Here is a 116200-nt window from a genome sequence, read left to right as displayed (position 1 = left end):
ATAATTTCTCACCATCTATTTAAGTTTTCATACAAAAGCCAAATACGACAACACTGAAACTGTTATCATACCCTCAAAAATGTGTTTATACATGTTTAATTTTAATAATCAATAAGTTCTTCGTTTCTTTCTATATGTGACCCCCCTCATATGTATTATCTTGTACACAAACATATCAGTGCAACCATAAACTGTACAATATATGTCCCATTTTGGGGGGGGGGGATCTTCACTGACCTGAAAATGAAATTTGATCCAAACGAACATTCTTAACAAACAATAAAAACCTTATTTTTTTTTTTATTTATTAGTTAGTATAATAGGAGGGTCTCATTGGGGTCTAAACGTAACGCGGGATTGCCGATTTTTGTAAGCGTGACACGTGAAAGTCAAATGATTGTGCCGTGAAAACGGAAAATGGAGTCTAGTGGGACACGGGAAATTACAAAAAAAATGAGATCATAGTGGGAATCTAACAAAACAGTCAGCGGGATCCGGGAAAAAAATTGGTTGCTTATATAGGGAATCATTGAAGCGTGACTGGAGCGGGCCGCCTCTTAGGTCAGTCAGTGGGCCCCCACTTATGTAAATTTCTGGATCCGTCACTGATAAGATATATTTTATTTTCAATAGCGGACCCATTACAGGCATAATCAGTACATTGATTTTTTATCAAATCAAATCAAATAATTTTATTGGTGTAAATTCCTATACAGAAATGATACCAGCCGACATTTACAAAATACAAATACAAAAATAAACAAACAAACAAACAAACAAACAAACAAAAAAAAAAAAAACAAAAAAAAAACAACCAAACATATTTTCTCAATGATCATGATAAGAGATACATATTTTATATTTACATTGCGTAGAGGTGTTATTCATACAATATTATTAATTCAAGCTATTACAATCAGCTTTAATACTATAAAAGCTCTTAACAACATTATGTTTGCTTTAAATGAATGTTCAAATCATACATATCGCTTATTCCAGCTACACTTACAGTACTAGTGTCCATGCATATCATTACTTTTCAAAATGAACTAAACTTATCTTGTTCACACATATTAACAAAAGATTATCACACAATTGCAATAGACAATAAACAAAACATGAATTGACTTCCGTATTTTCTATTATTTATTTATGATCATTTATAAAAACTTTTTCAGTGTCCACAAACTTTGCAAAGCTAAATTTAGAGATTCCGCGGGAAATATCTTATTCGGGTAATTTCGAGCTATTATATGGAATTAAAGAAACGGCTAGAGAAGTTCGATTTCTCGCAAACGTCATTTCCCATCATTCAACAGCAATGATGGAAGAAGGAGGAGATTTTGTTCGGACGTTATAAAAATATTGTGTTCAAGGCGATCGCCGTGTCATCCTAATACATTCTGCTCTATTTTCTGCTTAGTAATTCATTGATATATCCAATTCGCTTAATATATCTTTCTTGTAACTCTTTCGAACTGCATTTTCACTGACTAATTTTCCGTTTAATTCAGCTCATGATATATTCATGATGGTGTGATTCACATACATTACATTATAAACATTTGATGTTAACAAATTAAATTGGTATCATAAACAATGGCGACACAGCAGTCACCTGCTCCACCAGGACCTACTCCTGATGAATGCAGCATCAGAGTTATTAGCAGGGTCCGACCATTAAATTCCTCTGAAGAAAAAGTTGGCAGCAAGTTTATCTTGAAGTTTCCAACCGATGACTCTATAAATATAAATGTAAGTGATTTATACATGCAAAAGTGAATATTTATGTTTTTTTCTTTTCAAAATGCTACAACTTCAACTTTAAACTAGGGCTTTCAATAGAAGCCAGTCAGGTGATTTCCTTCGTCTATTTTGTCTATAGCAATAAAGATCATGGAATAAACCACTTTTGAGTTTGTCCGTTGATTATGTGCACCTATTATGTACACTATGTGTAATTCCAATCACTTACTCAACATTTGAACAGAAGTGAAGACTTCCCTAAACGCATGAATGATGTTCACTAAAACCAAACTTTTTGACGGAAATGCATCAAACTTAAAAGTTGTCTATCCGGCAGGCTTCTTTGTCCTAAATTATTTTATGTAAATTACCCAAAAATGAGATCAATATGTTGATATTAGTTTTATTTTTAACCTTAAATTATTGTTGTTTTTATTGATGTGTGTCAGTCTCTCAGTTAGAGTAATGCAACAATTGTAGTTACCAGTTGTTGTCATTCGAAGAATTGTTTGTAAGTCCTTTTTTAATTGGTGTACAATTGCACATCATGTGTGATGGTTAAACATTTACATTGTGACATTACCCATTGCTAACTTGGTAATTTAATTTATAATACTTCAAAATTTTAATGTTATTTAAACAAAATTCATTAAAAATAGAAACTACATACGAAAAAATGGATATCTGAAAGTTGTATTTTATGGCAGGAGACTGCTAGAATGCAGGGAGGATTTTGCTTTAAAAAAAAAACTAGAGCTGCTGGGGGCCTTTGTTGTCCCCACCAGCGTGTTGGTTATTTTTTGGTGTCAGCCTACTACTTCTAGTTCTATTGAAAGCCCAGTTATCTATAAAACAGTACAGTGTTGTCAGCAGATGTGACTGAAAATTATGGGCTTGTAAAAGTTATTGCCTGTCAGAAATAGCTCCAGTTTCAATACTAATAAAATCTATAAATTTGAAATATATATATAATAGAAAAATATATAAGGTATGCATCGAAACAAAATTACACAAAATTAGTACATGAACAGCATATAATTTTATAAGAAGTAACAGAACAGCACATTAGTTGCTGTTCTTCATGCCTTTGTTACTATTTTTTGTTTTAAATGATCAATGATTTGTTTGAAGATTTCCTTGCAATATTATTTCATTGCAAACACAACAGCACCATTACCTAGATTATGTGAAAACTTCCAATCATCGGTTAAACCAGAAAACTGATTGATATAGTCCAAAAAACTCTGTTTTCATGATTTGATACATCTGATATGGTCAATAGAGATTTTGAAGAACGAACTTTGAAAGTCAGTTGAAAATGGCTCGACTCGTCAGATGGATACAAATAGAAATGACATTGTTTAAAAGTGATTAGCCATTGATCAATGTTTCTTGGATTTTATCATTTCTATATAATTTTTTTCATGACCTAAATCATAAATATACATTTAAAAATTTGTCATTGTTGATACTTTTCGAATAGGAATTGAGTGGAAAATTAGTCACTCTGACCCTTCACTTGCCTGACTCACATCTATCAAATCATGTAAAGGTTAAATACACACAAAAAATAAATCAGAACTGGGGAAATAACAATAACAATTGTTAATCTTGAAATAAGAGACACATACTGTCTAGTTGGAATTTTCTTTGCTACAGTTAGAAGTTAATGTAGCTTTAAAGTAACTCCTTAGTTGTTGGTTGCTTTCTGTTTCATGTAGTTATTTGTGTTAGTTGTTTTCCTTTCTAAATTGTTTTTACCAAGGAGTCGTCAGTTCCTACTGGATCCTGATCTCATTTTGTTTGTATTGTATCATACATGTATATGTATACGTATATGTAAGCTAAATTTAACATAATATATTACAGAATAAACCAGAATTTGATTTGTACTATCTGTTGCATATAATTTTAATTATTTGAAATACTTTATGTAGTTCATTGATTAAATTAACTTTTTTTTTAGGGAAAATTGTTTATTTTTGACAAAATACTGCAACCAAATGTTTCCCAGGAAGATGTTTATAATACAACTGCTAAAACGATCGTCGCTGGTAAGTAATGTGTTTGTTCTATATAATTTATCTTTTCCCTTAAGATACAGGAGCAAATACTTTTAATAGGCAACTGAACTGAGAAAGTATCTTTTACTGTACATAAGTAAATGACAAAACACATTAAATGGTATGAATCTTGGAATGTCCTATTGAATTGCCTTTCTGAGTAAACAAAAGTAAGTAACATTAGCATGCATGTAACAGTTATTATTGCCAGTATAAAAAAATGCAGGTTTATATTCAGAAGAATATTATGGGTCATCTAATGTTTCATATATATATTATCACTATAAAAAAAATACAGCTTTGAGACTTTTATTTAGGGATTTGGATTTAATTTAGGGAGGAACATACTTTTATGAAAACAATACTTGTAAATTAGAAATATATTATGCATGTAGTTGTAGAACATGTAGAATGAATCTGTATGTTATTTTAAAATGGAGTTCACCAAATCCACTTTTATATGTCAGTTGGGCGAAAAGTGTAATGTAATCACTTATCATGTCAAATCAATTAACAAATGTTTAAATTACCCTATGTTGCACTTTATTTCAACAGATAAGGTTTACTTTGAACTAATTTGCATTACCAACTTGACAATCAATAAAGTTTGCTGCAGCAGACATTATTGATTTATAGATGTCTGATGTGAAGCTGTTCAATGTGTATTGAAACAGTAATTTCATTGGATTTTTCATATCAAAGTTTTAAGGCAATTTATGTCATTTTAATAATCATGTAGACCGAAGGAGAAAGTAAACATAATCCTGCACTTAAAAATTTAAAAATTAAAAAAAAAATATACATCATTTAATATCATGGTTTATAATATCAAAGCATCTTAATTAAAACATACAGGTACAATGTAAAATGTGTAAGTTGTCTAATTTCTTTAAACCATAATAAATAGAGAAAATCAAACAGGGGAAACATGCTAGACTGTCAATCTTTACTTTGTTTCCATAAAATAAGCTGCTATATCTAAATAAAAATCAGATGACTCCTTATACAAGTAATTGCCCTTAAATAAAGATTCATTAAATTCATTGTATTATCATTTGCATCTGTTTAAACATTTGGGTAGAATATTGATTGAAAGGATGAATTTTCTGTATATTTTGGATGCTTTAATATCATTGTCATTATGAAATACTGTACCAGAAAGAACAGTTTGTACATATGTATCCTGAAAAAAGTCTGAACTGCTTGTTTTGTAGAACATTTGGTGTTAATATATTTCCCAACAATTAACTCCTAAGTATATGATAAAAAAGTTTTTTTAAGGTTCCTACTGGTGTTAGTTAGCTGTTTTCAGTGAGAGTTTGAAAGGCCCTTTGTTGTCTTCCACATCCTTTTAGTAACGACCAAAAAGCAGTAGCATCAACCAGTTCTGTTGACATGATGGAAATGTGTTAGTTCCTATTGAAATTTAAATATTTATTTTTTTATATATCAGATGTGCCACAGTTCTACATGTATATATTGGAAATGATTACTGATATAAATGTAATTTGTGAATTACAGTAGTAAAATGTCATTATGATGATTATTAGTCCTAAACCTCAAACCATATTTGATTCAAATATTTAGAAAAAGAACCTGACAATTTCCTATTGTTTTAATTTTGAACATGGTTATGTTGATATATGATATTTAATTGTTTTGTTTATCTCTCATTAAAACTGGTATTGTATTGATTTAAAAATAAAATTGGTGAAAATATGTATAATATTTGTTATATAAAGATGTTTCCTAGAATCAGCTGATTAATTGATTTTCTGTGATCAATACCTGAGTCATGTGCAGGATGTTACTTAATGATGTGAGGAATGTAGTCAAGGTTAATCCTAGTACATTTAACTTTCAATGTCCTTTTAGGGATTTGAAGGGATTTATTATGTCTGAATTTTCTAAGATTTCCTATGACCAATAATGTAACTGAACATTGTCACAACTTTTAATGTAGCTTTAAAGCTAAGAAATGATTATGAATACTCTTAATTTCAATCTGAAAATTTGAATTAAAACTATATTTGAATTTTCACTTTATAAAATTGGGAATGAAAATGGGGAATGTGTCAAAGAGACAACACCCTGACCATAGAACAGACAACAGCAGAAGGTCACCAACAGGTCTTCAATGCTGCAAGAAATTATATTTGATTTTCACATATATCTAAATACAGTGTAACCTGTGTTATCCGACACACTGGGTGACCAGAAAAAATTGTTGGATTAAGCAAGGTGTCTGAATACTCAGTTTTTCTGCAAGGATAGGCATAGTTGGGACCACGAAAATGTGTCTTTTAAATCAGGATGTTGGAAAACTCAGGTGTTGGATAATGTAGGTTGCACTGTAGTGTTATCCTTTTTATACCACCGCAAAAATTGAAAAATTTTTGGTTGCATATTGGTTTGACGTTGTCGTCTGAGTCGTCATCGTCCGAAGACATTTGGTTTTTGCACTATAACTTTAGTATAAGTAAATAGAAATCTATGAAATTTAAACACAAGGTTTATGACCATAAAAGGAAGGTTGGGATTGATATTGGGAGTTTTCCCCAACAGTTTAGGAATAAGGGGCCATAATGGGCCCAAATAAGCATTTTTCTTGGTTTTCACAGAATAACTTTAGTATAAGTAAACAGAAATCTATGAAATTTTAACATAAGGTTTATGACCACAAAAGAAAGGTTGGGATTGATTTTGGGAGTTTTGGTCCCAACAGTTTAGGAATTAGGGGCCAAAAAAAAGGTCCTAAATAAGCATTTATCTTGGTTTTTGCACAATAACTTAAGTATAAGTAAATAGAAATCTATGAAATTTTAACACAAGGTTTATAACCACAGAAGGAAGGTTTGGATTGATTTTGGGAGTTTTGGTCCCAACAGTTTAGAAATTACAGGGCCAAAAGGGTCCAAAATTAAACTTTGTTTGATTTCATCAAAAAATGAATTATTGGGGTTCTTTGATAATGTACTTAGATTTTTGATTATGGGCCCAGTTTTTAAGTTTGTCCAAATCGGGGTCCAAAATTAAACTTTGTTTGATTTCAACAAAAATTGAATATATGGGGTTCTTCGATATGCTGAATCTAACCATGTATTTAGATTTTTAATATTTTGGCCAGTTTATCAAATTGGTCAACATTAAGGCCTAAAGGGTCTAAAATTGAACATTATTTGATTTCATCAAAAATTGAATTCTTGGGGTTCTATGATATGCTGAATCTAACGATGTATTTAGATTTGGGATATTGGACCATAATAGGTAAATGTCCAATTTAAAATTTTTAAGTTTTTAAGTTTAAGTTCTTAGACCACATTTATTCTGTGTCAGAAACCTATGTTGTGTTGACTATTTAATCACAATCCAAATTCAGAGCTGTATCAAGCTTAAATGTTGTGTCCTTACTTGTCCTAACTGTTCAGGGTTAGACCTCTGTGGTCGTATAAAGCTGCGTACTGTGGATCATCTGGTTCATTTTCGATAGAGAAAGAAAATAGTAAAGTCTCTTTGTTTTTCTTTTGCGCTATCTTTTACTTTGCCAGGAATTCCTGGCAAGACTTAAGGTTGTGAAGTATGGAAAATATTCTTCTTTATATAAAATAGCTTTTTATTTTGCCAACTTATGACACCAAACATCTTCCTAGGCATACTAAAAGAAATATCTTAATCTGCTTTATATTGTCTACAATAAAATATTGCCCTCGTAAAACAATAAGTGTTGTTAAATGATTTCATTCATCCCTGCTTCTCAATTAGATGTGACTTCTTAAGGGTTTATGTTATTTTAATTAAAGAAGACTATCTAGAGCCCAGAACTTTGAAATGTTATTTTATTCCATTGAAGAAGTAAAATCCCCCTAAAAACTACAGAAAATTTGGTGACGTTTGATTTCAGATAGAATTACTAATATAAATGTATCCTGTTATGCACCTCAGTCATTCACTGATGAGCTATCAATAGATACAAAACAATAGCAGATAGGGTGTTACTTTTGGCAAGAGAACATGTGTTTCAATTGAAGAAGATATTACTTACTTTCATTGATAGTTATTTATAATATTAATCTATTATTCAAATCTATTTTTGTCACTGCTATTTGTTATAAAGATCTGCTGAAAATCCATAAAAAATACTGGCAGGAAGTCCATACTTATTAATCAATAATTGGGTGTGACGATTTGGATATTAACCAAACTACCATATTTCACTATTTTTATGTAACTGATAAGTGAATAACAAGAATCTTGACAGTCATTACAAGAGGGTAGAGGGGTTGCCGGTTGGGTTCTCTCTGACTCTGAATTCCATCTACTTTCTTAATTTATCAAATATTTTTTTTATGCTGTCTTCTCATATTTTCTGTCAGTATGTATGTATTAGATATATCCATGAGGGCGTTAGCATAATTGGGTGTATCTAATATACACTAAGATATTAAAGTTAGTGCAAATAGATAAAATTCAATAATTTAGGAGGGTGCCTTTCAACAATTAAAGGTAGTTTTATGTTAAAGCACTATACATGCTGGATACCCAATAATACTTTTATTATGTCATCTTGCAATTGGTGTAAAGATCTTAAAAAATTGTAAGAAATAAATTTTGTATAAATGAAAAATTATATGAGAGAAATATGTATGTGTAAAAACTATTTAAATGAGTTTTATATTGATAAATGAGAAAGTTCTGCTACAATTTGATTAGACAATAATGTGTATTTTGTGCAGTGTAGAAAATATACATTCCAGATCAGATTTGAATAACACAGCTGCCAGATGTTTTGTCATAAGTCCTTTCATACATTGCATACATACCAATAATAACATATGTTTACCCTTCTGCCTATTGTTTATTAATATATGATAATTAGGGTTAACATAAAAACAAGCTTGATTGCTTTATTAACTGTGGGCTTAATATCATAGTAAGAACACTGAAAAGGGGATGGGTTTGAAGGGAAGAGTATTTTCTTCCAGAGAAAATTTTTTAAAATAAAACCAGAAATGATAAATTGTATCTAGAAGTCAACATAGAGTTTCGGAGAGCAGACAGATATGTATAGTATAACTCTAAATCAACCTGATAGGGACATGTTAATAGTAACTTAACAGAGGCTTTAATTTCATGAGAAACATTCGTTTACCAACAAATTAAAAAACCATGGCCTTACCGCAAAACACAGATCAAGTTCATTTGACCTTGACCTCATTTTCATGGTTGATTGGTCAATCTTTATTATTTTTGTTTGTCTGTTTCTTAAAAAATATGAGCATGATAAGCAATAGGTCAACTAAAATTAGTGTATTGAATGATTATGATTGTAAGTTGTACATGTATTTCTGTTAGGTTTATATGACCGTGACCTCATTTTCTTGAATTGTTTTTAAGTTTATGTGATAGTTGATGTAAAACTTTATATTCTGGACTATTGACATACTACCAATACCAGTGGTCGGTAAAGAAGGCAAGACATTTCAGTGTGTGCACTCTTGTTTTCAAAACAATTATACAGAAAAGTGAAATTAAAAAAAGATCCACAACTTACAATCAATATTTTTAATGATAAAGTGAGAACTGTTCAATATGAAGTGCGACTATGATTTGGGACCAAAAGTTTGATATGGCAATTAAATTAAATTGTCCAGTTTTCACATGAAAGTGATTTGGTATTAGTGCACAGAAAATAAAATAAAACATTTCAAGGGAGATAACTACAAATATTTGAATGAAGATTCTATTCACTTGATAAAAGTCTGTGAAATACATTGAATTGTTCATATGAGATATAAGAATATAAAACAAATAAAACAGTTTTGTTATTTGCAGTCAAAGGTATATATATACAGAAACATATTTCTGCATAATATTTCAAGAAAAGCACATGAGTCCTGTAAGTCTAGGAAATATCTTCTCCTTGTTTTCTGTTCAGTATCTTTAATACAACCAATTTGTTTTTCAGATGTATTGGCAGGCTACAATGGAACAATATTTGCGTATGGACAGACGTCTAGTGGTAAAACTCACACTATGGAGGTAGGATCTATAAAATAAACATATACAATAAGCTGGATATAATTTTGACAATGTACTTTTTCAAATTAATATTTTCACTAGTAATTTGTAAACTATAATCACTTGTATTGGTTAACCTGCTGATTTGCAGAGTTTAATTCACATCTTTTTATACGATAGCAAACGCATTATGGGGTCATACCAACCATTTAGGAATTAAGGGGCAGAAACAAGCATTTATCTAGTTTCAGAACTATAACTTGTGTATTAGTATTTTGATTGCTCTGAAATTATACCACAAGGTTATACAATACAAGTAGCAGGTTGGGATTCATTTTGAGGGTTACTGTCTAACGGTTCCGGAATAAGGGTCCAAAAAGGGTCTAAAACAAGCATTTTTTTTAGTTTTCAGACAATAACTTGTGAATTAGTGTATGGAGGTCTCTTAAATTGTACCACATTTTAAAAAAGAAAATTTCTTCATATGTTTTTTTTTTAGGCTGGTTAAAACAAAACAAAAATGGGATGGATGAAGATTTAGGATATTGTCAATTTTTTTCACAGAAAATTTTAGGGTCACATTTTATTTTGCTAATTCTTTGTATATACGTAACAATGTAGTCTGAAAACAGATTTACTGAGTATTTCGCGAAGCAATTTATTTGATTTTGGACAATTAGCCAAATGAAGTTGTGGTAAGAACAGATGGATCAATCTGGTAACAGAAACAGCGTATATCATTATTTTTTGTGACACTTTTTGGTTTATTCAAGAAAAAAGCTTGATGTAAAAATTATATACAGTTTAAAAAATACTTTTTATGTTACCATAGTTATTTTATATTAACAGGGTGTCCTTGGAGACAGTAAGATGCAAGGAATTATACCCAGAATTATTGCTGATATTTTTAACTATATTTACCAAATGGACGAAAATCTGGAATTTCATATTAAGGTAGGTCACGAAATTACTTTGAAATATTGGTTTAAGGGGTATACACCTTATCGCTAACCCGGTTGACCCAGCCGCTTGAACTTTTGACGCATGCAACAATCACTTTTCCATTGTGGCATTAGATATTTTGTTTTATGACATCAAAATTTTACAGGAATCTGTGTGATATCCAGTAATGGCGGACAAATAGTGATAAGGTGTATTGGCAAGGTAAACAAAAGCAAGCTTATAGTGTTATATGTGTCATTTTACAATAACATCCATGACATGATACACTATGTTATTGGTGTGTTTGAATTTATTTCTCAGAAACCAAGTGTTTCAGGTTCATCAATGAAATTTCAATGCCACTGTTGATTATTATTCCATGTTTCTTGCAGTACAACATAGAAAAGCTTGGTATCTTCATGTTTCTAAATTTGAATATATTTATTCATTTATAGTTTTAACATTGTACATTTTATGTACATTAAGTATTTTAAATTTTATAAAATTGATTATACTTTAAATTTTCAGGTGTCCTACTTTGAAATCTACATGGATAAAATTAAAGATTTGTTAGACAGTAAGTAGTTTTAGCAATTGGTGTAAATAAGCATATTCATTTAAATGAGTACAATTATATATACAGTAGCCAGTGTCAGTGGTTTAGTATTGACATGATTTGAATTATACATTTTATTTATAAATTTCTAGTTCCTTAAATCATGTATTTGAAAAAAAATAAAACAAGAATGTAATTCTGTTTAGGCTGTCTTATTTACTATTTGGTTTTATGCTCTCAAACTTTTCCTAGAAACATATTCTTTGTTTTGGTCATGAGTGCATCAAGTGAAGCTCCTAGGGATGTGCTATTCTTCAATTCAAATCTTTATTAACCAAATGTTTTACAACATATAGGTACATGCAGGGGCGGATCCAGCCATTTAAAAAAGGGGGGGGTTCCAACTATATGTCCCCATTTAAATGCATTGATCGTCCAAAAAAAGGGGGGGGGGGTTTCCAACCCCGGAACCCTCCCCCTGGATCCACCACTGACATGTATAATCAATATATACTAGCATATTTACCTGACGATATCAAGAATTTGGTATTTAGTCAAATCTTAACCGGAAATTGTGATTCTAAAATTTATTAAATGTAATATTTAGGCTTGAAATAAATATATTTTTGGATAAGTTAATGCAAGCACACGAGGTGTATAGTGTCTTATACGATAACAGGTCTGTAATGTTTAACAACCATTTTATATCAGTGTGTAAACATGTTAATTATGAGCTTTGAAAGTCAAGTAGTTCGAGCATTTTTCTGAGTAAGTGTTAAAAAATTTCAAACAAATATTCTTTACTGTGGTTAGCATTCATTAGTCGTCAGTATCTATAGATTAACAACTTGTGGTTATATTGATAAGTTAGAATCTTCCTTGAAGGTGGCGACGAATTCGCAGCTTAATAACTCGATTGATGTGTCATTTGTATACAAGAGTTATATTCCTTTGAACTATGAGTCTATGTTTAATTTCATAAAGTCAATATGTTGATTGTCTACCTTGAACAGGGTTATAATTATATCTTATAAATATAGTTTTCTTATTGAATTTAAAATCGTTGCAAAATCTGTAATGTACTAGATACTCGTATTTTTCATTAGTTTATCAAAGACATTTATGTATATCTATAATTTCTTTTATTTGTTTTGAAATGTTTAAAATTAATATATACCAATATAAAGAATTATTTTGTTATCTTATAAATATTTTTTTGTTATCTGTAAGTATTCATACTGTGTTTATATGTAAAAAAAACAAGCAAGGTCAAGTCTGCCTTCATTATCACTAACTTTCTTAGAGCGATGAGACAAACTGCTCTAAATCACAGATCACAGGCACTCGTTACAGAATAAAACTTTCCTTTGTTATACCTTAATATACCATAAAGGTATATAGGGGGAAATATTCTGAAACAAGTGACTATGTCACAGAAAAAGCATCTTCCCAGTATTCATGAAATTGCTCTCTATTAAAGCCATATCCTGGAAATTATTAAAACAAACACACTTTTTCCTACTTTTGATTTGAGGTACAATATGCCGGTGAAAAAAACATTAATTGTGCTGTCAAGTATACACTGTTTCAAGTTGTGGTATGCATCAAAAACTGTCCAACAGCCTTCGTCATTCTACTCGTAAAGGCATTTGTTTCTAAGATCGGTATGGTGTATACCATTATGCCAGAACTCAAATGAAACAGAAAGCTGATGTAACTTATCTGCTTTACTCGATCCCTTAAGACAAATACATGAAAGAAGTGTAATAACGCCTAACACAAACACAAAACAGTACACCATAGCCACCATTTTATTACAGAAACTTCTAACTGATGCTGAATGCTAGAGTGTAAAATTGTAATTGGGACCTACCAAAAAAAATTAGAACTTTTCTGAAAAAGACTATAAATGAAAACAGAACTATATCATCTTCCTATAATGATTGAATGTTAGGAAAATTGACCAGAGTTATCTTACTTTAATCACAGAGAGGGGAAAGCAAACAATTTTTAATTTAAGCCTAATCAACATTAAAACAATTTTCCATTAACAAATAAAGTTACCTTATTGAAATATAAGGACTTTGTTAGCTAAAGCTATTAATTTTATTAGATATTATGAATTTTTATGACAATAGAGAAACATGCTATATATACCATGATATACTATACATAGATTACAAAAATATAGGATCATGACAAAACAGACAGAAGTATTAAATACACAAAAAATAAATACATATAAATATAATTCCAAAAAGCAAATATTTGTAACAAATGAATTACAAATCATCTTACTGAAAACAGTCATTTCTGAGCTTCAGTGCTCTAAATATATATTTTCCTAAGTTGCACAAGTCTTTACCATTAGTAGTGCTTAATAATTTTTAAAAGTTTACAACAATAATATGGTTTTATCAAACATTCACGCAAATTTGAATATAATGGACATGATAAAATAAAATGCATTTCATCCTCAATATCATCAATACACAATGTACAGGTTCTAAGGTTTCTATTTACATTTGAATACCTTCCTTTCTCTATAGCTAGATTATATGATGACAATCTAAATTTAACAATACACTTTTTATAAATTTCGGGTATGGGTTTACACAAATATGTCTGCAAAGAGAAATTGGATATCATATATCTATACAAAAAAACATTTTGATGAACTTTCTAAAGTAGCATCAAACTCTTGTTTGACAATATCACAAAGTCTTTGTTTTAATAACCATAATATGATCTTTACATAAAGAATTTTGTGAATACCACAAATCATTTAAACCAAGATGGAACAATTCCTTTAGTATAATACAAATTTTTGTCGTTTGGATTCTTTAAGCACATATCATATAAATAATTGTAACCACCATGTAATATACAAATGCTTTTATTCAATACTTTAATCCAATATTTAAATCTATGTAATTTCCTGGTTACTAACATTGGAAATCTTCACACAATTAACCATGGCATTCAGTGTACTTGATTTAACATTCAAAATTCTTTATCAATATGTATCTTTTATATATCTTGCACTTTATGAAAACCCCATATTTCAGAACCATAACATAGAATACTACTCACATATATGTATCAAATAATGACAATGATGTGGCATAATTAAATGAAAAATGTCTAATATTACTAAATAAACAAAACATAGCTTTTCTACCTTTTTCTGCAACTTTTTTTTGGAGCAACAGCAAATTTTCCATTAAAATTAAGAACAATACCTAGATAAGTAAATTTGTTAACAATATCTATTTGTACATCATCATAAAAACATTTATCTTCATCCTTTACTAAGCCACCATTTCTAAAAATTATAATTTTGGTTTTATCAATATTTACAGTTAATTTCCATTTCTTGGTATAAATAATTTTGTTCACTTAAATAACATTTTGATTCCCTGTCTTATTTGAAAGGAGTAAGAAAGTGATGTTCATGTCTGTCTGTCCTATAGTCACAATTTTGGTTTCCAGTTGAACTGTATGGCCATTACACCTGTACCAGTCAAATTACAATTCTATGTTGCCATTACATTGGTCTATTAGCCTAGAAAATAGATGTTAAGTCTATAAAATTTTGAACCATATGATTCAACAAAATTCAACAGTTTTATTTAACCTGGTTAAAAGCTCCACAATATTTAGTAAAAACAGTTAAAACAATATGACTATTCACAGGTAAAAATAAAAACAACAATAAGAACATAATAAGTTGATGAAAGAAAATAAAATGAATCTTTCTACATTTCAGTTTCAAAGACAAATTTGTCAGTGCACGAAGACAAGAATAAAGTGACATATGTTAAGGTATGTTAAAAGTTATAAAAAAAAGTCCATATTGTTATTAAACCATTTGCATAATTATGTTTCAAAAGCATTGTTTTAATTCTGCATATTGAGATGCAATGTCAATATTTAGTAACAGTTTTAAGCAGGGAATAATATTACTTCACAGAAAGTTTGCATACTGAACCTATTCAAATATATCTGAAAGAAATCCTTTATAAATGGTCAGTTAATATGTTTCTCACCTTGTATGTATCTTAAGCATGCATAATGCATTTGGAATTATACCTGACAATCAAAGTGAAAAAAAAAAGAATAGTAAAAGAGTTCAAGATATATTCAAAACAATAAAAATAAAATACGAACAACTACATAAATAACATGAAAACTGTTTCATATTCTTCTTTAATTGACATTTGATTTTAATCCAGATGTAACTGATCTGAACAAGCTTTTGGGAAGATTTTAGGAAGCATCTTGTCAATCTTGTAAACACAATTTGTTCTCATCTTACCACATATTTCATCTAAGCTTAAAACAAAAATAATATAAACTCTCCTCAAGAAATTCTTGAGGTAGTGAATCAGTTTAAACTTCTGAACATTATTTTAAATTACTTGGTGTGAATCTGTTTTCACCTTTAATCATTTCCATATGTAGGGAGCAACAGAAAGATTTGTATCCAGTCCAGAAGAAGTAATGGAGGCTATAGAAGAAGGGAAATCTAATAGACATGTAGCTGTTACTAGTAAGAATATCATATAAAATCTAATAGACATGTAGCTGTTACTAGTAAGAATATCATATAAAATCTAATAGACATGTTTATATCAAAATCTGTACTTACCTGTCTGAAAAACATTTGCAATTACCCCTTGGTAACCCCTTGCAATCGCTAACTTTTAAATTATCTCCCTTTCACGATCTCCCGAATAGAAGATCACTTTACCTTCAGCGAAAATGGCTACAGCCTGATCGTATTTGGTTTAAAAGCAATCGTTATTATTATATTAGGTAAGAATAGACATCGAGTGAATTGGAAGCGATGGAAGACAAGTATAAGAACTGTGTAAAGTGTACCTCACGTATGAACATGTTAGATACGCATGAGGAATGCTATAGACATCGTATTTGTCACAAGGCTTTCCTGTGCAATATTTGCCGGGAATGGGATGACGAGAAGCGATCGCTAGTTGATAAAATGTTGGAGAAAGCGAGGTCGAAGCTTTCTCTTTCTTCAAGTGCCGTTAATCCTTCTGTGCAGGAGGCAGGCAAGAAACTTGAAACGGCAAAGCTGAGTGAATTGGCGTCGCCGGCAAAGCATGACAAACTATCAAAAGTTCGAACTGATCATAGTGCAGATGATCGTGAAACTCAAGGTACGGGAGTACATTTTGAAGCAGTTGAATTTAACAAATTTATAGCAGATCAAGTGCAAATGCAATTGAAAAAGTTGTTACCACAACAAGGCCTTATTGCAAGTGATGCAATGCATGCTTCCATTGACTCGAAATGTGAAATTTCGGAGAGTCAATCTTTGTCTAGGCCAAGGGCCCACTATAGTAAATTTATGCCATCTGATGATCAGATTTCTGTTGTTTCCCATGAAATCGAGGATGAAATAAGTATGGGTGGTTCTGCTATTTCTGATGAAAATAATAATGATACCCACTCTCAGTCACAACATTCTCATGAAAAAGACTTTTCTCTGTTTAGTGAAGGAGCACCAGGATCTACCGATCCAGTTCAATGGAATAATTTTCTCCATAAATTGACAACTAAATTAAAAATAGATTGTTCAGAGGAAACTGAAGTAGATTCAGTCAGAACTTCCTATTTGCCTTCAAGACTAAATCCTGGCAATTCAAATAAATCAACTAATTTAAAATTACCTTTAGAGGGTACTACAGTTGAAGTTTTCAAGAATGTTGAAAAGGAAGCTATGTCTGGTAGACTTAAAAATAGGTCAGTTCGTCTAAGAGATGATAAGGCTTTTATGGTGTCGAAAAAAGATTTCACAAAATTTTGTTCCCCTCCAAGGCTTGACGATAATATTGAGGAGGGTTTGTCATCTACTATGGGCAATAAGAAAAAAGATTTTGTAGACCGTAAAAAGTTTTCACACTCTTTACCTTCCTTCCATAAGGAAATGGATGCTGAATTTAAGAAGGTTGACAACTCAGCTAGGACATTGTTAAGAAGTGTTTCATATGGCTCTTTGATAGCAAGCTATATTGATGTTGCTGATTCAGAGGAAGACAGGGTAGAAGCATGTTCAGCTTTAGTAGCATGTTTCAAGTCTATGGCAGATATGACTTCACGTATAGTTGCTAATTCTGTTATAAACAGAAGAAAAATTTTCTTAAAAAATGTTGATTTTACTAGCAAAGCCACATCAGCTAAATTGTTGAATTTACCTTTGAATGGCGCACAACTTTTTGGTGGTAAATATTTTGATACTTTGCATTCCTCAGCTGAAAATATAAGAGATTCTAAAGAAACACAAAACATTTATCGTTCTTCATTTGTTCCTGGAGGGCAAAAATTTGATGAAGGATCTAGAAAAAGAAAATCTCAAGAAACTTCTAATGTATCCTACAACAAACCTGCAAAAACGTCAAGATATAATTAGCAGGATTTTAATGACCGTCGTGGCACTGACACTTCGTCTAATTTTCGTGCCTTGCCAGCTAAACAAGGAGGAAAAGGATCTTTCTTATGGAAAAATTCCTCCCAGAAAAATTTCAAGAAATAAACAATTATTTGTCTGCGGTAAGTCTCCAGGTAGGAGCACGGTTGTTACATTACCACAGTCAGTGGTTTCAAATAACTCAAGACAAGTTAGTACTTCAGATAGTGAAGAACGGTTTAATTTTAGATTTCATAAGTCTTCCAGCTTTTACAGGAGTAAAAGAGACAGTTATACCCAGAGTAGGTACAAAAAGGTCTTCTATATTAGAAGAGGTAAATTCTTTGTTAGAAAAACATGCTATAGAGCCTGTCCCGACAAGTGCAGAAAATCAGGGTTATTACAGTACAATATTCATGGTACCAAAAAGACAAGGAGGTCTCAGACCAATTCTAAATTTAAAACCACTAAACCAGTTTGTCATACCTCATCACTTCAAAATGGAAACCCTCCGATCGATTCTAAAAAGTCTGAAAATTGAGGACTGGGCAGTAAAACTGGATTTGCAAGATGCATATTTCCATATACCCATTCACAAACATTACAGAAAATTTCTCTGCTTCAGCATTTTGGGAAAAAAGTATCAATACCGAGCTCTACCATTCGGTCTACGATCGGCTCCAAGGATTTTCACAAAAGTGATGGCAGTAGTAGGTGCGTTTCTGCGAAAACAAATGATTCACATATTTATGTACCTGGACGATTGGATGTTAAAAAACAGTAGCAAAGTCAAGCTGACAAAACAATTACAGTACACTCAAGAATTGTTGAAAAATCTGGGTTTGATAATCAATGTGAAAAAATCTTGTTTAGTTCCGACTCAAATAATAGAGTATCTAGGAGCAGTGATTCACTTAAAAGAAGGTCTTGTGTTTCCGTCTCTAGAGAGATTCAAAAATATAAGTCAGATGATTCAAATATTCCTAAATTCACAAACAGTAGAGGCACGTGTAATGTTGAGACTACTTGGTCTAATGGCTTCATGCATAGATTTAGTTCCATGGGCCCGACTGCACATGAGACCACTTCAGCTTTATCTTCTAGCTTGGTGGAGACCAGCTCTACACAGTTTAAATCATTTGATTCCACTGTATCAACCACTCCAGGAACATCTATTCTGGTGGCTAAACCGAAGAAATTTTTTCAAGGGAGTGCTATTAGAACAGGAATCTGCTCAGGTGACTCTAGTGACAGATGCGTCACAATCGGGATGGGGAGCTCATATAAACAATTATCAGATAGCAGGTGTTTGGTCACCTCAGTACAAAGTAAAACACATCAATTGGCTAGAACTCAAAGCTGTGCAGTTAGCACTGCAAACATTTCTGATAAAAGTACAATTCAAAAGTGTGCTAGTGAGAACAGACAATGCAACTGTCGTCAGTTATCTGAACAAACAGGGAGGTACGCGATCCCCAGACCTTTGTTACTTGGCATGGGATCTTTTGAAATGGTGTATAAATCACAATGTCAAAATCCAAGCTGTTCATATTCCGGGAAAAAAGAATATTATAGCAGATGCCCTGTCAAGGGGGAAAATGACCATTCGTTTGACAGAATGGGCATTAAATATGACAATAGTGAATTTGTTGTTCCTTCAGCTAGGAACACCAGTAATAGATCTGTTTGTGACTTCAATGAACAAGAAGCTGCCAGTGTTTTGCTCTCCTTGGCCGGAAGAAATAGCAGTGTCAATAGATGCACTGTCAATGAAATGGACAAATCTATTTGCTTATGCATTCCCGCCACCGATCATTCTAAACAGAGTATTACAAAAAATACAGAAAGAGGACTGTGTAATTTTACTGATAGCGCCAATGGGGCCGAGACAGTCGTGGTACAGTCAACTTCTCAACCTGTTAATAGACTTTCCAATACAACTGCCTGTACAACAAAATCTATTAAGTCAAAATGGAATTTTTCATCCAAATCCAAGTGTTCTAAATCTTGTAGCTTGGAAAGTGTCAAAAGATCTTACACTGCAAAAGGATTTTCACCAAAAATTGCTTCAATTATTTCCAATGCACGAAAACAATCAACACAGACAGTTTATAATGCAAGACTCAAGCTATTTGACAGCTGGTGTCAAGAACGGAGTATCAATCCCAGTACGGCAACTGTGCCAGAAATAGCTGAATTTCTAATGTTTTTACATACTGTAAAGAATTGTAAGCCAAGCACTTTAGCTGGTTACAAGTCAGCAATAGCTTTAATACATTCATCTAAAGATAGAATTTCTATTAACATGGATTTGCGTAATTTAATTAAAGGATTGTACAACATTAATCCACCAATAAGGCAGTTGGCGCCAAATTGGGATTTGCCCTTGGTTTTGCTAGTGTTGACAAAGAGACCTTTTGAACCACTAGAAGAAGCAGAGTTGAAATATTTAACCTTAAAGACAGTTTTTCTTAAGGCATTAGCTTCTGCTGCAAGAGTCAGTGAATTACACAGTTTCACTATTAATGACAAACATTTCAGGAAAGAGCAAAGAGGTATACGGTTGTTACCAAATATGCAATTTCTTGCTAAAACTCAAACTTTGAATAAACCATGGGAACCAGTATTCATTCCCAAATTTGAAAACTATGCTACAGATCCAAACGATTTACTGCTGTGCCCTTGTAGAGCACTACTAGCTTATATTAAAAGAACTGAAGTTTTGCGCAAATCACAAAGACTCTTTGTAACATATCAAAAGAATCATCATGTAGAGGCTTCTAAGAATTCCATTGCACGATGGATTGTGAACACGGTTAAATATGCATATGAACATGCAGATACAGACACACTTCAGTTTGTGAGAGCTCATGATACAAGAAAGCTCTCAACTTCTTGGGCTTTATTCAATGGACTTTCCTCTCAAGATATTTTAAGAGCAGCTCATTGGTCAAATGAGACAACATTCACCTCATATTACTTGAAGGATGTACCAGATTTGGAATCTCGGTTTGCAAAAGCTGCAATTTTGCATACGGCTAACAGAAGACAGAAGAAGTATTAAGGTAGATATTTTTTATTTACTAGTTACTTTCTTCCTCTTACCCACCACCTTTAGGTTTATACTGCAAATTCTTTGCAAATGTTTTTCAGACAGGTAAGTACAGATTTTGATATAAACTATGGTTTTTTAAAGTAAAAACCTTGTTTATGATAAATCTGTACTTACCTGTCTGACCCTGCCCACCTCCCCACCTGAGGAAGTTAAGTTTTATATAATGTATATAGTTATTTCCGCCTCAGGTAAAGTGATCTTCTATTCGGGAGATCGTGAAAGGGAGATAATTTAAAAGTTAGCGATTGCAAGGGGTTACCAAGGGGTAATTGCAAATGTTTTTCAGACAGGTAAGTACAGATTTATCATAAACAAGGTTTTTACTTTAAAAAACCATAGTAGCTGTTACTAGTAAGAATATCATATTTATATTTAGTATGTCAGAAAGCTACCATAGTTTTAATCACCTTCATATCAACACATAAGATTCACCATTTATTGCAAACTTGATTTTATTCTCCTCAAAAACCAACAACAGGATTTCAACAAAACTTTCAAGGATTTTATTAAAAATAATTTCTTTCCTCTTTTATCATTGCTTTTATCAAAAAAATCTTTAAGTTTTTACGAGTGTAAATTTATAAAAAAAAAAGATTCTTCTAACAGAATTCAGTAAAAAATATAAATTTTGAATAGAAGTTGAATGATGACTGATTAATTTCATTGTTATAATTAGGGCATCAATATAAAGTATATGAATTTGTTTTACAGATATGAATGAACATAGTTCCAGAAGTCACAGTGTCTTTCTCATCAATGTAAAACAGGAACATTTAGAAACAGAGAAAAAATTAAATGGCAAACTTTATCTAGTCGATTTAGCGGGTAGTGAAAAGGTAAATGTAACGTGGTAACACAGGATTCATCATCTCATTATTCAATAGTCAAGATTGCTGCACATGGATATGTCACATTTATTGGTTCAGATGTGTTTTTATCATATATCCCTTCAGAAAATATAATTATATTATTGAAAAATATTACACGAGCAAACTGTATGTCATTGCCAGTTTATAGGTTGTTAATTACTACCAGAGCCACATGTAAACCAAGTGCCACTTGTATTCTGTAATATAAATAAAAAAGTGTGTCCTATGATTCTATCATTAATCAATTGAATATTTCAGGTCAGCAAAACAGGAGCAGAGGGTGCTGTTTTAGATGAAGCCAAGAACATCAACAAGTCATTGTCAGCCTTAGGAAATGTTATTTCTGCTCTAGCTGATGGAAATGTAAGTGTTTCGTGATATATATATATATATATATATATGAGTCTAAAAGATTGTGTAACAATACTGATTTTAAAATATAATTTTTCCTGTTTGTGTAGTATTGTCAATTTTGATGATCCAATACCTATTAAGTTTACTGGTTGGTAGATTCTTATAGACTCTATATATATATATATATATATATATATATATAAGTACGTCTGAGTCAGTGACAACTCTACAACAGATTTATCCATCGGATCACCAGCAATGATGGTGATACATGGCTGTGTACATTATGTATATACAACTCGTCTAAACATCAACCCAACAATGTTAGATATGTAAATTTGCTTTTGCCAATTTTTTGTTCTTCCCTCGCCGGGATACGAACCCATGCTACTGAGATATCGTGACACCAAATCGCCTGCACTGTAACCGTCCCGCTAGATATATATATATATATATATATATATGAAAAAATAAAAAAAAGATACCTGTGGGTCAATATAAAAGTTGAAGAAGGACCAACAACAACACTATTGCCAAACTAATAAGTAATAAATATACTTTTTTATTCAATTATTAAAGTGAGCTTTAATAAGATTAAGCTAGTAATTGTTCAATCTTTTTAAAGTTTGTCAAGTACATTGTACAAGTTTCAGGAAAAAACCCCAGTTCTGAACATGCATGATTAACAAACATACTAATTTTTCTTGTAGAAAAGTCATGTTCCTTATAGAGATAGTAAATTGACCAGAATTCTCCAGGAAAGTTTAGGAGGTAATGCCAGGACTACGATTGTTATATGTTGTTCTCCAGCTTCTTATAATGAATCAGAAACCAAGTCAACACTTATGTTTGGTCAAAGGTGAGTTTTAAGATATCATTGACAGTTTCACTTCTTTATCACTACATGAATTAAGAAGGGAAAAAAGCAAACTAAATGTTCAACTGATCTTTTGTAGAAATATATATGAGAAAAAACAGGATTGCACTGAATTCAGTACCAAAGAGCTTTGTGAAAATGAAGAGAATATAAATCTTTGATGTATAAGCATGATAATGTAAAAATATAGAAGTAACCCCAGTTTCTTATAAACATACTTTTCATGGACTATGAAAATGATTATTTTTTCAGTAAATGATATATTTAAACTTGCATGATAATGACATTTATGAATAAGAAATAATCATAAAACATTAATTGTAGAGCAAAGACCATTAAGAATTCTGTTAAGGTTAATGAGGAACTCACTGCTGATGAATGGAAAAGAAGATATGAAAAAGAAAAAGAAAAGAATGGCAAATTGAAAACATGGGTTCAAAAATTAGAGGCAGAGCTTAAAGCTTGGAGAAGTGGTTTGTATTTATATTTTGTGTAAAAAATCCTAGCTGCCACGAACCTTGTGAACTATCACTTTAATTTCAAATTGATTAAGTGAGAGAAAAAATGAAGAATGAATAAATGCTGTCAAATGATGTCCTGTTATTAATTTATAAGAGCAACAATTTCACTAAGTAATTAAATTAAACAAATAGATATATCTTTCAAACAAAACTCATCATAGTTTTAAAAATGAAATAAAGTTATCTTTAATGTATAAGATTGAAACCTTGAATCAGGTGGTGTCTTCAGTGTGTCTTTGTGTTTTAGGTCAGTCTGTAACATCAGAAGAACAAATAGATATGAAGGCTAGTATAACATCTATAGAATCTGAAGGATTAGAAGTTGCTCCAACTGTTATGGAATCTAGTATAGGAAATCTTAGTACCATAACAGAGGCTGAGAAGACACAATGGGACGGTGAAAGGATTAAATTATATGCACAATTAGATGAAAAGGTAAGATTTGTGTAACAAATTTAAAAATTGATATTTTATATATTTATATTGGTAAGATGATTTTGATATTACACTCCTGTGTATAATGCATTCATAAAAAGCTTCTTTACCTTCAAATTTTATCTAACTATAATTGATACCCCAACACAATCTTACCGTCATCAATGACAATAGGAACAAAATCTGGACACATTTTATAATTAGAGACTCGTTCATATCTGTTTCTTGAAAAAAAGGTTAACAATGGCCATGGTAACAGCATTTATATTTCATCAGGCCACTAATAATATTTTTTTTCGCTTAAGAACTTTCTCATCTTAAATAAATTAATGTTAGACTTATTTTCTTCTGTTATGTAATTTTAAGTAAAGCACTTTTTAAGCTTGCTTTGTTGTATATCTCTATTCTAGCCAAATTTCATGTATTATCAAATCTACAAATGATATATAATATATTTAAAAAGTTTCTTCCCACAATTGACATTCTTTTGAAAAAGATAACAGATTTGTTACCTTACAGATGATACAAATTGCTCTAAAGAACTTTCCCCGAAATGACATCAAGGTTTTACTCAGAATTACCATATAAATGGATATTAAGATTTCATATTAACACATTAAATTAAAATATACTTTGAAATACGCAAATAACTTCCATCTTAGTATATCATAGATACGAAACTAAGTTGATTGTTTGGGTGTAGCTTTACAAAAGCGGCTTGGTAATTAAATAAAATCAATAGAGACGCGTCCCATTAGTATAGAAAATCTCTGGAATGAATGAATCAGACTAATATATACATATATTTAATCGAAACCAACATTAGATATATTTCATTTTTCAAGGATGATGAAATCAACAACACATCTCAAATGATAGAGAGATTGAAGGAACAAATGATGGAACAGGAAGAACTAATCAGCTCAGGAAAGAAAGACTATGATGTACTACAACAGGAGATGGCTCGTATCCAGACTGATAACGAGTCTGCTAAGGATGAGGTGAAAGAGGTTCTCCAAGCTTTGGAGGAACTTGCTATGAATTATGATCAGAAATCCCAAGAAGTTGATGCTAAAAACATTGAAAATGAAGCACTAGCTGAAGAACTTAGCAAGAAAACAGTAAGTGTTAAACAGTATAGCCAGTTCTCTTATCTAACCACGAAAGGAGAATATCACATGTCTTATATCAACAATTCTTTTTCCTCAATGTGGTTACACATACATTGACATTTCAAGAAAAGAGTCCATTACAGCATTTTCAACCATTCAACAGATATTATACTCATCAGGTTATATAATAGACACAAATATTTTCTTTCAATTTCTGATATTTAAAATTGTCATGTTGTTTAATAATAAGAATTATATCTTACATTTAATTTGGTTTTATAGCTTAATACCAGTTTTATATATACTGTTTTTGTTTATCCTCTAGAATTCCTTGAATGCCCTACAGTCAGACTATGATTCCACCAAAGATTCTGTAAGTCATCAGAAGAAACGTATGGCTGACATGATGTCTGGATTGTTGAAAGATCTTGGAGATATTGGCGAGATTGTAGGAGGAGGTGATTCTAAGGTATAAACTAGAAACTTTTAAGTCATTCAAATATGAATATATCTGTTGATTACAAAAAGAAGTTTTATACAGTCGATTGCACTTTATTGCATAGTTTTCTCCTGCACAAAACCATTTCCCATTCATCTAATGTTAAATTGTCCGGTGATATTCATAGCTCTACAAGGGGCCATTCGGTTTATTGCATAAAAAATAATCCCCGTCTAGATATGCTTAGTTAAAACTGACGAGATTTTTGACCGGAAACGGCAATTTTGTAAGTATATTTTTCTTGAATGCATCCTTATTTTCCTTGTTATTTCATATTTACTTTTGTGTTATTTAAATAAAGTTTTAAAACAGTTTCGTTCGTGTTTATATTATGGAATTTGATTTAAAAATAAACCTTGATGTCTACACAGGTAAAGTTTCCCATGTTCTATTTTAAGCCTCGAGGTCATAAAATGTTAAACAAATAATTGTTGTAAAAACACTGACCATTCTATATCAAAAGGTGTTAATAATTGATTGGATTTAAACAATTGTCCATAGATTACATCTGGGGTTAATTTTAGAAACAATAACTCCTGCTAATTATCGATCATAACCAATGTGAACTCTAGTAATTGGGCTTGGGGTGATCTGTATTAATGTTAAATATTATAGGGCATTTATACATGGTTAAAGAATTTTATACATCAATCATTTATTTCTAATATTTTATATAAAGAGAATTCACTTTTAATTATTATATTTTCTTACTTTCAACACTTGTGTCCAGCAAATAACCCGTACAGGGCCCCATTACTGCTTTGCATATACAAAACGAAAGAGGTGTTACTTCACTGTCCAACCGCATTTCAATGGCAAATCATTACACATCTATTGTTAAAATAATTATAAACTGTGAAGTATTGTTTAAAAGTTTATTTTAATCAAAGCATAACAATGTACATAATTTTGTACATATGTGTCATAGAAACAAATCTATTTTTAGAACAGTTTATTTTCTTATCCCAGGTCAAGGAAAGTTGAAACGCAAATAAACTAAAACTAAAACAAAATGCGTTTATAATCTTTATTTAAAGAAACAAAATAAAATAACACATATGACACTAGACATATAATTTTTTTAAGAATAAATCAACATTCAGTATGTTGTATGTGGATTACAGACGTTCATCCTTCTTCAGGGATTTCCTTTTCTGATCTGCACTATCGATGTTATTTGACTCTGTCATTTGGCATTTCAGATATAAGTATACTCCGCTTTAATGCATAGTTTTGTCTGACAAATAGGCGATGCAAATAACCGGAATCTACTGTATATGGATTAGGCAGAGTACGATACCGCATTGTAATGGAATATTGGTTATATAAATACATGAAAATGAAAGAAAAAAAAAAGGTTTTGTTTCAACTATTTAGGTGTAATACCACCAAATCATGGTACGTCACTTCCGGTTTTATACCGGGTCTAAAAAAATATTCCCTTGAATTTGACAGTTGTAAGTAATTAATCCTACATTTTATTGCAGTAAAAACATTTCTGTGTCATAAACATATGTCTTGGGTATTTCAAAACACCATTATTTTTTATTTGGGATTTCTATAGAAAATTTTGTAATCTTGAGGTTACATGGTGACTAAACCTTGTACACAGATAAAATAAGGGGAGACATTTAATTGGTTAACTTCCAATGATGGTTATTTTCTGATATGCAATGAAATGTTATGTGAATTTTTTTCTATAGTACTGGACAGGATAAAACTTTACTCATGCCAAGTATTTCTTTATTTGAAACAAAGATAAATTCTGCACTTTTTTTTTGAAAAGTGCAAATTTAACAAAGACTAATGGGGGAAAATCAATGGTGGTATTACACCTTAAAACCCTACTGTAAATTCAGATATTTTGTGTGCATTAATTATTGCGATTGGTGAACAAAAGACATATAGTGCGAGATTAGTAATTGTGATATCAATAATTGCTCGATACAAATTAGGCAAGTTTAATTTTTACTAAACATGTCACGTCTCAATTTTGAGTAATAATAAAAACATTGCAAAAGTTTCTGAATTTACAGTATTTGTAAATAGGGAGACGATAATAATAGATCATAGTCAATAAATCTGTAGAGTTTTATCTGTATTTGAGCCATTATTATAACTAGAATGAAGTGAATAAATCAGTATAATTTTTATCTGTTTTTCAGTCATTATTAGGAACATCTGAGAAGCTAGAAGAAGAGTTTACAGTAGCCAGGTTATACATCAGTAGGATGAAGTCTGAAGTTAAATCATTAGTCACTAGATCACAGAACTTTGAGACAAGCAGTACTGAGGTCAACAAGAAGTTAGAGACAGCTGTTAAAGAACTGTCTGACTGTCAACTTACTATACAACAGGTTAATATTCTAAGTAATTTAATCAACTAACTATACAACAGGTTAATATTGTAAGTTATCACCTGAGAGGAAAGTCCTTGTATTTTAATGTAAGGGTGGAAATTTTTGTCTAGCCTTCAACAGTTTGTTGCAGAAGTAAGACATAAGAGATCATACATTCCCTTTGGCATCATTAACATTTTGATTCTTATATATTATTCTTACAAAGCCTTAGTTTAATAAGTTTTAGTCATTTGTAGTTTTTTTCAGCTTTTTCAGTCTCTACCGAATTTAAAATAATTCATGACCTCTTTTCTGCAATGTAATTGGTCATTGTATTATTTCATTTAATTACAATATTGCATTTTGAATTGTTAATGCTTTTCTTTAATCAAACAAACATTAAAAAGTGTGAAAATGGCCTTTTATTGTGAAACAGACCCACTAATTCATATTGAGATTGATTTATTGGTAATTTGATTTTAGATATAAATTTGACCTGTTTGTCTTCTCATTGAGGTATACCCCACATCTCATTTTATTTACAGTTTTTATTAAGTAGAGCATATGAGAAAGAATATCATTTTTCATGACAATCATGGAATACTATACCCTAATGTTGTGTCTTAAATGGAAAGATGATTTTTTTTTTTAATATTCTAAAATGAAATAAAGGAATATAATATTTGAATCTAAAAAAATATGATCTGTGATGTTTATTTCACAATGTCTGTTTCAGCATGAAGCTAAGATGTCATCTCTAAATGAAACCATCAAAGATATTGACCATAAGAAAAGACTACTCCAGGAGAATGTAGATTCTCTAAATGAAGAAATAGCCAAACTCAGAGCACAAGGTTAGTGTCAACTTAAAATATTATCTTGTTTGTATTTCTTAACCAAAGTTTGGAACTAAAAATATTGAGCAGTCATATTAGAATTAAGTGTACTCTTATTTTAAAAGCTAGAAATATTATGAGATTTTGATAGAAAATGGATTAATCCACTCTTGAAGCCGAATTGTTTATTTTTTTAATGTTTTTCTTCTTCAGAACAAATCCATATAACCGAGAAAGAAAAGGTAAAATCAGATGCTGACATGACTTCAGCTTTGGAACAACAAATGGAGGTGCATAGAGAAAGTCATCAGAGACAATTGTCAGGATTACGGGATGAGATTGACAACAAACAATCTCTCATTGATCAACTGAAGGAGTAAGTTTTAAACATTTACAATTTACAGGTGTATTTACACTATTTTTAAAAAGCTGACATCACAAAGAGTCCCATTTTGAGCATGTTCCATATTGTAAAAGTTTTGATGCCCCCTGACATAGCCGAGGGGGGCATTAAGTTTTACTCTTGTCTATCTGTACGTACGTCCCTCCTTACATCCCGAAGTTGGTTTCCATACTCTAACTTTAGTTTGCCTCAACCAAATGTTGTGAAACTTATACACAATGTTTATTACCACAAAATACAGATCAAGTTTGAATTTTGGTGGTGTCACTATAATATTCTAGAGTTATGTCCCTTTACATTTGAACAAATTGATGAATTATTCGTTTCCCTTCTCTAACTTTCATTTGTCTCAACCAAATGTTATAAAATTTATACACAATGCTCATTACTACATAATACAGATCATGTTTGAAATTGGGTGGCGTCACTTTTACAGTTCTTGAGTTATGCCCCTTTATACACATAAAAAATTGCTGAATTTTTCATTTCCGTTCTCTTACTCTTAGTCTGCCTCAACCAAATGTTATGAAACTTATACACATTGATAAATGACATCTTGTAGCAAAATTTGTTTATTGGTAAGGCCATCACACACTTTACAAATGAGGCTATTTCGGTAGTTTTGCATTGAAAAAGGAAAACATTCTTTTTTAACATCATTTATATCTATATTGAAATGAAAACTAGAGATCTACATGCTTCTTCTGTTTGTAAGTTTTAACAGTAGATAATGGATAGAAACATCATTTGAAATGGAAAATATTTCAAAATGAATTATAAATTGGTGGTTACACTATTTAGCATAAATAATAAGCAACCACATGTTTTATATAAGTTAAATGCTTGATTGAATGTTGCTAAAGTGAAACAAAGAGAGAAGCTATTGATAACAAAGATATATTATTATTATGTTGTTTATTTTAGACAAAACCAAAAATTGTCTCTTGCTTTGGATAAACTACAAATAGACTATGACAAGCTGAAGGCTGAGGAATCAGAGAAGACAGCTAAACTGAATGAACTCACTCTACAGATAGATCGTAAAGAACAAGCTAGACAGGATCTCAAAGGACTGGAGGAAACAGTGGTATGTATTATTTGTCAAGTTTTTCTTGTCTTAGTTGTAAGAAATATGAAATGATATTCTAGAGATGGGGTTAAATAGTGGCACAAACGAGGAGTAGACAATCCATATTTTGTCGTTATACTATGCTCTTGCATATGTCAGCTGTATTTAACTTCTTTTTGATATCAATGATTCTACAAGATGGCATTATGTTTTCCAGGTAGTTCATCCATTTGTAAGTTTTTTGTTCAGGTTGTTTACAAAAAATTATGTTCACATTAAGTTGAAACTATATATGAAACTTACAGATATATGTATTTGTTGTTTTTCAGGCTAAAGAATTACAGACATTACATAACCTTAGAAAATTGTTTGTACAAGATCTCCAGAACAGAGTAAGAAAGGTAAGTATTTACGTAATATATTATTTCACTTTACCTGCCATATATTCAATTTATTTACGTAATATATTATTTCACTATACCTGCCATATATTCAATTTATTTACGTAATATATTATTTCACTATACCTGCCATATATTCAATTTATTTGAGCATTAGTGATGTTATAATACTGGAATACCACAACTACATACCAAATGATATTGAATCGAAATTCTTGTTCTAAGTAATAATGATATTAAGAATGGAAATGGGGAATATGTCAAAGATACAACAACCCGACCAAAGAGCAGACAACAGCTGAAGACCACCAATGGGTCTTCAATGCAGCGAGAAAATCCTGCACCAGTGGTCCTCAGCTGGCCCCCAAATAAATTGTTTACTAGTTCACTGAAAATGGATGTCACACTAAATTCCAAAACATATGAATAAACTAAAATTGAAAAACATACAAGACTAACAAGGGCCAGAGGCTATTGACTTATGACAGGCGCAAAAACTAAGCGGGGTTTAATATGTTTTGTGAGATCTCAACCCTCCCCCTATACCTCTAGCCAATCTAGAATAAAGAAACACATAGCAATGCGCACAGTAAACTCAGTTTAAAAGAAACATATCATTCCTAGGCATTTAACTGACAGCTCTCATCAGTTACATTTAAACTGATCTTGTTTGTTATAGTCCCAGATGAAAAAGGATGATGATGAAGATGATGATATTGGAGGCAATGCTGCCCAGAAACAGAAGATCTCATTTCTGGAAAATAACCTAGAACAACTAACAAAGGTGCATAAACAATTGGTCAGGGACAATGCTGATCTCCGATGTGAACTTCCCAAGTTAGAGAAGAGACTCAGAGCTACCATGGAAAGGGTCAAGGCCCTAGAAGGTGCTTTGAAGGAGGCTAAAGAAGGAGCTATGAGGGACAGAAAGAGGTAAGCAGTCACAATGTCTACAAATGTTCTGTCTTTGCCTAGAAAAATACACAAATCATGCAGAAGTAATATTGAATTGAAATTTGACATTTAAGTTTTTTAAAAACAAAGATCCCTTTTTTCCTATAGAAGATGACACATAATCTAATGAAATAAACAACATCTTCACATAATGAAATTTTTATCTCAACTAAATCCTATTACAATATTGTTGTCAAGTACTGAGATCCCATATACTGTTATGTAATGTATGTGCTAAACAACATTAGAGGAATAATCAAATGTAAAGATGAATAAAATAATAAAGAATATTATTGATTTGTGATTTCTTTATGCTTCATCAGCACTAAAAGACTATATTGCGGCAATAATGGATAGTAATTTTACAACAATAAGATTTAAAGTGAGAAACAATTTGTTACAGATATCAACATGAAGTGGATAGGATTAAAGAAGCTGTGAGACAGAAGAACTTGGCAAGGAGAGGACATGCTGCACAGATTGGTAAGATATCATCAAATACACCATATATACATATCTCAATACTTCAATTCAAAGAAAATTTTAAATTATGAAACTATAAATAGCTTTTGTAAAGATGACTAATAAATGTGAGAAATTTAAGTTCAGTTTGACATTCCAAATCTTTTTATTTAATAAAATCATGCATATTATAGTTCTTTAGCTATTCACTAAGCTTTGTAATAAGATCTTTGTTTTTCATGTGATTAATTTGAATGAAAAAGAAGTTGGGCTTAATTCTTTTTGTTGATATTTTTTCTCCTCAGCCAAGCCAATAAGACCAGGACAACACCCTGGAGGTTCTCCAGCCACAGGCACTGGTATCAGAGGAGGTGGTGGAATGGCTGTAAATGGTCCACAGTAATTAAGTAAGATGATAGACTGATCCATGGAGTGTGCATCACACCATTATTTGTCTCTTCATGCCCCCACTCCTAATAGTAATACTGCTTTGTATCTGTTTGCCACTTCATTTATATTTTGTGGCATTTTTTTCAAGAACTACAAATCAGATCCTCATCACTCATCTTATTTTAAAACCAAATTCTAATATATTCTTACACAAAACAGAGATTTATAACATTTCTTGAACTTGGAATCAGAGCTTCCTGAAAATTGTAAAGAAAGTTTAACATATTCACGACGATTTATGTTCGCTTTATTTTTCTAATCCAAATAAATCTTTTGTGAAAAGAAAGTTGGTTTACAGTGTACAGATGTATCAAGTTCAGAACTACTCGTGTTTTGAAAATACCAGTCAATAGAACAGGCTTAGGAAATTCCTTCTAAAGATTCAAAATGAAATATCTTATTATTTACACCAAATATAAAAAAGAAAATTAATTTGAACATTAAAAATATATTTTATTCTTTTTCTATCAATATATTTATCTTTATATCAAAAACTACTGCATTTAATAAAAAGCAAAAATATCCAAGTGCAGTGAAGGGTGAATAATGCACAATCCTTTTTGCGAATACTGCAGCAGAAAGGGTAAAAAGGCATAACTTTATTCATATACCATACTGCACTGAAAGATGAACACTATTCATTTATAGATAAAAGAAAATTCATGAAAAAACACTGGCTATTAAACAATCAATATCCAGTATAATTTTGTCAGGTGAAACTAACAAGTCATTTTGTAGCATTAGTATGTCATAATGGAAAGACGATTTGTAAGATTTTGTGTCTGTGAACTACTGAATTTTACAGAAAAAACTCTTGAATTTTAAATGACACCTTTTGGGATTAAATCTTGAAAAAAATAAAAATAAAAGGTAATCTTGAATTCTTGTATGAAATTAGATTGCAGGTGTGAATGACAAATTATTTAAAGTAACGATTTTCATATTTTGTAGATGTGTTCAGTGCATACAGTGGAAGAAGCATTCCAAAGCTTTTCTGTGTCCAGAGCTTTATATTGTCATCATGCTGTTTTAAGACTATTTTTTAACATTTGATGTTTGACAAATATGCACATAATGTTTTCATAGACATAGATTGGACACTTTTCCAGTATTTATCAACCAAATCAAATTTGGGGATATTTATTGACATTAATACATATAAAAGGGGTGTGAAATCATGCCTTAATGATAAGGTCACCAATATTTTTAAAACAATGGAATTTGCTAAATATTTACAATTGTAGATGTTTTTTTTTCCTGGACTTGCTTTCTATAAATGGAAGGGTCAGGTTGATTGGTATCACACTTGTACAATTGTACAATTATAAATAAATATTTGTGGTTAATTTGAATTGTATAGGGATGGTATTTTTTTAATATTTCATTGCATTAAAATTACATAATTTGTCGAAAAAACAATGGCCTAGAAATATTAGAAGTTGATACAGTAAATACTTTTTAATTAAACAGATTTTTTTCAACATATAAGAATTAAAAAAAACCATGCAAGGCATAAAGATGACGAAAGTCTCATTGAATTTAACTTATTAAGAGTTTACTGTCATTTAATGTTGAATACTTCTACCTAAAGCCTCATATACTGCCACATATATAAGTTAAACCATAGTCTTGTGATTTTAAAATGGTTGTGTTTTAATATTATGATAATGGAATGGTTATAAATTAACATTGATATGAAATTACTAACCATACTATAGAAACAGAACATATGATCATTAGATCTAGTTATGTTCCTCTGGTCTTAATCTAAAAATAGAACAGTAGGTCTGTAGGATAAGTCAGAAGAATGAAGAAAATAAATTCTCAGTCACACATTCTTTAGAATGTAGGTAGACGAAAGACATTTTCTTTATAATAGATGTAGAAATAATAAAAGAAAACAATGTGCTCTTTGTTTCACTTTCAGAAGTGAAAGTAGGTTAACATGGAGATGTTTTCTATTTTAACCTTTTCATAAGAATTCCATAAATGTATGTGCTTTGATCAGAGGTTGTTGAAGAGTAATTGCATTCTTCTTTTTCGATATGAAAGATTTCACCCTTTAGATATTCTTTCAGTGGGAGTACTTCTAATGTATAACTACTGCAAATTGATTGCATTGTTGTAGAGGAAAACATTCCAGTTAGAAAGGATATCAAAATAAGGGGTTGATGTTTGATCTGGAAAATGCTGATTTTCAGGAAGCGATTAAAAATGGAACAATTGTGAAACTGAAATGTTTGATATTCAAGAAGACATAAAAATTTCACATATTTGTGGCAAAAATTACATAGGCCAAAACACAAACATGTAACATTAGTAAATAAATGTGCAATATGAACCAGTTTTAACATTAATAAATTATTAGTTAATCAAATTGTATGTTGTACTAATTATAGTGTTTTAAATAGTGTCAGTACAGTAGAGACTTTGTACAGGTACCATCATATCTATATATATTGAGTGTATTTAGTGTACATATTTAATATATTTATTATTCTCTCTCATGTATTTCAAGTGATAACTTTTTTGTCAGAATGGTGGGTATTTTTGATAATGATGTTGAAGACTAGAAACTCAAGATAAAAGGTTTGGTTGATGACATATATCATAAAAACTGTTTAAAAATGTGGGTGGTTGCCAACAGAGGAAAGAATAACCAAGTTTTACAAAACAATAATTATGAAAAATAGTTTTTATTGAGCAAAAACTTATGTTTAAGAAGATTTTTAACAATTTAGAAAAGATAGCAAGTGAAGTAGTAAAAATTTTTAAAAATAAAGTTCTCATGTTGTTGATAGACTCAGTATGATATTTGAGTCAACTTCTGAAAAATAGTTATGGAATAACACAGCTATAAAGTATACAGCAACAATATTTATTCATTTATTGGCTTAATTATACTGCATATACATATGTATATTAATTCTCAGTACCTCATGTGAAGATAAAAATCCAGATCAGAGCCTGTCTCAACATTGTATTGGGCATACACTTGTGTATTGAATGTGGGCATATTATATGCAACAAAGGTTACTTATCAAAGCATACCTTATTCATTTAAATAACTGAATCATTTTCTATGTATGTTTGGTGCAAGTGTTACTTTTATGGTTTTTATTTATTGTAACTTTTTCTTTATATTGATATTGACATAAATGTAATAAGTATTTATACTGTGTGTACTATATATCTGTAGACTTTGTCAATAGATAGTTGTAAGGATAATTTGTGTGACATAAGCAGATTTTGACATAGCTGCGGAACTGTAGCTCCTAGGTCCTTATGATATTTTTTTTACTATTTGCAGACCATAGATCTCTATGGTCTGCAAATGGTCAAAATATATCATAAAGAACTAAGAGCTACAGTTCCGCAACAAATTTTGACAGAACATATATAATCTGTGATAAAAGAACAAATCTTTCATATGCTTATTGTGTTCAGTTTTTGAAGTAGTTAGTTGGTGAAAGGCTTTTGAATGAAATTGTGAATATGATAGTTTTTAATTGATCTGTTTAAAATTTGCTTTTTTAATATTAAAGGGCTTTCATGGGTAAAAAGAAAGCAGATAAAAAGACTCGATAGTCAGTTTTATGCGGGCAGAATTCTCATTTTTGCATTGTTCAAAATATCAAGTTTTGTCATTATGTCTTATAATATACATGTTTACACTTTGTGAAGGTTAAAGGCCATAAATAGTAAATATTCAACAGAAACCAGCTTACTGCTTTAGATGTAACAGGGTGTTTGTGACATTTGCTCTGTGACAATAAAAGTAGAAAAATTCAGTTCTTTGACTTGTTAATTTATTGCCAAGCAGCTTAAAGTAGCAATTTAAATTTTACTTGTGCTGTGTAGCCACTGCCTGTTTGCTGATAGTTGGAAACTTATAACACTCATTGTAGAAAGAATATTTTATAAACATTCATATAACATATACTGTAAATTCAGAAATTATTGGGAGGTTTTTAGTCCCCTTCCAATGAAGTCAAAGGGAACTGAAGGTTTGCACTCTGTCCTTATATCTTTCCATCCGTCAGTCCAGGAAATCAGTGTTTGACCATTTTTTTCTTCTCGATTGAAGATATTGATTTGAAATTTGGTAAATAGTTTATCATGACAAGCTACAGATCAAGTGCAGACTATGTTCAGGTCTGATGATTTTGTGCAAAGTTATGGTCCTTTGACTTAAAAAGTTCACTCAATTAATCAGTTTCCTGCACTTAATTTTGTTATGCTTGAAGTCATTGATTTAATAATTGGTAAATAGTTTTATCCTGACAAGTAACAGATCTAGTTCAAATTTTGTTCCGGTCTGGTGACTTTGTCGTCTTTTGACTTAGAAAATTTATTTGCAGATTTATGGTCTTTTTGACTTGGAAAATTCACTCAAGTAATTAGTTTTCCACCTTTTTTTTGTCATGCTTGAATATATTAAATTGCTATTTATTATATAGTTCACACAATGACAAGTTATAGATCAAGTTGGCATTTTGTTCCAGTACAACAAATTATTTCCTTGCAATACTCTCAGAATGCGACTGTATGAGTATTGCAACAATAACTTGCATTATGATGTCGGATTCATACATATGTATGCAAATATTCAAATCAAATAATTTATCTCACAATTTTTTCCATTCTTCAAAAATGCACTCAACAATTTGTGAATGTACAGTGTTTGGTTATGAGGTACATTACCCTGAAGTTGTAGTTATCCCAACTTGTTACATATGTTCATTATGATGTTAACTATTTAAAGGGTATGTAAAATTGAGATTGTTCGTAAACAAAAAAAGATCAAGAATTCAGAGATTTTGTCATGAATTCTATTCTTATCTACAATGTTGGAGGCTGTCCTTTGTTGAATATGCACATAATCCAAAGTCAACTATATATGGTATGTGGAATGATTGCATGGTATATACTTTTATCAGGTTTTTCGGACTTTGACCTATTTTAATGGTTCATTTGTCAATCTTAAGTTTTGTATTTTTCTCAGATGCAGTAGACAATAGGCTTTCTATATTTGGTGTATGCACCGTGTATCATCGGTACAGCGGATATAGCTTGATAGGTACTTGAAAGCGTGAAAAACTATATACTGTACATATAAGCAGCTATACTTATTACGCACACACAGTGGCCTTCTATCAGAAAAAGAGTTGCAATGAATATAGAATCATATCAAATGAGATGAGTGCTAACTTCTTTGACAAGTATTTGCACATGTTTTTAGTAAGCGTTCTTGTTTTGGGAAAATAATGAGACGTCTCTAATCACCAACCTATGACCAAATCATTTCTTAAACAACAATTATGTTTAGATTGAAGTACACATTGATATTTTGTAAACAAAAGAAAGAATTTCACAGTGTGTCAGAAGAAAAATCGATCACAACCGCTTGGTTAGTACCTATATCGGCTGTACCGATGATACACGTAGGTATTGTATGATTGTAAAGTCACATGCCTGTCTGGAGATCTTCCTCTTACCTTGACCTAATTTACATGGATAGTTAATCAAGTTAGATATAGGTGATACTTGTAGTGAAATCTTCATATTACAGACTTTCCACACAAGTTCAAACATGTCAACACTTGTTAATATATGCTGCTGCACACATTTAATCTGTTCAAAGGCTGCTTGAATGGCAATAACAAACAAAAAAACTTTAAACTTATTGTTTGAGAGCCAGCTGAAGCCTGCTTCTATGTGCAGGTTTTTCGCTGTTTTCTGGCCTTGGGCTGTTTTCTGTTCTTTGGTGAGGTTACTCTCTTCAACTCATTCCCAGTTTCCATTCTCTATTCTATTTTTATAAATATCTTGCAAGAAACGTAAGCATGAGATTGCTATTATCTACAAAGGGAATAAATCCTTGGCATATTTTTAACATCGTGCTGATACAAGCCTTTGATTGACTGAATGATTGGTGTTAAACACCACTTTCAACACTATTGTGCTAATTTTGGCCATCAGTTTTTATTGGTGAAAGAAGCCAGAGATAACCACTGACCTTCGGTGGGAAAACTGACATTAAGATGAATTAAAATTGGAGTACAGTGCACCTGCTCAAAACCTCGATGTTGACAGGTTAGTGAAACACTAGTTTGACTACTAAGATCATTCGTCCACAAAGGCCCTACACTAGTTTGACTACTAAGACCATTCGTCCACAAAGGCCCTACACTAGTTTGACTACTAAGACCATTCGTCCACAAAGGCCCTACACTAGTTTGACTACTAAGACCATTCGTCCACAAAGGCCCTACACTAGTTTGACTACTAAGACCATTCGTCCACAAAGGCCCTACACTAGTTTGACTACTAAGACCATTCGTCCACAAAGGCCCTACACTAGTTTGACTACTAAGACCATTCGTCCACAAAGGCCCCTATTAGCCTTTGATATAAACATCTAAAAAATTAAAAACATTCAAAATGTAAGTATTCAAGTGCTTCCAAGGGGAATAACTCTTAAAAATAGTTGATTGGCATTGATTGTCCAAGACATTACTGATATTTAACTCCAATATAAAGGAGTAGGTCCGGTAAGAGCCGGTTTTGGCCTCAAATTTCAGGTCCATCTGACGAAAGATTTTGGACACTTTTTAAACACTTTTTAAAAGTGTCTATTTCCGTTGATTCAATAAGTTTATGTGAAAGATTTTAACTGATTTAGTCATTAGAAACGCTGCGATTCAAGCTTAAATATGATCAATGTCCAATGAACACAAATGCAGCCACTTTCATTTAAGACAGAAAACCGTCTAAAATTTAACTAAAATGCTAAAATTGTGAAGATTTCAGTCATTTAATAGACTTAATGATGCTAGTACCCGATATATGTGCATTGTATTGTCAAAAACAGCCCATATTTATGTAGCAGAGGCATTCTACTTTCCAATAAAAAAACTAAAAGTTTACATTTTAACAATTTTGTAAAACTGCTCTATTTTGGGGCCAAAAAGGGGTCTTAATGGAATTACTCCTTTGGTAACAAACATGCAAGTAATGTAGGCTTGATAGTCCTTGCAATGCAATTTTCTATATAATTAATTAACCCAAGGGGAACAACTTTTTTTTAAATAGTTGGTTGTCAGTGGGTTTTTTTTATATGTTATGCATAATAATAGTCTCTGCACTTAACATACTTCATAAAAAATAAATATTCTTCTGAAACTATCGGAAAATTAATGGCTCTTTACTTCTAATTTGTTACCCTCAATACGATTTAAATATCCCTTATGAGAATGGAAGAGTTCTGAATGTACTCAAAAAAGGGAATGGCTTTTTTGTTTCATTGCACCATATTCCAATTTACTTCAGAACTAAAATAAGAAACAAGTAAAGTCAAATATGCTTGTACTACATTTTATTCATTTTATGAATATAAAAATTATACTATAAAATTAGACAAGATAGCTACCCTACAACAAGTATTGATTTTTTTCAAATATCACAGTCACGCTCTTGTGTCAATGCTGTTTGTCCAATATGTAAAAATGATTCTGTGGAGATAAAAAAAATCAAATCATAAAATATTTGACAAGATTATTACCGACATTACAACTTTTCATTAACACTACAGAATTCTTGTTTAAAATATGGTCTGTTAGTGACAGTTAGTCCTATATCAGTCTTTAATTTATTTCTTGTGTTTTACATAAAATTGACATCACCTACATATTTTGCATCTGTGTGTGAATATCTTTACACTAAAAACTAACGTATAGATAAGAAATTATCAGTATATCACAGATAGTATTAACAAGACTAAAAAGATACTAAATCATAATAAATAAATAAATACACAATACTCCCTGCAACTTATGTTATGTACAAATAAATGCAAGACCATAAAATACAAAAGACAGACATACAATTGATGCTGATCTTCATGATACCCCAATAAATAGATCAAAATCTTAAAAAGTACAGATTTGTATATCTTTAAAATTAAAGAAAAATAATTTTCAATGCCAAACAAATTCCAAACTAGCAAAAATTGTAGATCCAGGTATCTCAAGTGAGATAAATTTTCAAAAGACAGAATAACAATTTCCAATCATTAAATACATACACTATCTATTTTAACATTAGCTTTTCTTTACAGTGCTATTTATTGAAAACTTTATTGAAAACTGAATGTGGACTAAGATGAAGACTTTAATGTATACACATCAAACATCAAAGCCAAAATAATAATAATAAAAAACCAAGTCAAAATGTGTATTCCAACACTGTAAAGCAATGATATATTTTAATACATGGTACTAAAAACTGATATCTAAATCTTATTAGTATTTCTTTCTACTCTTTTATAAGTAAAACTGGAAACAGTAACATTGTATTATGATACAAAAAGATGTGGTACACTATGTCTGTGTACTGAAGGACTTAAAGGGGTAAAACTACCTGTACACTCTTTTATTTAATCCAGACCATGTACATGAACTAGATTTTTTACTCGTGTACTCATTTCTCCATATACATTTTCTCATAAATAACTTTTGCTTTGTTTTGTAACATCCTTCAATTAAGACTTATAAACTTTGACATTCTAATATGCTTAGTCCCAATGTTTATCTACTGACATCATAAAAACAATTGGACATTTAAAATACACTTTCTAAGGTAACCTTAACAAATAAATAACCGTTATTTTTGGATAATCAGATTTGCTGTTGTTAAATCTTTACATCTACTTCCCTTTCAAACATAAAATGTTTTCTGTGGGATATACTTTCACCCTACCAATCATTGGTTTAAATAGACATGCCTATAACTTCACACAAAAAACTTTCTTGTAATCAAATCAAGATCTGTACTCATAAATTAATTATAACCTAGCTACTATAACACTATCGTTTTTTACATGACTTCGATGTTGTTGAGGGTTTGGTATAAGCTAATCCTAATTTGTTAAATAGTTCTGCACGTAATACTTTCTTGTCAAAACTTTCTCCACCATATCTTTCTTTCAGTTCATCTCTTAATTGTGATGACTGACTTGCTACAAACCGTGACTGAAAAAATATAATAATAATATGACATGAAACAAAGTTTTCACTAATTTCCTAATAAGACAGTCATAAACATAAATAAGATGATGTTTTATGAGTTACAACTAAAAAAATCTTAGATAAACAACATCTCATCACCTCTTCAAAATATAGGCTGAATTGATTAGGTACGATCGATTTACAATTATTGCTTACATGTCTGTTTAAGTCCAAAGGACAAGGTTTACTTTAGACGAAATATGGCCTTGTATTTCAACTTTATCATAAAATTTCAAAATTGCTACAATTTGGTTCTTAAATGGATCTTTTTCAAAACCTAACTCCTTTTTTTAAAATAAATCTCTTTATAAGAGTGCATTATAAGCATCAGATTAAGCTCATTTTGGATATAATGTCAGAATAAGATGAAGTTGGGTATTTTTCAGACTTAAAAGCTTGAGGAAATCCTTGGCTGCAACCTAGTATCCAAAATGTTCTGTAATAAAAGTTTCCAATGATGATATTGAATCCCTAGACACAAACTCCTATTGTGTTAACAGTAATATTGCAACTATTTCTATGTGAAATTTTGTGACAAGCTTATCATTGAAACTGTATGGGGGTTTATAGGAATCTCTCTTGTCTGTCTTGTTTGCCTGTGCAAGTAAGGATCTGTTCAGTCATTTTGAATGCCTTGGTCTTGTTCAAAGTAGGGTTTTTATTCATTATTCATTTTATTTCTTGTTTTCATCTTGAATGTGTTTTTAATTTGTTATTACACATTGAATGGCCATCTATCAGCATGAAGGATACACTACATGTCAAACTGGCAAGAAAATTAGTGTTTGCTGCTTCTGCATTCAGCAGGCCACACTAAAGAGTAAGAGCAAAGACTGGTCAGAATAATGTGTCTGTTTAGTGTGACTATGTCTTCCAGCTGATTGTTACCTTGTGATCCATTTATGTAAAAATATATCATCCAACTCAGTGTGTTGTTCTAGTTTAAGGCAGAATGTGTTGAAAGATATTAATGATACTTGGTATAAGTGTTGTCTACATCTAGAGGGTGTTATGAAATAGATTGCAATGCTGTCTGAAACTTCAAATTAAACTGTCAACATCATTTCTATCTTAGCTGTAATGAAGTGAAATTGTAAGTTTTTATATCATTTACTTTATTTTACCTGTAAAATAGTGGTATCTTTTTCTTGTTGGGCTGTCTGTATTTTTCTGTCTTTAACAGCTATATAATCCTCTGTTTCTTGTTTCCAGGCTTCAACTTCATCCTGTATCCTGCAATATTTAAAGTCCTCATTGACATCATATATACCAATAAATAACTAGAAAACAGTTTTTTTAAAGACAAATTTAATGTTAACTAATGCCTCTAGTGAGGTTATATAAAATACTGCTGGATCCAAGATTCACAGCTTATAGTCGCCGTCAGCTGAAATTCGTAGCGGTTATCGGTAAAAATAATCTAAACTATCAATTGTGTTCACTCGAGATATAGTTTTTCACATTCCATTCATAAATCGCTAAAAGAAAAACCACTACTGACCTACCTTTTAAGTGATCACACTGTAATAATCCTGACCTTCACATTTTCCAGAATGTTTTCCATTGTAATTCCGCCATCTTCGTTTCTATGAGGATCATTTGTTTACATATGACATTCGTCACTGTACGCAGTTTCCTGTAATGTTCCTTTCATTGATGTGATAAGGTTTCCCGCGCTTTATGCAAATTTTATGAAATTGAACTCCACGGAAACACTTCCGGTAAAAACAATGGCTGATTCCACCATTCAAAATCGTCTATGAAAAAGTGAAGGTCAGGATTATTACAGTGCGATCACTTAAAAGGTAGGTCAGTACTGGTTTTTCTTTTTGCGATTTATGAATGGAATGTGAAAAACTATATCTCGAATGAACGCGATTGATAGTTTAGATTAATTTTAACGATAACCGCTACGAAGTTCAACTGACGGCGACTATAGTTTATAAATTGTTTTTCTCCACTAATGTCAAGATATTAAGTCAATGTACTTTTATGTTCTTATGCATTTTCTAGATTAAAGTTTCTAAATACTTTGAAATTCTTGGATAATGAGTAAAAATAACATATCACTAAAGCGGGTGTCTCCTTCAACAATTTTGTACTTGAATGATGAAATAGAACATGCTCTGAATTTTTTAAGAGATGTGACCTCTAAAGCCAACTAAGACTTCCTTAAATTGTAAAGAAGAAAAGTGTTCACATGTTTAATTCTCTATGGAATTTTATCTTATTTTCAACCCCTCCCCCATCCTTTCTTCATTTTTTCCAATAAATAAAACAGGTGTTTATAATGAATAAATTATAATAATTAATTATTTTAAAATTCTATAGCTGACTATGTGGTATGGGCTTTGCTTACTGTTGAAGACCTTACAGCACCTATAGTTGTTAATTTCAGTGTCATCTGATCTCTTGTGGAGAGTTGTCTCATTGAAAATCATACCACACCTTCTTTTTTATAGTCATTCCACTACTTATCTTAATACTGACATATATCACAAACAAGATATAAATGAAATGTGAATATAACAATGTTACTTTTGTATGTTTCTTTGTTGTATTTTCTCTCTGTTCACACGATCATCATGAGCCTTTAATGCTTTATGTTCTATTGCTTTGATGGCACTTTCACTGGCTTGTCGCTCCGTCTAGAAAAACAAATAAAAAATATGATTTAGTGACAAAACAAATGATTTAAGGTAACAGCTTAAGAGAGCCATGTACTGGTTGGATGTGCATTAGTATCTATAGATACCAAGGTTTATATTCAACGCAATTTTTTCTTAATTACTGTTATATCTATTTTTTTCTAAATTCTGTTTTTACTATTGTCTAGGGATTGAATTAAGGAATGTGTTACTTTACAGAATAATAAATGATTAAAATATAAATTGCTAAATATCAGAAAAAAAGAAAAAGATAAATTTGTATTTTCTCTATTGTTAAACTGAATGTGAACCTCCCATCTCAGACTATGTAAGTATTGACAGGAACACAATTAAAGGCTCTAAAGAGTGTCGCTCACCTTTTTCATATTCAACAAAGAACACTTTCCAACATTGTAGATAAAAATAGAATTCATGACAAAAATCTATGTTTTATTGATCTTGTTTTGTTTATCATTAGAACTGTTTAGTTTTTCTCTATCTTTTAATTTTAGTTCATAACACAAAGATGGTAAACAAAAATGTTATTTAAGGCAATCGCTCCTATAAAGAGTGACAGTCTACTATTTATATCAGCAAAACTTGACTTGTTAGTAGATCTTGCTGCTGATTATTTTTTTGTGATTTAAAGTTTCTATCTATGTCTCATAATTTTTAAAATATAAGGCAAACGCAAAAATGGTAGAAATCATCATCCATCAAAGAGCAATAATTTTAATAAGAAGTTGACTGACAAGTTAAATTTAGACATCAATACCTGTATGGATGATCTATACCATAGAATATGAATATTGCATAATGCATTGCACATTTTTTTTGGGGGGAGTAAAACAGTTAACAAAAAGAATATCAAATAACACAGTCATACAATCAAAATTGACTGATTCTCTGATGGCTGTAGTCGACATTATATAATGCCATAAATATAAAACAAGAAACAAATAAAAAAAAACACAGATTCCAAATTTGTTCTAAATAAGTCTAGCTTTTATTCTTTATTAAACAAGAGCTGCTAATCAGAGAACACATCCTTATAAACAATCTTGTATGTTTTATGTTATCTCAATAGAATATAAATATGTTAAAACATTTACAAGGTAATGTCATTTGAAAGTGAATTTTCAAAATATGGATTTTTTTTATGATTTGAAATGTATGCATTTGTGCGATTAGAAACATAGGAGAATTATTTCAACAAATGAAAAAACATGTTTTTAGCCAAACTGAGGTACTTACCTGAGCAGATAGCATCAACTACAGTGATACAAAGGTTATCAATTGAAAGGTTTGTTGCTTTCTTAATGTCCAGTGGCAGGTATTTCATGCATAGTCAGGACGATTATTTGAAGTGGACATTATAGACAGGTGTTACAAACAAGTTCAATTAAAATTCAGTTACCTTCTCCTGGCATTATTTAAGAAATGACTAATATTTTATCTGTCTATCAAGAAATAACATATAAAATGTGGTACACACTGAATAACCAGCAATGCAGGTTATTTTAAAATGTGCATCTCATTTAGGAGGGTATTTCGAATAAACAGAAAAAAATAATACAGTCATTCCTTTTCTTAGGAAGTAAATCTTTAAAAAACATTGATGATGGCATTGTCACATGACAAAATAATGTTGATGAACTGATAGACCAAAAACTTTCAGCCAATGTGCTACATCCAATTTAAATTATATTCCTATAGATAAAAGAACTCCAATTTCCACATGGCACTGTTTAGATAATGGACATATTATGCACAAATAAATAATGCAGACAGAAGGAATATCTATCTATAATTTAGGGGAACAATACTTTTTTTGCTAGAAAGATAAGCTGGACCATTATGATCCTTTACATTTTGTAACCTGACTTTGGTACTTTGGCAATTTTTCACATAATTCATATTTCCAAGGGTAGCATGTCCCACAAAAGTTTTTGTTAAAACTGAATTTTAAACTTTGTAGCAATATTGTTGACCTTAACCAATAATATAAATTTTTATGAAGATCTGTCAATTTTTATCAATTCACTCCTTGCATTAGATAAATACCTTTTTTATTCAGTAAAAAAACAGTACTGCCAGTAATGATAAGATCTTACCACTTTTCTTTTGTTCATTACATTTTCTCTCCATTCGTCCAGTTCTTCCTCCATTTTATGTTGAGAAGTTCTTACAATGGCTTGTTTTTTCTGTCTTTCTAATCTGTGATCAAAAGTAGGATACACATGTACATGTAGTATGAATCAGTTCAGGGAAATGTCAATAATATAGGTCTCTAACTACCAATAATATAACCTAAGTATAAAGCTTTATATTTTTAAATACAATATACTTGTCTGAACAAAATCTTGCACAAACAAGAAACCTGCAACAACTAAATTTCTACAACAAACTGCTGTAAATTCAGAAATTATTGTGTGCATACATATATGTATCAGATAGCAAAATTGCAAGTTCTTATTATTGCGATACTCGCCCAGTCACATATGTTTTGGTGTTTTTGTTTTGGTGTTACAAACTTTGAAATTAAATAAAATCATTCTTAAAGTAAGTTTACATGCATGTATCTGTTCATATGTTTATAGTGAAATGGTTGATTTTCTACAACTTTCTGGAATTCATCAAATCAAATGGATGCCTTTTGAATGAATATTATAGGTCTATTTGGAAGTACTTGTACCAAAAAAACTTTCAAATTTCCAATAAAAAACAAAATAATTATATCACACAATGATCTATGTGAATTAACACATGGGTAGGCATTATTTTTGTCAAATTTTACACCTCGCTTACACTCGTTATCAAGATATTGACAGATATTATGATTAAATTGAGAATAGTGCACAGCTTATTTCATCCTTATTACCCGTTAACATGTAACCTCTCTAACATTGAGAGAGGAAGACAGAAAATAATACAGCTTTAATTGCTGTTCTTCATCTGTTAAAATATTGTACAATTATTCGACACACAAAAATGAATAAAGAGTTCATAGGTGGGCAAATCTTGAAAACTAGAATGCAACTATTTATAATAAATACAATAATAATGGAAGTATGTATTATCAATATTTTTCAATGTATTGTAAAGTTTAATTCAAATATTATCATTATAGTTTAATTGAAGTAAAAAGTAAGATTTATACAAAAATTGATAATACAACACTCTACAGGGAGATAACTCTAATGTTTTTCAAAACTATATTTCTGCTTTTTGTCATTAAAGATTATGTCCCCTTTTTTAAATCTGTAAACACTATTATCATTTAAATAACATTGCAGTATCTAATATTTATACATGGTTAATTTTGCACATGGTAAGAATATAAAATCTGCATTCCAGTTCATAATGATTCTTTTGCAGTGTTGACTGTTATTTTTTTTTTAAAAGAAAATCAACAATTTTTTATATTATTGACAATTTTCTACTGTCATTCTTATTTTAGGGTTTTCATTCCTATGCTATGTCATGTTATAGTTATATTTATGATAAAATAAGAATTTGAACATCATTTTCACTGAAAGCAACAAAGAAAGTTGCACACAACAAAGTTTTCATGTTTACTTGACTCAAGACCAATTTCCTCACATATTTTTCAGTATAAAAGGCATATTTCCAAGTGGTGGATCTATGGTTTTTAAAAAGAGGGGGGAGTGTTTTTTCAGATTTAGAGAGGGCCATTGCTCAATCCCCCATCTGGGTATTTTAAGCAATATCTCTAGAACTTACTTATTAAGATTTATCTGTATGTCCCTCTGTTGTAATACATCTTGGTATTTCCTTTCAGATTCTGTCATTCTTATATGTGCATCCTTTTCTAAGTCTTTTCGATTTTCCCTGCAAAATTAACAAGAAATTTAAGTTTCAGCGTTTTTTTGGGATGATCACTTGGTTATTAACAACTTATATTGTAACAATTTTTTTTGGACAACAAAATATTCATGATAATTAAAAAAATCATTGAAACAAAGCCCTTAGTGAATATTTATGTAAATGATAGTTTTACTAATTTGAATGAAGCACTGCATAACTTATATATATTTAATTCTGAATATCTCTAACTTGTAAGTAATGGACAACAACTTCCTTTTTTTTTTAAGTTGTCTTTTTTTATTTACTTTCCTTTCTGCTTTTAAGTTAATTATTTTCTTTTGTTTCATTTAATTCATAGATTTCTTAGTATACCCTAAATAATATATAGATAGGTAATTAAACAATGACTACAATGTTTGTAAATATATTGTTTGATCACATACCTTGACTCTTTCTCTACAACCATATGACGACTTTCAAACTGATCTCTCTCTTTCCTATTATGCAACATTTTCATCTGTGAGAAAGTATATAAACATTAGAACAAAATATCAGAAATAAAGCTTAAACAATTTTATATACACCTATAAACATTCAACTTTGCTAGCAATTGATAATGATCATTTACACATCTCTCTTTTTTTTACTAAGATAGAATACTGTGAATTCATGAAATTTCCAATAGAAACTGGAAGATGGCAAAACATAGAAAGAGAAAACAGAAAATGTGTATTGTGTAATTCAGATGCCATTGGTGATGAATACCATTACATTTTTAATTGTTCAGCTTTTGATAACTGTAGAAAACAATGTATTGCATTTTACTATAGAAATAGACCAAACACACTGAAGTTTTTTGACTTAATGAATTCAAAAAAATGTACAGAACTGAACGAACTATGTAAACTTATTAAGGAGATCAATAACAAATAGAACTTTTCTGGGTAAACAAATGTGAATGCCTCTATCTACTTTCGTACATTATTTATTAATGTAATTGTATTGAAATATGTATAATTATCTCTATACCTTTGTAATTTGGTTTGTGAGAATAAAGATATATATATATATATATAAAGGTGATGCAATAAATTACCCATTACAAATACAATGTAAATACAAATTCTTAATACAGTAAAAAAAAAAACATTTGTGGCCTCAGGCTGTTTTCTGCACTTTGGTCGGATTGTTGTCTCTTTGATGCATTCCCCATTTCCATTCTCAATTTTAAACTAGAGGCTCTCAAGAGCCTGTGTCGCTCAACTGATTCTATTTGGGATTTTGAAATAATATTAAAAAATGTAAAAAATTGTAACAGATACTTATAATGATGTTATAGGCCAAATTTGGTTTAATATTGTTCTGTTTGGTTTCATTTCATTCAGTAGTTCTCTTAAGGGAGCTACCATTTGATTTTTATGGGGGGGCTAGGATGAAAAATTTTGTCCTGCATTTTTTTTTAGTTGTAATCTCTGTCCTGCCTTTTTATTTTTCACTCTATTCGGTCCTGCCTTTTTTTTTATTAGTTTATCCTGACTTTTTTTACCTAAATTGTCATCCTGCCTTTTTTTTTTTTGCAAATTGTCTCATCCTGCCTTTTTTTTTACTCAAAACTCCTGTCCTGCCTATTTTTTTCAAATTTCATCCTAGCCCCCCCCATAAAAATCAAATGGTAGCTCCCTAAAGAAGAAATTTGTATGTATTTCCTATAGGGTCCCAGGTTAAACTAAGCCCATCTGGCAGCCATCTTGGATAATGGATCGGGTACAAAGTAACAACACTTGGTCAGCACCTCATAAGGAACATTCATGCCATGTTTGATTTCATTCCATTTAGTGCTTTTCTAAAAGAAGACATTTGTATATATTTCCCATAGGGTATTGTGTTTAACAGAGTCCCCCCGCTGGCGGCCATCTTTGATGATGGATTGGCTACAAAGTAACAACATATGGTCAGCATCTCATAAGGAAATTCATGCTATGTTTGGTTTCATTCTATTCCATGGTTCTCTAAAAGAAGACATTTGTATGTATTTCCTATAGGGTCCCATGTTTAACTAAGTCCCCCCTGGCGGCCATCTTGGATGATGGATCGGCTACAAAGTAACAACACTTGGTCAGCATCTCATAAGGAGCATTCATGCTATGTTTGGTTTCATTCCATTTAGTGGTTCTCTAAAAGAAGACATTTGTATGTATTTCCCATAGGGTCCCATGTTAAACTAAGTCCCCTGCTGGCGGCCATCTTGGATGATAGATCGGCTACAAAGTAACAACACTTGGTCAGCATCTCATAAGGAGTATTCATGCTATGTTTGGTTTCATTCCATTCAGTGGTTCTCTAAAAGAGGACATTTGTATGTATTTCCCATAGGGTCCTATGTTAAACTTAGTCCCCTACTGGCGTCCATCTTGGACGATGGATCGGCTACAAAGTAACAGCACTTGATCAGCACCTCATAAGGAACATTCATGCCATGTTTGGTTTCATTCCATTCAGTGGTTCTCTAAAAGAAGACATCTGTATGTATTTCCCATAGGGTCCTATGTTAAATTAAGTCCCCTACTGGCGGCCATCTTGGATGATGGATCAACAACAAAGATGCAACACTTGGTCAGCACCTCATAAGGAACATTCATGTCATGTTTGGTTTCGTTCCATTCAGTGATTCTCTAGAAGAAGTTCAAAATGTAAAAAGTTTACAACGACAACGACGAACGCCAAGTGATGAGAAAAGCTCACTTGGCCCTTCGGGTCAGGTGAGCTAAAAACGAAAGTTTTTACTTAATCCACCGATTGGCCATTTTACACAATATGTAGTTATCACACACAATTTTACTTAATAGATAGAGGAAGGTGTGGTGTGAGTGCCAATGAGACAACTCTCCATCCAAACAATTTATAAAAGTAAACCATTAACGCTTATGAATGTAAACAAGATGCCAGAAGAAACACAAATGACTTATTTCTCTACTCCCCATAAATCATTGAATCTGTTCTCTTGAAATATAAATATTGCTTGATGTATGAATAGTACCAAATCATGCAAGCTAGGCATTCAAAATAAACAAATACATAACATACACAAATATAATTATATCAAAAAATATAATTATAAAAAAAAAAGTGTTAACAAGTTTTCTTGTGTGAATTAAATCAGGTGATGCAATCCCATTTACCCCTAAGGGACTGGATAAAAGACACAGTTTACTGTTTACCATTTATTCTAATTCATTACAAATGTTGAAATTTTAAATTCAAATTGAACAGAGATGTTGCAATAGAATTTATCTAACACTAGAATTTAGAATGTAATATTATATCTCTGAGCTACTTACTAAACTATCTCTTAATAGCCTATCCTGTTTCCTCTGAGCTACAGATTTTATTTCAAAATCTTGCTGTTGTACCATCAGGTCTTTCATTTCTAACTCATCTCTTGATTTAACTTTTTTGTTCCTCGTCTTCAATAAACAGTACATGCTTTTATCAATTTAATTTTGTTTCTTACTTTACCTGTTCCATATCATGAATGTTAAAGGATAATAAATTGTACTTATCCACTTTTATGTATTAATGAGGACAGACCATAATAAATGTTTCATCCTATAAATTTGAAAATAATCATTATTTTATTAAAATATAAGAACAGTGCTTTACCAATTTGGAAACAATATAAAATATAATCTTAACTTTTGTCAATTAAGTGCCAGTCTTTGTAAGGATCAGGCAATTTAGAAAAATTTCAAAACATGGCCGGAAAAAACCCACCGACCTAACCATCCTATTTTGAAGTTACCCTCATCCTGAGTTAGAAAGGGTAGGTCTTTTGTTTCTGCGTGTCTGGTAATTTGAGAAATCTCCAGTTAACTTTTGGTTAGAATGATAGCAAATTACAGAGTTAGCTCCCCTTAATTTTTATTTTCTAGTGCATTTCAACCAAATGATAACTTGAATTACCAGAACAAGAAAAGCAAACGAATATTATATTCGTGCACTATTATACAATTTGAACATAAATTAATGTCAACTTGAGTGGGTTTTTGTTTGTCATGTTTTCACCACTGCCTGGTTCTTAGGCAGATTGGCACTTAAAGGGCATTTCATTTTGTGAATTTTCTAATACAGTACTGATCAAGATTAAGGAGAGGGTTGCAATCTCTAAAAAGTGGTTTTAACCTCATCACATGTTCAGGTACCTGTCGTTTTTCTCATTTAGATCATTTCGTTTAAACTGCTACCCATAATTGTAAACCACCAGTGAAAAAGACTTGTTGTTCAGTGTCATTGGAAATGAGACATTTGTGTGTGTCTTCTAGAGGGTATATTGTATACAAATGTAATAACTCTTTCTAACCAGAAGATATATTTGTATACATGTATAAATTTACAAAAGGTACATCTTCCACATGCATTATACAATACACAATGATGCACATATATGGAATATGTAAGACTAACTAAAGTTGTTATGTGTATTTATATTGTGTACCTCAACTGTTAAAATACCATCAAGTTTGGAAACCTGAATTGGAAGACAAATAAATCTTTATGCCACAGATTGACCACAAACATCGTTAAATCTATTTTAACTCTTTAATAGAGGATATTGTCTACCTTTAATTTTTTTTTAAATTTTTATGGTTCAATGAAAAGTAATTATTCAATCTTGAATATGTTTAGGAGGTTTAAAATACTGTGTGAAATTTGTGAAAGACTGTCTGATTGAGCTCAGCAGTAAATATTTCCTGCATTGACAGAATTTTTTTTTGTTGCAAATGCATCACATGATACAATAAATTCCTTCTTCACCTCCTGAATGTTTTTGATATTTGTATCCAAAAATACTTAAATTTTTAATTCAAAAGATGGATAAGAAAGATCATAAAGGTTTCATTACACAACTGACATAACAGACATAAGGCCAGACTTTTTTTATTATCTGTTTACGAAATCCTCAGAAAAAAATAAAATGTGTTGTTCACGATACTCGCTTTCAGTCAATTTCGTTATCGGTAATATTTAATTTTTACCAAGTCAATGAAACAGCAATTTTCATTTAAAAGTAAAGAAATTCAAGGCATAAACGATATATTTTCTTCTAAAAGATTTTTAAGCTGGTGGCATGCTTTTCATACTTGTTACACGAGAGCGTACATCAAATCATTCTAACTTTCGGCAAAATCAGTTATTGCTTCATCAGAACTTGATGAAATTAGCCTAAAATAAACTTATTGCATTAGAAACGTCATATTCTTTTCCAAATAGCGTATCAAACATCGTTTATTTTTGTAAATTTTTCTTCGTCCGACATTTAAATTTGAAGAACTACGGGTCGGAATCGGGATTTCATCGGAAACGGACCCGCTATGACCGAAATCCGGATTCTTGCGATAATGACTACAGACGCATGAATGGCACTGCTGACAGACAAAAATTGATCCCAAAAGGGTAAATTACGCATTCCACACGCATTAACATACTTTTGGTTAGATCTTCTTGATTAATGTATATATTTCCATGTATAAGCATTGCTTCAATTTATAGGTTAAAGTTGCTTAACTCTGGGACTATTAACTCCAGAGACATATAGTGTATATATGTCTCTGCATACACTAAGAGGTTCCTGACTGGGTGACTGGTATATACATATATAGTGTATATGCAACGAGGTTGATATATTTAAGTGGTGCCATGGATCTATATTAGTGGAAATACAGAATCAAAACATAGTTTTTATGTTTATATTAATAGAAGGGTTAACCAGAGACATATATGAACTATATGTATTTATATTTCTCTGGGTTAATATACTGGTCTGTTCTCATTTCATTGTTCTTGTATTTTGATAAATTCGAAAAAAAAAAAGAAAAGTCACTTATAATGGTTTTATTTTTATTTTTAGCGTCGACTGGACCAATTTTGCACTTTTATTTTTTTTTTTATTTCGCCCCCTCGACCCTAATTTTTTACAAATTTTCTCGTTAAACAGATAAAATAAAAAGTCTGGCCTAACAGAATAATAAACAAGATTTCAAGGCAAGAATTATTTCGGTAAATTGATTTTTGTTCAACCAATATGCGTTAGAAAAAAAATAAGCAGGTGCAATTTTTTCACAATAAAATCACAGTATCAATACATTAAGTGATCTAAAAGGATTCGTTTTTTTTATGTTATTCCTATAGACAAATTCTATACTTTTTGTTGTTGATTTGTGTGATTCCAGTAGTCTATTCCTTAATATTAGTACCTGTATTCTCCTCTTTAGTTGTTCTTTGTCTTTTCTCTCTTTCATTTGAAGATCCTATTAAAGCATTATTATCGGAATTAAAACAACATTTTTTTCAATAAGATGTTTCAAATAAGAAAGAGCAGTGTCAAATAATATTTGGAGCTTAATGGCATACTAAATTTAAATAACCTATCTGTTCTATGTAAATGAAGTATTTCATTCATATCTTTATGGGCCTGCATTTTAAACACGAATTGTTTTTCATGTCTTCCTTTGATTTCATAGTTATCTATTAATATACAGTAAATGAATTTATAATAATGCAACATGCAGTATAAAATACTGTACAGAAAAAATCAAAGTTAATGGATATGTTCCATAAAAACAAACCTTTTGTTTTTGTTGAGTTCTTGATGAGATATCCCATTTCTGCATTGCTTGGTGAAGTGACTGTTCTTTTCTTTCCAATTGAGATTTCTCCCTCCTTTGTCTTCTTTTTTCTGATTCCATCTAAAATTTTACAAAAATTACTCGATATCAGACAACTATCAAACTAAACATTTACATTCCCTTTTGATACTTAACCTAAGTTTATCAGAAATTGGTCATAAAAATTCTAGTACCAATATTTTTACGCGATAACAAGAAAAGTGATTAAATAATTCTTTTTTTATATATTCATAAAGTTAGTGTTGCTGCATTATGCCTGTACAATTAATGATTGTATATCTGCTACTGGTAAAAAACATTTGAAGGTATCAGTCTTAACCTGTATAACAAATTTTAAAGTTGTTTCCTTGGTTAGGTTTCCCAAGAGAGTTTACAATCGGGTTTCGCTGAAAATATTGCTTTAAAAGCAGAATTTGAAAACCTTGAATGAATGCAAGACCCTATCTCTTTGTGTATAAAAGAATGTTTGAATGTTCTTATCATCTTCCAGAAAACTGACAGCAACCATAACATTAGTATGCAGTTACTGTGGCTTCATTATTATTATCGTTGGATTCCATTTTTCGTGAGTTTCGTGGGTACATGTGAACCATGCATTTAAATAGTTCAACGAATTACACATTTTCTATAGGCTTCGTATTCCCAGATTGGTAAAACAACACAATCAAATATTAACGGAAATGCAAATTTTGTTTAATCCACGAAAATTGATACCCACAAAAATAAATGAATCCCCAGTATTGACTGGGTTTATGGACAAGTTGTTATTTTTATGACTCAAACAAGGTGCTCTGTATACTTAGTAAATTGTTTATTATTTTATATAATACAACTTTATATTTTTAAAACAATAAACATGTGTGACCTTTAATAGAAACACAGTATTGCTTGTATTGCAATGACATTTACTAACTTACTGACCAAAGCTCAAAAAGGATTTTATTGATTTCTATCACCTTCCACAGTACCTTTTTTAATAATTTGATTCGATTCTCCTCTGCTAGCATCCTGCGCCTTTTCATTTCAGACTGCACCCTCGATTCTTCTTCTAACTTTCTCTGATGTTCCCAAGTCAGATCAGCTATAAATCTGTCACGGTTTGTGGCTCTCTCCTGTTCACCCTTTGTCATCATTAGTTCTAAAATTCTTTGGTCCTGTAAAAAGTTTGCTTATGATTGACAGATTTTGATTAAATAAAGTCTTCTGTAATGCCAAAAATGACTAAATTACTTTATAACTGTATAGATATCTAAAACTTAGAGTACTTTTTAGCAAAAATCAAATTTCTTGTGAACCTTAAAAGCTTTTCAATCCAACGCTGCTAACTGTTTCGCTTATTGTATTTCTACTTTCAAATAGAGATATTATAATTTAATTGTATAAGTCATCTATTTTATTCTTTAAGAATACCATACTGCTGATATGATTCAATATATAATTTCCCAGGGTTACCAATTCTAGCTATGATTTGGTTTTCTCAGATTTATTAGTGTTTTCTTAACAATGAAGTTTACAACACTTTATATATGTAACACATAAATTCTATTTCAATTCTTAACAATACGAAATGACGTACCCTTGGAGTGACTACCACATGACTTGTATCTATAGATTTATTCAGTGTTTTCTTCAGTCTAGTATTGGATATTGGCTGAGCACTATCAATTGTACTTCTATTTAACAAACAAGAACTTCCATTGGACACCAAACTAGACGTACTTCTTGATCTCCTTATTGGGGTTGATTTCGGTCGAGGTTTTGGGCTGCAATGTAACAATAATAAAAAAGTCTACACTTTTTGTTTTCAGTTAAATGTTTTGTATGTACATTTCATAGTAATTCACACCACTTTAGATATATTTTAGCAAGGTTATGAATATTAAAAGAGTACCTTTGCCTATTACGTTTTTCTTTCTTTGACAATAATTCTTCTCTTAATTTCAAGCTTTCTTCATGCAGTTCTTTCACCCTGTAATATATCATACAGTAAACTAAAATGTAAACATATCTTGAGATCTTCTTATTCTTATAGTGCATGTAAATGATCTGGATACAAAATACTGATTCATTCAGTTTGTTCATTACCTTTTTTACAGATTAGGGAAAATCATATTGTTATAAATTCTTGACCATGTAGTTTTAACAAATTCTGTATGAAAGAATAAATGAGATTTGTATATTGTTAAGCAGTTTGTGTTTAATCTTTACCCACAAAGCTCTGAAATTATAGTAAATAAGCAGTAATTCAGATGTGGCTTCAGTTGTGTGTTACTAACCTGTTATTCAACTCATCATTAGTAACTCGTTTATGACCAATAGATGTTGCCCAGGCGGTTCTTGTTCTTTGAAGACTGCTTTTTGTTTTCTCCTCCTCTGTAAGAATATAATAAGACATTACTGTGAATTCTTTATTTTCTTGGATACAAATTTGGTGGATTGAGGAAAACTTGCATATTCATGGATATTTAATTTAATTGGTTTTGGCAAAGACTGCATACATTCCTTTATAAATTTTGTTCTTCGTTGAACATTTAAATTCGTTGTTCCCCTGTACCCAGGAAATCCACGAAAATGTGTATCCAACAAATATTAATGAATCCACAGTACTCTAAAAACCAAGATAATCCGTGTTTAAAGGAGGCTAAAGCACTCAATACTATCTCTTTCCCAACAATAAGTATTGTCAATAACACAAACTTTCTCATTAATTTGTTTTTATGAATAGGCTTCCTTATCCATTAATAGTCTAGATCTGATTATATTTCTTTTTTTTTTTAAATAGTGAGTCAGTATCTGCTATCTAATACTGTAAATTAAGAAATTATTGTGAGGTGTTTATTATTACGAAAAATGTGACGGGGATATAATCGCAATAATTTAAACTTGCATTTTGACATTTTTATATGATATAAACAGTTTTTTTCTCAATATCGCAAACATTAAAATTGCATTATAGTCTAAAATGACAAAATCGCTATAATAAATGCACGCAATAATTTCTGAATTTACAGTACATGATTATATCAGCAAACAATAAGAACTTAGGTCATATTAAATGTTACAGATTTAGTTCTGTGTAAGAATCTTTCTACAATTTCATAATAACTTTGTTCCTTTTTTTCAAATTAAATATAACCTGGCTGTTATGCATAATTGTAGAGCTACCTGATTTAGACCTAGTACTGGTGATTTTCGATCTGTTTGGTGTTCTAGATCTTCTTTGAGTTGATGTGACTGTCTTCTGTGAAGTATTGTTTAAGCCTAGCTTCCTTCTTGCTGTTTTTTTAGTGGTACCTTCTCCATCAACAAGTTTCTTCCTTTCTTCTTTACATAATTTAAGTACTCCTTCAAGAAATTAAAAAATGTATATTACAATCAATGATGAAAAACCATAGAAGAGTCTTAGAGTTTTCAAAAAACTTAATCAGTCCCAAATTGTGTGGTGTTTACATACTAATGGTTTGTAATTAGAATTTTGGGCTGAGATCTGTAGAAGAACTAGATTATATAACATGAAAACCCTTCATAGAGAATGTTATGAAAAATCAACTCAAATTCAACATTTATTTGAACTTTGGTGGATGGTTGTCACATTTACAATCTTACCACATCTCCTTATTTTTTTATGTATACAAAAAGAATCAAGAAAGTCAACAGATTAAAAAATGTCGAATTATTGATATGAACAAATAGATTTCTTTTCATTTCATCTTCATAAGTTTGTGTTTATTATAGAAAAACAGCCTAATTGAAAATAAAAAGTTTCTATAAAAGACAATCATAACATTTTCTGAATTATAACAGCTATTTACTTTGTCTTTCTTGCTCATGTTCATCATATATATTGTAAATGGTTCTAAGTGGGATGTCTTGAGGTAAAAGTTCTTCCTGGAAATCAGTTAAAGGCTTGTACAGAATGTCCACTGGCTGAAATAACAAATAAATGTACCATTAACTTTTCTAATTATGATAAATAAAAAAAAAAATTTGTAAGGGTTCCGCGGAACCCAGTGTCTCGCCTACTTTTGCTGTTAATCGCAGACTCAACAAAATGAGGAAAAACATCAATAAAAATTTCCCTCTCGATACTGTCTTTTGATTGAAAGAAGCTTCCAAGTTTGGTAAAAAATCCAGGATAGTTTATGAATCTAATAAATGTTGTATAAACTTTAACTGCAGACTGTAAGTAATGTTAACTGGAAGAAAAACTAAGTCCATTGATAAGTAAAATACGGAAAAAGTTCATTTTTTTTTTACAAAATTTACTTCTGAATAATATCTTATGATCAGAAACAAGCTTCTGTTTAAGTTTGGTAGAAATCCACGATAGTTTAAGAACATTATAAAAATTTTAAAAACTTAAACCACAGAGTGAATGTTTTGTTTCTGGCAAAAAAACTAAGTCCATTTATAAGTAAAATACGGAAAAGTGGAAATTTATTTTTACAAAATTTTCTTCTTGATACTATCTTATAATTATAAACAAGCTTCTGTCCAAGTTTGGTACAAATCAAGGATAGTTTATGAAAGTTATTAAAATTTTAAAAACTTTAACCACAGAGTGAATGTAATGTTTCCTCGTAGAAAAACTAAGTCCATTTATAAGTAAAATACGGAAAAGTGGAAATTTATTTTTACAAAATATTCTTCTTGATACTATCTTATGATCATAAACAAGCTTCTGTCCAAGTTTGGTACAAATCAAGGATAGTTTATGAAAGTTATTAAAATTTTTAAAACTTTAACCACAGAGTGAATGTAATGTTTCCTCGCAGAAAAACAAAGTCCATTTATAAGTAAAATATGGAAAAAATGGAATTTTATTTTTACAAAATTTACTTCTGGATACTTTCTTATGATCATAAACAAGATTCTGTCCAAGTCTGGTAGAAATTCAGTATAGGTTAAGAAAGTTATTAAAATTTCAAAAACTTTAACCACAGAGTGAATATTTGTGGACGCCGCCGACGACGACGACGACGGAATGTAGGATCGCTTAGTCTCGCTTTTTCGATTAAAGTCGAAGGCTTGACAAAAAGTAGTAAAGATGGATGTAGCTTCATTCTTATGCAGTAATACATTGTATAATCATTGAAAATGTACAAACATTTTATCTATCACTAACCGATAGATATTTCCTAACCATAAAATGTAATTTCTAGTTGCAATGATGCTCACATCAATAACTTTTGTAATTTTCCATTTTACCAAATGGAAATTTTTCACATGTAGGTAAATAATTCAAGGACTTATATTAAATCATTTATTTTTGAAGAAAAACTGTGAAATCATTGACTGTGTTAATTCAAAGGAACAACTATTTTTGCAATCAAATTGAAGGATTTTCTTTCAATACTCAAGCGTACATCATACAATTCTGATTTTCAGTAAAATAAATATGTTGCTTTATAAATATAAGATTAAAATTGCATTTACTTAATGTTTGATCTCTTATATTGCATTAAAAATTACACATTCATTCCAAGATTGTTTGTTTTTGTAATTTTTTCTTGGTCTGGCTTTGCCATTAAAATAGTCAAGATAATCAAGGAATGGACATGGACAACCTATGACCTAAATATTCATTCAAATAATAAAACTACAAAATATATATAGCTTATTTAAATGGATCATATAATGATAAGTCCATTCCTTGATTATCTTGACTATTCTAATGCTGTTATAACATCATTAAATGTACTGGTTTTTTTTAATTTGGGGAACAATACCTTTACTCCAACTTTAGCACATGCTTCAAGTGACCTAGGACTTGTCAAAACATATTTACTGTCTTCATACACAGGGTCTTCAAAATTGAAGAAATCTATATGAATCTTTAGGTCTTCTAAAATAAAAAAAAAAAATAAAGAATATATATATATATATATAACAAAACACTTGCTAATAGGCAATATAGGAAAGGTGTACTGACATAAGTGGTCTCTAAATACATTAACTCCAAATGGAGCTTTCGTTAGTAGAAGCCATATTAACTATGTGTATCAGTGAGAGAAATATAAAAGCATAAAAATATAGTATATATACCAATACACATAATTAACAGCGCCTGGTGATGCTAATAGTTTATCTGAAAATCCATTCAGCAGTTAAAGACAGAAGAATAATTATATTTTAAATTTCTCTTTTGAAGCCTAGTTTTCTCAATGCTTAGTTAATCATGTTTTGATTGATCTTTACTTTACAAAACTTGTGAACTTTTTTTTAAGTTAAAAACAATAACCCTTTTGTTGTACCCATTTTAAGGTATTTTTTTATGTTTAATAATTAAACTAACTAAAATTAAACAGAAAAGACATTTTCTAAGCTGTTCCACATCATTGTTTTAGTTTAACTTGTATTTCCTGTCTCACTGTATACAATGAATAAGATTAACACCAATTTTGTATGCTAACTACATGTAGTAATGTTCATGGACAGTTGCCATGAAATATAATTACCTTAATAAAATATGATCTAATAGGCACAAATATCATGGCATCCTTTATATCAAAAGTTTAAATCGGAAGTTATGCGATATATATATGTGTTACAAAAGTATGTTGCCACCTCGAGTGAAAATATAAAAAAAATAATATTAAAAAAAATGGAGTCTTCTAACATTAATGATTTGACTAGATGCTGAATTGACCAGGTGCTGAAAGGGGAACAAATATATTCAGAGAACTCAAAAAACTCAATATGAACCCAAGGACCACTAGATATTTCTCTAAAACTCAATTTTATGTGGGTTTCACTAGATTAATGTCCTGACCAATAAGAAAATGCTAATTTTTTTTTATTAATGAAAGGATTTACTTTGAATCTGAAATCCTCCCAAGATGACAATATTTATTTAATAAATACAAAAAAAAATCCAAACAAAATATTTTTAAGAGTTAGTAAATTTGACTTGACCAATTTTGACATTTGCTGTTAAAGGTAAAAGCATTTAAATGTTGGTCAGGACAATCCTCAGGAAATGTAACCCATGTTATGTGGTGTTACACTACTTTTATTGAATCCATGACAAATCGCCCCACTGGCAAATTGCCCCACACCTAATCGCCCCACTTTTTTACAAACTCGCCCCACTCTGGTGTACCAACTCGCGCCACTTATGAAAAGGGTAAAATCCTATTGAAAATAGGTTGGATAAATTGCCCCAATTATGGAAAGGGGTAAAATCCCACTGAAACAAGGTCTGCCAACTTGTCCCACTAATGACAAAAAAGATAAACCACGATTAATTTAGTTATGCCAACTCGCCCCACTTATAAATTTCTCAGTTTCGTTTGTTTTCAAATCATAAACAAAACTAACCACAATAATAAAACCTGCTTTGACTACATTTACTCACAAAAACAAGTCGCATGCTTAATTATTGTAAATGAAGGAATGTGCATTCTCTTTGGTATTTACTTGAAAGTAACCTTTGCCTTTCAATGATTGCCTGTTAGTGTTGAATTAATTCAAAGACAAAAGTAACCAAATCCGGTAAGTGCTATGATAACAAATTGCTGTTAATTGAAATCTTTTATATTTAGAATTATAATTTCAGATTTAGTAAAACTTCATTAAATTTCAATAATAATTATTTTTTCGTTTTTTTTGTATTCTGTGTAGATTAGTTTTCATTGAAGTGGGGTGAGTTGGCAGACACGAAAATTATATATTCATCTAGATATTACCATTTTTTCATTAAGTGGGGCGAGTTGGCAGGAGTAATATTAACGGGATTAACCTTTCAGTGGCATAGCTAGGTGATTTTTATGTGTACGCCCAAATCTCGGAGAGAGGTTTGAGGGTCCAGGTCATAGCACCTGTTTATAGTTGGTTCAACCGAGATAATCCCCCATAAGCTAATAGGTTAAAGAGAGTGAATTACCATTTCCTGACAGTCTTCATGATGAACTGTTAAATCTACAGGCCCGGAGCTCAATTTTTGAAATTTTTTAGTTAGATTCTGTTGGCCTGTAGATATGATTTTTACAGGCCCGAGAGCAATTTTACAAGCCTGGGCTGCCAGGGCTGCCACTCAGCGTGAAGACTGTTTTCCATCATTAAAATTTTGATCAATAGCAACATACTTAAAGAATCAAAATGATTTATCTTTAATGTTTAGTTTATTCATTGTGTTAATTTGGAATCTAATGGTCATTAGTCTTACAGAAAATGTCCAAACCTTTAAAATATGTTTAAAAGAAGCCATGGGGTAAACGTCGTTAATTAAAATGAAATAATATAAGTTCAGAGATGATCAGACACAATTTAAAATTTGCATGAAGGGTTTTATTGAACCCTGGTTCTTGCTTGGGGTTTCGCCCCCCAAAAGGTGAATGCATTATCAGTTTTTTTACAGGATTAAAAAAAATCAAATATTTTCTTTAGATATTTTTACTTGTTTTGGAACTTCTGCCCAACTTTCCTGACAATCTACATAGGTTTATAAATTTATCACGTAAAATAAAATAATAGACTATCATATTGCATAACTTGTCAGTACTGAAAGAATGGAAAGAATTGCTTTCAAATTTTGATTAAGACATTAATCAGAAAAAATCATCTTCCAAAGTATCATAAAATTCAATCAAGGTTTGACAAAGTAATTGATGTGTAACAGTTTCAAACTTTAAACCCAGACTGTATCTTCTTGCGCAAACAGAATTTTTTAATTTTTATTGTTGGAAAATTAAATATTTAATTCATTAATATGCCCAGGATACTCTTTTTGACATTAATAATTTCTGTCCAGCTTCCATAATAAGTTGAAAAAATTATTGATATCTAAAAGAAATAGACGAAATGTAACCTCACTATGTCTTGCTTTTGCGACTAACAAAAAAGGTCACAGGCTTGACAAAAAACTTGAAACTGAGACTACTATAACACATGTGTTATTGTAGTCTCAGCTTTAAATAATTAACTTATTTTTTCTAACTGCTTGATGCTTTTTAACGATGAAATGAATAATGAATTTATACATTTTTAGAGTTATTTATACATATATTTTATCAAATATTATTGGATGCTGAATTGACTTTAAATAGGTGCCGATTTGACAAGATGCTGATTTAACCAGGTGCTGATTTGACTTTTTCAATGGGTGCCGATTTGACCAGATGCCGATTTAAGGTCAAGGATCAGTAAATAAACTAGTCCATAGATTTTTTTAAAATTTAAAACTCAATTAGATATTGAAAATATACATCAGAAAATGTACAAAAAAGTATATGTCACCGACTTCGTTTTCAAGAAAATTCCATTTTTAAAATGGTCCGATAGCGTACTAAATTACATTGAATATATAGGGTAAATCTATATTTTTCTTCTACAATTTTCAGTTTCTGGTATAAATCACGAGAACCGCTCCACAGAATTTTTTTTTAAATCAATATTTTTTTCCTCTTTGTCTTACGAATTAGATGATATTAAAAAAAATATATGGTCACCGACTTCGTTTTCCCTGTAGAAGCGACGCAAACCCAACATTTTGGCAAAAAAAACATCAAAATTCGTGACATCGTAATTTTTATTACATAACGTCAAGTTATCATGCTAATAATTTCCAATGTTCTTCATGTGGATTATGCACGATGATTATGTGTTTCGTATTGATAGATTCTTTTTATCATAAGAGTCTGGATAATTATCATAAATTTTTATTTAGTATTACCAATATTCTTTATTCTTTATATTTTAGCACCCCATTATACACTTTTTCTTTTTTTTTTCTTTTTTGCATTTTATTCTGCAATTTTTGCCCATTATTCTGTATTCCGTAAACCCCAATCAGACCCTCTTTTATGGAACATTTTAAAAAGAAATTATACGTTGTAAAAAATGTGATGTATGTTCATTATCAATATACATATCTAAAACAATTACTAATTCAGACAAAAATACGTTGTAAGTACATGAACGCAAAAATGGTAAAAACTTAAAAATAGAAATCATCAGGGTAACTGTCTACAAGTTGACGCAATAAAAGGTATAATTGAAGCTATATTTTTTATGCTCCCCTCAACTACCCCTGTACGTCTGTCCGTCCGTCATTCCGTCTGGATGCCCGTCCTTCCGTCCGTCCGTCCCCCTTTATAGTTTATAGTTATTCCGCAAAACATCTACAGTTTGAATCCTAGAACGTACTTTGCTGTCTGTTTGCATGTGGTCAGGGTTTTGATTTTTATTAATATTTGCTCTAATGATAGTTGAACTTTGTCATTTTTGGGTAACCAATTCATAAATCTCTTCTACTATCTTGTAAGTCATCTGTTTACACTTTTTCTCCATTCTGATATATGATTTGGCCACTTTTGAAAAAAAAAACGGTTTATTTAGCAGCGGAACATGTAATAGCTTGTGTTTCGGTACTATATCACGACAGAACGTGTTCTGTCCATATACTGCTGCTTAACATCGCATATATAAACAAACATTATATCAATGATTCTACAAATTCTTGAAAGAGTGTCGTGTGGTTATTTATACATCTTCAAGTTAACTAGTAAAACATGCAGACAAACTGACATCTTTGTTAATATCTTTTTTGTTCAGTATAAAATTTATTGTAATCAAGTCTACAAAAACGTTTTAAAAAGTTTACTAAATGTTTATTGTTCCATAAGTGTACATATGTATGCTCGAAGTATATATAGAATCAGTACATGTTACACAACATGCAACAAATAAAGGGGGAGGGGGTATTAATTTTAGGAAACTAAATTAAACTAAGGCTTTGATGAATGTAAACTTTAATAAAACTGGAAGTTACATAAGGCAGGGTTTCCGCTGGCGGTCGCCATTTTCGCAATTTGCGAAAAAATAATAATTGTGGCGATAAAAATTCGTCATTTGCGAAAGAATTTGGCGAAAGAAATATATAAAACGATTTATTTTCCTCCATCTCGTTAATTTACTTTAATTTTTTCTCGAGTTTCTCGGACTTTACCCGATCAGACAATACTCGGAATTCACCTTGACCTCATTAAGATTTTGACAGAAAATCTATAATCAGCTGATTGCATTTAAAAGCTATCGACAACAAAGGACTAATTAATAAAGGTGTTGATTGAACTGTTTGACAAAATGATATGGTTAAATGGCTTCCGCTAAATGTCACATACAGAATTTATTTACCACCTTGCGACGCACATGTTTGAAGCAAACTTTTGACGTCTCCTCTCCTTTTAAAGATTGTTTAGAAAAGAAAGCTGTTGTTGTGACGAAAAATGTTCAAAAGCAAGAAAAGTCTCCGATTTAAAACTTTAATTATCATTTGGTTTTAATACAGGTAATTGATTAGGGAGACTACTTTAAAGTCGTTTGAGTGACATGCGTGTTTCAAGCATAGTTTTACGTCTCAACTTTTTCATTTACGATGGTCAAGAAAAGAAAACTGTTGTTATGAAGAAATCTATCCAAATTCATTTAAAGTAAAATAAGTTTGAGGGAATAATCATAGACACAATGGAGCAAAATCATCTTATTTATGTTCTTTATCTTTAAATATAACGCTTATTCTGTAAAATCTTCATTTAACGATTTTGTAAAATTCTTCTATCATTACATGATTTCTTAATTCTGTACATGGTCTAAAATTGAGAATGGAAATGGGGAATGTGCCAAAGAGACAACAATCCGACCATAGAAAAAAAATTATTATATTAAATAATTATTTTATTTTCCGTTGTTATTCTTTATAATTTTGCAAACTTTTTTGTTCAATTTTGACATTCGCCAGTATCCGTTATTCTGCAACTCCCTTTGAGATCTAATTTTATGTGACAATAAATTAATGTGCTTCTCTCTCTGAATTTCGCTTTCTCGCAAGACATTGCACGGTCTTTGTAGTACAGTGAATTTACCAGAAAATACATTGTGTAAAAAGAAAATATATCGTGTAAAAACATTTCCGAGGAAACCAAATATACGGAGGTTGAGATATGACATAAAAACAGATGTACATATTTATGTTTAATATGCCTACAAAAATACCCCCCCCCCCCAACCGAAAAAAAAACAAGAAAAAAACAATCGCACACAGGCTGACATGACTGGTAATATTGTGTTTAAAACGTTAGATTACAAAATGTAGAGATGGATTAATGATCGTGAAACATCATTTTTGCTTATTTTTAATTTGTTATAGTTTAAAAACTATGTATGAATATTAAACTAATTGTTCCAACCGTGAACAAGGTTTATTAATTTAAATGTATTATAGTTTAGTGCCATCCATGACTGACTGACAGCAGCAGCGAATTTATGACCAGTATTAGTTTTTATAAATGTGGTTCATTTCCTTTTCTCTAATTTGAAAATATTTTTACTTGTTCCGACTGGTGTGATAATTTTCAAAATATTGGAGATAGTCTTACCGTACAATACTAAGTTTTAACTTTAGAATTAATGTCCCAAACTTGCACCCCTTGACCCTTCTGCTTATTTTTTGCTAGATGATATCTTTTCCCAGTGAATATAGGGTTTTTGAAAGGACAGTTTTGACATACTACATATAGAATACTTCTGAGACCACACTGTTTTTTCTCATCACAATTATGTAGAAATAGTAGTGAGCAACAGTTTTCACACTTGTTTTAACTGGTCGGCATATATACAAACTCTACCACCCTACGTCCTGATTTTCATTTTGAAGATCGTCTTCAAGACTGTTTTTATATTCATTTTCAATTTTTAGTTTTAGAAAAACAAGTTCATTTTCCTAGAAGTAACATACTTTCCGTCAAATTTACCGTTGACATTGTCCCATCGAAAAGTCGCTGGGTGCAATTTTAACATTGCAAAATCTGGTCAAAGGGGCGTAATTCGTACAAAACGTCACAATATTTCGCGGAATCCGCTAGACGGCGTTCATTTACCCTTACTTGACCTTAACCAAGTGCTGATTTGACTTTTTCTATGGGTGCCGATTTGACATGTACCCCCTACGGGAACCTATGTTATGTCTAGTAATCGCGCACAAATAGCGATAAGGTGTATTCTGGTAAAAGAAGGCGACATATTATGAGCCTTCTATTCTGTCATAGGTCTGAGACCACAATTATTTCGTAGTGCATTTCTTTTAGAACATAAATGAAAATTGAAAAAATCCCACTTGCGCTTTCTCAATGAATTTTTACAGTGTGTTGTACTACTTTTGGGACAAATTATATCAAAATTATAGAAAACTTCATCGGCTCTAACTCAAAATATGGACAATTTTATGTTTAGGGCGTCTTGAAATCATTTGACAGCTTCCGAAGTGCTAATTTTTAACCTTTTTCAGCTGGACCAAATCACTACTTTCCTTTAAAATTCTGGATCCAAATTTTTTAGCAGTGTAATTTCATCCCCTTACTTGCAATTTGAGGCATTAAACATGGAGAAGGAAGGGGTATAAAAATAAATGGCAAGTAACCCACTGTCTACACTAGGGACTATATTCGTAAACAACGAAAAATCAAGGGACGACAATTGTGGTCTCGGACCTAATAGGATAGAAAGAGTTGACAAATCTCAAAAAAACTTGGTATGACCAAAGCTTAATAAATTATAACACTGCTTAAAAAGTTTCATAACAATAGGTTATATATCATAGACAATATGTTAAATTCTATACTCATCATTGCGTGTTAAATTTTGACGTTAAAATTGAAAAATTTCAACTATTAACATTTGGGGCTTTAAAAATTAAATATTGCAAAAATATACTTTTCAAATGCATTAATATATAATGTATCATGTACTAAAAGCAATAGAGTACTTATTTGATTAATCAGACTAAGCATAATTATTCAAAAGTCAAATTTATATGAGCCTGCACCTAAAAATTGAGGTTTTTCAATGAAGCGGGGCCTTACATGAAGCTGTAATATTTTCCAGCAATTTTAAATTTGTGAAGCTTTTTGGTTATAAATAATCCTTACATATGTATTAAATGTAATTTAAATGGAAAGACAAGTTACAAATAACATATCAAATTAGTTTAAAAGGGTCTCAGGCCAGGTAAGACTGGAAAAAAATTAGGGTCAATTTAGGCTGTGCCACATATTAAAAAAAAATCAAGGGACGACAATTGTGGTCTCGGACCATAATAAATACCATGCAAAGAAAATCAATAAAGGATGGATAACAGATCTAAATTGACAAGTATTAAATTCATACATGTGATAAACATGTAACGGGGAGAATGTAAAAAACAAATGAAACCAGACCGCCGATTTGCATAAACTTGTGAAAACACGTTTTTGAGCTGTTTTTTTTTCTTAGATCTAATAAATATTATAATTATTCTGCAAATTATTTCACTGATTTGCAGTAAGTCATTGAATATTACCAGACATTTCTTTGGTTTTCCAAACGGAAAAGGATGCAATATGAACTCAACAGATGAGAAAGGAAAGAAGCGTGCAGTGCCCTAATTCTTGTCAGCCATTTATAAACAAAGACGTTGGGGAGACAAAATAAGTAAAACTGTTCCGACCATGATATGTTTTATCCGCGATGGAATTCTAATCTATTTTTAATTTTTACATTGAAGATTAATATTGTTATTTTTTATCTTATGACCTCTCTTGTGGTTTCTGGTTCTGAAAAAAAAATAAACAGTCTTCATAAATCAAAATTTGGTACCAATAAAGATGTTTTTCCGGCATCCGCAACAAATGGAAGTTTTTAACGACCTTGACTGGCTATACAGACCTCTGATGAAATCAGCACCAATTTTAAGTCAATTCGGCATCCAATAACATATGATATGATATATATATAGACCATTCTAAAAATATATAAATGATCTTTCTATTTTAGTTATTTTTAAAACATTTGGGGTTGGATTTTAATATGGGATTAACCGCATTTTTAAAGTATAAAGTATATAAAGTGTATAAACTCGACCAATTCCAAACAAATAAAAGTCTTTGGGACTTTTATGATATGTTTCAAACTTTGTGAGTGACTTGGTCCAGCTTATACACCAATAAATTCCTTTAAAAAAAGGCGTTAAATGACATTATGGCACCATTTTTTAAAAAGAGGACAAACAATTATAAATCTTGCAGATCTAACATTTGTGATAATAAACCTTGGTTCAACGCCCAGTGTAAAGACCTTCATCGCCGCTATATAAACTGTTTAAATATATTTAATAGGCTGAAATCGCAACTAAACCATAGTAATTTAATCCGAGCGAAAAAGGACTATAAAACACTAGAACGTCGCTTGAAACGAGAGTATATGCGCACTGAAGGAAACATGCTAGACATAATGAGACTTACAAACCCTAAATTATTCTACAAGAAATTTAAAAGGAAAGCGTCCTCTAAACATGCTGTACCATTAAAGTTGTTCCATGAACATTTTAAGTCATTGTGCTCATCAGACACAGATGCTGTACTGGACGACAGCCAATTTCATGATACTGATGGTGAATGCGTCTATGAGGAACTTGATAGAGAAATTACAGAAAATGACATTTTGAAAATGTTATTGAATACAAAGATGTGTTTATGCCTGTATTACTGTACATTTTTAATGGAATTTTACAGTCCGGAATTTTCCCTACAGATTGGGCTAAAGCCATACTTATACCTATATTCAAGAAGGGTAGTGTGCTTGATCCGAACAACTACAGAGGGATTAGCTTAGTCAGTAATTTTGGAAAGTTATTTACGTCCGTTCTTAATCAACGTTTGATAGACTGGTCGGAAACGTTTGATATTGTGACCGATGCCCAGTTCGGCTTTCGTCCCGGTCTGGGTACAGTAGATGCTATTTTTGCTCTTACATCATTAATTTTCAAATCCTTCTCAGCCAAAAATCGTTTTTATTGTTGTTTTGTAGACTACACGAAAGCTTTTGACACTGTTCAAAGAAATATGTTATGGTATAAACTATCAAAAATTGGTATACAAGGTAAATTTTTAATGGTTATCAAAGCAATGTATTCTAATGTCTCTTCTTGTGTAAGTGTTGATGGGTTCAACTCTGTTTATTTTTCTAATGAAGTAGGTTTGATGCAAGGTGAAGTATTATCACCGATATTTTTTTCTATGTATGTCAATGATTGTGAAATGGCTTTTATAAATAGTGACTCTATTCCTTATGAGATGAAGGAATTAAATTTATTTTTACTAATGTACGCTGACGATATGGTTATTTTTTCAGAAACTGTATCTGGATTACAAACATTACTTGGATACTTTGTATGATTATACCTCCAAATGGTCACTTAGTGTGAATATAGCAAAAACGAAAATTGTTGTTTTTAGAAAGGGTGGAAAAATACATGACAATGAGAAATGGTATTATAATAACCAGGAAATAGAAGTTGTAGATAAGTTTAGTTATCTTGGTATTTTGTTAAATTTTAATGGTAAATATAATGTGTTACAGCAGAAACTCTCAGAACAGGGTAGAAAAGCTGTGTTTGCCTTAAGGAGAAATGTAAAAGATATATATTTGAATTTTGTAACTTTACTTTCGCTTTTTGATACTTATATAAACAGTGTACTGTGTTATGGTTGTGAAATTTGGGGCGCTCACAAGGCCCCAGCTATAGAAAGGATACATCTGGGCTATTGTAAAAATATTATGAAAGTAAAAAGCTCTACTAGTAATGTCATGGTGTACTACGAGCTAGGTAGATTGCCATTATTGCATACCAGAAAATGTCGAATTTTTAAATACTGGTTTAAGCTGTTATGTACTACAAACTGTATTTTGAAAAACTGTTACTGTTTTTTATATGACGATTTACAAAAATGTCCAAATAATAAGACAAATTGGTTGTATTTTATTAAAAATGAGTTGCTCAGTATAGGTTTAGGTGATATTTGGTATAATCAAGGTTTATTTTTAGATAGTAAGCTCTCCAGTAGTTTTTACTTGATAATTAAACAACGCCTGTTTGATTGTCTGAAGCAAGATTTTGACAGCCAAATGAATAATTTAGTGAAATGTACAAGTTATAGATATATGGTTCAAAATTTTTGTTTACAAAATTATTTATGTTAACCAATACCAGTTATTTATAAGACATGTATTACCAAAATAAGACTTATTAGTCATGATTTAGCTATAGAATGTGGTCGCTATTCTGCAATTCCAAGAAGTAATAGACTATGTAGTTTTTGTAAAAATGACATTGAAGATGAGATGCATTTTATTTTAAAATGTCCTACTTATCAAGGTCTTAGATCTTATTTTATAAAACCATATTATTGGAGAAAACCTTCTATGTATAAATATATACAATTAATGAGTTCTAATAATCTTAGAGAATTGTGTAATTTGGGTAAATTTATATTTCGTGCACAAAAATTAAGATCTAACATGATGTAATATGTGTAACACATTACCTTCTGCTATCTATGTATACTTTGTGTAGTTTATATGTTGTATGCCTATAGTTGTTATGACTTTGGTAAATAAAGATATACTAATTAATCCTTCATGATAATTCTTGGAAATTGGAATCAGAGAAATTTGACTAGGTGCACATAGAGGCGCTTGACACATGAACTTTGACTCTGGAGGCTCACAAATCAAATAGTTTTGCTTTCATATTTTGCATGTTTTTTTGTTTTTTTGTTTTTTTGTTTTCATTTTTATTTGGTAGTATTTGCATGATGCTGCATGATTTTTTATGTGATAGTCGGTTAAAGAGCTCACCAGAGCTCATGTTTTGCTTATTATTATGTATATCATATGCCGACTCTAAATGAAATTTACTTACTTACTTACTTACTTAGGTGCCGATTTGACAAGATGCCGATTTAACCAGATGCCGATTTGACTAGAATTAGGGACATATATGTCTCTGCTAGAATTAATTGTTCTAACTTGAAAATAATTTTTGCATAATTCTTTTTTTTAATATTTGATATTTTGGCTCGTAAATAAATCATTCCTCTACATCTAAATCCATTCCGTTTAATGCTCTTTCAATTTATATTTTAAAGTTTATCGCAGTCAGTGATGCAAAAGTTGTGATAAATACCAAGGATTTGTATAGTAAACATATTATACAAATCCTTACGATCTTATAAATACCTAAATCTAGTCGAGGTTATCTTTAATGTGTTTTTTGTTGTTGAGAAAAAAAAAATAGCATGTTTTAGACCCATAATCATATTGCAGCTCAATTAAAGCTTTGTGATGTATATATACTGATAAAAAAAACTGCTGATTTAATAAATCCTACAATAAAGAAGAATTATATTTTAAAGAATCTTTTAAAATCTTTTTGATGAGATTGGACAGGACATTGAAGTGCAGAACGCATTACAAGGGCAATGTAGCCGAACACATCATCAAAAGCTTAACCACAATGATCAAACCAATATCTGATGAAAGCACGTGAATGGCCACTAGTAGTCCGAATGATCTTCAACAGTGGCTTCTATATCTGTTTAGAAACCTTCCCTACTTTCTGTGTATACCTATGTCAAGTCTTGAGAAAACTGATAAGTTTAAGGAAGCGACAAAAACTACGACTGTTGTTATTTGGAGAAAGATTAAATGCAGCAGTCAACAAACCAATTATGCAATTCGTTATAACGATTTTGATTTGCTATCCTAAATTACAAAAAAAAATGTGATCTGTTATAACGATTTCCACCAATTCGTTATCACAAATTTAATCTGTTATAACAAATCATACAATCATGATAACGAATTTAAATCGTGGTTTCGAATTTAAATTATGTTTTTGGAAGGTCCTAAATGGGCTTCTGTAAATAACGCAAATGTGTTACGCCCATGATAACTATAGTATTTCCCGTATTAGGATTTATGACGTTATAAAATGCGTACGGACAAAGCTAGGCGGTAAGAGACATTTCTATAATTTATTTAGACCTGCAAGGGAAAACATTGTAAAATATCAATATATTAAGATAGGTGACTGCACTTTTTTCCACGGTCTTTTCAAAATAATATTTAAAAAAAAGTGGTCCAGTCAACTTTATAATCCTCGGAAGATGACAGTAGATTCAGAGAAATATGAGATAAGTAGCCCGCTGACATTGCGGAAGACCCATTCGTGGCCTACGGCTGTTGTCTGCTCTTTGGTTCGGATTGTTGTCTCTCTGACAAATTCCTCTTTTCCATAATCAATTTTATTCCTTTCTGGTATTCAATATACGACTTTCGTAAATTAATGAAGGCAAACATTCGTAAAGGTTCCGTGGAACCTGAGACTACTATAACACAGTGTTATAGTAGTCTCAGGTGGAACCCAGTATCTCGCCTCCTTTTGTTGTAAGTCGCAGGGTCAACAGAAATGGGGAATACATTATAAAAATTATAAAAAAAATATTCTTTAGATAATATCTGTTGATTGTTAGATGCTTTTGTCCAAGTTTGGTAAAATCCAGGACGGTTTGTGAATCTAATACCCTGGTAAATGTTTTAAAAACTTTAACTGCAGACTGTATGTAATGTTAACTGGAAGAAAACCTAAGTCCATCTATTAGTAATATATAGGGGAAAAAATGATTTGGTGTTTTTTACAAAATTTCCTTCTAGATACCAGCTTTTGATCATAAACTAGTTTCTGTCTGATACAAATCCAGTATAGCTTAAGAAAATTATTAAAATTAAAACTTTAATCACAGATTGAATGTGAAGGGCCTTCTTTTACATAAATTGCTATACTAAACTATTCTTAACCCAAACCATACCCTAACCCATACCTAAACCTAACACTAGCCCTAATCCTAAAACCTAACCATAACCTAAAACATACCCTAACCTAACCATAACCATGAATAAACCTTGAGTATAGGGACCCTTAAAGTAAAAGAAGGCCAATATATCCCTGGTTTTAAATAGTTTTTATAAGTAAAATTTAAAGTTAATTAGGGAAAACATACACACAAAATAAAAACTAAGTAATAACAAATACTACTAGATCATACAATTTCAAGGAATTCCGGTAACGTTATATCAGAGACTAGTACGGTCCTGTCTAGAAATAAAGGACTCAATTTATCATATTTCCTTGTGTGTGTTTACTGGTTTCCTGTTCAGACCATAACATCTACAGGTTCTGCTAATAAAATCGACATCGAGGGAAGCATACCAATTCTATAAACAAGGTCCTATAAACAAGGTCAAGGGTCGAGTTACATCATCAAAAGGTTGCTAATTTATTAGGATTAAGTATCTATAGAAATGTTTTTTTCTATATCCTTGTTTACATTCTTTATTCGTGCACTTATCAGCAATGTATGGAAGGTAAATATTAAGGTTTGCAGTTTACATGGCCATCTAAACATTGGTAAACATCACACTTTATCTTCAAGATAATCTTGTGCGTAAAAGACAAACCTGTGCATCTGGAAAAGATTTAAGGCATGACAGCGCCAATATAGAACAAATGTATGCATTTTGCATATTATATTTTGTTATTCTCATTTTGAAATTCATTTTTTAAAAAGCCTTATAAAAATTATATATATATGTTGGCTTTTGCCGTTTTGGCACATAGTCGAAGGCTATATTATATAATCTCATAATCTGTATAAACTAGTAAAGGCACACTTCATCACTTCCACTACTATCAGTCTATCATAATAAAGTGTATACAAAATTTACTCATACATTGACTTGAACTAATTCAAACAGAATTTTAACTGATAGCGCAATACCACAAAATCAATAGCACTATACCATTAAACATGTTAAAGTGTTATGAATACTGAATTTCCAATCCAAATATGATGATATCATGGCATGCATTTCTAACAAAAAATTCAATTCATAAACTTTTAATCATTACTGTTAATCATAGTTTAGGGAGCTACCATTTGATTTTTATGGGGGGGGGGGGGGGGGGGGGGCTAGGATGGAAAATTTTGTCCTGCATTTTTTTTAGCTGTAATCTCTGTCCTGCCTTTTTATTTTTCACTCTAATCGGTCCTGCCTTTTTTTTTTTTAGTTTATCCTGACTTTTTTTACCTAAATTGTCGTCCTGACTTTTTTTGTTTTGCAAGTGTCACATCCTGCTTTTTTTTTTTACTCAAAACTCCTGTCCTGCCTATTTTTTTCAAATTTCATCCTAGCCCCCCCATAAAAATCAAATGGTAGCTCCCTTATATCCTGGTGAAATGTAAATTAAAAGCAAGCGGATAAGAAAAAATGTATTAATATCAATATATTTTCATTCTAAATAAGACATTTTCCTAACCATGCACTTTTTAACTTTCCTTGTTTTGATTCTGTTGTCCCATGAACTCGCCATTCCCTCAGTGAGTCTGCTGCTTTATTGATTTGTATATATATGTACTAGTCCAAATAATTATGACGTCTGGCAAGGCTATTTTAATTTTTTTCTTGGATGCCTTCCTACAATCAATCAATTACCTGCTATGTTTACATTTCAGATAAAATGATCCAATGTAGATCTATACAAGTTATTTCTCTGTACAGAAAATTACTCAGGAAGGGGAGATCACTTCAGTTTACTGACAAAGATTACTATTTCCAAAGAATTCGTTCAGAGTTTGAGAAAAATAAAACCTTAAAAAGGAAGGAAGATATTCAGAGATGTATTGAGGTAATTTAAAAATGCAAATCATATTCATTTGGCATCCAACTTTTCATATTGATATTCCTTCGCAGTAGGTTTTTTCATCATTCAAAAAACCTATGGGAGTTCAAAAATCAGTTCTTTTTCGTGATGTATTTACATTGTTCCTGATACATGTATATAAATGCAAATTTTGGGTAAGATTGTTCTGGTAATTACATGCTTGCTGCACTAAAATTGTGAAGGGTTGTTACTGCAATCCAAGTCCAGGTCAAACCAAAATCCTGAATACAATGCATTGGTATTTGCCTCTTTTTAGCAAAGTACACAACACAGATTGGCCTTTTCATAATTTGGGTTGGATGATCATGGACTGTCTTTCTGGAAACTGTTACTATATGTGAACAAGAACATTTAAAAATCAGGCTAAGCAATGTTGGCCATCTAGAACAAATTTAAAGCAGCAAAAAAGATAGAAGGTTTTGTACCATTAAAACATTTCATTCCACTGCAGTTGTTTGCACCTGTCCTAAGTCAGGAATCTGAAGTTCATAAGTGTTTCTCGTTTTTTCGTTTTTATATAGATTAGACTGTTGGTTTTCCTGTTTGAATGTTTTAACACTAGTAATTTTTGGGGCTCTTTATAGCTTGCTGTTCGGTGTGAGACAAAGTTCTGTGTTGAAGGCCGTACCATGACCTAAAACGGTTTACTTTTATAAATGTTACTTGGATGGAGAGTTGTCTCATTGGCACTCATACCACATCTTCCAATATCTATTAACAACATGTTCTTATCCTGATCTGCATGTTATATTTGTCATTGAACCAATCGATCTCTATTTTTGGTAAGCAGCTATTTGTCTAAATCTCAATGAAAATTGTGTGTTCTTTGCATAAATGGAAGCAAAATAAGTATTCCATTTAAGCTGTGATGTAAATTTCTGAAGGTTACTACAAATTTGTCTCTTCTGGAGCTTGGTGTATAGTTTCATACATTTGTAGTTCAACCTTTTTAAAAATTCAAAACTGAAAGTCGTGAAATGGTTTATTTCTTTCTAAAAATTTATGGCCTTAGTGCATTAAACAGGTAACTTTTATAATCCTTTGTATGCTGAACTTTTTTTATATATTTTCAGAAAGGACAAGTTTTTCTTGAAAGAAATGCGTTAGTTTAAAAAGACAAATTTAGCTAAAAAAGACATTAAAATGCACAATCCAGATCTCCACGCTGACTTAATATTGGCGATACAAAGTGGAGATAACTCTGTTGTGAAATCTATATTGGATATTGGATGTGACCAAGTAGCTCTTGATTCTGCTTTGTGCTGGGCAAGCCGTTATGGGAACATTGAAGTTGTTCAGAGTTTATTACTGAATGGCGCTAACCCAAATGCCCGAGTCTGGGGAGGATTCACCCCACTTTTATGGGCTGCTATGTTTTCACCCAACGTTAATCTCTTATCTGTATTGATAGAAGCTGGCAGCAATGTAAACTGTTTTTCAAATAAACGTCGACAAACACCATTGCATGCTGCTGCTATCAGGGGAGATAATCTAATGACCTCAATGCTTTTGGAATCTGGTGCCAATGTGGATGCTCAAGATTACATGTACAAGACACCTCTTCTTCATGCTGTATTGAAAAACATTCCATCTTGTGTTAAAATACTTCTGCACCATAACTGTAATGTTAACATGAGTGGATGGTTTAACGGGACAAGTGTGTCACCACTGATACAGTCATTAATTCAGAACCAGTTGGAAACCACCAAAATGCTTATTCTAGCAGGTGCAAAGTTCAGCAAAGAAGCTATATACCAAACATACACTATCAATCAGTATTACCATACAGCTGAAAGCTTTCACTTTGATGTAAGACCAGTTTTTCTTCAGCAACAATGTAGAATCTGTATTCGTAGTTTACTCAAACCTAAATTTATTGAAAAATTGAATCAAATACCCTTGCCAACATTAATAAAAGAATTTCTGAGCCTAGAGGAATTGAAATATATTTGATTGCATGTTTTTTTTTTTATTTGACATCAATTGTTTGATTTATATATTAAGAAAAGATTCAGAGTTGAATAGAAAGTTATCAATATATATATATAAATACAACTGTATATTTGTTTTGACTACCAATTATACATTTTTTTGTAATACCAATGTAAACGTAGCTCTCATTTCGATGTACAAAATGTTTATTTATACAAAATTATACATACATATGTATAATTTGTCAAACACAAAGACAAGGTAGGCTGCTAGTGTAACTTCTGTTACAATATATATATTTGCTTCTTCAACAATAAATGGGCTATATCAACAATATTGCATACATCTTTGGCTCGTTGAAATAATAAGTGGAATTAAAAAATTATGCACTTTATTTTATTTTTTAAACACTACGGAATGGATTCTTTCAAACTTAGTAAACATATGTATAGGAAGCAGTCCAAGCACACAACATTGTTGAAAACCTTTCTCAAAAATGTCTTAATCTCTTCAACTTGCCAAATTAAATTCCATATATTTAAAAACATTTAGAAATGTTGTTGACCAAAGGTGTATGTAAATTTTTATAAAATCTGTTACATAGCCCATTTATAACTGTATCTTGTCTCAGATACTGGTGACAGTGCATTAAGAATTTAGAGGAATTTTAACTCATTTTTCATTCAAATGCATTTTTGTTTTATATTATGAAATAATTAATATTCTTTTTTGAGAAATAATTTCTTTAACCAAATTGTGCTCTGTAATTTTAGTGTGATTTTGGTGAGTCTCCACTATTTTAAAATAATATGTTACTATATATACAATATAGTTAATTCAGTTATGTGATATACCATTATGTGTTGGTCTTGTTATTTTTGTTTGATTAAAAGACATTTCCATTTTGTTTTATTTTATATATTTAAATTTGTTTAATCAGACCACAGAAAAACTTCTTTGCTGAAATGCAAATTGAGTTTTCACCAAGAAATTGACATTAAAGTTTCATAATTATACTTTTCAAAAAAGGGACAACTTTTATTTCTTAATGGATGACTTTTTATTTGATCTATTTTTAATTCTAATATAACATGTTCCTTTCTCTTTGTGAATAAACCCATGCTCTAAATCCAATAAAATTTCTTTGCACATGCATATATTGACTACTGCAGAATAATGAATTTTATCAAATAAGCATGCATTTAATATATTTAATTAACTTAAAACACTTCCACACTCTTAAATGATGCACATGTTGTTACTGATTCATTTATTATGACTGTAATGTGTTGCAAATGGAAATTGACATATTTGACCTAGATACATTGTACGACAGCTGTTAATGCTGGCTGTTCAAACTCCTCCCTCTGAAAAATCACATTGCCAGTCGTTTGCCTTTTTACAAATGAAAAAGGGAGGTTCAGTGAAGAGCTTACACAAACACTGTACACTTATATACATCGGACATAAATATTATTTTAGCCCTCACTATCACTCGTGCAAAAATAATCACGAATATAATGCCTACCCATGTTAAAACAAATAAAGTATAGCTTCCATCAATTATCTCTTAATTTGACTTATCAATAATAGACCAAACTGATAATCCAAACTTATTAAGCCATCTTTCTGTTTCTATTAGGAAAAAAAACAGCTAAATACATACTATCTGCTTCTTGGCACAATATTATGGTTTTTATATGACTGCAAAAATTTTTTGGTCATATATTGGAATCACGTTGGCCGAAGACTTTTGGTTTTCACACTATAACTTTAGTATAAGTCTATAGAAATCTATGAAATTTAAACACAAGGTTTATGACCACAAAAGGAAGGTTGGGATTGCTTTTGGGAGTTTTAGTCCCAACAGTTTAGGAATTAGGGGCCAAAAAAGGGCCCAAATAAGCATTATTCTTGGTTTTCGCACAATAACTTTAGTATAAGTAAATAGAAATCAATGAAATTTAAACACAAGGTTTATGACCACCAAAGAAAGGTTTGGATTGATTTTGGAAGGTATGGTTCCAATAGTTTAGGAATTAGGGACCAAAAAAGGGCCCAAATAAGCATTATTCTTGGTTTTCGCACAATAACTTTAGTATAAGTAAATAGAAATCTATGAAATTTAACACAGTGTTTATGACCACAAAAGGAAGTTTGGGATTGATTTTGGGAGTTTTGGTCCCAACATTTTAGAAATTAGGGGCCAAAAAGGGCCCAAATAAGCATTTTCTTGGTTTTCGCACTATAACTTTAAGTAAATAGAAATCTATGAAATTTTGACACAAGGTTTATGACCACAAAAAGGAAGGTTGGGATTGATTTTGGAAGGTTTGGTGCCAACAGTTTAGGAATTAGGGGCCAAAAAAGGGCCCAAATAAGCATTATTCTTGGTTTTCGCACAATAACTTTAGTTTAAGTAAATAGAAATCTATGAAATTTAAACACAAGGTTTATAACCATAAAAGGAAGGTTGGGATTGATTTCGGGAGTTTTGGCCCAACGAATTAGGGGCCAAAAGGGGCCAAAATTAAACTTTGTTTGATTTCATCAAAAATTGAACTATTTGGGTTCTTTGATATACCGAATCTAACCGTGTATATTTAGATTTTTAATTTTTGGTCCTGTTTTCAAATTGGTCTACATTAAGGTCCAAAGGGTCCAAAATTAAACTAAGTTTGATTTTAACAAAAATTGAATTCTTGGGGTTCTTTGATATGCTGAATCTAAACATGTACTTAGTTTTTTTTAATATGGGCCCAGTTTTCAAGTTGGTCCAATTCGGGGTCCAAAATTGAACTTTATTTGATTTCATCAAAAAATGAATTCTTGGGGTTCTTTGATATGATTAATCTAACCATGTATTTAGATTTTGGATATTGGAATACCACAAAGCGTTGGTAAGAATTGTCTTTGGGAGTTATGACTCAACCCGTTAAGGAATAAGGTGCAAAAAAGGGGGGAAAAGGGTTTCCAGGTTAATGGACAATTACTTAAGTACAAAACATAATTTAAAAGCAGTGAAAGGTTGGTAATTGACACTCATTTTAATATCTCACCTAAACTGCTCTAAATTATGTATATTGAAAATTTGTCAAAAACTTTATTATTAATAAATTCCATTGGAAATGTGCCAAAACTTTAGTTTAATGAATTTCATTGGAAATTTGCCAATATAAAATAATGCATTGGAGTTATCTTTCTTTGTCCAGAATAGTAGTTAAATCAACTTAAATCATGACTGTATGACATTTTATATTTTATGTTGTATTTAATGAGTAGTTATTGTTGAAAACTCCATAAGAAATTTGAATTGAGATCATTTTTGGAATAAGGGAAATGGGGAGGTGAAAAAAATTGGTGGGGTTCAATTTTTCTTATTTCAGATTTCAGAAATGAAAAAGAAAATTTCTTCAAATATCAAAGGATTCATATTCAACAGCATACTGAATTGCTCAAAAGCAAAAAAAAAACATTTTAAGTTCATTAGACCACATTCATTCTGTGTCAGAAACCTATGCTGTGTCAACTATTTAATTACAATCCAAATTCAGAGCTGTATCCAGTTTGAATGTTGTGTCCATACTAGCCCCAACCGTTCAGGGTTCAACCTCTGTGGTCGTATAAAGCTGTGCCTTGTGGAGCTTCTGGTTAAACTCCTGTAATGAGCTCTTTTAAGTCTTTTGACAAAAAAATCCACATTGAAGTGGCTCATAGCTGATATTTTATAGCATCAATATGCAGAATGAAAACTTAATAATAAGTTATTGGTATGCATTTCCCCAGTTGAAACACTTTTCTTAGCTTGTTTCTTGTTAGGATTTCTGAGATCTAGAGTAACAGCTTACAACATGTACAAGGAATCTACTGAAAAAAAAGATATTGAGACTTGGCTAGCTGTTACAGACTGTATATAAGAAAGAAGATGTGGTATGATTGCCAATGAGACAAGGGATAACAGCTATAGGTCACCATACAGCCTTCAACAATGAGCAAAGACCATACCCCATAGTCAGCTATAACAGGTCCAAAAATCACAAATGTTAAACAATTGAAGCTAGAAAAAATAAAGGCCTAATTTGTGTACATATGACTACATATATATGCCAACAGTACATTTCTTTTAAGACCAAAACAACCACAGTATGATTTATGACAAGGCTCTGTGTTGAAGAGCGTACTTTGACCTATAATGGTCTACTTTTACAAATTGTGACTTGGATGGAGAGTTGTGTCATTGGCACTCATACCTTAACTTGTAGCCAGACAAGCATATGTATTAAATGTTGTTTTGTATTTTCAATTACATTTAAGATCAATGTGATAGGACACTGTTTAGAACAAGTGAAACATCAGAAATAACAGATCATTTATTTGCGCTCAATCGAAGTTAAACTGCTAGGTCTTCTCTGTTAGCTTGTCAATGTTTGTATCTTTCCATTTAAGTTGCATTATTTCTCTGGGAACACCTGTAATAATAAAGAAATATCAGTACCGTACATAAAATCCAATAACCATTTTTAAACTTTTTCTCTCAAATTTTGATGACACTTTGTCAACGACTTTTTTCTCTGATAATATAGAAGTTGTAGTTCAAAGATTGGTGACACATATGATGACAATGCTTAAAAACAAATCACAAATTTTAAAACTGGAAAAACTTCATAAAGCATTAACTTGATGATTAAGTTCGAATTATTTCATCTAAAAAAAATATAGTGCAAATCTGCCACATACTCAATTGTATTTAACTTATTCATATTTGTAGCTTCAATTTAAAAGAAACTAAATTAATTTACATCTTTGAACATGCATGTTTTATTTTCTTGCTTTGCTGTGAAAATTTCAGAAATAAAAAAATATCAAATATTCTTTATGTCTCTGTATTAAGCAAATTGTGTCTAATTACCTGCTTCTATAGTTTTACATATCTTGCAGGAAAACTGACCCTTCTTATTGGTAAAATCTTCAAATAGTCCTGTACCTCCTCCTACTCCAAAGTAATTCGACTTTGCTGCTAAATATCTGATTACTGTGTCAAGGTCATCTTTGTAATTTTTAAAATTTCATAAGAGACCGTGTTTTATAGTCTTCATTCTATGTATAATCAAAGAGCAAAACTATATGTTATTAAACTAGGATAATATGTTTTAATTATCACAGAAATTCAATAAATAGATAGTGTAACAGTGTTTTGCTAGTAATTTTTCATATTTCAAGTTTCTTCCTATTGAAAGTTATTTTCAAGATAAAGAATGAAGCCCATTAAATGTTTCTAGATAATGGACAAAAAAAAAAAATTTGAAAACAATAAATTTGGGATATTTTCTTTGGGCATGGTAAGCTAAAAAGAAGATAACAAAATGCATCATTGTTAAGGCTCCTACATGAGTTATACAATATATTGGTGCTGTCATGCAAAGGATACATAGTTCCATGTTTATCAAGTTGACTTGTGAATACATCATGTAGTTTCTGGTAATTATCTGGATTATAGATGGTTTCTGCAGTTAGTATGATATCATACCTGAAAATAAAGAAGGTTTATGTAGATAAATAAATCAATCTATTTCTTGTCTATATGTTATTGTTTATACTGATATTGTTTGTATGCTAGACGCCCTCCTGGTGCCCTTATTTGGCAAATACAATGATCTATTCTAATCTGTTCTACAGCAGTGATTTTATGAACAGAGGTTCATGAGTATAATAATATTGATAAGATGCCTGTAATTCTTATGTTCAAAAACTTACTTTGGAAAATGGCTCATTTTAATATCATCAAGTGATACTTGTTACTGAAATTTTACTTGTCCTGAGCAACATTGGTGCCACTAGTGGAACAGACAATACATAAGCTTCAAGGGAATATAATTGGCACTGCATAAGCTTCAGGGGCAAATAAGTTCATTAGTTTTATTTGGGTTGATGTTACTCAATCATCAGTTTAATGCTTTATTGGGATTTTTTCATCTATTACCTTTCATCTTTAGTGTTGTCCTTTTTCAACTTATTCTTAGTTGTGTTTTATTCTATTTTTTTTTATTGAAGTTTTGAAGATATTAATTAGAAGAAGACTAAAACAAAAAAGCCATTATTTTAACCAAGCAATTTACCTTTGCTTCTTATCTATTTTGTCTGAAAACTGCGACCAATCACCAGAGAAATATCTACATGTACATCTAACATCCTCATCCATATTGAGTTGTGTAACATTTGGTATTGTGTATTCTTTTAAAACTTCTTCATTCTGAAATTACAGTTTGACCACAATAATAGCAAAAACAAAATCAAAGAAATTGTGAAACATATATTCTACACATCAATACTTTATATATTTTTGTGATTGTAGCCTAGTGAACATTCTGATGTTCCCTCTGGTATCATTCATAATCTAAAAAATGAATGAAGAATGTGTCCATAGCACACAGCTGTCGTGCTTGCTTGTCAATATACAGCAAATTCTGAAATTTTTCAATTGACAAAGGGGGAAATAACCCAAGAACTGCCTAATGGTCAATAAAACTGCCTATTTTCAATGGACAAAGGGACATAACTCAAGAACTGCCTAAGGATGCTGAAACTGACAATTTTTTTCATTTATAAAGGGACATAACTTGAGAGCAATGAAAGTGACACCACACAAATTCAAACTTGATCTGTGTATGTTGGTAATAATCATTGTGTAGATCTTTCATAACATTTAGTACGGCAAACTCAGGTTAAAGATCTTAAACTTGTTTTGAAGCATAAGGATGTACAGAAGGACAAGGGCCCATCTTATAAATGCCCCTTCCGTCGCTGTGGGGGCATAATAAAAAAGTTTCCCTCTAATAGCTTTTGATCTATTCTGACCAAAACATGTCAAAACCATCCTTTTGGATTTCAGGATGTTTTATTTATGTTAAAAGGTTCATAATGACCACCTGTAGTATATATACTATAATGAATCAAACACAGCAACACAATTTTGGGAAAATAATACATGAAAAATGTTGAAATATTGTAGTAGTTTTTTTTTCCAAATTTAAATACGAGTCTTAGTCATGAAGCCGATAAATATAATGATTTTTTTTCTATAAAACATTTTGAAAGTACTCAGTTTACTTACATAATCTTGGAAATGTACCACTTTAGCACCACATACCATTGCACATATCCCTGGAATACCTGCTCCAGATCCTAACTAAAATAGAAATCAGAGGATAACAATGTGATGCATAATACCTTATCACTAATACAATGTAAGTTATATAGGCTTACTGATAGTTTAAAGGAATTTTATAGCAACAGGTTTACTTTCAAGGAAAAAATAAATAGTAAGGCTTTTGGCTGTATCATTTGAGTAACTGTTTTGTTGATTGTTTATTCCAATCATTTTAGTTTCTGGCCTTTTCATAAATGAGCATCAGGTAAACAGCCTAATACCTTAAATAATTGCTCTAACTTTTATTCTAGAAATGATGTTATTTTTTAAAAATAGAAGAGCTTTTAATGTATACTGTGCAAGGACTGTGAAGGTTCAAGCAATGGAATACAGCAACTGAGCTAGATGCATGATCTGTGTATAATATTAGACTATGTTACATGTATTTCTGTCCTAATAAATGAGAGGGAAAAAACACTTAGAATGAAATTCAAAACAGTGTGGCTGTGGCCATTGATTGACACATCAAATTCATCCATTGACTGGGACAATTTAGGTGAACGTTTGTATGTAACGACCACTGCTCACTATGTACTTTTTAAAGACACTTAAACTATGGGGTCACCAAAGGTTCTCAACACCTTAATAAAGTAATTCGAAAAATTAATCAGAAATAAAACGATGTTTTGATTTATATCAATTATATAAATCAAAACATAAAGGTTATTCCTGATTAATTTTTGGAATTATTTTATAATTAAAGGCGTTAAGAAACCTTTGGTGACCCCACAGTTTAAATGTCTATCGTAGGTACGTCGTGAACAGTGGTCGTTACAGACAAACGTTCACGTAAATTGTCCCAGTCAATGGATGAATTTAATGTGTCAATCAATGGCCACAGCCACACTGTTTTGAATTTCATTCTAATTAACAACAACAACAATACTTTATTTTAAGAGGGTTACACAGCTAGCTATATAACTAATCTTCCCTGAGGCCCTCATCATGAAAATCAAACAAAATGCAAACATATACATTAGTATAACCAGATGCTCCGCAGGGCTCAGCTTTATACAACCGCAGAGGTTGAACCCTGAACGGTTGGGGCAAGTATGGACACAACATTCAAGCTGGATTCAGCTCTAAATTTGGATTGTGATTAAATAGTTGACACAGCATAGGTTTCTGACACAGAATGAATGTGGTCTAATGAACTTAAAATATTTTTTTTGCCTTTGAGCAATTCACTATGCTGTTGAATATTAATCCTCTCAAAAAAATGTTTGAAGAAATTTTCTTTTTATTTATGAAATCTGAAATGAGAAAAATTTACCCCCCCCCCCCCATTTATTTTTTCACATCCCCCTTTCCCTTTTTCCAAAACTGATCTCAATTCAAATTTCTAATGGAGTTTGCAACAATACTCATTCAATTACATCATAAAATATTGAAATGTAAAATAAAGTGCTTGTAATCACTGAATGGTAAAGATTGTTTTAATTTATCAGTTGGTAGTAAAAGTGAATATACATTGTATATTGTATAAAACAATGATTTAAGTTGATTCAACTACTATTCTGGACAAAGAAAGATAACTCCAATTGAAAATTTCTTGCTATTGCACAATATTGTGCAATTAGATATTTCTTGCTATTGCGCAATACTGTGCAATTGAAAATATTTGCTATTGCACAATACTGTGCAATTGAAGATTTTTTGCTATTGCGCAATACTGTGCAATTGAAAATTTCTTGCTATTGCACAATACTGTGCAATTGAAGATTTCTTGCTATTGCTGAATACTATGCAATTGAAAATTTCTTGCTATTGCACAATACTTAATATAATAATTTTGGATCCTGATTTGAACCAACTTGAAAACTGGGCCCATAATCAAAAATCTAAGTACATGTTTAGATTCAGCATATCAAAAAAGCCCAGAATTTAATTTTTGTTAAAATCAAACTTAGTTTAATTTTGGACCCTTTGGACTTTAATGTAGACCAATTTGAAAATGGGACCAAAATTTAAGAATCTACATACACAGTTAGATTTGGCATATCAAAGAACCCCAATTATTCAATTTTTGATGAAATCAAACAAAGTTTAATTTTGGACCCCGATTTGGACCAACTTGAAAACTGGGCCAATAATCAAAAATCTAAGTACATTTTCAAGGAACCCCAAGGATTCATTTTTTGTTAAAATCAAACTAAGTTTAATTTTGGACCCTTTGAACCTTAATGAAGACCAATTTGAAAACGGGACCAAAAATTAAGAATCTACATACACAGTTAGATTCGGCATATCAAAGAACCCCAATTATTCAATTTTTGATGAAATCAAACAAAGTTCATTTTTGGACCCTTGGGCCCCTTATTCCTAAACTGTTGGGACCAAAACTCCCAAAATCAAACCCAACCTTCCTGTTATGGTCATAAACCTTGTGTTTAAATTTCATAGATTTCTATTTACTTATACTAAAGTTATGGTGCGAAAACCAAGAATAATGCTTATTTTGGCCCATTTTTAGCCCCTAATTCCTAAACTGTTGGGACCTCAACTCCCAAAATCAATCCCAACCTTGCTTTTATGGTCATAAACCTTGTGTTAAAATTTCATAGATTTCTATTCACTTTTACTAAAGTTAGAGTGCGAAAACTAAAAGTATTCGGACAATGACGACGCCAAAGTGATCCGACGAAAAAATTTTCAATTTTTGGGGCGTATAAAAAGTCAAGTATGATAATAACGTTCAATACAGCTTGATAAAATGTGATGAATAAATAAACATAATGACATAATCAGTTTTTAATATTATTTATACAGCTAGTTTGATTTCAATAAATGATCTGTTATTTTGTATTTCAAAGAATTAACAGTTGTGATATTTCTTAACGATATTGGCAAATTATTCCACAAGAATGGTCCAGAATACATAAAAGATTTTTTGAACAATTCTGTTTTTGGTTTAGGGAGTATGAGGTTTCCTTGAACAGCATTTATCAAGGAGTATGGATTTCTTTCCAAAACATACAGAAACGTGTAAGTAAGATATGATTGGGCATCATTTTTAATGCACTTAAATGTCATCTCAAACTTGTGATATTTTGTTCTCTGTTCATCTGTCATCCAGTTTAAGCGTTTGAATAAGGGCTCAGAAGGACTGAAAGGGTCTGTTTCTAGTATTAATCTAGCAGCTCTCTTTCGTAATTTTTATATCATATTTAAACCCTCACTGCTACAACAACTCCACAATATACAACAATAATCAATTAGTGGCAAGATATAACCATTATAGAATAATTTTCTGCAGTCTAGATTTAGAAATTTCTTAAATCTTTAATAGTAGATATAGACTAGATGAAATTTTTGAGCAGATCACATCAATTTGGTTTGTCCATGTGAGGGAAGGGTCAATTTTAATGCCAAAAAGACTTTCGCATGTGGAAGATTGTATCACATTGATGAACATATTGTTATCATTGCACCATTCCTCTACACCATGTAAATCTTCTTGTACCTTTGACTGTAGAGTTTGATAACAATTACCAGAAAGATGTAAAGTTGAATCATCAGCATATAAATCAGTCCAACAATTTTTCATATAGATAGGAAGGTTGTTTAAGTATAATTATAATATAGCACAGAAACTTTGTTTTTTATCAAATGTGTATAAATGTATGTACATGAGTACAGTCATACTTTGTAACGTTACCTCAAGAACCATTTTATCTGTGAAATCTACTTCCTTGGCTATGTATGAAGCAAGATCTATTCCACATTCCCACACAGTCAACCCACCTACAAACAAATAATACTGATAGTTAAAAAAATTAACTACTATACATGTATAAGGTATCATATATCAGTCTTCTTTACAAAGGCTTTATCAACTCTGGCTTTCATATCATACATTTGAAAATAGGAAATAGCACTGCTCCTCCAAACTATCAAAAACCTATACATAGCTTCAACTTTGGCAAAATTATCCAATTGCAGCATTTTGAAACTTAACATGCTTAAAGAATCAATTAAAAAATTGAAAACAACACGTTTAATAATTTCTTGCGTCTGGAGCACTTTTCTGGATTTACCTTCATCAAGAACGCTCAAAGCCAAACATTTGAAATCCGAAGATGTACAAGTACCGAAACCATTGAAGAGCTATACGTCAAAAATACTTGAAGTAAATAGGCAAATTCATCTAAAGCCAACTTTGCCTGAGGGAGTTGAAACCTTAGTTTCTTAATAATTTCAAAATTTTTAATTGGCAATCTGTCACATGCCTATATCTTCTATAATTTCTATTCTATGTAATGATTAAGACTGTACCATCTTTGGCTCAAGTTAAAATTATGCCAATAACTTTAATAGCAAATCATTTTGTTTTAGTTTGATTTCTTTGCCACTAAACCAGAATTTATACATGTCTCAAACTGGGTTCATGGATGGAGATAACAATTCACTTCATATCATTCTAAAAGAAAATCAACTTTAGGCACTTTCTTATGGTGGGTGGGTGGAAAATTTTATTTTAAAAAGTAATTTTAGAAGACTATTTGTAATCACAGTGCCCAATGGTGAACTCAGCTTAAATAAAAGAACAACTTTGTCTATGAGTTTCAGAAAATTTGGATGAGGAAAACTTAATTTACAGTAAGGAATAATTACATTAGATGTATGTTTTATTATAATACTTTATTCTGATTGGGTAACTGCACATCACATGTTATTCCATAAGCAATTGCATTAGAATAAAATTTATCATTCATGATGACACAAGGTCCCACAATAAAGTGCACATGTGAATTAAATAAAACTTGATAAAAATCGTGTTTGCATGATCCTAGACATATTTAGAATAAAGCGCTTTCACGCTTTATACAAAATGTACTTCGGTCAACGCTTTTACACCACAATAAATTTACAAAAAGAAGCATTCAATTCTTAAAACAAAAATATTCCAATCTTCCAAGTTACATATAAAATGGGCATAATTCAAGAACGGTAAGTTACCTTCATACACATTTGGAACTAAGTCAGAATGACAACTGGTTGCTTTGACAACAGATGATGAGTCATCTTTATCTTTCTTCAGAATCTCCTCGATTGCTCCTGCATCATAGCAAGACACAGTAATATTATCTGTCAGCTGATATGTGTTCACTTCTAAATCATATGGATAGTCAGTCTGTATAAACAGAAGAGTTTTTAGAATAGAGTGCTTCTCATTATAATTTTCTTGGGCTGTAAAACGTTGACCTAAGCACATTTTCTATTCCACGTTTCATATTAAAAATGTATGCTTGATCAAGGCTTTTACAATCCTTTAAAATTATTAAAATAGCATTTAATTTTTATAATTATATTTTAAGCTACAACTATGATAATGAAATGAAGTGTTATATCAAGCTTTGTGATTGTAATTTATGCATTCTGTATGTGCCTGTCCAAAGTCAGGAGTCTGAAATTCAGTGGTTGTCTTAATTTAATGTTTGAAATGTTTCCTTCTATTTTATGTTGTTTTATTATAAATCTGGTCATTCATGTCATTTGAATTTTTCAATTGAATAGTTCAAAATCTTGTCATGTTGGGATCTTTTTAGCTTACATACCTTACATCCATGTCAGTTTGTCTCTGATAGATGTATTACTTATTGGCATTAATACAACATCTCTCTAAATTTTACATCTAAAGTAAATCTAAAAAACTCTTACAATTTGTTCTGTCATAAGGATACTTTTAATTTTTAGTTAGGGTAAAAACAGTAGCAACGCTTACTATTTATTTGTTTTGCTCAACTTGATAATATGTATAGCTTTTTTATTAATCTTAAATGAAAATGAAAACAATTTTCATCATAGAAATTAAGTCTTTAATTACGCAGGGATATAAACCTGCTATATTTTCATAAAACAAAAGAATACAATGAAGACAGTTCTACATTTGTAATAAAATAGTAAAAATAAAATGTACCTTGCAGTCTTCAACTGTTATTTCTTTAAATTCAGTCACAAATTGCTCCAATTTCCTTTTCTTGCTTACAGGAGCTGTGAAAAAATAAATATTAAGGAATTTTCTAATGTTTATAATTACATGTGTAATTATATACAGTCATGACAGTATAGACAATATTTATTATGCATTTATATGTAGAAGAAAAATGGGTAGCTGCTTATTTCCTTAGTTAAGAGGCTATACAACCATCATTACCAAAACAGCTGTTGGACGTCAGAGTAATCTTGGATTTATAGTACAACATGTGTCGATCACTACTTGTATAAGGGTACAGGAAAATGCTGATCCTATCAGCAATGATCAGTATAGAATTTGATGGTCAATAGTATTATTCATCATACCAGCTTTTTGTCAACCCTGGTCAACATGATACAACTGAATGGTATACAAATTATTAATTGTTTCTAGGTTATATAATGTCCAGTCGCAAATGTTTCATGAACATATAATGAAAACAATGGTTGGTAAATTCTGTAGGTTGACTATTCTAGCAGTTGTATTCTAAAATGCATATTTTTATCTCTCAAAAAGTATTTAAAACCGTAGAAACTTGCATTTGTTCCCAGAACGATATTTATTAAGTTGGGGAACTATTTAGTCCTATAATATAAGACATGTAAGACGCTGCAGGTTGATATCATTTACATTCAACGTTTTTAATCGGATATTTTTTTTACTATCAATGTTGAACTGCGGTTCAACATGCGGTTCAACATTGATAGTAATAAAAAAATATCCAATAAAAAATGTGGTTCAACATTGATAGTAACAAAAAATATCCGATAAAAAACATTGAATGTAAATGATATGAACCTGCAGCGTCTTATATTATAGCACTAGGGAACTATTTTGTTTGAATTTTGACTTCTGCCACAGGTATTTGGGGCATGGACCCCCCCTTTTTTGGACCTCACAAAAAAGAAAATGTTTGGTGTTTTTTATTTATTTACAATTTTCTACAATGTATAAACATAGTCTTAACAATCCATTGCTAGTCGATTACAATACCTTTTTTACTATTCATACGAGCCACAAGTGAACTTCTTTTTTCACTTGGAGCTCTTATGGATAGTAAAAAAGGTATTGTAATCGACTAGCAATGGATTGTTAAGACTTGATATATGTTTATACATTTTTACATTGTAGAAAATTTTGATATATGTTTATACATTGTAGAAAATTGTAAATAAAAAAACACCAAACATTTTTTTTAGTGAGGTCCAAAAAAGGGGGGTCCTAGTCCGAAGTAAGGCGTCAAAGAAAAAAAATATAATAGCCTTTCAAGACGTCATAATTATTTGGACTAGGGGGTCCATAATATGGAACGCCATGACTGCCTTATGTTAATGATCAGCATTATATGCAGTGCTCACACCATTATATTAAGTGCTCACAACATTATATTAAGTGCTTACAACATTATATTAAGTGCTCACACCATTATATGCAGTGCTCACACCATTATATTAAGTGCTCACAACATTATATTAAGTGCTCACACCATTATATGCAGTGCTCACACCATTATATTAAGTGCTCACAACATTATATTAAGTGCTCACAACATTATATGCAGTGCTCACACCATTATATTAAGTGCTCACAACATTATATTAAGGGCTCACAACATTATATTAAGTGATCACACCATTATATGCAGTGCTCACATCATTATATTAAGTGCTCACAACATTATATTATGTGCTCACAACATTATATTAAGTGCTCTCAACATTATATGCAGTGGTCAAAGCATTATATGAAGTGGTCAAAACATTATATGCAGTGGTTACAACATTATATGAAGTGATCACAACATTATATGAAGTGATCACAACATTATATGAAGTGCTCACAACACTATACGTTTTTGTTGTATGATGAGATTGTTGTATGATGAGATTGATGTATGATGAGATCATTCGGTAAACATCGTTTTTTAGCGGAAATTACCGAATCCATAATTTGTAAATTACGGTAATGCCCAGCAAACAAATTTAAACAGTTATTAAAGTCATGTGATCATAAGGCAGTATACAATATTTAAAACTGATTGAAATAAGTAAGGAAAAGATGAAACTAAGAAGTGAATGATTAAAGTAGTTCTGTTCGTCGTAAGAAATACGAATGGCAAAATGTAAGTGAAATAATAAAAAGCTTATTTAATGAAATATCGAAGGGAAATTTGTATGACATATTCCTCGAGCTCATTTCCTACTGAAGAACTTTAGCAAGGTGCCACTTTATAGTCCGTACTCAGTTTAAAAAAAGCTTAATTACATTTTAAATAAAACAGTCAGCTTTCTATAACACATAAGCGTTATATTACGCTAGCTTATATATATGTCATGATTGAGTCATTTTTGGCATCCATTTTCAGAATTTGTTATTTCACATGAATAAGTATCTAACAGATATGGAAAATGCAGTTTAAAGCATTTCATAGTAGGTGTTTAACATAACTTTAGGCAGCAACCATTTAATTTTTTTTGGGGGGGTGGGGGGGGGGGCTATTGATTTTTATTTTTTTCGCGACAAGTCGAAAATATTTTTTTTAATTCAATTTTAGCATTACATATATTGGCAGCTAGGGGTGAATCAACCAAATTTTTTTTCTCAGAATCAAAAACAAATTATTTTTTTCTCCAAAAACTGGAAACACACTTTTTTTCAAAAAAATCCATAAATTTTACCCTTTCAAGACCCAATTTAACATTATTTTCATTTAAAGTTATCATTTCTTATGAAAACTGAGTTTGTGGGGATGAAAAACGTTTACTATGTTTGTTCGTCATTTTGCACGGTTAATATATATAAAAAAAAGTGGTATGCTTGATAATGAAACAACTTTCCACAAGAGACAAAATGACATCACAGAAATTAACAACTAAACGGCCACAGTACGGCCTTCGACAACGAGCAAAGCCCATACTGCATAGTCATGCAGCTATAGAAGGCCCCGAAATGATAAACGTAAAACATTCCTAATTTATGTACAAACAAACGATCGAAAAACTAACATGTATATAACACATTAACAAACGACAACCACTGAAATATAGGCACCTCCTGACTTGGGACAGCCACATATACAGAATGTGCGGCGGGTTTTAACATGTTAGCGGGATACCAACCCTCCGTCTAACCTGGGACAGTGGCGTAACAGAACAACATAAGAACGAACTATGAAAATCAGTTGTAAAAGGCTTAACTCATCAGATGGGTACAAATATAAATCCATCTACCACAAAATAGAGTAGACGTGGGCGGGTACTTCTATATCCCAACAACAAAAAGACACTATAAGTACTGATCTGAGAGTACTCGCAATTACTGACAGCTAGTTCAAAGCCACTAACAACTAATAAAAAAACATGCATCTAAGTTTTGCATTTAGGTAAAGATTGAAACAAACTGTGAGTAAAATAGAATGATTTACTATAATTGGATAGTAACGATTGTCCATGAAAAAGGAGTCATTTTCAATTTTCTTCAACTTTGTACTTGTTTGGATGTATAAATATTTTGATATGAGCGTCACTGGTGAGTCTTATGTAGACGAAACAAGCATTTGGAGTACTAAATTATAATCCTGGTACCTTTGATAACTACTTGACCTAAATTAATTCTGGTTAAGGTACATTAAGATACAAAATATAATCAACTACAAGTCATAGAAGAATAATATCTTTTAGATCGCACTTCTTTGATAACAATGGACCTCGAAAAAAGATTCAAATTTGTGTTTAGGTCCAGATGATAGCAACAACACAAAAAAGAGGAATGCTATTTGTTGCTGAGCACTTCTTTGATTTTATTTAAAGTCCACACAATTTGTTTTGTAACGGAAGCACAAAAAAAAGATACTCATTATTATATATAATTGTAATATAATTATATTAATGGAGAACTTCTAGTATTGTTTTACTGTGAATTCTTCTCGTTGTTGTGATTGGCGTTCTAATTCTTCTCACATACAAGCTTGTCTATAGTCTGAGGATTTCTGTTATTTTTGCTACCAATTTTTTTCCATATCCCATGTTAGGATCAATCTCAAAGGTTGAAAATTTCATATCTGAATATTTTTTTCGTTATCTGGAAAGTTACTTTTGACGGCGGATCTTGATTGTTTCTGTGGGGGCTTCTTTCTCATGGATAGGGATCACTCACGGGGAAAAAAATGGAAAATTGTCGAAACTAATTTGACTTTTATGTATAGCATAAAATCGAGAATGGAAATGGGGAATGTATCAAAGAGACCACAACCCGACTCCATAGAAAAAACAACGGCAGAAGGTCACCAACAGTTCTTCAATGTAAAGAGAAATTTCCGAACCCGGAGGCGTCCTTCAGCTGGCCCATAAACGAATATATATTAGTTCAGTGATAATGAACGCCATACTAATTTCCAAATTGTACACAAGAAACTAAAATTATAATAATATAAGAAAAACAAAGACCAGAGGCTCCTGACTTGGGACAGGCGCAAAAATGCGGCGTAGTCCGAATTATATTCTTAAAAGAATTTAAATTCACAAACTAGTTATTTTGCACCAAACATTAATAACTGTTTAAATTTGTTTGCTGGGAATTACCGTAATTTACAAATTATGGATTCGGTAATTTCCGCAAAAAAACGATGTTTACCGAATGATCTCATCATACATCAATCTCATCATACAACAATCTCATCATACAACAAAAAACGTATAATGTTGTGAGCACTTCATATAATGGTGTGAGCACTTAATATAATGTTGTGAGCACTTAATATAATGGTGTGAGCACTGCATATAATGTTGTGAGCACTTAATATAATGTTGTGAGCACTTAATATAATGGTGTGAACACTGCATATAATGGTGTGAGCACTTAATATAATGTTGTGAGCACTTAATATAATGTTGTGAGCACTTAATATAATGGTGTGAGCACTGCATATAATGCTGATCATTAACATAAGGCAGTCATGGCGTTCCATAGGTCCATGTGTCGGAAAATACGCGAAGTACAAACATTACGTTATGGTAACGTTGTTACCATACCGCTTTTACTCTGTGACGTTATATTATATGAGGGGGGGCAAGGGGTTTAACTGTTATGCTGTTATGGGGCAATTTAATTCTTTGTTATCTGTTATTTTGAAAATATATTTGCTGTTAGCTGTTATTGTCTTATTCTTTGTTAGCTGTTATTGGGCTATTAGTTTTTTTGTTATCTGTTATTGTGATAATGTATTTGCTGTTAACTGTTATTGAAAATTGGAATGTTAGGCAGCTAATAGCATTTTTTTTGACAGTCAATATTCGGTATAAATTAAAGATCATTGGACATTAATTGGGGTCTACCACTACTAATATGTTTGTCCCGTATTCAGAGAAGGATTCCATTAACATTTATCCATCACAGAAGTGAGGTCCAGGACAATTCAAGTATATCTTATGATTATCCTTTGTAATAAATTCCATTTTTTTATGAATGTGTATTTAGAATTATCTTAATTTTTTGTATGAGAATAATGTTCCTTGTTTCCTGTACGAACATATTAAATTAAAACAATTCTTAATATGACAAAAAGGAAAACATATGGCCAGGAATATCTGACAAGGATCTCAATTAAGAACTAGGTCATAACAACCAGTTAACCTTTTATATAATATGGTACATAGACTCAGCTCTGTGATTCTTTTCAAAGCAGAACCGAATGCATTGAACAATGAAAGTTCCAACCATGTACTTGGGTCCGAAGCTGCACATAACTCATTACAAACAAAGATTTCTTTCGTTTCAAGCCATTGTTTCCCTACTAAACTATGTATTCTACTTACTAGTACACTTGGTACATTCAAAAACCTCAGCTGATAAAAAATTGTTCAAATAAGGCCTTTGAAAATAGTGGAATAAATTGCTTTTGGAGTGTCAAAATTCGTTCGAAGTACTTGATAAATTACCTGCTTATAATTGGTGCTTTTGATTTTGCTACCCTATATACCACTTTGCCTCAGTCTTATTAAGAAAAATTCACACACCTCATTAAATGGTCATTTAGAAAAAGTCAGAATATTCAAACTCTTTTAGGTCATTTTTTGTATTAGCAACTAATGGAGCTTCAGTCAATATATATAAACAATACACCAACGTTTCATAAGAACTGCTGAAAGCAGTTTTGAGATATTTTTGAAAACTAGAAAATACCACCTTTTTCTAATGAATAAAATCATTTAACTCAATAACATAAAATCTAAAATTAATAAAAATCGAAAGGGAGTTTACAACAATAGATATAAACATTTCAGCAAAGTTTCATGAGAACTGCTGAAAACATTTTTGTGTTAATGTCTTAAAACTGGAAAATCCCCCCTTTTTAATTAATAAAACCCGTTAACTCGGAGACGTACAAGTGACCTCATGTTAATAGATATAAACAATTCACCAAAATTCCTTGCTTTGTGAAAACATTTTTGAGATATTATCAGAAAACTGAAAAAACACCAATTTTATTGAATAAAAACCCATTACCCAGAAACTTAAAATCTAAAATTTATAAAGAAAACAAAAAGGGAGCTGACGTCAATAGATGTAAACAATTTCCCAAAGTTTAATGCAAATTGGTTAAAGAGTTTTTGAGTTAATGTCCGACATGTTGACAACAGACGGTCAACAGTATAACATGATACGTTCCGTAAACGAGCGTATAAAAAATATTATAATATATTGAGTAGTAATTTAAACACATTCTAGATACATAAATTAATACTAAAAACATAGTCATAGAAAATGGAATGCATTACAAAGGATTATATCCGTAATAAGAAATACTGATTTGTCAAAGACCGAATTATTTTAATATTTCATTTACTGTTATCTGTTTTTGTCCATTTTAATTCCTTGTTATCTGTTATGAGCCAAATCAGTTTGCTGTTTTGCTGTTATTGGGACCCCCCTTGCCCCCCCTCTTATATGCATTAGCTATCACGACGATTAAACGTATAGAAAAACACAACGCATGATTTATTAAGATTCTTCAACATTTAATGGTGCCGTAACCTTTGGATATATATATGGATTCAAAGCTGAAATCAGTTCGTGCTGGACACAAAGGAGCCGTCACGAAGCTACTGGTGAAATTCGACGAGTTAAAGTCAAAAACAGACACAGAAGTTGACGAAGTGGAAGCCCTTGATGATGCCGTCACGCAGAAACAGAAAACATTGATTGACCTGAATAACAGACTTTTGGAACAGACATCGGAGGAAAATCTGGAGCAGGAAATCACCGACTCAGATGAGTATATGTACGAACTTGATTGTAAAATTAGACAAATTCGGAAATTTATTAAGTCCTTTGAAACAAATACTATAATTTCGCATGATACTGTTGGTCCTTCAACGAGCAGACTTAACCCAGACGCATATCATTTCACACCCGAAGCTGGAGTTGATATGAACAGATGTGCAATAGATTCTATGAACCAGCAGTATTCAATTAACGCCCCTGCAGCGCATATCCGTCCGTCAGAGAATGTCATGTTTCAAGTCCCGTCAGAACCGAGATCTTCAAAAACTAATTACCATAGGCTTCCAAAGTTAGACTTACCCTATTTTAATGGAGATATTCTCAAGTGGCAAACATTTTGGGATTGTTTCGAGTCATCTATACACTACAACGACACATTAACGCCAATCCAAAAGTTTAATTATCTCAAAGCCCAGCTAGAGGGAAGCGCCGCGCAAACAGTAGAGGGATTCGCTTTGACTAATAGTAACTACGAAACCGCAGTCAACCTTCTCAGAGATCGGTTCGGACAACCTAGCAAACTTATACATGCTTACATGAAAGCACTCATGAATTTACCCGCACCAACAAATGATGCTTTTAGCTGGAGGTCTTACGGAGACAGATTAGAATCATACGTACGAGGATTGGAGTCACTTGGTCAAACACCAGAGATGTATGGTTCGCTTTTGGTACCTGTAGTTTTGGACAAGTTACCGATTGACATAAGAAAATCTATTGCAAGAGAACACGGGAGAGATAATTTGATATTGCAAAATTTACGAAAATCAATAACTAAAGAGATTGAAATACTTGAGGCAGGACAGGGAGTCATGGAACCGGACAGATTGCACACCACAGCATTTTTCACAGGTACACAACCAAGATCACACAATAAAGGTAAATTAACTGACACACGGAAGAAGGTAAATACGCATACATGTATTTTTTGTTCAGGTGAGCACTATCCGACGGAGTGCTCTGAAGTAACAGACGCAAACGCTAGGAATCAAATTGTCAAACAGAAACAGTTATGCTTTAACTGTTTAGGGTCACACCGGATGGCCGCATGTAAGTCTACAAAACGGTGTAAAAATTGTAACGGAATGCATCATACAAGCATATGTAAAGGGAAAGAGGTCAATACAGGTACGAAGCAGGAGCCGAAAATACAACAGACAGCTATCAACGTGGTTGAAACAACAGACACAACTAGCGTATTGCATGCATCACAAGTAAGTCCCGACATTCTTCTAAAAACAGCAACTGCACCAGTTATATATAACGACGTAAAAATAGAATGTAACATCTTATTTGACGAAGGAGCGCAACGTACTTTTATCACTCAGAAATTAGCCGATAAACTAGAAATTAAAACAACGGGGAAAGTCAGCATTCAACTGTCTGCGTTCGGAGATTTATCTCAGAAAGTTCGTAACTTGGAAACTGCAACAATACAATTACAGACCAACACGGGAGAAAATGTGCGTATAAACACACTCATTGTACCGGAAATTGCCGTCCCGATTCATAACAGCATTTCACAGACTACAAGGAGCTTGCCACATTTGAGAGGACTTAAACTTGCACATTCTGTACACAGTGGAGAGCGTTTTGAGATCGATCTACTAATAGGCGCGGATTATTACTGGGAAATTATCGAGGACAAAATCATAAGAGGAAAAGGACCCACCGCTGTACAGTCAAAGATAGGATATTTGTTATCAGGACCAAGTATTGCAAATATCAGCCAGCATTCAAGATCTACAGTTCTTTTAAACATCATTTCATCCCATCAATTGGAGGAGACAGAGATTGAAAAGTTTTGGACACTTGAGTCAATAGGAATCAATACATGTGAAAACAAGGAGAACACCAACTTTTTACAGACATACCAGAACACAGCTATTGATTACGAGAATGGAAAGTACACGGCTAAGTTGCCTTGGAAACTTGACCACCCAGATTTGCCTTCAAATATGGCCATTGCTAAAGGTAGGACCGAGAATATCATTAGACGCCTTAACCGGGAACCGCACTTGCTACAAAAATACAGTGAAATAATCAATGACCAAGAAAAGAGAGGATTTATAGAGAGAGTTCCAGATACGGAAGATGATAACAACAAACATATGATTCACTACATTCCTCACCATCCTGTTAAAAAAGATTCCGAGACTACCCCCATTCGTATAGTGTACGACTGCAGTTGTAAACCACAGCAAGATTTAGCCAGCTTAAATGATTGCTTAATGTCAACGCCACCAAATCTAAATGACTTAACGAAATATTAATGCGATTCAGAATCGGAAAATATGGTATCAGTACAGATATTGAAAAGGCCTTTTTACAGATAGGACTTGACAAGAAGGATCGTGACGCTACACGTTTCTTTTGGTTAGCTGACCCCAAAGACCCACATGGCAATCTTACAACTTACAGGTTTAAATCGATATTGTTTGGCGCAACATGCTCACCATTTATTTTAAATGCCACTCTACTTAAGCACTTGGACGAAAATGAAAGTAGTATAACACAAACGATGAAAAGGGACTTATATGTAGACAATATACTGTCAAGCGTTGAGACTTATGACGAAGCCATTACATATTTCAAGGATGCGAGAAATGTCATGTCAAAGGGAGGATTCAATTTGCGTGCCAGAAGAAACATCCACGAATGGACTAAGAAATAAACTTTAATTGTGTTCAGTCAAGGTTAAGGAATTTGATTATTTAGTTGAGATGGACATTAACTTTAAATTTATTTATCTATATTGTGAATTTACATTTTTTAATTTTCGTTACATATTGCACTTTTGTCGGCCCCCAGAATGTCGGAAAATACGCGAAGTACAAACATTACGTTATGGTAACGTTGTTACCATACCGCTTTTACTCTGTGACGTTATATTATATGCATTAGCTATCACGACGATTAAACGTATAGAAAAACACAACGCATGATTTATTAAGATTCTTCAACACCATGCCCCAAATACCTGTGACTTCTGCAACAAATTTAAGGCCTGCTTGAGACAAATAAATTATCAGCGTTGGTAAACTATTGCTTTTAATATACCTTCCAATAGTATGTCGTCTGTATTATGATCATTATCTTCTGAGCCTTTTGGAAAGTTAAAACAAAAAGCCATTCAAAACAATATTTCTCAGTGTCAGTGTTTACAATTTTCAAAATGTAAACACAGCCACGTGCTTCCGGAGTTTTCTAAAACATAAAGCTGTACAATGTCAAACACGAACAAATTCCGGAAAGACTGAACCTATGTAAAATTTCCGCGTTTAATCAATCATTTTCTCCAATCCACTTCCATAATGGTTGCTAACGACACTGAAAACAATCTTGAATCATTAACCTACCTTTTTTTCAATCTTACAATGCAAGTATATCTACAGTACTACTAACAGACACTCAGTCTATACCTCAATATAATGTGTCACCGTGATATTTAAGGTATTATATTGGGGAACAAAATTCTGAGACAAGTGCCTGTGGTACTACTGCAACGTTTTGAACCTTTATCAACAGCTCAATAAGATACAACTGAGGCGGATTAAGAGCCACCCCTTTTTGTTGGAAAACATTGGTTGGTTATATAGGGAATCACTGAAACATCATGACTGGAACAGGCTCCTTTTAGACAGTTAAATATAGTGGGTTCCCAAGTTATGAAAAAATCTAGCTCCACCACTGTATCATGATTCATATGATTTATAGTAGCAGAGGTATATAATAATGTATGATTGTCTGATACCGTTATGATTAATTTAGTCAAAGGCATAACTCTTTTTTGAAATTATTCATCAGCAGTGATTAATTTAGTCAAACTTGTTTAATAAAGACATCGGTAATATATAACCTATGATTTAAGTTTCATAAAAAAAAATCTGGCATGCATTGAACACATAAGAGGGCTTACAATACAATTTTCCATATAAGGGGCATAGCCCTTTTATAATTATTGATCAGCACTGATTTTTGACCTCATTAAAGACATGGCTAATATTAAAGTTTCATAACAATATGGCAAGAGTTGTACAAATGAAAGCGCTGACGATGTAACTGATGTTTCCAAGGGGCATAACTCTTTAAAACAATAATGGATCGACACTGATCATATTCAAACTCGTCCAAAACATTGTTAATATAAACTTGCCTACATGAACATATTAGTTTCATAAAAATCTGGCAAGAATTTGACAAATGAGAGCACTAACAAGACCGGAAGGACCAAAAACAACAACTATGGAAAAAATTTAACAATTGTCATGATGATGGAAATTTTATGAAGTTGAATATTTTGGCCGTTTTTTTCAGTTGATTTCCATAGGCAATTTTGAGTCCCGGCTTTCCGACTGTTGAATAAGTCAAACTACTTTATTCTGGTCCATGCATTTGTCAATCTACCAAAATCACTCCGCTGTCAGCAATGAATAACTTCGTTAGCATGAGCGACCGACACCACGATACATCTGCAGATTTTTGTGAACTACATCATGATACATTTGTAGTTTGTCGTTCATCTTACAGATCGAGACTAGAGAATAAACATGCAAAACTTCATGCACAAGCAGTCAATAAACTCATTATCAACATCAATGTTAAAACTATGATCGTCGGACACACGTTTAAATTTCCTATAAAAGACTCATCAGTGACGAATCATCGGAATCGAAAAAGTTTAAAGGCTATAAGGATAAATAACGAAGTTTACGAGTTTCGAAGAACCAAAAGTTGGAAGGTTTATGTTAAATACAACTAAGATAATATATACCTGAATTAGAAAAGCCTTAGGCTTAATATATATCGAAAATTTCAAACGGTTTTGTAAATAGCTAATTTATAATTATGACCATATCAATGATCATTTACAGATGTGGCTGTACTGACTACTGGACTGGTGATACCCAAGGGGAGGAAATCTCCACTAGCAAACTTGCTATCGATCCAGTGGTTGTTAATAAACTTGTTATGATATTGTAATTATTATGTTTATTTATGTTGGCCTAATTTGTGTTGTATGGCCTGATAGTTGTTTACCAAATAATCTTATAACTGTGCAGTTTAGGAATCACTGGAACAATCACAGAATGATTGGAACTTTCTAGAATGACCCTTATAAAAGATGCGTAATTTAAACTTCTACGTTATTCCAGAAACTTCCGTTGTAACTTTCCAGGATTTTCCACAATGTTCCATTATAGAGTGTTCTAGAATTTTCCATTACAACAATATATATACAGACACTAAAGTTAAACTCTCATAATTAAACTTGGACATAGACATTGATAGACATTAGTATTCACAGCATTTGGATTGACACTTTTATTCTACAAACAACATCATACTGGATTGTGACCTTAGTAGTGAACATAATATTCAGATTGGATTCCGAAAGATTTCCGGATACAGATAAAGATAACAGATTGGACTCATATTTTGACAGTTAAGTTAACAGTAAATTTTGTGTAATACCTTTTGTAAACTTTTGTATAATAAATATTGTTAAATTTTACTATTGATTTGTGTCTTTTGTTGGCTACAATTTAAAGGCGATTTCTGGCCGTAACAGAAATTGGGGGCTCGTCCGGGATACTGAACATATTTTATTCAAAATTTGTTTAATATTTTTATTATAACTAGCCAACAAAATTCTACAAAATGGCATTTGATGCTGGTAAATTTTTGAAAACGCCAGACCTGGAGGGGTTTGATAATTTAAAGAAAGAGGAATTAGTGTTGCTTGCTAAGCATCTGAAATTAGATTTTAAAGTATCTATGAGAAAACAAATTATAAAAAATTTGGTTATAGACAAATTAGTTGACGCAGAAATTTTAGGTGAAGAGGCTCTTGAACTTAAGGTCGAAAATATTGACGCCTTTAAATTAAAACAGCTTGAATTAGAACATGAACTCAAATTAAAAGAACTAGAGATAAGAAAAAAAGATGAATTTAAATTAAAAGAACTGGAATTGAAGGAGATGGAAAAAAGAAAAGAAGATGAATTTAAATTAAAACAGGCAGAACTGGAAATGAAGGAAAGGTTAGAAATGGAGAAAAAAGAAAAAGAAGATGAATTTAAATTAAAAGAACTGGAAATGAAGGAGAGGGAGAAATTAAAAGAACTTGAAATGAGGGAAAGGCTAGAGATGGAGAAACTGAAAATTGAAATGGTCAAAGAAGAAAGCAACACTAAAGTTCACTCGAAATCAGATTATTTTGATGCAGCAAAAAACATACGTTTGGTTCCAAAATTTTGTGAAAAAACAGTTGATAAATATTTTCCACAGTTTGAGAAAATTGCTAACAATTTGAAATGGCCTATGCCGTATTGGACTACGATGCTGCAAAGTGTTTTTGAGGGGAAGGCCGCTGAAATATACTCCGCACTTCCATCAGAAAAAAGTTCTGATTATGACACGGTAAAACAGGAAGTTTTGAAAGCTTATGAGCTAGTACCAGAAGCATATAGACAGAAATTTAGATCTTATAAAAAGTTTGATTCACAAACATATGTGGAATTTGCTCGGGAAAAAGAAGATCTATTTGACAAATGGCTTACGTCAAAGAAAACAGATAACAATTTTGATAACCTAAGACAATTGATATTATTAGAAGAGTTCAAACTATGTGTTCATTTAGACTTAAAAACACATTTACACGACAAAACTGTTGAGTCGATACATGATGCAGCTGTCATTTCAGATAATTATACTCTTTCACATAAAAGAAGTTTCAAGGGTCAAAATGTCAATACTTCCAGTGGAAATTACAAAAATCAAAGCAATGAGCGTACTGATAGTAAGTCTGTTGCACAGAATAAGAGTCAGTCCAGTTATAATATGTCTAGTCCAAAATTTGATACTTTTGAGAAGAAGTCACTGACTTGTGCTTATTGTAAGAAGATTGGTCACCTGATGGCTGATTGTTTTAGACTCCAGAAGAAGAATGAACGAGATAATAAGCCGAAGACCAGTGCTTGTACGACACCTTATAATACCAGTACATTGGAATGCCCTGCGCGTCAGGCTTTTAAGTCTAGTTTTTGTGATTACATGGAGGAATATAAACCCTTTATGTCTGATGGGTTTATTTCTATTGTTGAGTTGATGATACCACTCTTCAGCCTATTAAGATTTTACGGGACACTGGAGCTTCTCAGACTTTATTGTTAGAAGGTGTGTTGCCTTTGTCCGAGAATACTTCTGTTGGTGCCTCCGTTTTGTTACAAGGTGTAGAGTTAGGTTGTATAGATGTTCCTCTCCATCGTATTTATCTGAAGTCAGATTTGATAACTGGACCAGTTGTTGTAGGTGTTCGTCCTAATCTCCCTGTTGAGGGTGTTACATTATTGCTAGGAAATGATCTAGCTAGGAACAAAGTGGTTGCTGAACCAATTGTTACCAGTGAACCGGTGGTGGATGTTAAATCACCTGAAGATGATGCTGAATTGTATCCAGCTTGTGTTGTTACTAGGGCGATGGCTAGAAAACAACAAAATCAGAATTTGCAAGAAGACAAGTTTGATTACATGGACCTTTCTGACACTTTTATAGCTGACATTGAAGGTCCTGGTAGCTCAGAAAAGGCCATTACAAGACCACCTAGTGTTAACAAGAATGTTATTATGCCATGGCCAGACGTTAACAGCCATTCATTAGACCGAAAGAATTTATCTGAAGAACAACATAAAGACTCTGAGATTCTTCAGCTCAGCCAGAGAGCTCAACCACAGGAGGAAGCAGACAAAGTGGCCGAATGCTATTACCATCAGGACGGCATTTTAATGAGGAAGTGGAGGCCTCCTGATGCCACCCCAGAGGAGGAATGGAGAGTGCTATACCAAGTGGTGGTGCCTAAAGTTTATAGGCAAGAAATTATTGGTCTTGCCCATGACACCCCCTTGGCTGGGCACTTAGGTATAAGGAAGACTTGCCTAAAAATATTGCAACATTTCTACTGGCCCAGACTTAGAAATGATGTCGCAGAATACTGCAAATCATGCCATATATGCCAGGTTGTTGGTAAACCTAACCAGAAAATACCACCAGCACCACTTCTGCCTATTCCAGCCTTTGACGAACCTTTTAGCAGAGTTCTAATTGACTGTGTTGGACCTTTACCAAAGACCAAGACTGGAAATGCATATTTATTGACAATCATGTGTACATCTACCCGCTTTCCTGAAGCTATTCCGCTCAGAAATATCAAGACACCTACTATCGTCAAAGCTTTGATCAAATTTTTCACATTAGTAGGACTTCCTAAGTCTATACAGTCCGACCAGGGATCAAATTTCATGTCAGGTTTATTTCAGCAAGTCGTATACCAGTTAGGGATTGCTCAGTACAGATCAAGTGCTTATCATCCAGAATCTCAAGGTGCCTTAGAACGTTTTCATCAAACATTGAAGAACATGATTAGAACTTTTTGTCTTCAATTTGACAGAGACTGGGATGATGGAGTTCACTTTCTACTTTTTGCGGTTCGAGAGGCTGTTCAAGAATCCCTTGGATTTAGTCCCTTTGAGTTGGTATTTGGTCATACTGTAAGGGGACCGTTAAAATTGATTAAGGAAAAGTGGCTTATTGAACATACTGACTTGAATCTTTTAGACTATGTATCTAGATTTAAAGAAAAATTGTATACTGCTTGTCAAATTGCTCAGAAAAACTTAAAAAAATGTACAGAACAAGATGAAAATATGGTATGATAAAGCTGCCAGGGACAGAGTTTTTGAGCCTGGTGATAAGGTACTTGTATTTCTGCCTGTCCCTGGACATCCTTTACAGGCTAAATATTGTGGTCCTTATACAATAGAGAATAAAATTAATGATTTGAATTATATTGTAAAAACTCCAGGTCGGCGCAAACAAAATAGAGTGTGTCATATTAATATGTTAAAACCATATTTTGAGCGTACTAATGTACTATGTGATAGTAAACCAGTTGCCACTTTAGGCATGGTTAAATTTGAGAACAATCATGACAAACCAGATGTAATTGAACCAACTTTTAGTTGTAAAACTATGGAAGAGACAGTTAGATTGAAAAATTCAGAAATTTTGTCAAATTTAGATTCAAAACTTGCACATCTGTCTTTTGATCGTAGAGAAGAAATAAAAACTTTGGTATTTTCTTTTAAAAATCTTTTTCCAGATGTGCCAAACAAAACCACTGCTGTTTGTCATGATGTTGATGTAGGAGATGCTTCTCCAATTAAGCAACATCCTTACAGGCTCAATCCACTCAAACTTGAAGTTATGAGAAAAGAAATTAAATATATGCTTGACAATGATATTATTGAGCCGAGTAACAGTGAATGGAGCTCTCCTTGTCTCCTTGTGCCAAAACCAGATAACACTTTTCGTTTCGTGACTGATTTCAGAAAAGTAAATTCAGTCTCAAAATCTGATTCCTATCCGATTCCAAGGATAGACGATTGTATTGACAATATTGGTCAAGCAAAATTTGTGAGCAAATTTGATTTATTGAAAGGTTATTGGCAAGTTCCATTGACACAGAGAGCTCGTGAAATATCAGCTTTTGTTACACCAGATGGCTTATTTCAATATACTGTAATGCCATTTGGCATGAAAAGTGCTCCAGCTACATTTCAAAGAATGATCAATAATGTTATAAAAGATTTAGACTGTTGTTATGCTTATATTGATGATCTTATTGTATGTAGTGATAGCTGGGAACAGCATTTAACACATTTATATGATACTTTTGATAGATTGTCAAAATCAAATTTGACTGTTAATCTTGGTAAAAGTGAATTTTGTCAGGCCACTGTTGATTATTTAGGGCATACAGTTGGCCAAGGTCAAGTAAAACCTATTATGGCTAAAGTGGAAGCTATTTCCAAATTCCCACCTCCTACAAATAGAAAACAACTTATGAGATATTTAGGCATGATTGGATTTTACAGAAAATTTTGTTCAAATTTTGCTACTGTTGTTCAACCATTGACTCATCTTTTACGGAAAGATTCTAAATTTATCTGGAGCGGAAATTGTCAAAAAGCTTTTGAAAATAGCAAATCACCTTTAATTAATAGTCCAGTTCTGATTACTCCAGACTTTGAAAAACAATTTAAACTTGCCGTTGATGCAAGCGATGTAGGAATAGGAGCTGTTTTATATCAAGAGACAGATGATAATGTTGAAAAACCTATATCATATTTTTCTAAGAAATTAGATAAACATCGGAAAAATTATTCAACTATTGAAAAAGAGTGTTTTGCAATGTTGTCAGCACTTCAACATTTTGATGTATATTTGAATCCCACTGTATATCCTATTCTTGTTTATACTGATCATAATCCTCTCACCTTCATGCATAAAATGAGAAACAAGAATCAGAGGTTGACTAGGTGGAGTTTATTGTTACAGGAATATGATGTAATTGTAAAACATATTAAGGGTAAAGATAATGTAATAGCTGATGCTTTATCTAGAGCTTATTAAATCACTTTGTATATATTATGTATTTTTGTTCATATTATTCATGATAAGTTTTTGTTACACTAAAACTTCTTTTAAGGGGGGAGGTGTTATGATATTGTAATTATTATGTTTATTTATGTTGGCCTAATTTGTGTTGTATGGCCTGATAGTTGTTTACCAAATAATCTTATAACTGTGCAGTTTAGGAATCACTGGAACAATCACAGAATGATTGGAACTTTCTAGAATGACCCTTATAAAAGATGCGTAATTTAAACTTCTACGTTATTCCAGAAACTTCCGTTGTAACTTTCCAGGATTTTCCACAATGTTCCATTATAGAGTGTTCTAGAATTTTCCATTACAACAATATATATACAGACACTAAAGTTAAACTCTCATAATTAAACTTGGACATAGACATTGATAGACATTAGTATTCACAGCATTTGGATTGACACTTTTATTCTACAAACAACATCATACTGGATTGTGACCTTAGTAGTGAACATAATATTCAGATTGGATTCCGAAAGATTTCCGGATACAGATAAAGATAACAGATTGGACTCATATTTTGACAGTTAAGTTAACAGTAAATTTTGTGTAATACCTTTTGTAAACTTTTGTATAATAAATATTGTTAAATTTTACTATTGATTTGTGTCTTTTGTTGGCTACAATTTAAAGGCGATTTCTGGCCGTAACAAACTCGTCATAGGTAATAGACCAAAAGGATATATCCTTCCTAATTTTATAGTTAAAAATTTGATCACAATCCAAATTCAGACAGTATCAATCTTGGCCGATATTGTGCCCAAACTTTGCACTTACTCTCGGGGGGGGCACTTACTATATAATTAGTGGTAGGGATGAGCCGCTGGAATAGGTCACTTTTTCATGCTCTATGATATATGAAAAGGGTGAGAAATTGAGATTAAATATATCAATAGGTTGATATTATCACTTGCTTGATTATATCATAAGTATCTGAAACTAATCAGATGTCCGTATTTATTTTTGATGTGGTTAAACCACAGTCGTAAATGCATCAGTTATGTGTCAAACCAATTAAACTCTATTTATTCTGATGTGGTATTTCAACTGATGCCAGTGATAGATGCAATAAATCCGACCAAATTGACATTTGCACCAAATTAACATTCAAGGGTTTGTATACATAAAACATGATAACAACTATGTAAAGAAATTCCATTGTGACAGCGTCCTTTAAGAGGGAACGGCAATGAAACTTTTTATCAGTTTTTGATTAATATTTAAACATGTCTAAATCAGTGAAGGTGTTACTCTCTGGGGGTGATATTACATTTATCTGACCATAGATGTAATACCATATATGATCAGACCAAACGTCTTTTATATGTGTTGTATTTTGGAATTGAGATATCTTCATAATGAAAGATATAAAAGGGGCAATAAGAAGAAGGTGTTTAAGATGTGACGAATTTATTGGAAAAGAAGGTGATATTATTGCGACTACTTTGTTCTTAACATGAACATGATGAGCGGGAAATGTACCAGAAGATGAAAAATATTCAAATATATCTATAGGTCTGTTTTTTGTTAATTGATATATGACAAGGTATATATTTTTGATAAACAAAATATATGAAAAGGGTGGGGTACTTGATGTCTCAGCTGCTCACCCCTACCAAAAAAAGTTTGAAGTGCCCCCCCCCCCCCCCCCCCGAGCACTTACTATTCAGGGTTCGACCTCTGAGGTCGTATCAGGCTGCACTCGGCGAAGCATTTTATTTAGCAATATGATCAACCTAGCATTTTATAAAACTTTGATTTCATTGTGGCTAGTCTGTAAAAAGACATCAACTAGATGGTAAATAGACACTGATAACTATAGATAAGTCTGATAACCATGCCAAGAAATTGCCTCCGTTGAAATTCTGCAAACACCCCATAGAGCAAATTACATGGATGATTAATATTGACAATTTGGTATATGGCCGTGTTCTAAGCGACACGTACATGAAGGTCATAAATTAATTTCTTGAATGAAATCAAATCTTTAGCTACTAATGACTGCCGTATGAGGTCGACCGGAATTTTTAGCGAGGATTTCTTGGCATGCATTTTATAGTTTTAATGTTTGTTCACCTGTTAACAATGATTAGGTGGAAGTATGGTCTTATTTTAAAAAGAGGGACACTTGGCAAATGTTATTAATTAGTGCATGAACTACTTGCTAGAAACTGAATGTCTTTACCACAACTTTGTATGTTTTAACTTGGATACTTATACGTACATATAAAAAAAAACATGTCTTTTTCAAGACTTTGACTCTTGTTTGGCATGTTTGTATGATCATAGAGGCACAGGGACTTGTCTCAGAAAAAAAATACTTTATAATAAGGTATATAGGATCATGATCTGCACTTGATCTACACATTATCTGCTGCAAGGTAAGATGGTAAAAACTGTCAACACAAGTAGTAGTATTATCTATTCAATGTAAGTATTTAAGGGAAGATTAAGGCATTTTATTTACACTTGAACAAATTTTTTTTGGTCCAGAAGCCAAATTAAAAAAGCACAAAGTTTCTAAACCATGGTAATCGTGCTAGTAACAATGTCACGGTGATGCTAGGTAGTTTTATAAAACTTTTTTAAACATCTGTGCTGCCTGCTGATGAGTCCGGGCTGAGTGTATAGTTATAACCAATCACTTAATATACATACCGGTAATGTTAGTAAGTATAGATTATTGTTTTAATCAATTTGTCCGTCATTCAATCCTTTACATATCTACAAGAATTGTTATCAGTTTGAATGAGTTATGAACATCTGCATTGGAATCTGCCATATCTGGTATACCATTGTTACTTAAAACCATAATATATCTTCATAGAAACAATTTCCACATTTAAAAAAAATGCACTTCATGGGATCCTCTTCTAATTGTGTGGTTTTTTTTTTGCTGCTATCAAAAATCAAATTTATTTTTGAAATTATTTTTAAATCGGATTAATTTCACAATCCTTCCAATCTTCCGCATCTTTACGTAAACCTCCCCGGCGTTTGAGCACACTCAGCTAGCTGTGTTCCCTTAACGGATCTTAATTTAAAAAATGTTAATGAATTTACATGGAGGTTATTTCAAATGTTGAAAGGAAATCCTATAATGTAATGCTGCACATGCACAAAACGATGCACTCATAGTACGTTGGTCAATATGTAGATTTGTTTCCGTATTAAAAGCAATGTCTAGCTAAAATCTATGAACGATCGGCACTGATTTTAAGTAGTGTCTCCTCCATGACACGCTTGAACATTGAACATTAAAACTCAATATTAAATACACTGCTATTTTCAGTGTTTGGTACAGGTTGGCTGTCACTGTGCACAACAGTTCGACATAGAACCCTAGGGGAAACTAGAGAACTTGTTTTGTCAGAAAACACTGTCAAACATCCAAACATACTATCCACACTGATCTGTATCCACACTTGTATAGTTAAACATAAAAATAATGGGAAATGCGGTATGATTACTAATGCGACAACTATCCACCAAAGTTCAAATGAAGTAGATCTAGGCAATTATGAGTTACCATACGGCCTTCAATAATGTACATATACCGTATAATCATTTTTTAGACTATTTTCTATATACTTGTAGAACATGTCTCTTTACTTTGCAAACATATTCACATACACACACAATCTACACATATGTTACCCATATTATACACTCCATATAATGCAGCTTCCAATTTTAATATCTTCTCAGTGATGCCGTGAATGTGCATATGCATTTACAATGTGTAAAATTGAATAGAGCGTTTTCAAGGTAAAATTCGGTTTGCTTTGATGTCATTTTATGTATGTTATAAAATTGAGAATGGAAATGGGGAATATGTCAAAGAGACAACAACCCAACCATAGAGCAGGCAACAGCCGAAGTCCACCAATGGGTCTTCAATGCAGCGAGAAACTCGCGCACCTGGAGGAGTCCTTCTGCTTGCCCCTAAACAAATATGTTACTAGTTCATTGATAATGGAATATGTTTTTGTTGATTCATGCGAGGTTTGGATGCTGTTTTTTTTTTGCGTGTGTGAATTCTTTAATATTTGCTCTATGTGAAGTAATTTCAAATAATGCCATATATTTTTCAATCAAATATGGGGTCAAATAAGGTTTATAATGCCAGTGAAGACTCGATTTTAAAGAAAACAATGTTGTTCAAAAGGGAGTGGGGGTGGGGGAGACAGGAATCCTCGGTAGGTAAATAACAACTATTCACCCACTATATATATATACATTAGTCTCAATTACATTTATTTTGAGAAAAAATGTTAACAACTGTAACTGCTTTATCAATGTTCCAAAAATTGTCAAAATCCAGTAATTTTCTGATTAAAGATATGTTTTTCAAATATGAATGATGAATATATGTTTTTTAGTCGAACCAGGTTGTTGTAATTTGCATACTGAGTGCGAAGTAAGTCAACGTTTTTTGTAAAGTAGCTTGATTCCATAATTCTATTTTATCAATCTGACTTTGTTTTTTTCGTTGAAGGTTATTCCAGAAAACACCGTCGTCGTGCGCACAGAGATCATTATCAAATGTACAGAAAGTTCCGTTTAGAGGTAATTTCATCCTGTAAAGTTTTTATTCGTTCGATGTACTGTTGATTTTTTAAAACTAGAATCATTTTTACAACTGCGTGGACAACCGCAATATACTTTTGTTGGTAATAATACTGAATCATTTACCTTAACAGCAGAAAGCATTGAGTGCGTAGGTAAAGGTAAAATTTTTGGTTGGCTTGATTTTTAGCTGAACCGTGAAGTTATTATAAGTAAGGTATACTACCCTCCTTTCGGAATAGTCTAGTCCTACAGACAGATATATTGGTTATCTGTCAGACTAGTCTACTTTTAATTATTTTTTGGGGATTTAAGCGTCACTAATGAGTCTTTTGTAGACGAAACGCGCGTCTGGCGTAAATACAAAATTTAATTCGGTATCTGTGATCAGTTTAATTATACTCTTAAAAGAGGATGTTTATCTAACCTATTTTAATATGACTTCACGGTTCAGCTAGCAAGAAAGCTTACCAAAGATATTACCTTTACCTACACACTCAATGCATCCTGCTGTAACTTGTTGAATCATATAGTTAAATAGAATAAAATAGTACAGTACATGTAGGTACACGAGAAGAAAAACAGAAAGTTTAAGTATTCAACATTTAAATCAACACACAAAGTTAAGTCCTCTGCTAGTTATTCGTATCATTTGATTTTGGCGTTTAGGAAATTTAGAAACCACACAGTTTAAATGTCTATAACACGTGCGATATAACAAGTTGGTGTTACAGACCATCGTTCACTTAATCTGACCCAGTCAATTGACAAACTGAGCGCACAAAGAAATGGTCTTGTCTACGCTGTTATAAAAATTATTCTACTATAAGAGCATTTTCTTGATTTAACCAAATCCAAATGATACTGGGTTCATCTGTTGAAGGCATACCGGTGACACACGTTGTTTTAATTCCAGTACAGTTTTATACCCAAAGTAATGAGCCCGTAATTCTCTGGTTTACGTTAGTTGCTTTTTTTCATATTTGTTTTTCGAGTACCGTTTTGTTAAAAAAAAAAAAACTAGGTGTTGGTTTTTTTTGCTTTTAAATTGTTTCACATTATTTTTTTCATGTTGGATCTTTAATAGCCGACTTTATGATACTGAGTTTGATCTTTGCTTAAGGTCTTGCGTTCATCTGAGTTGCTTTTTTCTTTTTCATTTACAAGTCAATAGTTTCGCATTTTGTCATGTTGGGACTTTAACGGCCGACTTAATTTATGGTACTGGGTTTGATTTTTGCTAAAGGTCTCACGGTCATCCGATTTATTTGGACTCTGCTTTGAATAGGTGTCTCATTTCCAATCATACCACATTTCCTTATTCAATAGTGTGAACACCCAACCCTCCAATAACATAAGATAGGTATAAAAACACAACATAAAAGTAAAATCAATTGGAAAAAGCTTAACTCGTCAGATCGACCTTAAGCACACACAAACCGGAATAACAAGAAAAATAACACCAGGTACCGGTCTAGGAAAACTTGCAGTTACTGACATCTAGTTCAAATAAAAAAATAATGCTTTCCTGGATCAAAATTTCAATCAGTAATCCTCCACACACAAAAAAATGTCATCTAGCAACATGGCTATCTCCAGACATGAACACTGAAAACAAATAGACCATGTGTGCATCTCCAAGAAGTTTAGGAGAAGTTTACAAGATGGCCCGAGAACACAGTTATTTCGTAGTGAATTTCTTTTAGACCATAAATTCAAATTAAAAAAATCGCACCTGCTCTTTCTCAAAAAGAATTTTACAGTGTAGTGTACTACCAGTGAGACAAATAATATCAAAATTATAGAAACTTCTACCAGCTCTAACTCAAAATATTGACAATTCTGTGATAAGGGGGTGTAAAATTCAGTTTGACAATTTCAGACGTGATAAAATTTGACCTTTTTGAACTGGACCAAATCACTACTTAACATAAAGATTCAGCACCCAATTTTTTTAAACATGTAATTACAACCCCCTACTTAATATTCATGCATTTAATATCAAGAAATAAATTGGGAAAGTGTATTAAATAAAACATGCAATTATAAGTTATACACTGTTTACACTAGGGACTATACAACGAAAACCAAAGAACGATAACTGTGTCCTTAGACCAGATGTCCGAGTTAAAAGAGGAGCCGACGCTGCCACTGACCCCCACCTTATTGTAGCAAAAGTCAAACTGAAGCTAAAGAAACACCCAAAACAAAATGAAGCAACAGGAAAAAGATTTAACATATCGATGTTGGCAAACAAAACAGAGAAATCAAAATTCCAAATAGAGTTAAAAAAATCGCTTCTCAGCATTTCAGAATACAACAGAGGAAACAGTTACAATATAAGATCACTGGTAATAGATTCAAAACGCTTTCACGACAGCTTGCGAAACATCAGTTGGTTTGAAAAATAGGAAACATCAGGAATGGATAACGTCAAAATTCTTGTAAA

At 31.6% G+C, this 116200-nt stretch overlaps 4 protein-coding genes across 5 annotated transcripts; 2 read left to right on the top strand and 2 right to left on the bottom strand.

Annotated features, from left to right (window-relative positions):
* The first annotated feature begins 1303 nt into the window (after positions 1-1303).
* LOC143065116 (kinesin heavy chain-like) lies at positions 1304-33773 on the top strand. The gene is made up of 23 exons (XM_076238473.1): positions 1304-1755; positions 3713-3800; positions 9775-9848; positions 10677-10781; positions 11298-11346; positions 15095-15150; positions 15790-15877; positions 21585-21709; positions 22001-22105; positions 22807-22955; positions 23298-23446; positions 23742-23929; positions 24775-25050; positions 25367-25510; positions 27706-27897; positions 28616-28733; positions 28929-29091; positions 30043-30205; positions 30517-30588; positions 31268-31521; positions 31946-32025; positions 32310-32411; positions 33406-33773. The coding sequence occupies exons 1-22, from the start codon at positions 1600-1602 to the stop codon at positions 32405-32407; spliced, it is 2892 nt and encodes a 963-aa protein (XP_076094588.1). The 5' UTR covers positions 1304-1599; the 3' UTR covers positions 32408-32411; positions 33406-33773.
* Positions 33774-41172: 7399 nt separating this feature from the next.
* LOC143065115 (uncharacterized) lies at positions 41173-69137 on the bottom strand. 2 transcript variants are annotated; one of them, XM_076238471.1, is made up of 18 exons: positions 69017-69137; positions 60411-60526; positions 58494-58608; positions 57847-58026; positions 56958-57054; positions 56573-56650; positions 56258-56444; positions 55650-55835; positions 54622-54741; positions 54250-54303; positions 51337-51462; positions 48442-48515; positions 47915-48022; positions 46285-46387; positions 45425-45442; positions 44061-44170; positions 42647-42755; positions 41173-41486 (listed from the first exon to the last, which is right to left on the bottom strand). In XM_076238471.1, exons 1-18 carry the CDS (start codon positions 69021-69023, stop codon positions 41322-41324), a joined length of 1953 nt encoding a protein of 650 aa, XP_076094586.1. In that variant the 5' UTR covers positions 69024-69137; the 3' UTR covers positions 41173-41321. The 2 variants fall into 2 exon arrangements, with proteins under 2 accessions (XP_076094586.1, XP_076094587.1); XM_076238472.1 differs by lacking the exon at positions 45425-45442.
* A 6962-nt stretch (positions 69138-76099) lies between these two features.
* Positions 76100-79115, top strand: LOC143065113 (putative ankyrin repeat protein YahD). Its single transcript, XM_076238470.1, has 2 exons — positions 76100-76240; positions 77350-79115. The coding sequence occupies exon 2, from the start codon at positions 77420-77422 to the stop codon at positions 78227-78229; it is 810 nt and encodes a 269-aa protein (XP_076094585.1). The 5' UTR covers positions 76100-76240; positions 77350-77419; the 3' UTR covers positions 78230-79115.
* A 3448-nt stretch (positions 79116-82563) lies between these two features.
* On the bottom strand, positions 82564-101893 carry LOC143065112 (histidine protein methyltransferase 1 homolog). The gene is made up of 9 exons (XM_076238469.1): positions 101734-101893; positions 91336-91409; positions 90375-90549; positions 89074-89159; positions 85320-85394; positions 84325-84458; positions 83637-83735; positions 83118-83233; positions 82564-82677 (listed from the first exon to the last, which is right to left on the bottom strand). The coding sequence occupies exons 1-9, from the start codon at positions 101804-101806 to the stop codon at positions 82607-82609; spliced, it is 903 nt and encodes a 300-aa protein (XP_076094584.1). The 5' UTR covers positions 101807-101893; the 3' UTR covers positions 82564-82606.
* Positions 101894-116200: the final 14307 nt, after the last annotated feature.

The sequence above is a fragment of the Mytilus galloprovincialis genome, chromosome 2 (genome assembly GCF_965363235.1).
Source record: "Mytilus galloprovincialis chromosome 2, xbMytGall1.hap1.1, whole genome shotgun sequence".
NCBI classification, from domain to species: domain Eukaryota; kingdom Metazoa; phylum Mollusca; class Bivalvia; order Mytilida; family Mytilidae; genus Mytilus; species Mytilus galloprovincialis.
The sequence above is the reverse complement of the archived record's forward strand: the minus strand, read 5'-3'. Positions and strand labels throughout refer to the sequence as shown.

Excerpts from the sequence above, each read along its gene's own strand:
- LOC143065116 (XM_076238473.1), top strand. The coding sequence starts at position 1,600 with ATGGCGACACAGCAGTCACCTGCTCCACCAGGACCTACTCCTGATGAA. Across the intron at positions 10,782-11,297 it reads ATCTGGAATTTCATATTAAG|GTGTCCTACTTTGAAATCTA; the intron begins GTAGGTCACGAA and ends TTAAATTTTCAG. Across the intron at positions 22,106-22,806 it reads CTGCTCTAGCTGATGGAAAT|AAAAGTCATGTTCCTTATAG; the intron begins GTAAGTGTTTCG and ends TTTTTCTTGTAG.
- LOC143065113 (XM_076238470.1), top strand. The coding sequence starts at position 77,420 with ATGCACAATCCAGATCTCCACGCTGACTTAATATTGGCGATACAAAGT.
- LOC143065112 (XM_076238469.1), bottom strand. The coding sequence starts at position 101,806 with ATGGCTTTTTGTTTTAACTTTCCAAAAGGCTCAGAAGATAATGATCAT. Across the intron at positions 83,736-84,324 it reads AAAATAGATAAGAAGCAAAG|GTATGATATCATACTAACTG; the intron begins GTAAATTGCTTG and ends CTTTATTTTCAG. Across the intron at positions 82,678-83,117 it reads ATGTAAAACTATAGAAGCAG|GTGTTCCCAGAGAAATAATG; the intron begins GTAATTAGACAC and ends TTATTATTACAG.
- LOC143065115 (XM_076238471.1), bottom strand. Across the intron at positions 58,609-60,410 it reads GTGCTAAAGTTGGAGTAAAG|CCAGTGGACATTCTGTACAA; the intron begins GTATTGTTCCCC and ends TTGTTATTTCAG. Across the intron at positions 46,388-47,914 it reads ATACAGATAAATCTTAATAA|ATTAGAAAGACAGAAAAAAC; the intron begins GTAAGTTCTAGA and ends TTTTGATCACAG.